At 42.0% G+C, this 137,991-nt stretch overlaps 9 protein-coding genes across 10 annotated transcripts; 3 read left to right on the top strand and 6 right to left on the bottom strand.

Annotated features, from left to right (window-relative positions):
• Positions 1-9,864: 9,864 nt before the first annotated feature.
• Positions 9,865-17,027, bottom strand: synpo2b (synaptopodin 2b; the record flags this gene model as incomplete). The annotated part of the gene is made up of 2 exons (XM_080859236.1): positions 9,865-14,012; positions 15,878-17,027. The coding sequence occupies 2 exons, from the start codon at positions 17,025-17,027 to the stop codon at positions 11,440-11,442; spliced, it is 3,723 nt and encodes a 1,240-aa protein (XP_080715362.1). The 3' UTR covers positions 9,865-11,439.
• Positions 17,028-25,258: 8,231 nt separating this feature from the next.
• Positions 25,259-34,691, bottom strand: kcnip4b (potassium voltage-gated channel interacting protein 4b; the record flags this gene model as incomplete). The annotated part of the gene is made up of 8 exons (XM_080859707.1): positions 25,259-25,383; positions 25,469-25,531; positions 25,756-25,860; positions 26,576-26,683; positions 27,028-27,098; positions 27,270-27,339; positions 27,492-27,616; positions 34,604-34,691. The coding sequence occupies 8 exons, from the start codon at positions 34,689-34,691 to the stop codon at positions 25,336-25,338; spliced, it is 678 nt and encodes a 225-aa protein (XP_080715833.1). The 3' UTR covers positions 25,259-25,335.
• A 1,799-nt stretch (positions 34,692-36,490) lies between these two features.
• abca1a (ATP-binding cassette, sub-family A (ABC1), member 1A) lies at positions 36,491-69,496 on the bottom strand. 2 transcript variants are annotated; one of them, XM_080859592.1, is made up of 48 exons: positions 69,371-69,496; positions 67,695-67,796; positions 67,042-67,135; positions 65,026-65,167; positions 64,776-64,894; positions 62,114-62,235; positions 60,088-60,279; positions 59,163-59,252; positions 55,805-56,048; positions 55,466-55,605; positions 55,165-55,281; positions 54,120-54,302; positions 53,628-53,833; positions 53,187-53,363; positions 52,292-52,514; positions 51,724-51,945; positions 51,189-51,393; positions 50,645-50,755; positions 50,303-50,477; positions 50,053-50,184; positions 49,719-49,858; positions 49,492-49,629; positions 49,128-49,348; positions 48,842-48,914; positions 48,423-48,625; positions 48,037-48,088; positions 47,838-47,951; positions 47,464-47,612; positions 47,061-47,185; positions 46,672-46,963; positions 46,441-46,568; positions 46,240-46,345; positions 46,016-46,090; positions 44,945-45,111; positions 44,398-44,575; positions 44,024-44,139; positions 43,641-43,785; positions 43,335-43,458; positions 42,622-42,751; positions 42,136-42,256; positions 41,839-41,901; positions 41,612-41,718; positions 41,326-41,467; positions 41,059-41,193; positions 39,801-39,904; positions 39,131-39,223; positions 38,682-38,925; positions 36,491-38,404 (listed from the first exon to the last, which is right to left on the bottom strand). In XM_080859592.1, exons 2-48 carry the CDS (start codon positions 67,758-67,760, stop codon positions 38,264-38,266), a joined length of 6,786 nt encoding a protein of 2,261 aa, XP_080715718.1. In that variant the 5' UTR covers positions 67,761-67,796; positions 69,371-69,496; the 3' UTR covers positions 36,491-38,263. The 2 variants fall into 2 exon arrangements, with proteins under 2 accessions (XP_080715718.1, XP_080715719.1); XM_080859593.1 differs by having other exon boundaries at positions 47,847-47,951.
• Positions 69,497-77,662: 8,166 nt separating this feature from the next.
• On the top strand, positions 77,663-86,047 carry slc44a1a (solute carrier family 44 member 1a). The gene is made up of 16 exons (XM_080859104.1): positions 77,663-78,015; positions 78,692-78,778; positions 78,976-79,118; positions 79,683-79,819; positions 79,952-80,045; positions 80,306-80,466; positions 80,672-80,761; positions 81,063-81,199; positions 81,958-82,144; positions 82,418-82,586; positions 82,976-83,132; positions 83,225-83,308; positions 83,539-83,676; positions 84,135-84,371; positions 84,490-84,558; positions 84,664-86,047. Exons 1-16 carry the CDS (start codon positions 77,992-77,994, stop codon positions 84,679-84,681), a joined length of 1,932 nt encoding a protein of 643 aa, XP_080715230.1. The 5' UTR covers positions 77,663-77,991; the 3' UTR covers positions 84,682-86,047.
• Positions 86,048-86,947: 900 nt separating this feature from the next.
• On the bottom strand, positions 86,948-90,363 carry aptx (aprataxin). Its single transcript, XM_080859714.1, has 8 exons — positions 89,725-90,363; positions 89,375-89,421; positions 89,215-89,268; positions 88,724-89,020; positions 88,548-88,607; positions 88,191-88,414; positions 87,453-87,556; positions 86,948-87,246 (listed from the first exon to the last, which is right to left on the bottom strand). The coding sequence occupies exons 1-8, from the start codon at positions 89,852-89,854 to the stop codon at positions 87,092-87,094; spliced, it is 1,071 nt and encodes a 356-aa protein (XP_080715840.1). The 5' UTR covers positions 89,855-90,363; the 3' UTR covers positions 86,948-87,091.
• A 74-nt stretch (positions 90,364-90,437) lies between these two features.
• dnaja1 (DnaJ heat shock protein family (Hsp40) member A1) lies at positions 90,438-97,294 on the top strand. Its single transcript, XM_080859713.1, has 9 exons — positions 90,438-90,525; positions 91,534-91,671; positions 92,785-92,974; positions 93,089-93,193; positions 93,451-93,678; positions 93,954-94,068; positions 94,951-95,066; positions 95,339-95,439; positions 95,786-97,294. The coding sequence occupies exons 2-9, from the start codon at positions 91,540-91,542 to the stop codon at positions 96,020-96,022; spliced, it is 1,224 nt and encodes a 407-aa protein (XP_080715839.1). The 5' UTR covers positions 90,438-90,525; positions 91,534-91,539; the 3' UTR covers positions 96,023-97,294.
• A 1,676-nt stretch (positions 97,295-98,970) lies between these two features.
• On the bottom strand, positions 98,971-106,901 carry LOC308381521 (WD40 repeat-containing protein SMU1-like; the record flags this gene model as incomplete). Its single annotated transcript, XM_080859113.1, has 12 exons — positions 106,866-106,901; positions 106,155-106,365; positions 105,851-106,003; positions 105,593-105,703; positions 104,918-105,046; positions 103,916-104,035; positions 103,067-103,183; positions 102,324-102,451; positions 100,529-100,655; positions 100,236-100,403; positions 99,504-99,656; positions 98,971-99,069 (listed from the first exon to the last, which is right to left on the bottom strand). Exons 1-12 carry the CDS (start codon positions 106,889-106,891, stop codon positions 98,971-98,973), a joined length of 1,542 nt encoding a protein of 513 aa, XP_080715239.1. The 5' UTR covers positions 106,892-106,901.
• Positions 106,902-107,710: 809 nt separating this feature from the next.
• Positions 107,711-110,874, bottom strand: LOC308381648 (uncharacterized protein; the record flags this gene model as incomplete). The annotated part of the gene is made up of 4 exons (XM_080859235.1): positions 107,711-108,750; positions 109,178-109,386; positions 109,928-110,119; positions 110,831-110,874. 4 exons carry the CDS (start codon positions 110,872-110,874, stop codon positions 107,711-107,713), a joined length of 1,485 nt encoding a protein of 494 aa, XP_080715361.1.
• Positions 110,875-113,987: 3,113 nt separating this feature from the next.
• On the top strand, positions 113,988-118,882 carry rps6 (ribosomal protein S6). Its single transcript, XM_080858883.1, has 6 exons — positions 113,988-114,052; positions 114,944-115,075; positions 115,510-115,720; positions 116,260-116,406; positions 117,935-118,092; positions 118,743-118,882. The coding sequence occupies exons 1-6, from the start codon at positions 114,047-114,049 to the stop codon at positions 118,836-118,838; spliced, it is 750 nt and encodes a 249-aa protein (XP_080715009.1). The 5' UTR covers positions 113,988-114,046; the 3' UTR covers positions 118,839-118,882.
• Positions 118,883-137,991: the final 19,109 nt, after the last annotated feature.

The following is a 137,991-nucleotide window of genomic DNA, read 5'->3' as shown; positions in this document are numbered from 1 at the left end:
CCAGACTAACTTCATCACATTGTAATTTCATTATTTTCTACTTTTCATAGAAAGAAAAAGCTTGTGAGATGCTGACACAGCTCTGCAAACTGTTAATTGTCTTGACCAAAAGACAAAAGGCTTTTCTTTTCAGCACAGACAGTCATCTGTTTTCATGTGTTAAAACTCACAAATCAACAGCTTAGTAGATTTCTATATGAGACTGACCTCCAAACCCCTTACCCCTGGAGAGCTTGTGGCATGCCTCAGTATTATGGGATGGATGTGGATAGTTAGGCAGTACGTCAGTCAGACACTGAGATATGCATGTGAAAGCTTTTGGAGCTGTATCTTGAGGTGCATCTGTTGGGGCCCCTGGTGTTTGTGTCCTAACCCATCGTGAGTATGGTGGGTCTGAGATGCCAGACACCACTGTAGAGCCTGCTGGAGGTGTGTGGACCTTATTCAAGTATTGTTCAATATCCGGCAGACGGTTGTAGTGCAGCCTGTTGTTATCCTCAACCAATGATACAAAGAATTGAACATATATGCCTGTGTATGATGTAAAATAAAGTGAGCTTATATAGTTATACTTTCAAAAATGTTTATAGAGCTTTGGCCTTCTCAATCGCACAGTCAGAATCAGAATCAGATTTTATTGGCCAAGTAAGTTTAAACAAACAAGGAATTTGACTTGGTAAACTGTCAATGTGCTTACACAAAATATACATTACAACACAATACAGTGAAATATGATCCACCCATATCCACTCCTTCATGAATAATATATTCATGCATCTACACAGAGTCCATTGGGCTGAATGAGTCACTTCATTAAGAGATCAAGGGAGAACTGTCAAAGCATCCCTGACAACCATGGCCTTTGACCCGCTGTAGGTGCTGAGAATGAGTAAAGCCTGCATTAGAGGTGAGAAGTGTGGGTGTGGATCCAGAGAGGAAACCCTGACAGGGGTGTGGGAAAGGTGGGCTGTGTGGCACGGCCAGTGTGGATGAATATTTGAGTTAATCTCGCCCGGGTTTATTATAGTCACAAGGTCACCTGCTGGCACTTCCATTCAAAGTGACAGCTCCTGTTATATAACGGGAATCACAACTGGATCCATCAGCCAATGTTCTTTTCTACACCGGAGGAGACATTGGAAGGGATATTCTTTCTGTTGGGATACAGTTGCATTAGAGGGCCATGGCAAAGCCCACACATGTTTGAATAAAACACGTCCTCTTCTCTCTCTCTCTCTCTCTCTCTCTCTCTCTCTCTCTCTCTCTCTCTCTCTCTCTCTTTGTTTATGTAAGATTTGAAGGCTTCCATGCATTGCATTACTCGGTTGTCTAAGTCATCATCTGTAATAGTGCATCTGTTAAGTCCTTGAGGACCATTTCATTTATTTTTCTTGTGTGTACAGAACAGGGACAACTGAACCCACTGCTGTGGCAACAGCACAAACAACTGCATGAGGCAAGTCTATTTATGGTGCTGAAGTGTCCGTATGTACAAAGGGTTACTTTGACATGCACCCTGCCGATAGCACGGTCCCACTTCTCACTGAGCCAGCTAGCATGTGCTAACACTAGCTTGTTGTACTGCTCAATTAAGAGCTTGTTTAAAGCTTTTTGTTCCTCACAAGTGTTACAAAACTGTGCTTTCAGCGGGTCAACACTGTTCACCACCAGCCTCCCCCTCAATGGCAACACCACCTCCCAGATTATGTAACTGTCTCTTTGGCAACTAGTCCCTGGATGTTCAACTGGTTATGCTTTGTGACAGAGAGGCACAGTGGCAGCGTTTAGACCAACCCTTTCTGACATGGAGGACTGTACACGCTGGGGGAGTTATATGAATAATTGTTATAGTGTTATAGTGTTATAGTGTTATAGTGTTACAGAGTTATATGTTGTTCTTTAAATTGTTGTATGTTAAGGTTATATGTTATATGTTATATGTTATATTTTATATGTTTTATTGTTATAGTGTTATAGAGTTATATGTTTACTTTTTGGTAAATGTTACTTGTTATCTGTATGACGTCTACTGCGTAGGTGATGATGCTGGCCAAGTCTTAAGAATTTTGACCTTACTGAAGCAATGTGGTGCATGCAACAATAAACACTTTGACTTTTGACTTTGACTTGATCATAGTGCACCAGAGGTCTGGAGTGGTTAGCTCATTCTGTGCTCCACTGTGTGCTCGCCATGTTTCATGTGTGGCTGTTTACAGCATCAAGCTGTGGGCAGAATGCAAGAGCGCCAATGGGACTGGAGGAGTAAAAGCAGTGGAGGAACCAATGCTCTGACTGTGATGTGCGTGCTGACAGGATTTGTAGTGTAATAAAACATTCATGAGCCCAGAGTCTCGAAGACCACTGAAGATATGATATAAATGTTGTAGCTACATCATTCATGATTTTTTGTTATTTTTCTCTGAGTCTAATTTGACACTGTTTTTAAAGATCTATTGCTTACATTTTCAATAGTTCAGCAGTTAACTTTAATAGTTAATTTAGCGATTTTAGGATTTTTGTGTAGATGATCATGGATAAAATATCCACAGTAGTCCAACTGCTCCAGTGTCAAGAAGGTGATGCCCAGACGATATTTGGAGTATACTCAGACTGCTGAGAAGAGATGTCAGTCAGCCTTGGCCCACATTCAGGGAAACTTGACCCTTCATACTGCTTAAGATAGCTCCAAACACAAGAGTTTCCTCACATCCATCAGTGTTCTACCTCCCACAGCTTGGTTAGACTAGTGAGGGAACCACTGAGTCATTAGCACATAGCCTCTGAGACAAACATGCCTGGGTTACTGCTGTTTGATTTTCAAACCTCTGGCATCAAGACAAGGCCACACATGATCATATGTATGGAAAGGTTTAATAGTGTTGATTATAACGAACAAATGTCATATTCACACATCCTTAAAATCACAGTCCTCAACTTCATTGTCAACTCTACATTGGTCTTCAGCACATCTCTAGTTCATGTTTATAACATATTTTTCTCTCTAGATTTAAGTTCAGGTTGTTGTTTTAAAGTTTATGTACAGTGCTAGAGGTGTCAAGTGTGTTAATGACAAACAATACATTACAAATAGCTTATGTCCACATGGGGTCCATATGTGATGTGTTGGTGTGCAAAAGATACCTATGCAATGTAGTACTAATCTAACTAACTTACAATGTGAGCCGCATCAGCAACTACAGTGCAATGTAAAACACATTCACAGATCAGCAAAGAGAAATATGTAATATCTGCTATGTAATCATTAATATAAAAGACCAAACCAACAGAGCGAAGATAAACAGAAATGTGACAAAGGTGATGACGAGTTAATATACACAATTCTAACTTGGAGGGTGACAGTTGATTTATGCAAAACACTGTCGTTCTTTTCTTTATCCTTCCTTTTTACTTAACCTGTCATACATCCTGACTCAAAAACAAAAGTTTGCATAAACAACAGATTTAGCAAAGAATTATCAACTTTCAATGAACTCGCAGGAATGTCCCTTTTATTTCTTCTTGCTGCACTGCTTGTCTCATACATTTCTATTTTCTTTGAATAACACAACAAAATGTGATATTTATTCCTTGAAGTTTGAAGTTTTATCATTTCAATTGTTTTCAGTTTCTACCTGTCTTCTGTATATTATTTGCTTACCTGAACTCTCAACATTCAACTTAACTGTTTGACTTTCATTCCTCGCTGCATTCCTGAAACAGTTGAATCTTGCTTATATCAGTGCTTAACACAAGGAATCATGCACAATTATAGCTCAACCAGTGTCATTTTACAAGTTATGCTTATTAACTTCATATTCAACATCTGTGTCTAATTTTAATTATGGCACCTCATTTTGACTCTAAGCCATTTTGTTCATAAAGCTGTTGACGTGTGAAGTGGTAGTGATGACAGCTCTGTCTCAGATTTCAGTTGGACCACTGCAAACCAGACAAATGCTTACTACATCATATCATCAATTACATCACCCTTCCTACTAGCAGAGGCGGCAGAGAATGCCTACTCTTCCGTTGTAGTGAACCAGTCCCTTGATACCTGGTGTTGGCGGTGAGAGGCTGAGCTGGCCTGAAGGGTGGCCCATAGAAAGTTGGCATCGATGGGGACAAAGGTGCTGCTCTGGAGGGGGGAGCCACAGGCTGGGGCTGGGGCTGGAATGACAGTGGGCTGTACCCCACTGGCTCGTATGAAACCCTCTGCTTCCACTCCAGCGGCGGCTCCGGAAGTGGCCTGCGGTGTGCTGCTAAATATGCTTCCGGAAGGCCTTGGAAAGCAAAGGCGTCGTCCACCAGTCCCAGGGGGTTCCTGGCAGCAGCCTCCCAAGGAGAGAGAGGCTTGGCGGGTCTCTCTACCCAAGAAGAATGCCTCTCTAGTGGGGTTCGCGTTGGACGCGGGTTGGTGTATGGGGAGACAGGGGACTGAGGAGACACTAATGACATGGATCTTCCAGGCAGACAGAGAGAGCGGCTTCTACCAAGTGCCTGAAATAAAATGAGAATTGAGATTAAAGGTATTTTCCCTGAAAAATCAAATAGGTACAAGGTCACAGGGGTATATACAGACAAAATGTGTGTAAATGTTTTGCTGGTCGGACATTCTCCCTTCTGGCAGTGAGACACCACAAACCACCACTGCTAACTGAGCAAGATCATGCTACTCTTAGAGCCTTAACCACTTAAGAGGTGAGCGAGGGCCCAGAACACCACTGAGACAATTTTTTTAACCATAGTTCAAATACTAGGATGTCGTTTTTTAACAATGTTTTTCAAAAATATTCGTTTGCACACAGCGATGTTTTGAGAGCTCACAGCATCCACACTAAAATGCATAACAAGTGAAAAGAAAAATTGCTCGCTAAGTAATTTTGAATTCAAGTTAGGCTATAACCTATGACTAAACAAGACTCAACATCAGCAAAACATGGTTTGGGCGAACATGATTCCCCCAGTGAAGTGAACTTACCCTGCTTAAGGTAGCTAGCAGCTAGTGTCACTTTACATCAAACAAACCCAGACAAGGCTTTGGCTATTGATGTTAATGATTAATTACGTCCTCCACGCAGAAATTGAACTAATTTGCCTACAACCATGATGCCTCTGACAATTAAAACAAGATGTTCGATTCATTACCACTGAAGATCTGGTGCAGGCTCTGGAGGGCGAAGCTCAGCCTGAAGCTTCTCAACAAACGAAAGGTAATTGGATAAAATTTGGGCCATGTCGTCATCATTTACAAAAAGCTCGGTTTTCCTCTGTCCACTAAAGCCTAATTTATTTGAGGTTGGGAAGTTCGGTCTGGCTCTGCTCCGTTGGGGAGAAATTATCAAAAGGCAGGATTCTGCCGGACCAATCAAATTGTCAGGGCGGGCTTTATACGATGATGGACAGATGATCAACCGTAATGTTATCAACTACGTCACCAACGCTTGGGTTGAGTTCGTATTCAACAAACATGGCTGCCGCTGGAGAGCTAAAATTTGGGGATTCAAGTCTGTTTTAGTGGACATTGACAGCGCATTCATTTTGAAAGAGGAACAGAGAAATGCTATCAAGGTATTTGTCGATCGAAAAGATGTTTTTGCCGTCCTTCCTACGGGATCCGGTAAAAGTTTAATATATAAGCTGGCCCGCCCCCGATGGTCATACTACGTTGCTCTGACTGGTTCTAGAGCGAAGAGGTATTTCGTTTAAAACACGCCCCATAATCACAGCCCAATGGAGCAGTATCAGACTCATACTCTGACTAGAATTATGAGTATGACATCGTCAGGCTATTTTTTCACATGAGGGTATAAGGAAATCGGTTCTCAGACAGTAAATTGTTTGTTTATATAATTGACATCACACCATAAATCGACTCCTTTCACCGCAGTTTCCATGTCTGGGCTGTGTGTCACAGACTGGACAGAAATATTAAATACTATATTTTTTAGCCATTTCAGCAATTGGAAGTTATGAGAGGGGAAAGTGAAGGCTACAAGGGTACTATATAGAAACCCAATGAAGGCCATAATTACATTATATCCATAAAAGTAAAATTACTGAAGGCAAGACACTTTTTGTTTATTTAGCTCTGAAATTTAATGGAATTGACACCAGCAGCCAAAAGCATAAAAAAAACTGAAGTAACGCTGCAGTTATTTAATATATGCAATCTGAGAAAAAAGTGATGTTTCTGCTTGTAGTAAGGTAGCTTGTCTGAACTGGCTTGCTAGCTAGGATAGCTGGTGTGTATTCTGAGCCAAATTAGGCTTGAATTTGGACGGGGTTATTCCTCTCTGGAAGTTTGTTGATTTTAATAATTGAAATTAAATGAATATGTATGTATTATATATGTATTAGAATGTGGGTTTATTTGATACTGAAAAGGTCACAAACAACCCTTGCTGAATACTGAACGAACTTATTTGTTAAATAACTGCAGCATTACTTCAGTTTTTTTAATGCTGTAATTGTTTTAATGCTGCAGCTTACTTGTGCAAGTTAGTAGTTGTTCTGTTGTCTGCTCTTTCACTCTCTCTCGCCCTCGCTCTGAACAAGGGCAATAAAAGTCAGGTGACAGATTTCTGGTTACATCTGGTCATCTTTCAAGTCTACACTTTTCAACGATGGATGATACCAAACTGATTTTGTATTGACGGCCATTATCAAAGGCAAACTCAATGTATAAAGATAGGGCTGGCAGTGGCAGCGCCGCAGCAGAAACGTCGGCGCTGTGAATAAACATCCCCAACAGAGACGCGGCAGCAGTATCGCAACGCAGCCGGCAGGCACACGCAACGCAATGTGGAACAGGCCCCGTTTTCAATGTCTCCATTCTGGAAACCGTTTTTTAAAAGTATGTCTTTTCATGCCCCCGAAAATGCCATTATGCCACACGCAGGGCCACACAACTCCAGAGCCCTCTAAATAAATTATGTAAGGGAATATTCCTCACAAAATTCCTCACAACATTTTGAATAGGGCCTATTTACATATCAAAATGGTTTGTGGTTCTTTGTCTAAATGTTAGGTGGGCTTAATGTCATTTTGAGATGCAACAAGCAACACTAATTATTTTTATTTATTTTTTTACATAGGAACAATTGGGGCATTGGCCAAGCTATACTATTTGGAATCTGCTGCCACCATGTGGTCTGTTTGAAACCAATGAGTTTAGAAGCTGATTTTGAGTATAGCTATGGTTGGGATGTGGGTTTCTACAGCAGTTTTGTAATTACTCATGTAACCATTACACTATAACTATTCTATGCTGTTCTTTCCATCTCTGTGACAAGTGTGCAGTCATTTTGAAACAACAGGCCCTCAAGGTAATTACAAGTCAATGATAGGAAATTAACTGTATTGTGTTTGTTATAAAGTGATTCATGATCTCCTATGCAGTACAGAGTTTATAATTCACCAAACTAACTCCTCGTGCAAAAATGTAATCTATCACAAATCCAAGAATACACAGAGCAGCACTTTGGTATGCATGATGCAGTCTCTGTCAACAAGGCCGAATAACTGTGCTCATACCCTAAACATAACCTGTAGGACTTGATGAGACTGAACATGGCCGAATAACTGTGCTCATACCCTGAACATAACTCGTAGAACTTGATGAGATTGAACATGGCCGAATAACTGTGCTCATACCCTGAACATAACTCGTAGGACTTGATGAGATTGAACATGGCCGAATAACTGTGCTCATACCCTGAACATAACTCGTAGAACTTGATGAGATTGAACATGGCCGAATAACTGTGCTCATACCCTGAACATAACTCGTAGAACTTGAGGAGATTGAACATGGCCGAATAACTGTGCTCATACCCTGAACATAACCTGTAGGACTTGATGAGACTGAACATGGCCGAATAACTGTGCTCATACCCTGAACATAACTCGTATAACTTGATGAGATTGAACATGGCCGAATAACTGTGCTCATACTCTGAACATAACTCGTAGAACTTGATGAGATTGAACATGGCCGAATAACTGTGCTCATACCCTGAACATAACTCGTAGAACTTGATGAGATTGAACATGGCCGAATAACTGTGCTCATACCCTGAACATAACTCGTAGAACTTGATGAGATTGAACATGGCCGAATAACTGTGCTCATACCCTGAACATAACTCGTAGAACTTGATGAGATTGAACATGGCCGAATAACTGTGCTCATACTCTGAACATAACTCGTAGGACTTGATGAGATTGCCACACAAGAAATAGCCCTGTGGTTGTTCGCTCACAGGGGGCCAGACGAAGAGGGCATCTCAGCACTTACCTCCATGTGATGGCACTCATGCCACATTCAAGCAGGGGTGGGACCTGGGGGGGCTGGGTTGCTAAGCAGAGGCAGCTTTTTAATAGGGACTGCATGTTTAAATCATGGAGGCTCGGAGTTATAATTAACATCTTGCGAGCCCTAGTGCAGAGTACAAATAGACTGCAGTAAACAAAGACTCTAAGACTATATCCTGCAATCGAGTAAGCCTGTAGATTAAAGGTGAAGTTTTGTGGTTACCGGTAATAACTCAATACTGGACCGATTTAATTGTTTTTGTTGGGCCCAAAATATGGGAGAATAGGGCAGGTTAAAAACATACTAGAGTGGTCCTTTAAGTTTATTTAATGTATTTGGCTACTGTTATGTGGCTGGTAGGCTACAGGCTGATGTTCTGATATTCTCTAATAATATTGTTAATATTAAAAACTGATCAACCTTAAGACCTTAAGTGGGAGCCAGAGGGAGCCGAGCTCCCATAGAGTGAGGACTAGCTCCCATGAAAGCAACAAAGTCAAAAATCTGAGGGGGTCTCTAGCCCTATTAGATAATAATAATAATAATAATAATAATAATTCCTTTTATTTTTAACGCACTTTTCATTCAAAGATAGTCAACCCAATAGTCGACCCAAGCTGGTGAAAGCTCCCATAATCAGCTGCTGGATATAAAAGTATAGGACATTAAGTTTAAAATAGCAAAAGAAATGGTTAAATCATCACAAGTTAATTATAGATGTCGTGGCTCTCTTTTATCATGCCGGTTCATTGATCCTGTGGGTATTCTACCCTACTCAGTAGCTCCGCCAGCTAAAACTAGCTAGTGAACTCTAGCCTGCAACGTTTACCTACTCACTTGAGCTGCAAATCCCTATCATGCTACAGTAAAATTAGCACCTATCTCGGCAGATATCCTTAATATGTTAATTTTGTGCCATATTTTAAATCTAAATTTGATCATTTCTCTTCCTAAAAGTCAATAGAGGACACTATTTTAAAAGGATATTTTCCGAATAAATCTTATGGGGGAGCGTGCCCCCAGACCCCCCTAGTTTTATTGGGTCACAGGAACATTATAGGTTTTTATCTAGGTGACTTAATTGAATAGCCTTGGTAGGATGAGATAAAGACCCCCTGAGAGAAAAAAAGATAATTCGAACCCTGCTTAAGACATTTTAGAACAGCAGTGAACTCACTAGCAACTTCTTTCAAATATATGTTTATATGTGAATGGTTAATTTATTTCAGAACGGTTAACTTTTTCTGTGAATATTCGGTGAAAGTCATCAGTCCTATTCTGGCACACTTTCTTTGACATAAACTGAAACCGATATAAAATAATCAGTTCTCAGGTGTGCCTGTGTTTCATGCTTCACTACTAATAGTATCTCAATAGCAGTGGATCTACAGACAGTCATGTCTAAATTGTAACTTATCACAACATAAAATATACAACATAAACAGACTGAACGTACAAAAAGTGCAGACAAGACATGTGTGCAGGTGATACAAGCAGGTGTGTGAAAGAGCTCGAATGAGGAGACAAGAATATGAGAGGAAAGACATGTAAACATTTCAAGGGGATGTTTAATAGCAGTAGAAGAATTCAGGAAGTGCAATATTTAAAAGAAGAACCAGAAAGACAGAAAAGATTTTTTTTCAAGTTTCATACAGACAGAAAAAACATAACAAATATCTGAGCAGCATAGTCAAGCACAGTACTTCCATTATGTAATGTGATGCATGGGATCTGGGTTATTCAGTTTCATATCATTCGATGTATTGTGGCAGGAAATGTTATTGTCTTGTACTGAACCACTCACATTGATTCATGCTAATATTTCACAGTAAGCTTCCAGTAACAGTACATAATGGAAGTTAAAAAGAGGTGCACAGGTGCGTCAACAAAAAAAATCTTCATTTACAGAGTGGTGGGCATTACACTGGGCCAGAGTCATTGCAGCATATGACTCCACCACAGAGTTTGGAATGAGACTAGCAAAGCGTGAGATTTTAGTTTCCAAATTATTAATTATTAGTCATACTTCTTTGAAATTAAAAAAATTAAGTCTGATTCTAATTCTGATGACTTATTAATGAGTCTCTCCAGGAGTATATTTGAAGAGTTTTGGTAGTGCCAGTAAATGTGATATAACAGCACTCTTTTCATTTCTCACTCACTTATATTTAATATAAATCAAAAAGTTAAAATGTTGGTAATGTTCAGCACACTTGTATCCTTGAAACCACCATCCAGTCTTGTTTTGAAACATTACGCCACCAGTCTATTTATAGCTTGTTCAAAACCGCTGACATGTTGATTTGTGTACTCTTCATTCCTTGGGCTCACTTAAGCACCCTACATGAAACACGTTCAGGGGACAAGAGGAACTCAACTCAAAGAGACAAAACTCCTGCATTACACCTCTGGACAGATTTGTTTTGTTTCTGTGTAGCATTCTGGCATTATGCTTGCTTGCTGACTTATTTATCTACCAATGCCATACAGATGCACACTCCGCACATTCACACTCATAAATATGGCACTTAAAGGACTATTAGTGAGATCCCATTACAAACATTTATTAAGGGGCATACACTTTGAATTACGTTTGCATTTCCTGAGAATTCTTTGCAATGCGTCTCTGATATTACAGATGTCAAAGCCATACATACTCTTTTGTGTATTCACTTTTGTGCACCTTCAGCAGTCAAAATGCTGGTCTATACAACCTCAGTATACTTCCACATGTCTGTACATCCTCGTGTACTTCTATCATGTCTGTACATCCTCTTGTACTTCTATCGTGTCTTTCACTCTCTGGGTTCACTTTCTTAAAACTCTCTTTTACAACAACAGATATGTTATACCTATGCAACAGGACCAGTGGTCTGTCATTTACCGTGCTGTTTCTGCAAAGCGCACTGCACTGGTGTAAACACTTTTATTTGCGTCCACATTAAGTGACGTTTAAAAGGTCTTAAATCAAAACATTGAAAATCAGGTTTATTATTATTATTAGTATTATTATTGATAATAATAACAATTGCCAATTCATGTGGGAGCTATTTTTTCTAATCAATCAGATCAACTATTTTGAGGTTTTTTTTGTCGATAGTACCTGACAGATTCTCTCACATCATCTAGTGTTGCATAACTACCGGTTTCCATTGTTTGGTTGTGACGGCTGGTTTTTTAGCAGAAAATTTAGGCCTTGGGGCCAGTGGTAGAGCACATCTTGAGATTAAATCAGAGGTGAAGGATGATGATGAAGAGTTAAGCGAATAGGAACTGCCAGCATGTTTGCGAGACAAAGGTGTGTAAGACAAAGCAAATAGTGGATAGGAGTTGGATTGGCCTTGGCTGCCAGGAGAATCATGCATGGCAGCAGGTGATGTGAGAAGCTTCTCGTCCAGTGCCTCAGCATCAGCTTGGCCAGGCTCCTGAGAGAAAGGGTAGGAGGGACTTACCGGCGGGTTGGCTTTAGTTGGAGAGGTATGGGTGGGAACCTGGGGAGACTCAGCAGGAGGGACAGGGGAGGATTTGGGACTAGGATCTTTTACCTCTGGGGTGGAGCTATACATGAAGAGGGAGGAGTCAAGCTGATACGGCTTGTGTTTCATAACATCTAGGGCATTGAGGTGTTTAGGGACCGGTTTGGGTTTCTGCTTCTTTGGTTTGTTTATTTTAGGGCTAGTTGAAGGGGGCTGCTTCACTGCTCCAGGGGGATAAGAGGGAGAGAGAATGGGATTGTAAGAGTTTGGGGGTGGAGCACGAACATTTGTTGAGTATCTCCAGGTGCTTGGCAGTGAAGGAGTTGGCGAAGGGGACTTGGCCTTGTTGGCTTGCACAGTTTCAGTATCCACCACAAACTTCTCCATCCGGGACTGCCTCCGAGCAAACAGTTCTGCACCTTTACCCTTCAAGTTTGGCCCATCAGATGGTGGGTGAGTGCTTGCTTCAGAGACATGTCCCTTGGAAGAAGCAGGTGGTGCCTTGGATGCGTGAAAGGTACCATGTTGGGCTGGGGGGCAAGATGCTACAGAATTAACATCAGGTTTGGGTTTTGTCCATGAGGCCTTTGACTGGTTTGTACCAGCCTGTGTTGAGCTAACAGATGGCATACTCACTGGGGCTTGCTGTGGTTGCTGAGGCATCCAGGCAGGCTGAGGTTGTGGACTTGCAGGTGCCCAGTGGTTTGCAGATGCCTGGGGATATGCTTGAGTTGGAGATGGAGACAGACCCCATGTGTTGGCTGCTGGTTGGAGCTCTTGCTTTGGAGCCCAGTTTTGCTGTGCTGGAGGGTAGATGTGACCGGGCATTATCGTTGGCATCCCAACAGGACCCGGGGAGGACGCAGGCCGGGGGCTGCGTGGGGCTTGGAGAGGCATATGTGTCGAAGTGCCGACAGACCAAGGTGGACAAGCTGGATTTATGGTAGGCTTAGGGGCTACAGGTGGGGGCGTCTTGTGCTTAACCCGTGGTGCTTGCATAAAGTTGCATGCCTCTGCCCCAAGGCTAAGGAAGTCTTCTTCAGGACCAGACTCGATGAAAGATCTCCGGTCGCCTTTCCTCTGAAGTTGAGGATTCGCACCATCTTTGAGGTCATTTGCATTTGAGCCACCTTTGTTTGCCCCTCTTCTTTTTGAATCTGGCAAGATCCCTGTTTTGAAGGCAGGAACAGCAATGCGTTCATCACGGGAAGCAATAATGTCTCCGGTTGGAGACCAGACCTGTGCGGTTGTATTGACAGGAACAGGAACCTTAAAAAAGTGCTCTGGTTTCTTTTGAGTGGGGCGTGAGGCTCCATGCATTGGTGAAAAGGTGGCCGGTGCTCTACGTTGACCACCCAAGAATGGTTTGGCGGTTCTGTTTGCCACAACAGCTTTAGGTCCAGATCCAAACTGGAGGGCATCCAGACCATTCATGCCATTGGGAGAGTAAGGAAAATCTGGCCCTTGGTATTGCTGCTGCTGCTGATACTGTTGTTGCTGTGGCTGGTATTGCTGCTGCTGATACTGTTGTTGCTGTGGCTGGTATTGCTGCTGCGGATACTGTTGTTGCTGTGGTTGGTATTGTTGCTGCTGCTGCAGCTGTTCTTGATGTTCTTGGTAGGTACCGGCATCCATGTAGGCATCCTGACTGGCATAGCATTCCTCAGGAGTAAAAGGATTGGTGGTTTCAGGTTCTGGGTTCCTGACACCTTCCACAGGAATGCCCCTGCGTCTCATCTCCTCATGCTCTGCAGCAACTTCATCCGTCCTCTGGCGACGCTGTGCAAACATTAACACTCCTTTTCCCTTCGTCTGTGGAAGCTGCTCCATTTTTTCCCAACCGAATTCTTCTGGTGTGTTGACTTGCCCGATGTCCCAGTTGTAGTTCAAATCAGCCTCTGATCTTTGTGCATTAAAGTAGTAGTCGTCCTCAAACTCAGGATCACTTGGCGTTGAGAGGGTGATCCTGATACGTTGTCCTTCTTTGTTGTAGTATCCGTAGTCTTCGTACTCACCACTGTCTCCCTCGTTCTCAAAGTCAGCCTGTCCTGTCCCGTAGCTCACAAGAGTAAACTTTTTAACCCTTTGGCGACGCTTCTTGAACATTAACACCCCCTTGTTCCTGGGGTTTGGTGCATTGGTGAAGAGCGAAGCAATACGTTTACATTTAGACTTGGCTTCCTTCTGCTGTTTCTCACATTGGCTCTGGCTCCGTCTCAGCCCTGTAAAGAGGGGGGTGGGGGTGTCAAGGAGAAATACAAGGTGGTCAGAGAGAGACTGATAGAGCAAAATAAAGATGACATCTGGTTGATTTCCTTTACCAATAAACCAGTGTGCTGTAATTATTAAGGTTGTATTCCTGGAAAAAGAACTTGCACACGTCAAAGTACTGCTTAGTCATTCATGTTGTGTTTTCAGATGCTCTCAATTAGGTAAAAAAATAGTATGGGGCACTTACACTTTCTCATCTCTCATTCTGATGTTAAATATGAACAAATATATGAATATTTCATCATAGGGTAGAAAAGTTGATTTCGCTCCTCCAACATACAATTTCCCAAAATATATGCTAGTAAAATATAAAAATGATAGCAGAATTTTACACATTTGATAGCTTTTCATTCTATTGCATTGCCTTTTAGCAGAGAAGGACACACTACCATTCGCAGATACACACCCTTTAAGCATAGAAGGACCCAAAACCATTCAGAGATACATACCCTTTAAGCATAAAAGGACCCACAACCATTCAGAGATACATACCCTTTAAGCAAAGAAGGACCCACTACCATTCACAGACACATACCCTTTTGCACACGTAGCGACACTCATGAGTCATGACACTAATATAACATAATTCCCATGACAGATAAAGCATCTGCGGTCACAGACACTGTGAATACCATTACCTAATAAACACAGCAGTTCATTTATCATCTATAATCATAGAATATTGTGGTTACCAGAACTCTGTCCTAGGAAGTTTGTTCTTATGTGGAATAGCTTTTATCAGTTAATTAAACGTAATGAAGCAGCATGGTAAGTTGGTAGTAGGTTTCATTTTGTTGCCTGGGAACCAAAAAAGGTCTACAGAACCTAATGAAGCAGTTCTAACAATACATCATCTGTATAACAACTGCATTGAGGATGCAATGCAAGCACCACAGATCAAAAATAGAACACAGGGTAGCACTACACAAAGCCATCATCATACAAACACTAACAGTGCTATCTGTAGCTGCAGTAGTATTTACCAAGTTTACTTCAGCTGAACTAGAAGTTTGAAGGATAAAGACCTCCACTTGCTGTGCCACTGAAAAGCACCTGCAGCTTCAGCCGTCTTATTTTAGTTACACAACACTACAAGCAACGAACATTAGAAATCTCCCCTGGAGAGGGGTCTCTCAACAAACCTGAGGATCTAATGCCGTCAGGCAGAGGGGAGACTGAGGTGCGGCTCACTTTTCCACTGAGCCTTTGCCCAGCAAGGGGATCGGGTGACTTGCCAGCGCTGACACATGTCCGTGTCCGTCAAGCCCCCTCGCTCAACAGGCCCTCTCTCATGATGACCTGCCACTGGCTTTGGTCAGCCTCCACTAACATGGGATTCGGTGCATGCATACAGTGTGTCTCTTTAGTGGAAGCCTTGCAGTTGACACATACCCACTCAAATGACAAGCCAGGCACGGTAATAACCAACCAAGCATTTCCTTGCAGCCTAGTATGTCCTTTTTTGTCCAGTGACCATATATTTAGGTTTTTATAGATTTTTCAACTGTGGATATGACACAGAACTGATGCTACACTGTTAATTAATACATACATTATAAATACATGTGAATTAAGAACATTACAGTTCCAGGTTACAATACCGACAACAAATCAACAAGTGTAACATTTACCTTTAAGTCCAAAGGGACTTTGAGGGGAAATCATAACATGTTTCTGAAGTATAAAAACATATACATGTATGCATAATGTCAGTCCTACACAGGCTAAACAGCAATGTTATATTAGTTGCGTGGCTATATATAGCTATGCTGAGCAGTGAGATGTGCAGTGCGCAGAGAGAGAGGAGGGGACTTACGTGCGTCTCTCGCCCCGTTCCTGCTGGCTCTGTGGAGATCTCTCTCTCCCTCCGAGCCCAATTCCTCTGCCGCCTCAGCACCGTGCACAGGAATGCCAAAGGAGACGCAAGCAGGAGGTGCCTGCGATCGCCCTCCTCCCTCCTCGCCTTCCTCCTCGTCCCCAGTGCTTCCTCTGCCTCCTGCTTCCTCTTCCTCAGGTGAGCTCGTGCCACCCCCCCTGTGGCTCAGGTCGGGCCGGGTCACCGCCTGACCAGATAAGGAAGAGTCAGAGTATGCGAGGTCGCCCTGAGAACGCCCCGGAGAATCACGGTCAGTAAAGGCCTCCTGAGCAGGAGAGGGGGTACGAGAACGCAGTTCAGCATCTGAGCCCTGGAAGAACACGGGAGAGGGGGTACGAGAGCGCGGTTCAGGGACTGAGCAGTGGGAGTAGACAGGAGAGGGGGTACGGGAACGTGGTTTAGCGTCTGAAGCATGGGAGTACGTAGGAGAGGGGGTACGAGAACGTGGCTCAGCGTCTGAAGCATGGAAGAACACGGGAGAGGGGGTACGAGAACGCGGTTCAGGGACTGAGCAGTGGGAGTAGACAGGAGAGGGGGTACGGGAACGAGGTTCAGCGTCTGAGCCCTGGAAGAACACAGGAGAGGGGGTACGAGAGCGCGGTTCAGGGACTGAGCAGTGGGAGTAGACAGGAGAGGGGGTACGAGAGCGCGGTTCAGCGTCTGAAGCGTGGGAGTACATGGGAGAGGGGGTACGAGAATGCGGCTCAGCGTCTGAAGCATGAGAGTACACAGGAGAGGGGGTTCGAGAACGCAGTTCAGCGTCTGAAGCGTGGGAGTACGTAGGAGAGTCGCAGCTCCTCTCTTGAGTATGGAGGTCTGATGGAGGGTCTGAGCACTGTATGGGCTCCTCCACACTGTAGTCAGAGAGGGATTCCTGGGGATGTGGAGAAGGGAGGTGGGACCCACTTGGGCCTTGGTCAAGGTCATTCTGCTGGTCCTGGGTTAGATCATTGAGCCCCTCAGGGTCCTCTTCACTCCCTGTCCCCTCATAAGAGTCTTCATCCAGGAAGTCATGGAGCTCTGCAGGGCTGTTAGAGCCTGACCAGGCATCAGAGAGAGGGCTGTCTCTGTCCTCAAGTACTGGTTCCATCTACTCAGAATGGGATGAACTGGTGCCTGAATACTGCCAATCCTAAACAGAGACAGATAATGTTTTTACAACAACAACAAAAAAAAAATCACAAAACAATTATAGCTGTGTATTATGAAGGTCTCTATTAAACATTATCAAAATTAATAATTTATCAATGAGCTTATTTTATTAGTTATTTATTTATTTACAGTTGGGCTTCACTCATCATGCACTTCATACTTCTTCACAAACCAGACCAAAGGCTTGCATGAGTAATGGGGATAGTTTAAATGGTAGCCCAAATTTAAAAAATGCTATATACAAAAAGCATCCATTTATCCATTGAAAATACTTTGTTTGTTGCCTTAATGCAATATCTGCATGTGCTTGGCCATATTCAGAATGTCAAAGAAACGTGCAGCTTGTTTGTGCAAGTCATTTTTAGAATTCAGAATTTTCCAGAAGAGCATCGCACCAGTTACTAGGAGACCAAAGCAAAGCCTGAGCAGATGCACCTCAACTCCATAACCTACAGAAGAGATTGCGCAGTGCAGCGACACTGGACCCGGGGACATGGAGCACACATTAGACAGCAACCTGATTAAATAAACAAACTCAAACGGTCTGTGACAGCCTTATATAGAAACCAGCGGGTCACTGAACAATCCTTTGCCCTCAGCACACTTCTCAGGAAGTCACAGGGAGAGTTTTCCAAATTACGTCAAGATGCTCAGGCAGATTTGGGTAATGAGACAATATTGTACTTCATGTTTTTATAGTGGTGCTATTTGCAGCTAGCTCAGGTTGAAGCATTGCTAGCCTGGAAGTAAAGATAAAGTACATCAACAAATCAATGCATCTCACCCCTTCCCCTCCCACCCCCCCCCCCCAACCCCCCCAACAGGGAATGGCAATCAGCCATTTGTCTGGGCCTATGCTCTCTCTATATGGAATGGTATTCACTGTTTGGTTCTGCCACTAAACAAGCACTGGTTTCCAACAGTCCTGATAAAACAATTAGGTAGATGTTTTCCATGGTTGGATTTCAGCATGCTGTGGTGGTTTCCCTCCCCTCTCCCCTGATGGAGCTGATCCATGTTTCTGAGGAGTCCTACTCAGAGCATTGACATTTCCATTTAAGTACTTCTTGCACGGATGTGCACTCCCTGCATGTGAAGAACAATGTAAGAAGAAGGAATGTGAGAATTTTAAATTGCGATAAAATCACCTCACCCTAGCTCTGTCAATAAGATAAGTGAGATAATTGTGTTTAAAGTTTTCATTCGTCATTTTCATTTTTTTTTTTCTCGAGTTTGGTCAGATCAGATCAGGAGGGTACTTGTTTTCACATTACAGTGGAACCCAGACTGTCACTTGTACCAATTTCTTCGAAGAGTTGGAGAGCCAAGCATCAGGAGTCCTTTGCAACCCACTCTTTCTCTCGTACTCACACACACACAGCATGTATACTACACACACACAAGCCCTACCCTCGTTTCTCTCGTACTCAAACACAAACACACAGTTTTCACCAAACATTGCACTGAAACATGTGTGGTGTCATTTGTCAGCCCTTAATTTCTTTTGTGTCAAAAAGGTGTTAATACAGAATGTGACACATTTCCCCCCAAAAAATACAACAGCCTGTTTTGTCCACGAGATGCTGAAGACAATAGGCAGGAGTGATACCAATGGGCTTTCAGTACATTCTTTCAGTAATCTAGCAAAACAATTAAATTAATAAAAAATACTATTTTAGAACTGAATAATCATAGCATGCTACAATTTTTTTTTGTGGACAAAATGCCTTCAAGTTTAGCTTGGGTTCATCATAATTTCCTTGTGACAATCATACTCCCTCTTCCTGTTGTGGTGGTGGTGGTGTGTGACAGAAAGGCAGGATCTGATTCTGTGTGACCTCTGACTTTTAGATGACAGCAGGGGCGCAGATAGCACTGCGGACGGGGGGGACATGTCCCCCCCAGATTCATAGTGACCCTGATCCGTCCCTACCAATCTCCCTACGTAAGGCGACAATCAACAGTTAATAACTCTGCACAGCTGATTAGGCGATGTTAGCGCCCCCCCCCCAGTTCAAGAATCCCATCTGCACCGCTGGATGACAGAGGTGCCAGCACGCTCACTAACATACAGTGATTCTGCATCACATGGGTACAGGTCTGATCTCCTTGCAGCAGATCAGACATGCCACTCTCATATAGAGCAGACATGCCACTCTCATAAAGATCAGACATGCCATTCTCATATAGATCAGACATGCCACTCTTATACAGACCAGACATGCCACTCCCATATAGACCAGACATGCCACTCTCATATAGATCAGACATGCCACTCTCATACAGATCAGACATGCCACTCTCATATACAGCAGATCAGACATGCCACTCTCATATAGATCAGACATGCCACTCTCATATAGAGCAGACATGCCATTCTCATATAGATCAGACATGCCACTCTCATATAGAGCAGACATGCCACTCTCATATAGATCAGACATGCCACTCTCATATAGAGCAGACATGCCACTCTCATATAGAGCAGACATGCCACTCCCATATAGATCATCAGACATGCCACTCTCATATAGATCAGACATGCCACTCTCATATAGATCAGACATGCCACTCTCATATAGATCAGACATGCCACTCTCATAAAGAGCAGACATGCCACTCTCATACAGATCAGACATGCCACTCTCATACAGATCAGACATGCCACTCTCATATAGATCAGACATGCCACTCTCATACAGATCAGACATGCCACTCTCATATACAGCAGACCAGACATGCCACTCTCATATAGATCAGACATGCCACTCTCATATAGATCAGACATGCCACTCTCATAAAGAGCAGACATGCCACTCTCATACAGATCAGACATGCCACTCTCATACAGATCAGACATGCCACTCTCATATAGATCAGACATGCCACTCTCATACAGATCAGACATGCCACTCTCATATACAGCAGACCAGACATGCCACTCTCATATAGATCAGACATGCCACTCTCATAAAGATCATCCCTCTTACGTCTGGTGACAGACTAGTTATGGGATCTTCAGAGACACAAGCCAGCTGTGGACCAGCAAATTCTTAGCATACTGTAATAGCCTGCATTTAATTGATAATGTAGAAGCTTGCATGCCAGTATTAATTGCATTCAAGATAAGGATATTGCAGATTTAAAAAAATAATTAAATCAGCAGAAGGATATTTTGCTGTTTCCTTACATTGTGATTTCTGACATACTCTTCTGCTTGATTAGATGGAATTCCAGTACATTTTCAAAAAAAGTGTTTCTTCTTCTTAATAGTAAAAATCTCCTTTGCACACCAAGGTACAAATGACATGGCCACATAGATACACATAGGTGGCCACATAGATACACACACACAGTACATGGCCACAGAGAAATGAACATCTGATTTTCTGCGCTACAGCCCCCTCTATTGGTTATGAAAACTGCAATGCAATGCTGAGATAAAATCTCTCTCTCTCTCTCTTTGAACATTGAGACAGATGTTTACAATTCGCCCTCTTGCCCCTTCCTTTCAGTAATAATAAAGCCTCGCTTGAACTTATATTAAGAATAGGGTTGTTATGACAAGCTGCAGTCTTTTCTTAAGATGTGTTTAATGTTCAGTGATCAGTAAAGAACACGTATACATAAATTATATGGCTTTTGCTTAAAGTTTTCCAGAACACTGCAATATTCCAGTTTTTCTGTGGCATTGGTGATGGCTTTCATCTCACTCCTTTTTACAGTATATGTTTCATGACAAAACCTGAACATTTTGAAAAGTAGATTTCAGTAGTTAAGAGATAACAGTACTCAAATGCCTTCTCAAAAATATGCTTTTAACTGTTTTATTGGCGTCCTGTAGTCCTCTGAATATACATTATGATATATTTATCTATCTACCTAACAGTCCAACAATGGAATTGAAATGGTTGTTTTTAAATCCTTCCCCCTTGCAATAAACCTCTTAGATTTCCCAGCGTGGGTGGTGGTTTTAGTTCTGTCTCCAAGTAAGGACATGTCCCTCAGTGGTACTTTTCTTCCTGAGTAGTCATTAGTATCCATGCTCTGCTGGACGACCCCTGAAGTCTGAGTTCAGGGATTAACATTTTCCATCTTCTCTAATTGCCCCATTATCTCAGTTCTTTATGTTGCCATGAAGGTACAGTGACATGTCTGCAGCTCTCAGAGCTCCAAGAGCCATCCCTTTTCATATTGTAGGTGCACGGCCTAAAACACCTGAAATAGTTCAAATCATAGAGGGGTCCTTGAAATAGTAGGCCGTTTTGATTTTCTAAATATCTATTCAGCAACCTTTTAGAATACTATACATTTTTGTAATTTGTTTAATTCTAACGGTTTATCTACAGACTAAGTTCAAGCTAATAAGGTGTGATAAGCACAGTCCTGTTGAGAAACAGATTCAGGGCATCATTTAATACGCCACATTGATGAGATACAACTTTGCTGTCGCCTCCTTGCAGTTATCTTGAAACTGGCCAGAGAATAAACTCAGCCAGTAATTCTTTTTAAAACGACACATGAGGTATCCTAAAAGGCTGAGGCTGGAGATTCCACATGTAAACAAAGTGGAAGTTCTTTTCCAGAAAAGTAAACATCAGGTCTGAGTGCAGAGGCAATGCTGTCCTGTCCCTGCCTCTGTGTTCAAAAGCCAAATTCAGTTGGACAGCATTGAAGTGCCATCTGCAGTGCTGGCTGCTTCCTGACAATTTTTGCACCAAACACCACACATATATTTATTAACAATAAAAAAAGACAATTTTGAGGAAAATAATTGTACATCATAGATTTCACATTGGTTAAATGTGACTGAAACTTTCTCACTCATCACATGCACGATTGTAATACACAAAGATAATTATTCAGAAGTGCTCAACATTAAGGCAACTCACAACCACTCATCAAGTTTTCATCGCTATACCTTGTATAACTAGAAGAAGTCTTTTGTTGGTGTTGCTGCAGGTATCCTTGTTGTATCTCCTCCACCTGGCCTATTGTGCAGGAGTCAGAGCTCTGGTCGCCATCAGACAGTAGAGAGTGGCCACATAGTCTCAGAGAGTAATCGGATGCTGTCATCTGCGGAGGGGTGCTTGCTGTAGATTAGATAGAGAGCGGACCTCCAGCCCCCTGTTACTGTCTAGTGCACACATGAGGGGGGGGAGGGAGTGGTTTAGGGTCTGAAGGACCAACGCAGAGACTTCTACTTTTTCTCAAACAGGGAAAGGATGTGTCCAGTTGTCAAAGACCTCCACAATGGAGGTGATGTAATACCATTAGCTCATGACCTGCTTGGTCATGTGTTTTCCACAAAAAAAATTGCCCTGATGCACTGAAGTTCGCTCTGATAATAGGACTTTTAACTGAAACATGTAACTTGGAATGAAATAAAACTTCATCCTGGTCAAAATTGTTTGTTGTCAAGCTAAATTGTAGCATAGTAACAAGATACATGATTTACATTTCTCAAACAGACATTTCGTTGTAATAGAAAAAATAAATGACATAACATGGACGGCCTTAATCCCATCATCAAGTTTGACCATGATTTAAGAAATACAATGACCTTCTCTACCTCCTCTTACAGCAGCTTTTTCTGAGCTCATATGTCTTCCTTGAGGTCAGACCACAACATTAAGGTTTAATCGTTATGCCCTTAAATGGAGCCAGTTCCCCTTCCCAAATGGGAACCTAAGAATCAAGACCAGCTTGATTTTACAGCAGTCATCCCTCCATGGAGAGATAGACATAGAAACTCTGACACTGCTGGACTATTTGAATCACTCGAAAACATATTCCCCTGAATCGACTGGAGAATGCAGCACTGTGGTTATAATGAGAGAAGAAATGCTTGCGCTATTGTGTGATAGAATTTACAATAATAATACCTAGGTTATTCAATGACTTATGACAATGACCCTGAATATATCACTTGTAAAGTTGGGACCTTAAAGCAGGAGACATACTGTACGTAGTTAAGTGTATTCCACTCCTGAAGCACCCTCTCTATGCCAGCATTACAAACTACACTGTATTTTGTATTGTCTGTTTTCTACTGTATTTCCTCCTGCAGACCTGTCTACTAAGTCTGTTCACATAATTTCAATTTCCTGAGCATTCATTTATTGGGAAGGCTCTTGTGGCTACTTCATATGATTGTATATTAAGAAAACAATAAGTTCTACATTACGATGTTACACGGTTACACCCCCTAGGCAGTTGGCCCATATTATCCAACAACAATGTCCTGATATTACTTGTGCATGCTCTTTCCATATCAGACCTTGCAATACTCAAACACAGTTGCTAAGACATTCAAACAGAAATAAGCTCATTAAAAGGTCATAACACAGTGCGCATTCACTTCAGAAGCGAAGGCTGGGGGCGCGGGTCTTGCCTTATGCAACTTGTTCAACTTTGTTTGTCCATTGAAAGGTATATATAAACCCCAGCTGCCAGCCCATCCTAAATAGGCATCAACACAGTTAATCTAGAAACAGATCATCACTACATGATGAGAATGCAGTATTTTTGGGAGACACTGAGTGATTGGGAAATTTCATCTGATAAGGGTCCTTAGAAGCAAGGACATCCAGCATTAAACCCTCAGCCTCTCTTAAGTCTGACGTTATCTTTGGAATATTAACTGATGCTTGAATGTGGATTGATTGATGTCCTCTTCTGAGGGCCTGTCTTTTTTATCCAGCATCAAACATAAACACTGCATCCTTTTTTCACGATTCTTGCCTTATTCCTAGATCCAGAATGACCCCGAGATGACCTCCACACACACACACACACACACACCAATATTCCAGGAATGACATATGAGCAAGACAAGAAGACACTTTTAGTTTGACATTCTTGTTGACATTACAATTTATTTGTATTTCATAATTATTGATACATACTATTGTTTATTCAATAAAATACACAAATACAATTGAAAACAGCAACTTCATGTAAGAATCAGGGGTTGCTGTCAGCATAAAGCATAATGTTGAGCCTGAATGGGTAAAGCATCATTTTAAGCCAATTTATGGATTTAATTAAATCAAGGTAGAGCCTGAGAGGTTTTGGTGTTTAAAATATTCCTGTTTGTTTTCAATGTCTTTGAAGGTAACATGTACCTTGACTCCTTTAAAGAGCAGTCAACAGCATATTCTGAGCTTTAATGTAGACGCTAATAAATCTATATAAAGGCCTTTAAATGGTGGAATGATGAAATGTCATACACTGGAGAAAGCTGCATTGCCAACTATAAGACTTGTATTGAATTGGCAACTGATTTTCTTTTCTTTTTTTATGATAAAACCTTTTTCTCCACCTCGAGAACATCTGCACATTTATATTGGAATGGAGTCTCACTCCAAACACATGCAAACAGGATCTTTGCACTTCACAAAGCATGGCCAAAATGGCCACTTCTCTGTCATTTCCAGAAGGACACAAAGCATACTACTTTATTTTTTCTAGAGCTTGGTTGCTGTATAGTCTTCATCACATGGACCCCAAACCTTCTCATGGCTTCTGTGATCTCATATAACATGTGTCAGTTCTCAATACTGCAATGCTGGATCCATTAAGTGACCAGCCCTGGCAAGCTCTTCAGGAAAAGAATTTACACATGAGACATATCTAGGTTGTGTTAAGGTTTTTGGTATTGAGAGCGGTCACAACCATCAGGTCGTGTCAAACAGGATGCAGAAATGTGAAATCTACCTTGAATTATGCTATGTGAAAAAAATACACTTCATATCAATTACAATTTGTCATTGTAAGTCAATTCCGGTTATCCATGACCAATGTTAAATAAACTAAAGGTTTACAGCTTTAAATCTTTTAAAAAGTTATCCCTGAAATCCAGTTAACACGTATTTACATTGCATCATAGTGTGACGTGTTTGTGTTGAAAATGATGCCTGCAGGTCATTTTGATCCCTGACCCTCATCCTTTACTAACTACACTAAGCAACAGACCAACTGGCAAATAATTCGTAAAAGCCATGAAAGCCATAACACAGACACATTCTAAACTCATGACACATGACACTGTCTCACTGACTACTACGTGACACTATCTTTAGAGCTGTCATTTCACAAGCACATACTTTGCTTAGATAATCCTTAATCCAAAATGATGGATGTGATCCACCGTCTTGGCTCCCCTGTAGTTGATAACGGTCTTATTTTCCCTTTTTTAGTGTCAAGGCACTGGTTGATCGTGTACGTTTGTCCATGAATTAGCCTCAGAGAGCATTTTCAAAGATGTCCATAGATTTCACTATGTTTTCTTCCTATGAGGTAGAGAGGGAATATTCAGAGGAGTCTGGTCTATGGTAAATCAATCAGAATGAAAATAAATCATGAATAAGGGTTTACCTTTTGGCAACTTTCAATAAATTCATCAATGGTGATCACACCATCCTGGTTTTTGTCCATGGTCTGGAAAGACAGCACAAAAAGTAAGAACACTGGCATATTTCACCATATTTCACCCACTTTTTATGAAATCTGACATTGATTTATATTAGCCATGACGTATGGTGGTTGATTAAGATGACATAAATGATTACTTTCTGATTAAAATCTATAAATAGGACCACACAATTACATAATATAAGGTCATAACTATCTGCCCACAACCTCATATTGCAAAATGACATTACTTGAAAGAAGATCTCTGTGTGCTGTCTCGGCCCGTCTTCTGAGAGTCTTGGGTGAACTGACTTCCCCATCATGTCATATATTGCTCTCATGATGTCCAGCATCTCCTGAATGTGCAGCACATTCATTTGAAATATACATTAGCACCATCAAATACTGGAAAATTATTTAAATACACATTAGAACCATCAAATACTGGGAAATGATTTAAATACACATTAGAACCATCAAATACTGGGAAATGATTTAAATATACCTTAGCATCATCAAATACTTGTTAATGATTTAAATATACATTAGCACCATCAAGTACTGGGAAGTTATTTAAATATACATTAGCGCCATCAAATACTGGGAAATGTGAAAATCATTTCAATGTAAAGTTGAAGTAAGTGACAACTCCAAAGAGGTTAATATCTACACTTGCATCCGATTCATTAAATACAATTTTACAATTTACATTAACAACTTTACAGAGTTGACAAGTAGCTGCAAGCTACAAAGAGTAACAAGCAGTGCTCTTGCTTCCTGTTTCATTCCACACATAGTTCACATTTGTTTTGTTCTCTCAGTGCACCTTGAGCCAGAGAATGATCTCCATAAGTGTCAGTTAGCTGATCATCATAAGTGTCATTTGGCTGGAATCCATAAGTATCAGTTAGCTGATCACCATAAGTGTCAGTTAGCTGATCACCATAAGTGTCAGTTAGCTGATCTCCATTAGTGTCAGTTAGCTGGTCACCATAAGTGTCAGTTAGCTGACCCACCTACTAAACTGAGTTAAGGGGCAGATAGAAAAGGAGCTGCTGCTCATCAAGATACCTCTTTTGTTATAAATCCATCTTTATTAACGTCATACAAGTTGAACACCCATGCCAGCTTTTCTTCCACAGGTCCCCGTAGCAGCACAGAAAGACCAACACTGAAGTCCTGTAGTCACACCACAGAGGAGTTATTCCGCCTACCAATGGACACACTGGTGCTGAAGACATGCCATTATTACAGCACACAAGAAACAGCATCAAGAACAGCATCAAGAACAGCATCAAGAACAGAACACAAGAACAGCATCAAGAACAGAATCAAGAACAGCATCAAGAACAGCATCAATAACAGCATTATATTACAAGTTGGAATGGAAAGCTACAGTATTTCAATATTCTGTGTGTCTCTTTTAGTCTATCTAAAAAAAAGCCAATCAAACTTTTAATTGTATTTTCAATATTTATCAATTTCAGGGAAGAGTTCCAATACTGTTCTCTGAATATTCTTACCTCAAACGTGACAGACCCAGTTTGGTTCCTGTCAAAAGCTCTGAAGAGAAAATATGCATAGTTCGATGAATCTGAAACAGTTGGTTAAGATTAGTCACCTTGGAGGCACGGAAACATGGTAAATCACACAAGGATGTTAATATAAAATGATATTATAGTAAATTGAAATGTTTACTTCTCCAAAGCAATTATGTTAATAAATTAACATTTAAAGCATAATAAATAAACCTAATCACACCAACCTCCTTGAGGGAAAAAGTGAGCATAGATGTTTTTAAAAGTCTCCTCATCAACAAGACCACTTGGACATTCCTATAAAATAAAAACAGGAAAAGTCACTGTACTCAATGTTAGCAAGCGTAAAACCATGGTATTGGTATACCGACATGAATATGTGACACAGGACACAAATAGACAGAACGAGACAGAGATGGAGGGGGGGGGGGGGGGGGTTGTTGGCATACATTTTTGAAGCCTCTGTAGAGAATCTGCAGTTCTTCCCTGGTGAAGTGGGTCAGGGCCTGCAGGTGATCTATGGTCTCAGGCCTGTATCTTAGAGCTGCCAGCTCCTGCTCCTCTTCAGGACTGTCTGCAACACACACACAAGCAGCTCAGATCAGCTCACACCAGGGCCTGCAGCTGATGCTCCCATGCCTGACCACTCACACTGGGTTCTTTCATTCACAAAAGCACTGCATTTGAAATTGACTACATTGTCCTCATGAAAATGTGATTTCCTTGCAATGATTGTAACTGTTGACCCAACCATTTATGATCGTTCCCTTGTACTCCTGGACTATTTTATATGCATTTTTATTTTATTTATGTATTATATTTCTTTCCCATGTATTAACTCCTATTGTACCCTCGGCACCATTAAAAATGAGGATATCTTGTCTTCCGAGGCCTAGATCAATCAATCAATCAATCAATCAATCGTTTGCAGGGACAACACTGTCAAGTTCCATTTCAGGAATACTGGCTCCTGAAGAGTTAAAAAAAAAAAAGTGTAATTAAAAATGGTGTCCAACAGAGGGAGCTGTTTAGATCCAAAAGACAAATGATGAGACATTCAGAGACATTGAGAACAGCTCATTACACCACCGGACAGGAAAGTAACACCAAGGCTATCCATCTGTATCACAGTGCCCTTGTCTAATGTAATGTCTATACGTGGGGTGCGTGTGTGTGTGTGTGTGTGTGATTGTGTGTGTGTGGTTCACAGCACATCACAGCTCACACAGTTCAAATATCCCCAAGTGCACAAACACACAGGTTTCTTCGATGATTAATAGAGTGAGAGACTTTTATCCCTTTAAGGAGTGAGTTTTTTTGCAATAAAGAATTTTATCATACAGATCTAGAATTGAAATGAACTGCCATTCAATATGGTCGCTTTAGTTCATTATTGCATCATTTAATGGAGCCTTCAGTTGGCAACATTCTAATATTTCTGATCGTACTCCTCAAAGCACTATGGATGCTCTTCTCAAAGAAAACCAACAAGGTTATTATTATCTGTCTTAAATTACATAGTGTCAAATGGATAAAGATTTCAATCACATCAGAAACCATAAATATAGCATCTTAACAACACAACAATATAGTGGAAGACAACCTTTCTCCTTCTGTAAATGATGATATGTAGATGTTAAAGATTTAAAGTTTATTTATACAGTACTTTTTTAACTGAATCAAGCAATAGACACACCTTGCTGTGCATTCTGATGATAATACCTCTCCCTCCCCTAGAGAGAATGAAGGCATATATGTTACGATATTACAGGATTACACCTCTGGTTTTGGGGTTGTCAGTATCTTAGAATAGAAAAACTTCCATATAAAGTGAAGGGAAGCTGGGATTTTATCTAGGACCCTTCAAGCATCACTCACCCAGTTTACCCATCGAACCCCACTATTAGAACTCCATATTCATACAGTAATCAAAGTTTGAAAGAAGCCGTCAAGACTTAATAGTGGTTATTTTCAACTATTAGAATGGTTCTAAATGTAACAAGGTCAATCAGGGCAATGCTGGGATCCTCATTATAATAATGAGCAAGGATAGATGTGAATGATATTCTTCAGAATTGATCAGTGTTGACCATGTGCTCTTCAGTTATTCAATGACATCAAGTGTACCAGGTAGGGTACATACAGATCTATTAGTAGGGGTAGACGCGCTCTACTTCAAAAAATATATATAAATGCGTTTTCGGGTGAGAGTAAAAGAATGTTAACTATGAGTAGAATAAAAACCGCACTCTCAAGCTTTTCTCAATAATATTAAGACCAATTTATTTTGCACAGCCGCGTTTCGGCCTTACGCCATCGTCAGTGTGTGACATACAGATCTAACCATGGCTTCCAAAATAACAAGGCAAACACAAAACAGGCATTGATTCACTTAATTATCCTCAAACCCCACATCCAAGTGTGAAGGAGTAGAGTCTGGTAAAGACTGGGTGATGGAGGAGGGGATGGGTGTTTTTCCAGGGTGACAGAGGTCTAACTTCAAGAGGCAAGGAGACCTTCTCTCTCGTCCATTTTAATGAGCTTAATTAAATATTCACCACCACACCTCTATTGCGCAGGTAACTGAATCAGTTTCACCCAAGTGCTTCAACTCATGTTAAACCAACGTCCCACTTTCCAGGACTCTGTGAAGACAACTGATCCCCATCCGGCGGAACTGTGTCCTGGGCCAAAGAATTCCACTCCATGAGGAGGGCGTGTTCAATATATTTGTCTTGGCTCAATTTGATGTTGTCAAATAAAAAAAGGCTCTGTTAGTTTGCAGTGCTTGCTGCTACTGCATTTAAGCAATATTTTGGTCATTAGATCGAAAAAAGGAAGATTCTCTCTATTATTTCAGTCTCACACACTCAAATCCTCCAGTAGGTGTATGGTGATCTACCAGTGAACTTTAAATGCCAGAATTCATACATATTAATGCAGCTTACTCAATTTCAGTGTTATGGGGACTCTGGTGACATTTCTAACTCATAGAATAAGTAGAGATATGCCTGGCGAGATAAGACTGATTTTATGAAGTCTTCAAATTGTTATTATCTGAATAATTCATGCAGGAAGCCCAGTGGGGTGATTTGGCTTAAGTTATTATTTAAATTGGCATCAACATATGAGGCAATAACAAAGACTGAAGATTTAATTAGCTGTTGAACGCCTCTTCATCATGTGATTAGTGTTTGTTTAGCTCTAAATTGAGTCTGTGTCTCATGTGATTTTCACAGCAGTAACCTGTGAAATTAATCATAACTGGATCTTTACAACTGCCTTTGAACTGACCAACTTTTAAATTCACCATCTACCACCATTCAGCCATCAGACTTCACAACCAACACAATCAAACATAGGTTTTATATAATATTTATATAATTTGTCTATAATTTGCTATTTTGTCTATTTATTTTATTTCTTATTCAAATTTGTATTAATTAATTTTTGATGATAATGTATACAGTACTGTGCAAAAGTTTTAGGCAGGTGTGGAAAAATGCTGTAAACTAAGAATGCTTTCAAAAATGGAAGTGTTAACAGTTTATTTTCATCAATTCTTCATAAATTAACAAAATGCAGTGAAGGAACAGAAGAAAATTCTAAATTAAATCAATATTTGGTGTGACCAACCCTTGCCTTCAAAATAGCATCAATTCTTCCAGATACACTTGCGCAGTTTTTGAAGGAACTCGGCTGGTAAATTGTTCCAAACATCTTGGAGAACTAACCACAGATCTTCTGTGGATGTAGGCTTCCTAAAATTCTTCTGTCTCTTCATGTAAACCCAGACAGACTCGATGATGTAGAGATCAGGGCTCTGTGGGGGTCATACCATCACTTGCAGGACTTTCTGTTCTTCTTTAAGCTGAAGATAGTTGTTAATGACATTGGCTGTATGTTTGGGGTTATGTTCCTGCTGCAGAATACATTTGGTGCCAATCATACGCCTCCCTGATGGTATTTCATGATGGATTAGTATCTGCCTGTATTTCTCAGCATTGAGGACACCATTCATCCTGACCAAATTTCCAACTCCACTTGCAGAAATGCAGCCCCAAACTGGAAAGGAACCTCCACCATGCTTCACTGTTGCCTGCAGACTCTCATTATTGTACCTCTCTCCAGCCCTTCGGCGAACAAACTGCCTTCTTCTACAGCCAAATATTTCTAATTTTGACTCATCAGTCCAGAGCACCTTCTGCCATGTTTCTGCACCCCAGTTTCCATGTTTTCGTGCTTAGTTCAGTCACTTGGCCTTGTTTCCTTGTCGGGGTAGAGCTTTTTGGCTGCAACTCTTCCATGAAGACCACTTCTGGCCAGACTTCCCTGGACAGTAAATGTCTGTACCTGGGTACCACTGGTTTCTGCCAGTTCTGAGCTGATGCCACTGCTTGAAATCTTCCGATTTCGAAGGTAAATAAGCTTGATGTGTTTTTCATCAGCTGCATCAAGTTTCCTTGGCTGACCACTGCGTCTACGATCCTCAACGTCTTCTTCAAAAGAGCTTGAACTGCACATTTTGAAACCCCTGTCTGCTTTGAAATCTTTGTCTGGTAGAGACCCTGCTGATGCAGTATAACTACGTTGTGTCTTGTTGCTGTGCTCAGTCTTACCATGTAAATGGATACAAAATAAACATTTATTGTTTACATTTTTCAAAGCATTCTTAGTTCATAGCATTTTTTCACACCTGCCTAAAACTTTTGCACAGTACTGTATATATACTTGATTCCTAATCCCACTAACCTGCTGCTTTGACAATTGAATTTCCCTCACTGGATTAATAAAAGTTTATCTATCTATCTACCAACCAACACCACCTAATCAGATGGTCAGGGCAGAGCAGACAGATTTTCTCTCTGCGATGCAGAGGACCAGCTGAGATACCCCAGGAGCTCCCAATCTCTGGTCACTCTATCCCACATCAGTAGCTGCCACCCTTTGTCCAGCACTGTTTCAGTTTTAAGACGGTCAGGCATCAGTTCCAAAGGCCACAGTCTGAGCGTTGTTAGGGTGTTACGAGCTCTGGTTACCTAACCGTAAGACGCACACTAGACTACTCCATTCCCCCGCCCCCATCCCCCACCCAAGAAATCTGCGACCTGATCACACAGCACCTAATGAGGGCACAGAATGTTGGCTTTGTTCAGTACATGGGAATAGTGTGGATCAAGATGAAGAGTTTGTCATCCATGACTGATTTAAAATGGACCAAAGCAGGGAAACGTTAGATTGAGTAATGCTGTGTGTTCCGTCAGTTGAATACCTCTCATCACCTGTGGTGCTGAGTGCAACTCTATAGCCTTGATGAAAACCGCTCTGTTGAAATCTGTTACATCAGTGAGTCCTGTGAAACCATTCAGCTGACATAGCCCATGTACATTATGATAGATCTTAAATAAAGTAGAGTCAAAGGGATGACTTCTAAGAACAGTTTGATAAATAGTCAGGAAGAACTGTATTACACAGACAGAACAAAAAGCAGAATTAGTAGAGGAATGTTCACCAAATATTGGGATAAATCATTCATAAAGACAAATATTTATAGAAGACGAATTGTTATTAAAGGAAATTCTTTCCAGCAAAATGCAGTAACATGCTATTGTGTATGTGCGTGTGTGTGTGTGTGTGTGTGTGTGAGATGCGTATGCATGTGCGTATGTGTATAATCAGCTGGCCTCAAAGTACAAGACCTTGCTTCCGCAGCGTAGCACAGATCCTCACTGAGAATGACAGAGACAGCGGCTGGTTCAGAACCATGTCTAGAGTAGATTGCTACCTGCCTCTTTTAGCCTAACGATGGTCTTATTGAAGACAGCCACACTCAATCACCAAAGGGCCAACTGTTTAAGCATAAACCTAAGGGACATAAGGGTCTACAACTAATTGCCATGATTCTTCCCCATAATATATTAGCATGTAGTTCAACTAAAATCGCTGAAGTTGTCCACTCAAACCTCATGGAAACAATGGGCAGGGCTGTGGAACTATTCATAGTGAATGTCTTTTCATTTGAGCAACAGACCTAGCAGCTGTTGAGTATATTGGGAAAGGGCAGAGCCATCGAGACAAATAAATCAGCGGAGCCAGACAGGGGATCCTTTCACGAGAGCGGGATGCATCATAACATTTACTTTATTTTGCCTTATGGCGTCAAATGAATATAACTTTCCATGCAACAAATACTGATTGCATGAAAACTGAGTACTGCACATCTTTATTGGAGGGGCCAAACATACTGCAGGATGTCCTAAAGAGTGTGAAATGTCGACATTCAGAATGAAGAACCCAGTTAAAAGTTGTGCTTTTTATTGTGAGTGATCAGATAGAGGTTGTGGGGGGAGGATGTGGTTTGATTAGTTATACATTTCTGAATATATAAGTAATTATTGCATTAAAGAACCAGGTCAGCATAAAACATAATTATGCAAACCATCCATGGTATGAGGAGAATGCATGTCATTAAATAATTAACATACATATGGCTTGATTTAATGAAAGTGTAACAAAATGCTCCTCTGATATTGCATTCTTAATGAGCAAAGAGGCATGTGCATAGCTGAGAGCAGTACATCTAAGGGCCGTCTACAACAGTTTGGGTCATTGTCACATTAAGTTATCATGGAGATTGTCAGTGTTTGTAGACTTTCTATTAAAAAACTTAAAGAATATTCTGTTTTTGATTTCACTAATAAGTAGAAGGCAAATGTGTGACATAAATGTGTATGCAGGAGGTTTAAGCAACAGAATGGTTACAGCTTTAGGGAGGAGGTAGATAGCAGTACCCAAGTTTTAACACTGAATTCACGTACGAGACACCCATCTCCACCCCCACCTCCACTCCCACCTCCACACCCATCTCCACCCCCACCTCTGGGGTCAACAGTGGCCCTGTTCCTCTGAAGCAAAGCTGCCCATGGCTGCGTCACCTGAGCTGCCCAGCCTCATTTGTATTTAATGTATGGCTACAGTATACAGCACGCCTAACTGCCATACCTTGGACGTCACCATGCAAGCAGGAAACAGTGGCAGAGAAGAATGGATGGGAAAGTGTGGCTTATTCTATAATTGGGTTTTCTAGATGGTTAAAGAGTTGGCATAGTTTAGTCTGACCGTCAGTAAGGCCTCGGTGACAACTGACAAGCACGGTTATGTTGGATCTGTAGGCTATATATAATACACATGCATACATTCAGACACGGAAAAATGCAATGAGAAACCAGTTATGCCTGAAGTTTCTGAAATGCTCCTACTAAGTTCAACCATACTGCAAAAATACAAACCTGCAATGAAACCGGTGTCAATAAGGAGGAACGACACTAGAACATATAGGAAGTAAAATACTACATTTAAAATACTATAGAAAGTAAAATACTACATTTAAAAAACATAACATGACGTGTATCATTCATGTAAACCGTCCAGACTTCGACCAACCGAAGGCTGACTGAAAACATTACAATCCTGACAATACAGCGATGTTACAGTGATGAAAGTATGACAGAGGATAGAAAAGCTAACCCATTTTTAGGTCAAAACTATTTGTTTAGCCTACCTGCAGCGAGTGTTCCGGTGATAAACCTAACGACGTTCTGACCGAATTTCAGGATCTGGCGCTTGCACTGCTTCCTCCGACTGCTCATCTTTACGGTTCAGTAGTCAAAGATTCATCCGTTGCCAAGAATTGAGATCAGGTTTTACTACGTGTCGTTGACCCGGTCTAAATTTGAGTTATCTCCTGTGTGCCCGTTCATGTGGGACTGACAGTTCTCAAACCAAAGCACGTGTAGCCTATTCTCTCTTTCCCTCCCCATCTCGAGTCCTGTGTAGTGCATCCCACCAATCTGCAAGGTGATAAATCAAACGGTAATATTAAAGAAATGCCGCAGTGCTGAAGTACTATGGCACAGAATCACACATTAGTGTCTAAGAATGGTCTAGGCTCTAACTAAATATCTTGGATGACAAAGTGACTCTCTGTACGCTAATAATGTTGATTTTACAACAACCACAGGAGTGTAACATTTAGATTATTCTAGCGCGCTTTCAGAAAACTACTTTAGAACTGTTCAAACCAGACCAGTATTGTGTAGCCGATATGTTGTCTGCAAGACCATTATACACTTTAAATGCGTATCTACCTCCCCAGTTTAGAAACCAGACTGGGCTAATCTGTCTAGGCTAGGATCAAGGCTGAAGGTGTGTGGTAGCTGGAGGGAGAAAAATAGTCACCTTGGAAAAAGTCCCTGTGAAAAACAACATAGTAGTGTATGGAGACAAACCAGGTCCAGCCATACATCAAGCAGTCAAGGGGTTTCAGCATTAACCTATTTCAATCACATGTCCATTATTGGGTTGCCCACAATCAATGCATAATGTTCATTTACAAAGTCTTCAAATATTATATGTATTGTGGCACAAGAAGCCATCCTTGAATGACCAGATATATCTTTTGAAGATGAGCCCATTCTGACACTACGAAGACGAAGCCGCTCATAAGGAGGACAATAGCAGAGTGCATACGGTTCCTGGACTGAACTAGGACACCAGCCTCTCTCTGCACCGACTTATGATCCTGTCAGCGATGAACATTTTGTAATAAATAAATAAGGCGCTCATTTCATGATTAAGGGTGATTCTTTTATTTAGGTAACATAATCGTCTGTCTCACTTTGCCCATGCCCATAGTCAGACAACACAACAAGTTATGAATGCAATGCATAAGTTGACCAAAACAATCCGTTTGGCTTTTTGGTTAGCAGGTACTGCAGGTAAGTCTAATTATTTACTTAGTGAATATGTATTACAATAACTAAGCTGTAACTGTCATTACATCTGTACAAATCTGAAGGTAGGCTATATTTTCCCCTGCCCATCGTATCCATGTAAACACAAATTAGTTACACAACAGAGCTCAGCAGACCCCTCTTGTGGACAGTTAATGCAACTGATTTTAGATTTCAGGAAGGTGTTTAAATCTTGAAGGTTTATAATTTAGCATCTCTGTACTGACACACGCTGTAGGCATCTATGTTATTGCCAGTCATGTCATGTTCATAATCAAGCTCCACAAAGCCTTCGTCATTTAATATTTACATTTAATCGTTGAGCAGAGGCTTTTATTCAACGCGACTTTCATTAGTATCCTGTGTGTGCTCCCTGCTCATCCCTGCTCATTAAACCCATGATCTTAGGATGGATAGCACCTTGTTCTTCCAGTTGCTCTACCACTCAAACCACTGGAACATATTAAAAGCTGACTACGGGAATGTCACTTGTTCGCAAAATGGAAAACATTTAAGCAATTACCATTTCTCCTGTAAAATAGCCCCCTCTTGTGGTGGTTTATTATAAATGAAAATACTATTACAGGCATTTCAGGCCATTAAACAGGTTTAATCTGAGTGCATAACCTAAGAGGAAAAACAATGCAAACAAGGAATGAAAATTCAACCTTTATTATTGTGTGAATACAGAAAAGACGAATGACATACATAAAATGTTTAATACTTAAAATGTAAACATATATTACACAAGAAATAATGACCAAAATGAGTCGATTGATTTTCATAGAAACGCTCGGGAAAAAAAAGAATCCTGTCTGTCATGAGATTGCAGAAAACGTAAGTCCTGAGCAAAACCATGGCAACAAAGACTGCATTAAAGTGCTTCAACATTGGACCAAATGACACTGACTCTTACTTTCTCTCTCAACTGATGAACTTCACAAAAAATAATGTTTTTCTTCTTTTTTTTTTCATTTATCTACTGTGGTGCATCAATCTTGACACATTTGAGTGGATCTTCAGAGGCTGGTGGCACTTTGCTTTGTTTTGGTCACTTTGGGGCACATTCACTGTTGTCTGTGTGGTGCCAGGAGGAAATCGGTAGGCTTTAACTCGTAACATGAAAAATCAGTCCCAGTAGCACGAGTGAAACTCACAACAACAAAGCCATTGTGGTACAGTACTGCACAATAGAAAAAGCACAATTTCACACCGATTACAATAGTATAGGAGATTGCACACCAATACCATGTTTGATCACCTTGAGAGGATTCCACCATAAATCTCCCTACTCACCACCTAGGTTTAATGATTTTGGCACTAAACTGTACTGTTAGATTTACAACACTGACGCAGCCTGAAAAATTCCTGTCTTTCTGTCTTCTATCAGTTTTTTTTATTTTTTATTTTATTCTACAAAAGATGAGAATCAAATCAAGAAATTCTGACAGAGTCTCCTCTAATGGTCAACAAGAGCAACAAAGGTTACAGGCATAACAGAAATTGCAGTCGCTATGACAACCTTCTCTCTCGTAACAACAGAACAGAGCACATGCTTTGTTGCACATATATAGGCTAATATGTGATCAACATAAAGCATGCAATATAATCCCAAAGAACTCCATCAAACCAGTGAAGCATCAACGGACCTATGTTCTAATGTATCTGTCACAACCGACAGAAACATCACTTAAAATGATTGTGGAAAACATGTGCTTTAAATAGCCTCTGTCTGAACGAGCTCCGTAGCTCACTCCTCACAGGGTGCTTTTCTTTTTTTGTTTCACCTTTCTGAAATCAGGTCTAAAGCTCGTCCAATGCCCTCTCATTGGAGTGTTATGATCCTCACCCTACTTCTTCCGGTACTGCACGTGACATCAACTGACAACAATATTGAAAGATGTCATGTTACATTACGTTTTACTTAACAAAAATATTTGAAAAGAAACAGGTCAACAGACGGCTGCTTGGATTGTAACTTTTTTTGAAAATCAGTAACTCTGTTACAAAGATGAGAACCTGACCCCTGAATTACATGTTGGTTGGTTGGCAGTGACTGTTTGACTGTAACACACACATGACCCAAACCACTGGTCACTGAGCCCAAGGCCTCATTCACTGATGAAGTGCTGGTCCAAGTGACTTCAAGTTCTGATGCTTGTTGTTCCACTCCAGTCCAGTGAGGGGCACCAGGCTCGCCCTCGCTCCACAACAACATAGCTAGTGGGTGTTCTCCTCATCATTCGCTTGCATTGCATTGATTTGCATTGAGTTGTGTTTCACCACTGTGCTTCAGTTCAGTATAGTGCGCACAAGTGACGTGAAAAAAATCAATAAAAAAAATACAAAAACTGAAAGCAAAAAAGGTAGAAATAGAATAAAATAACACTCTGAGTTCCTGTCAGAGGGGAGTATGTATGGCTGGTCCATCACACAAGGCTCTCCTTGGTTTTCTCGTCCTCCAGGAAGGCGCTGAGCTGGGAGAGGTCCACCACGGCGTCCTTCTTGCTGCTGGCAATGTCTTTTAAGTGGTCCTCGTCACTTTGGTCCTTGGCAAAGTTCACAAATACCTGAAGAGCAAACACATGGTTTGATGTCAGCGCAGGACACTAAGAAATGTCAACATCCATTTATCGCTGGATGCGGACCTTCACTGCAAAAGCAATATTTGCTCAGCTTAAATACTTGACATGCTCCGAACACAGAATGTTTTGAAAGGGGGTACAATTCAGAGAATTTCGAGAACTCTGTTTGAAAAACAGAAGTGCTCTGATGCAATGCTTGAAATGTTCCAAGATAAGGACGGATAAACAAGGCAAATGACTTCGCTTAGGCAGAGGCTCTTACTTGGTCTAGTGTTGTCTGTGAGACGGAGTAGTCCTCGATGCGCAGTAGACTCTTGTGGTTGGAGAGCAGGCTGAAGATGCGTGCGAGGGAGGTGCGAGAAGATGGCAGCTGGTACTGCAGCATGTTTCTGTGCCTCTCCTTAAGGGTGCTGCCCGGCAGCTCGTGCTCGATGAACTCCATCACGGGGCCAAGGTCGGGGTCAGGGCCCGCCACCCTCAGGATGATGGTGTACCCGTCTCCAAACCTACACCGCACACACAGAGCACAGCCGCAGAGAGATTCACATTATTGACCTGCTTTGAACCGGGTTGAACTAGTTTTCATCTCTGGCTGCATACATGGTGTGTTGCCCTTTTTAAATGGCACAGATGGTGGTCATGCGCAGCTATACATAGATATGTGTTCCCATTCTATTTTTTGCTCCTTTAATTCAAGGTCTGATCCATTACCTGTTCTTTAAGTGCTGCACACTTCCCAGACACCGGAATCTTCCATTGACCATTATGGCCATGCGTGTGCAAAGGGCCTCACACTCCTCCATACTGAAACAGACAAAAGAAAAGAGAGACATTTCAGAGACTTCATCCAGCCTGTATTCACAGGTCAGAACCACAGACATGATCTCTCCTCCCTCCTCACCTTTGATTCCAACTCAAGACATGATGGTCATGCAAGATATAACTAAGACTTAGTTTATAACTCAAGACATGATGGTCATGCATGATTTAACTAAGACTCTGATTATAACTCAAGACATGATGGTCATGCAAGTTATAACTAAGACTCTGATTATAACTCAAGACATGATGGTCATGCAAGATATAACTAAGACTCTGATTATAACTCAAGACATGATGGTCATGCAAGATATAACTAAGACTCTGATTATAACTCAAGACATGGAGGTCATGAATGATTTAACTAAGAAACTGCCGTGGCTGCTGGAGTAGTGGTCATCTATGCAACTACTGTTTTTCCTTCTCCATTTCTTTAACCAACAAGCATTTGTAAGCAGTTAGCAGTTTGTTCTTAAAGACCGTGATCAAACATACAAGCAGGTGTGGGTTGCAGTATCAAACATACAAGCAGGCTAATCTGAGCAGGTGTGGGTTGCAGTACCTGTGCGAGGTGAGCACCACGGAGCGGCCCTCTTTAATGATGCTGAGGATGCAGTTCCAGAGGGCCCGCCGGGCCTTGGGGTCCATACCAGTCGTGGGCTCGTCCTGTCACATAGAGCACAGCCAGGTTAAGCGTGGCCCACAGGTTGAGCAAGAAAAGCAGGCAGAACACAACGAATATAGGGAACAGAGCTGCTCCACCAAGAGCCATGGTTCACCATGCGACAGAGACAGCCACAAACACAGATCTCCAGCTCCTACCCTGCTGCACCCAGCTTTATGTGCTTTAGCATGACCTAGTTAGCCACCCCGCTAAAGCCCTCTCTGTGTTTTGGAGCAAAAGTGAGTGGAAGAAAAAGGCAGGTCCAAACAAAGAAGGAGCTTTATCCTAGCGTTTCCCACTTGGGAACGCTGTGATTTTGAGGCGATTAGTGGAGACGTGGTGGTTACACAACGTTCAGCCTCAAGGGTTTGCAGGTGTTTTGCAAGCTAGTAGCTGTGTCCCCCCCCCCCCCAGGCTTTTATCTGAGTCCCCCCCCCCCCCCCCCCATACCTCTTTGATAGATACTCTGACAGACACAGAGTCCTTGTTAGGAGTCATGGTTATAAATCAGTGGTGTGGTGGACATGAGGCAGGTTTGCGACAACAAGTGTAGGAGGCCCGTGTACAGAAGTGGCTGTCTTGAAAGGTCAAGCAGAAAGCCCTGTTCCCAGGGATGAGACTTGTTTTCGAGAAACAGGCCTACAGGTGCAGGCCCATGGAGACAGCTAAGCAGTCATAAGGGAGTCTTGAGATAAGAGATGCTGACAAGTCAAGGACAGGCAAGGCCTCCAAAAAGCTGTAAATAGGCTCTTTGCAACATTTGTAAGGACACCAAATATGTTCCCACGAGTCTCAATTGCCCTAAAATGTTTCTCCGCAACAGGTGGACAAGAATATTCTAGACTGGCTAAGCATGGATAAATATGCATAGATTTGAGAGAATATTCTGAATGGTTCAATTTAGATTCATTTTAGGCTTTTGATTGAAAAAGCATAGTGACGAATTATGTCTTTAAAAAGTGAGTGCACTGGGTTTTTGACAGAGCTGCTCCATGGACCACCACTCTCGATTTGAATGAAATGTCTGCAAGATTGAATAAAACTTCAGTTTATCGCACTCGGACTTCTGACTCTGATTGAATATTAACTCTAAGATTTGAAGAGGTTGTTCCTCTTCCATCCTGTTGTCTAATCGCTGCAGCATGAGAGAACTCACCAGGAACACCACGGGAGGACCTCCGATCAGAGCCATGGCGGTGGAGAGCTTCCGCATGTTCCCTCCACTGTAGCTCCCTGCTGCTTTGTCCATGTACTTCGCCAGGCCCAGCTTACGAATACCCCAATCTGCCACCTGAAAGCCGAAAGAGAGAGGCAGAAGGAGAGAGAGTTGGGGGTTAAAGAGGCATCATGCACCTACAATAAAAGATGTCTGAGATGGAGACATATCGAGCCTTTGAATGGCTGAAAGACTGAAAGAACTCACCTCACACACTTCCTTTTCAGGTACTCCTCTCAGAATGGCATAGAATTCCAAATGTTCTCTGCCAGTCAGCAGGTCATTGATGGCATCAAACTGCGGGCAGTAGCCCATTTTTTGATGCACTTCATGCATCTCTGTGAGCACACTGAAAATGAACACACACACAAACATGTGCTGTTAGCACCACATATTGGCCACATGCTACCAAGACTGCTAATGTATGTAACGTATGTAATTTGCACTGCATGTTAAAATAAAACATAATAGCAGGTTTCAATTATGTCCTCACCTTTTCCCAGCAAGATAGGCTTCGCCGCTGGTGACCACAGAGTCTCCTGTCAGCATCTTGAAGGTGCTTGTTTTCCCAGCGCCATTTACACCGAGCAGGCCAAAGCACTGGAGGAGTTGAAATAATGTACAAATGTCTTAATATGTACAGTTTACTATCTTCTAATACACCTTTCAGACACCTGCATAATTGCAATAAATCAAAATAGCTAAGTATGTATTGTTTACCTCTCCTGGAGGGATGCCCACACACAGACGGTCAACAGCTGGCTTCTGCTTCCTCTTGTAAACCTGTAGACACCCAATACACCTCATGTTAATTCAATATTATCCTATATTATATGGCAACGACAGTACAAGCATTCTGATTGGCTAATGGGTATTCATGCCTGCCGCATATTGACCGGTTTGCCGGTCAATAAGGGATTATTATTGCCTTCAGTGACGTCATCTTAAAAATTAGGCTGTCACTGCAGATTCCACACGTCTCTGAGAGTGGGGCTCCTCTGTGACCTCTCGCCTCACCTTGGTGAGCTGTTTGAGCTCCAGGATGTCAGACTGCCCTAACCCGGTCAGGATCCTCTGCCTCTCTCTGGCCACATCCTCGTCCTCTTCCCCAATAGGCGTCAGGAGGGTTTTGATGGGCCTTGAAGAGATGAAGCACATACAGCATTGTGAAGTGATGCTGACTGCTGAAGTCATGAGCGTGGACGTACCTGTCGTTATTTTCTACTGTGTGTGTTTGTGTGTTCCTACTGTGTGTTTGTGTGTTCTACTGTGTGTTTGTGTGTTCCTACTGTGTGTGTTTGTGTGTTCCTACTGTGTGTTTGTGTGTTCTACTGTGTGTTTGTGTGTTTAAACTGTGTGTGTGTATGTTTCTACTGTGTGTGTGTGTGTTTCTACTGTGTGTATTTGTGTGTTTCTACTGTGTGTGTTTGTGTGTGTGTGTGTGTGTCTCTGTGTGTGTGTGTGTGTTTGTGTGTGTGTGTGTTTGTGTGTGTGTTTATTCACCTGGCCTTAAGGCAGAAGCGGTACTGGATGAGCACCGTGATGGTGAAGAACACCACGCCCTCCACAGCCATGGCAAAGAGGTTCTTGCCCACCATGTCCCAGGCCAACGGGGAGCGGAACCGGTTCTCTCCTGCAGACGCAAACAACAGTGTCACCCCCATTGATAGATAGATAGATAGATAGATAGATAGATAGATAGATAGATAGATAGATAGATGGATACTTTATTGATCCCGAGGGAAATTAAGGTCATCCAGTAGCTTAGACACTTAACTCACAAACATACATACATGAATCACAATAAAAAACAATACGCATAGGGAGAACATGTACACAGGGAGTGGGGTGTTTACAGGTACAGGATAGATCTGGCCCTATATAACTGTGTGCATTAATTGTGACAGTGTTGAAAGTAGAGGAAGTAGTGTAAGGAGTGCAGAGAGTGTTCGTGTGCATTGCCATGTGATCTGTGCCACAGCTACCAGCCACAGCCGGCTATTTCACCACTTCCCATATGCCCTTTAATCCTTGGGGCATTTGCATGAGCTTAGCACAGAATCGCATGTGAAGAGAACAATAACAGGGCACTGTGCCATATTGGGTATTGGTCATGGCCAGGAACGTTTAGAAATAAAGGATTTAATGAGGAATTGTCAAGAGACTCGTTGTACCCTGAGCCCTCGCCCTACATGAGCAATGGGGTGTTTCCTCACCGAATCTTTCCAGGGCGTCTGACATGGCTTGGTTCTTCACCATGTCGATGAGGCCGCGACCGAGACAGAAGTGAGGGAAGATGAGGAACACGTTCTTCAGGATGTCATTGATGCCACCGACCTCCTGTGCAGGCACAGAAAATATACAAGGATTATAAAACCTATAACTTTGAGGTGCATTCTTTTTTGTCTCAGTTTAGAAAAGCTGAAATCCAATCACAAAATAAGCCAGGCCACAACTCATTCATATACTCTGGAGTGTAGTGTGTGTGTAGTTAGCTAGCTAGCTGACAACTCTTCACTTACATTACTGCCAAACAGCTCCAGCACAAAGGTTGAGACACTTCCATTGATCCCGATGAGGATGTTAACACTAGTGAGGACCACGTAGGCTGTGCTGGGGATCTTGAAGAAGAAGGAGGCTGGGTACATCAAGGGTGTGATGGACCACCTACACACCCACAAAACAAAATGCACAGAAATTAGTCCAAATGTTACCAAACAGGCAATATGGAGAATTGTATATATATTTAAGAGGAATTAGTATTAGTATTAATCTAAGGTTTGCGAAATATATGTTCCATCCAGCTGCCTGGTTGTTTATGTTTTAAGTAAAACCCTTTTAAGTAGATCCATGTGATTAATACTTGTGGGGATTGCACAGGCTGGCTCAGTGGCAGCAGGCTCACCCATAGAGAAGCAGCAGCAGGGCCAGGACAGGAAGGTTGGTGGAGGACACATACGCCTCTTGTTGGAAGCACACGAAGATGATGATGACAAGGGTTGCAGGGACAACGTAGTTGCACTAAAAAAAAGACAAATAAGGTCATCCAATTTGAACACTTCAGCTTCTCACAAATGACTGCACCATAAACAAGAGATTAATGGTATTGTTACACCAGGTTTTATTGCTCATAGCTTGACTGTTCTCTCCCTTGAATGTCGCTTTGGACAAAAGCGTCTGCTAAATGACTAAATGTAATGGATGTTTCATGGATTTCTGCTATGTTGTTTGAAGATACAGTCGTGTGAATGTGCAGGAAGGAGAGGCAGTGTAGCTTACCATATCCCAGACAAAGTTGGCCGCCCAGTAGAGCAATGGCTGCACACCACTGATAAACTGCATGTGTTTGGCCTTGTTGGTGCGCTCCTGAATGAGGAAGACCACAAAGCTGGCCGGGACGAAGGACATCGCGAAGATCACACAAATGGACACCAGCACATCCACGGAGGTGGTCATCCTGTGGGGGGGACAAATGGGCATGATTCGGGCTGGTGCTAAAACAAGAGGAATTAGGATTTCCATGCAGAGGCCTTAGGCTCTTCCCACACTTTATAGAGGCAGCATGTACAGTACCAGTCAAAAGTTTGGACACAACTTCTCATTTTTGAAAATGTCATTTTCTACATGGTAGATAACACTTTTTTTGTTCAGTACATCATTCCATATGAGTTCTTTCGTAGTTGAAATGTCTTAATCTACAATGTAGAAAATAATAAAAGTAAAGAAAAAACTTTCAAAACTCAAAAAAATGTAAGGTGTGTCCAAACTTTTGACTGGTACTGTATATACACTAGAAAGTCCCTGTGGTGTAGTAATGCACACTTACAGCGCCACCTGTGAGAGCTGCTCCTTGGTGAGGTTGAGAGGATGGTTGAAGGCATTGATGCCAAACTTGCCACGGTCATCTTTCTTCAGGTTGGAATGCAGGATGGCATTGTTCATCACATTCAAGAAGGACCCCATGCTGTGCCAGCCTTTGTTGTTGAACCAAATCTATAAAGGAATAGAATAACAAAGCCATTATGAAAGACAGATACTCAGCATGTACATCACGTGGATCATACATCCACAATTAGGATTAAATATGCCAGCATTTGTCACGAGCTGCATATAGTCTTAATATTTAGTTTAGTACGGTCCGATGTGCGTCTCTATGTCATCTGATCTTCAACGTATTGCGAGACGGGAGCTGACACTGCTATAATGAGCGTACGTAGATCACAGCACGACCACACAGACCACAGCAGGAAGGAGGCTGTGTTTGATCTGAGTCTCTGGGGTTTTCTCATGAGGGGAACTGAAACCATGGCGCAGGCTGGGCACAAGACTGTCTTTCCGCTCTGTGCAATAACAGGAAGCTAAAACTCGCCACTGTCAGGACAAAATGTTCCCCTGAAGTACAATTATGCTTTAATGCAGGATTTCAGCCAACACCCTTTATATGTGTACCATACCCAGCTAATCTGAGACACCATTAGCAAACCAGAGGTGTTCTCATTTGTATTGTCTTCTCAAGGACAAAGACTTTTAAATACAGCTGACAGGTGTTCATTCAAGAAAGGTTCTTTGATCTTATGCTCAGCCATTTTTGTTTAGGACGATGTTACTATTTCCCTTTACTTGTATAAGCTTATTTAGCGTTAGCTTGGCGTTATAGAAAGTGGACTTGGTTGAAGTTGGAATCATGCCTTCACACGGGGTCGATAACACCTCCTTACACAACTGAACACATAAGCACTTGACCCAGTATTATTACACCATCATATTAATTTAATGAGCACAGCATTGGACACACAGATATGTGTCCACTCCCTATTCAATAGAGCTCTTTGGCTCTAAGATATGTGTCCACACCTTATTTGATAGAGCTCTGGGGCTCTAGGCTATGTGTACATACCTTGACATTGTTCTTTGTGTCCAGGCCTTGGATGAAGTTGGAGAGGCTACCAAGGAAGCGGTCAGCTGCAGTTCCCTAAAGAGACAGAGGAGACATGGCAATCAATAAGGAGAACTTCAAATACAATGATAACTGTACATATAACTCCATACCCCCTAAACAAAGGCATTAGGCCAAGTAATATGGGGTTATCCAAGATATCTGTAGACAGCAGTGGGTCTCACCCTTTCTAAGCTGAAGCGTCTCTTGAGGTGAGAAATGGCATCATCGATCTCATCGGGAGGAGGCAGGAGCTGAGAACTCCTGGCACCCAGTGAGAATCCTCCATACCTGGAAGAGGAACACAGCCAGTTTTGATTAAGATTAAATATCAGAAATGAAGCAGCATTAGCTTCTGCGTAAAGATCAATGGTGAGTTGTTTTACCTGAATTCATTGACCCAGAGTTTATTGTTCAGGCTTTTTCCAATGATCTGAGCGTAGGTTTTCACAAGGTAGTCTGATATGTTTCTGCCTGACAGATTCTGCAGAGTGTCTTTTGCGCCGACTTTAATCTATAAACAGAGCAAAATTGAAAGAGAACCCCATGAGAATACAAACAAATACAGTATTTGCCCTCTTTATACTTTTGCCTCCCAGGAAGTAGCTTCTATCTACCTGTGGGGGTGGAAGACCTCCAGCTCCAGGTGGGCATTCCGGAAGCATCTTCTTTACTCCATCACAGCTGCACTCGCACCCGGGTGAGGGATTTTCCATCGTCCAGTTCCCGGTTAAGAAGATGTCACTCACACCGTCGGGAAGCTCAGGGACAGCCCAGTCCTCATCGACGATCCCATCACACAAAGCGTTCGGATCGGAATCTCTTTCAGTGCAACGAGGCCAAATTCCATGGCCATCAGTCAGGGCACCCAGGAGCATGTTTGTGTCAGTATCTTCAGGGGCGTCGTTGCTGTAAGGGGAGAAAAAGCGACCACATTTAGTAAAGTTAAATAAAGAAAACACTAAGGTTGGAAACATGAAGGGGAACACTGATTGTCCGTGTGTACCTGATGAAGGCGAACTGTTCGTCATACATGCTCGGCTCTAGCTGCAGGCTTGGGTACTTTCCAAATGGAGGGACGATAAGGCTGAAGACCAGGGCGATGCAGACAAACACAGCAGGCAACACAATCTAAAAAGGATGTGTGAAACACAACACAAAATGAGCACTAAATGGCAAGCAACTTTACTCATCATTACTTTTAGACTATGGTTAAAGACTAATTACTACAGAATGTAACTAACTAATCATTACTATAAGACTAAAATTAAACACTAATAACTACAGAATGTAACTTACTAATCATTACTATTAGACTATGATTAAAGACTAATTACTACAGAATATAACTAACTAATCATTACTATTAGACTATGATTAAAGACTGATAACTACAGAAAGGAACTAACCTGAGCAAAGAAGCCTTTTCTGGAGCGCCTTGCATACAGGAACCTCTTCCACAGCAAGGCCACAAACTGCTGCCTCCTCAGGCTCCAGCCCTTGACCTGGTATGAACCTTTGCCATCTGCACCACCCAGCCAGTCTGTCTCACGAGATTCTGAGGGAAACCAAACCATTGGGAATTAGAGCAAGACACTAAGGTGTGCACTACATTAGGCATAAATGAAGGGCTCATTAAATTGAGAATGAGGTGGTTTTATCAGCTAAATGAACACTACTGTAAAGCGTGAACGTTGACAGGAAGCTATAAGTCCGGTCACTGGAAGAAGGTGGTCCATTGATGATTGAGTGATAGTGTAATGAAATGAGAAAAAGAAACTACCTGGCGCACCTTCTGAGTCGTTGATGTCGAAGTCGTCCTCAGTGAAAGGCCTCAGGCAGCTCTGGTGGTCCCCAAAAGCGTGCCTACGGTTTCTGCGTGTTGGAATGGTGCCATCTGATGAAGGAAAAAAAAACTTAACAACAGAAATAAACATATCTGTTGTGTAGCGGCTCATTTGACTAAGGGAGATTCTGGTTACCTGAAACGTCAGCAACGTCAACTCCACTGTCCTCCGCCACTTTCAGGAAAATCTTGGAAATAAATGAACATCATATTAGAGTTCTACCAAGGTGTTCCTGTGGTTTCAACTTAAAAAGCAGCCTGCTAACAATTATAATAAGGTAGTTCTTTCAGTACCTAAGGAGCCCACAGACTGATAGAAATGTATATTTGTACAATTGTACCCTCAGTAAATTTAGATAAAAGCATTGAACCTGAATGACTAAAATGTAACTGAAATCTGTGATACAAGCATCCCTTTAAAGTGAAACAGGTGCACCCATAGACATATGTATAGATATGTCTATGGTTGCACCCATAAATGTTTCTAGGTGATTTGCCTCTGGCTCCCTTCTGCCATCTCACCTCCTCCAGCGTGGTGTCAGAGATGCCATAGCTAGAGATGCCCAAGTAAGTCAGGCGGTCGTCAATCTCGTGGAAGAGCTCGACGAACGCCCCAGCCTTGGCGGACTCGTACGGCAGGACGTATGTGAGCTCGTGACCTAGATCCTCCACCAGCCGAGCAGATGGGACATGCTTGAAGATCACGTTAGAGATCAGAGAGACATCTGGATGGTGAGGAGGGAGAATAAAGGTCAGGGATATTTACCGAGAAACATAGGACAGATATAAACAGATTAAAGGAATTTAGAATTTGTAGAAGGATTGAGGAATGTGGTATCAGGAATATGGAAGCAGAATGATGGTACTTCTAGAGAAAGAGGTTTGGAGGCATGGGTGTTTGGAGGCATCTGTGTTTGGAGGCATGGGTGTTTTCAGCTTACCGATAGTTGTGGTTTCGCTTTCATGGTCACTGCCTAAACCAGCATCAGAGCTGCTTTCTGAGACACTATCCTCCTATTAAGAACATAGATCAATCAAATATTATAACATAAACACAAACAAACAAATGACTCATTATAAGCCCCAGGCAATTCAATTCTGTGATTAAATATTGATTTAAGTGAAGGTCAAGCATAATGGCTGTAATTCCCTCAGTACATACTCTTTATACCTGAGTATAACCTGCTGGTAAGCAAGTAAACTACAGACAAAAAACGGATGTTGTACCTTCTTGATGTAGGAGACAGTGCTGCTGGAGTTCCTGCAGGAGCTGAGTGGTGGTTCAAAGTCCCTCTTGACCAGGGTCAGGTAGTAGCCGGTCCCCAGCTGGGTCTTGAGGAAGAGAGAGGAGCCCACACAGCACAGCTTGCCATGGGAGATAATGGCAATACGGTCACCCAAGATGTCTGCCTCGTCCATGTGATGGGTGGACAGGATGATGGTGCGACCTGAGGAAACCACAGAGATGAGATGACATTAACCAGTTCCTGTCAGAATGCATTTCACTGATTGCTATTCGTATCACTCAAAAATGTGTTATTAACCGGAGTTCCTTCACATTAGTAAAAAGATCTATGGTCAAGACGGTTACCTTGACGATACTTGAGCAGAAGGTCCCAGATGCCTCTGCGTGCATAAGGATCAACTCCAGCAGTGGGTTCATCCAAAATAACCACTCGAGATCCGCCTACAAAGGCCAGCGCTACAGAAAGTTTCCTCTGCATCCCTCCTGCCAGAGCAAATAAAGCCTGTGTCAGTGCTTGATCATACATTTCAGACCCGTCTCATAACTCGATTTCAGGAGTTGAGGGAACTCACCAGAGAGTTGGTTGGTGCGGGATTTGCGTTTGTTTGGCAGGCCAACATCCTTAATGATCTGCTCCATCTCTGACTTCACCTTCTCCTCAGAGAGGCCCTTCAGACGAGCATAGAACCAGATATGCTCCTCTACGGTCAGCCTGAGGAGGAACAAACAAAACAAAATCAGTGTTTCAGCTCTTGTCTCCAGTGACAGGTTTAGTTATGATAGATAGATAGATAGATAGATAGATGGATACTTTATTGATCCCGAGGGAAATTAAGGTAATTGGTGATTCATCATAACTCTGGTATAGATCCTAACTTCAGGTTAGCAGGGCAGTGGGGAGCTTACATGCTGAATAAGACGTTGTGCTGTGGACAGACACCGAGGTTCTGGCGGATGGTGCTGAGCTCAGTTTGAATGTCTTTGCCCAGAATGTAGGCTGTGCCCGAGGTTGGGGGGAACAAGCCTGTCAGGATCGACCTGGAGAAAAACATCACAAATAAATGAATGCACGCAGGCTATGTGACACTGCAAATAAAAAAAAATAAAGTTTCCTTCAACCTAAGGCCTGCTCATAATTACGTATTACTTCACTTACATGGTGGTGGTTTTCCCAGCTCCGTTGTGGCCCAAGAATGATGTTATCTGACCCTCATAGAATCCAAGACTTAGGCCGTCCACTGCCAGCTTTTTGCCATGGCTGTACACCTTTACCAGATTCTCAATGTAGACACCACGAGCAAGGTGTGCAGGCTCCTCTTCAATGCACACAGCTACACATGGGAACAAATATTAATTACCTAAGTTTAACCCATTCACTGTAACAGACTAACATAATTCATAATTATATTTTGATTATTGTTATATATATCTTAACACACATGTGTTCAGCTTTGCTGAAGTACACATTCTACATTACGAATCAAGACATGATGTCTACCTTCAGCATTACTCTTCTTGTCTGAATAGGGTGAAGTTCCCCCGCACTCCTCTCCACACCAGTAGGTCTTGGTGAATGGGAAGTACCACGGTCGGGGGATGCCATACTGACCTGTGGGGTGCACAAGGCAAACAATAAATACATCATTCCCCTATGAACTTCAACCATACAACACAATGACTGTCCAGAAATCAGTTTACTGGGAGTTTAGGGTGCAGTGAGACGTGTGGTTATATGGTTATATTGTGTTGTATGGTTGAAGTGTGGTCAACCATACAACACAATGACTGTCCAGAAATCAGTTTACTGGGAGTTGAGGGTGCAGTGAGACCTGTGGTTAGAGGCAGCGGTGCAGATGGGATTTTTAAATGGGGGGGGTGCTAACATCGCCTAATCAGCTGTGCAGAGTTATTAACTGATGATTGTCGCCTTACGTAGGGAGAGTGATGGGGGCGGATCTGGGTCACTATGAATCTGGGGGGACATGTCCCCCCCGTCCCCAGTGCTATCTGCGCCCCTGGTTAGAGGAAGCTACCAGACTCACCTGGGAAGACGGCTTCGATGTACCAGGTCATGAGGGCGTAGAGGAAGGCGTCGAACAGCATGAGGCAGATGGAAGTGGTGAGGCTGTAGTGGTCCTCCTCCATGGGGCTGGCCAGCAGGTTGCTCCACTGGATGCCCACGCCCTGCTCCTCAAACAGCGCAAAGTACTCACAGCCAAACCCGAAAGCCACAGGAGACAATAGACTCTAAAGGTGGGAGAGAAAGAAGGGAGAGAACAAGAAGATTAGCTACAGAATATGTAAACAATTTGTAATGACTTTCCTACAGTAGTGCAACAGTAGTGTACTTATTCACTTATATAGCATCAGTATGCAGGACAACTATGAGTGATGACCCACCACATTTGGTTATAGTTCTACACTGGTTTATTTCTTAATGCATACATCTAACATTAAACATAGCATAGCATCCCCTACTGGTGTGGTGTGTCAATGCCATTACCAATACAACACAAATAACGACTGCAGCAAAGTGGGAGTTTGTACTTAGGCATTTTAGTGATTGACGACTCTTACCGCGAACACCTTGGCTCCGAAGCCCACATAGTCCTGCCAGGCCACACACAGCACGTACGGGAGGTAGAGGGTGAAGTAGATGATGCCGCCGCAGGCAGCTGCCAGGTTGGCACGGGAGAAGAGGGTGCTGATGAGGAAGCACTGCATGATGGTTACCACAGCGAACGATCCCAGGAACAGGAAGACCACCCCCGGGTCACTGTACGGGAGGAGGTTCCCCATCTGTGTGGGGGACAGGGATAGAGAGAGTGAGGGAGTGGATGAGAGATTTAGATTTCGTCATTTAGCAGACGCTTTTATCCCAAGCGACTTACAAGGATATATATTCACATTTTACATTTTTACACTGATGGTACACTGCCAGGTGCAATTAGGGGTTCAGTGTCTTGCTCAAGGACGCTTCGACAGGAAATTGAACTAGCAACCTTCTGATTACCACTGTACAGAAGGGACTGGGTTCATTGAGACAGGGATAGAGAGTGAGTGAGTGAGTGAGTGAGTGAGTGAGAGAAGGGACTGGGTTAATGGAGACGGTCTCCATGTTGGTTCTGCTATCGCTGAGACGCACCTTGAGGAGGACCACCAGCAGGCCGGCGCTGATAAGCAGGGGGATGAGGCTGCTGATGAACCAGCTGAGCCACAGGGTGCCGTTGTTCAATCCCATGATCCTCATGGTCTCCTTAAGCCGCGCCTCCTTCTCATAGACCACGCCCTTTATGATGATGGCCACAGAGTACATCCAGGCCAGGGTCATGAACAGGGGCATGGAGCGACTCATCACACGCAGAAACCTACAGCAGAGACAAAGCACATAAAACACAGCTATTAACACACGACAGAAAAATTAGTGAGCCTTTGAGATTCTTTATCTGATTTCAGTTTCAGTTTGAGTTGGTTTATTTGATGAAGAGGGACAGTGTACATTAATAAATATTAAAATGTAAATGCTCCAAATTGTAGCCAAAAGGCTAGTTTCCATTGGCAGTCCCCCTGCCAGAGTGAAAATGGCTAAACAACTTAAAAAAGGCTAAACAACTTCAAATGTACTCATGTGTTGTTCCAATCAATCAGACTTGGTCCTTGTTTCCTCTATCCATGTCGTTAAATGACCATGTGTGGGATAGTAGCAGTCTGTGACCTACTGACCCAGGGGAGCTTTAGAACCACTGCCTCTATCACACAACTCTGTCCTAATTAGTAGTAGCCTGCCGCAATAAACCATGATTGTAGAGGTGATTTATGGACTCTCACACTGACAGTGTATATACGTTTACACAAGCAGCAAAGCCAAAGAGATATGATAGCACACACCTTATCTCATCTACAGTACAGTTGGTTTCTAATATGATATACTCAACCAGACCAGAGCAGAGACATGTTCCAGAATGGTGTTATTTGTGTGGGCCAGGTTTACAGGAGTCAACATTGTTAGTTATTTTCTGTGACAGAGTGCCCGCTCTTACATGTCATCCACATAGCAAGGGTAGGGCATCTGCTGGAAGTAGACGCCAGTTTTTTCCTTGCTGCCGGTGAGAGCTCGGATGATGCCGTTCTCAATGATGTCCTGCAGGTAGGAGAAGCCGCCCCAGACGTAGCGCATGTCCTCAAAAGGGTCCGCCCTGGGACCAGGATCCCAATACCTACGGGAGGAGAAGACACATCAAATGTAAAGGTTCTGTGTATGCAGGCCCAGAAAAAACAGCAAGGAGGGCTGTCAATTAATAAGACAGCGATTCAATCAATCAAACACATCAATTAACTAATTAATCAATTCATGCTACCGTCATTCCATAAATACATTTCTGGAGGGCAACAAACAGCATTTCAGAAAGACATGTGTTTTTTGCTGCTCCTCCCAGGGAAAATACAGATTAAACAGAGTGTCATTACATCTTGTGACATACCCGTCTTTAATCTTGTTGGTGCGCTCAACATTGTCGATGTCCATGCGGATCTTGTAGCTGACATTGGGCGGAAGGTCAGCGCTGTTGGCCTGCATGTCTGGGAACACGATTCCCGCCCAGAACTTCCGGTCGTCTAGGAGACGCATGGACTTGTTCACCAGACGCTCCTCAGTGGCAACAGGCTCCAGCTTGTCTAAGTTGACACACTTAAACAAAACAAACAAACAATTATCTCATGATTTAACTACGTCACTGTGCTCTCTTTCTACTCATGTTGAGTATAATTTATTCTGAGGAAAACTAAGAACATGATTTCAGTCTGGTTATGGTTTCAGCAACTCCCATGCTCAGTTCCCCATTACTCAATTGCATGTTCGTGAGACAGCTGACGTCATCCTTCCCCTTTCCCCTATATTTTGTGTCAAAGCTGCATGTCTGTGCTTGTGTGTGTGTGTGTGTGTGTGTGTGTGTGTGTTCATGCCTGTGACTAACCTCCATAAAGCGGGAAATGGTCTGTATTGCCTGGTCGGTCTCATTAAAGACTTCTCGCCACGTAAAGGCAGTCCCTGGGGGCCTCTCTTTGGACAGGAAGCTGGCAACGTCCTCCACCCGGTACTCCGTTCCACTCAGCTTAGCGTTGAAGAACCGGGCGCTAGCATTGTTCTGTAGTAGAGTCTGAGAGACAACATCCAGGAAACATATCACATTTCAATCCAGTCGCCTCTAATAGCAGTGTTTAAAAACATTGGCATGCAGAATGTGGTCTTTAAACACGATTAGGTGTCACAAATCACAGATAATTCCCTCATTTCCATAATTAAGGGCTGATGATGTAACAGCTTACATCTGACCTTAATCCTTCAGTCCTTATACAGTACCAGTCAAAAGTTTGGACACACCTTCTAATTTTTTGAGAAGTATTTTCTTTACTTTTATTATTTTAAGCATGGTAGATATCACTTTTTTTGTTTAGAACATCATTCCATATGTGTTCTTTTGTAGTTTAGATGTCTTCAGGATAAATCTACAAAGTAGAAAATAATAAAAGTAAAGAAAAGACTTTAAAATGAAAGGTGTGTCCAAACTTTTGACTGGTACTGTTTGTCAAGGTCACCTGTGAGATGACTCACAGGGAGCCATGTGTGTTTACTATGATATGGATGATTGACATGTGACAGCTGTTTGTCTACATGACGGTCTGTCATAAACATGTCTGGGATGGCTGTGGAACACTTTTTGTATACAGGACAGTTGGTCATAAACGCGTCTGGGATGACTGGGGAGCACTAATTTGCGGCGCAGCACAAAACTGAATCATGGATGGTGATGTATGACGGGGAGCACAATGAGAGACACGTGAATGCAGCTTTCTGGTAAATACCACATCTGTCCACCGTGGGACAGCATGGCGCAGCAGAGGCTAATGCAGACCAGACAGTGAATTATTCAGACTGTGTGTGTGTGCGTGTGTGTGTGTGTGTGTGTGTGTGTGTGTGTGTGTGTGTGTGTGCGTGTGTGTTTTTGTTTGCTCTCTTACCCGGACCAGGTCCATCTCCTCACTGTCTTCCATGAAGTTCCATAACTTCGGCCTGAACTCATCCCACATGCCCCCCAGGTCACGCAGCACTCCCAACTCCTGGAACGTCTTGTTGACCTGACAGACACACAAGATCAAAACTGAAAATGTGCTGCTAACCAAATCAAGAAGTGACTACTTTGTGACAGCAATGGTGTTCCATGTGACGTAAAAACAACTGGCAGCGTTCTCCTTTTTACACACGCGAGAATACAGGGCAGTTATTCCCACATTGTTAACGTGTTCTACGTTGGTCTGTTACCTCCTGAATAATCCTCTGTGTTGCAGGGGTATCCGGTGTGTAGAGGATCTTCCCCATCAAAAGCGGCTTCAAGGCCTTCCAGATCATACGAGAGATAGGACTGGACTCCAAATTCCTCATCATGTTATTACAGTAAGGAGCTGGGGCAAGAGAGTGATCGAATGTTAAAGAGGGATAATGTCAAACATAACATACAAAGGAGACGTATTGGAACTTTGATTACATTTACACACAAAAAGTAGATAGAATAAGAATGGATGGACCAATTCCATGCACAAGGACTAGAGGGAGAGATGAACAGGGGGATGGATGGGAGCTAGGTGAAAGAACTGAACTCACTGGAGGTGTTGTCATAGGCGGACACTGGTTCGTCCTCACTACTGTTGCCATAGTTTCCAAACAGGGCTTTGTAGTTGTTGTCTTCGTACCAGTTGAGGGACTTGATCTTGAGGCCACCCCCTTCAGGATGCCCACATACGATGCGGGACACGGCCTGGTACATGTGACTGGGAGAGCGTGTGGCGTTGGCAGTCAGGTATTGGATCTCCGCACGCATGTCTCGCCAGCTCTTCATGCTCGCCAGCTGTGACACAAGCAGGGAGAAGTGACTCAAGGTTAATGAAGAGTTAGTCATAATTACAGCAACTGCATGTTGAGTTTAGCAATAGTGTCCATGGAGCACAGAACATTCCAGACACTCTGCCTGGCAATCTCCATGTCTAACATTGAAACAAGAAATTGGTATCTGCCAATGATAAAATTGTGAAATTCTAAAGCAAATGTATTAAAAACACACTGACTACACATTCTAGGTCACCGCAGAAGCAGCCTCAAATATGTACACGAGTAAGCTGAAATGTGAAGCCACTTCATTCTGGTGAGCTCCAGACACCTGTGTCAGTTTCTGGAGATATCTGTCATGAGTGGTTCATGTTACTTTGTTTAAAAAAGCAAAAAAAGAGAGATTAGAAGCCAACAAACATTCCACTATCCACTCCAAAACCACAAGGAAAAAATGCCCTGCTTACACCTCCCCTTGTTTTAATGAGGGCTTATTTTGTGTAGGTACTGAGTATTCATCTTCAAAACCTCGCCTTGGGCACATTGTGTTGTTTGTTCCTGGTACATGCTGTCACAAGGTGTCATTAGTGTCAGCACTGTCTGGGTTTTCTCAGGCGCTGATAAACGAACCTGAAATAGCACGACATCTACCAACACTTCTACACTATCCGTCAGGCTTCCACAGAAGATATTAGTTCACCAATAACTCAAACTGCAAGAAGTGGGAATGACTGAGAGGGGGAAAAAATAGCCCACCAAAGAAAATCCAAAATAAATGTGTAAACATGTGCGAATGCTGAAGGGGGGAAAGTAGTGAGAAAAGGAGTTGGAAACAAAAGACTCATTGGGATTTCTAAGGCTAATCTTGCAGCTTACGGGCAACGGTTATGAAAACCAGCCACACTTGAACCTTTTGCCTAGCAACGAGCACGAGGTTGAGACGTGCCGGGGCACGAAGAGCGAACAGTGCTAAAGTTATTTTCGGTCCTTCAGCAAATCACAAACCAGCCTATTTATCCTGTGTGCACTTCACTCTAGCCACTTAACTGATACAACACAACATTTTTCAAATGTGTGACTTCATTACAAACCGAGTTCATTGACCTTTGTGGAAAGTGGTAAAATACTTCCAAGGGGGATATAAGGAGCTCTTTCTTTGCACTTTCTTTGCACACTCTCCTTGTACTTTCTCAAACTTGATCAACCCCTGTCTTTGCCACAATGTCTCAGTTTAAGAGCAATGTGTTACGAGTGACACACTTCTACGCCAAGAATAAGTATGGCAGCAGTGCCTGTAAAAGGGAGGAACAATGAAACAGCAGCTGCACAGTGTTGCCCGTGGGCAGGCGGTACATTTGTTTGGAGCCTCGTCAGCACATCACATGCTCCCAGAGAAAAATGAGAAACATCAACATCCTTAAACCGCACAGAGAACATTCCCTCCGAGGGGAGAGACAACGACGCCAGGGTCACTCCATGCCTCCCACTCTTTCTCTCTGGCAGCCACAGTTATCTGAAGGGAAGACTCCCTTTATTGTCTCGGCCTTTTTCTGCCTCTGTGGCATTGATGAACACGCGGCACTTGGTTATAAGGAGGTGTTGTGGCAGAGCGAGGGAGGGAGGGAAGACAGAAGAACGTGCAAACTAGCTGAGTAATGCAAGACGAGCGACCTGGAGTAACCTGGAGTCGCTTCTGGCTTAGTGCGGGGTTACTATAGTTCAGCAGTGCGGAAGCAGCCCCCCAAACCCACAGGGCCTCACAGCGCAACACAAAGAGAACACTTTAAAGTGTTGCTAGGAGGGCTGCTGGATCAACTGCATCTAAAGCAGCTAAATGGATCACAAGGTAAAGACGTTTGAGAGATTTAAATTAATCAAGAGAGTGAGCAAAGGTATATAGGGCAGGGGCGCAGACAGCACTGGGGAAGATTCATAGTGACCCTGATCCGTCCCCACCACTCTCCCTACGTAAGGTGACAATCATCTGTAAATAACGTTTAAAAAATGTTAGCGTCCCCCCCAGTTCAAAAATCCCATCTGCACCGCTGATATAGGGTGAAAATAAGGGTGAAGCCAGTAACAACAACAAGTATCACTGGTTTAACAAAGGATCGTACACTCTGGGATGATTGGCATGATCTTAATTAGAAATGCTGTTCATGGTGTGTTTGTTCATGAATGGTTTTACTTCACTGACGAAAGCATGAAAGCATGTGCTACAGTTCTCTGAGATAAATGTGACAACTGGCCGCTTCGAGTGTCTGCTTACTTTGTACATGATATGATTCTGAGACACACACTTTTCTTTGTTTGGCAGAGAGTACACACACGAAAAGCTCTCCCCGTTTGTAATCTGCTGTAGCTGAACGACCTAAGGCTAAGGGCTCCCAGAGCCAGGAGGAATGTATTGTGTTCTCTGGCAGCTGACCGCCTGTTAACTCACGTTTAGCCAACTCAGCTGTACCAACCAAACTAAATCCTGACTGGTGGTCTTGTGACAACCCAAGCTAGCTCTGCTAAGTGATTTACAGTGCAGAGCAAAGATTTAGTTTCTTGCGCTGCAACGTAATGCTTAGTGCTGTCTTGGTTTTTTTTTAGAGGCTTGCTGACTGGATCGAAGGCATCAGATCCCTTAGAGGGAATCAGGTTGCAAATCTGCATCACTTCTCTCAAATCCGGAAATGGCAGCTATGCTGACCAAAATAGGCATCTCCGGGCAGCAATCTCATTCATGATCTTCAGAGGAAAAAAGGAACAGAACCCTGGTTGTGTAACGTTTTAGGAACCATATTTAGAGACCAAATCAAGAAGACTCTTGCACGATAGGGGGATTAGTGACTGTCACTTTGATGTTCACTTCTCCATTTTCTAATCATTTCAATGACACATTCTGGCCAATCGAACATTACCAAACACAAGCAACGAAAGAATAACAACTGAGGGCCATGTTAACTGCTCCACTGACACATGTGTGCTGTGAGAGGGAACTGAAGGATCCAATGCATCTGTTATAATATGAAGACACTTGAGTACTAAATGGTGTCTGAAACCCTATCTCTCTGGGAAGCTTATCTGGCTGTTCCCTCTGGAATCTAGCTCTAACTGTAGCAGTGAGATGTTTTCAGGGACCACTTACCTCCACGGCTAAAGATCCCAGGCTCTCAAGTAGGTTGTCTGTGGCTGAGGACACATCTCGAACGACCTTGGGGTCAGACCTCACATCCTTCTGTTAAAAAACAATGGGTATAGCATTAGAACAACAACACGTTCTCTTGTGTCAACCAAGATATCAGAACAAATGCAGAACATATATACTTTACTATTACTTTATAGTGCTGTAGAGTAAATGCCACTAGACAGTGTACCACACACAATTATTTACCACCAGTTATTTCAGTGGCTCTTGAAATCTCCTGAGATAGATACATATGTGTGATACACTTTTTTTTCTGTAATGTATTTTGTATTTTGTCATCCATTAAAAATAATGAATATTCATCTTTTGGGAAACCTAATCACATACTGCTGTACGATGACCCAAGACAGGATTCTCCAAATCATAAAATGGACACATTTCCAGTAAGCAGCACTCAGTCTTCCAAGTTTACCTTACTGACCTCTCATTACTCAGACAACACAAAGGAAGGCATTCACTGCTAATGTGGTTGCAACTGAATGAGAAACAAAAGTACAAAGCTTGGCCAGTGTCCATCTATTTATTTTTGATATACAGAAATCTATTCATCTCCACTGCCTTAATTGTTCCTCTTGGCAGTTGGCACAGAGTTTGGCATGGTACTCCATGTGGACATTATGTTAAACTATTCATCGCTGTGCCACAAAATCATCTGACCAGATCAGACTGAAAAGAAATGTTTCACTTGACTGCCTCACAAAAATATTCCTAAACCGCCCCTCAGGAAAATAGGTCTTTGGTTAATTAGTTGTCAGCTGAATGGCTGTCTTCTTTGTTCTTTTCAGACCTGTCAAAATGCTAAAAATGTGTTCAGTGACAATGTCAGCCTGATGTTGCCGTTTCAGTATTTCTCGGTGAAGCTTACCCGTATAGGCTTAAGGAAGTCCAGGTTTGACAGAAAGTTTCTCTCTGCCTGATCGAGCCACTCGGCGGAAGACTGGCAAATCATGTGTTGGGTCAGTTGTGCTACATTCTTGTCTGCTATATCAACAAAGTCGTTCAGGGATGTGTTGTTGCACAGGTCCTTCAGGTGCACCCCAAAACCTTTGATGAGAACCTATTTAAATAAATAAAAATAGATTTAGGTTATATTTCACAAACACAAGATTTCACATTTCTAAAAAAAATTATGATAACTATTTAAGAATGAATGGCATTGAAAAATGACATTCAGCATACGATACACATACAATCTTTAATATTGTGACTGACTTAGGTACAAGAACTATCATCACAATTTTTTGATGTTCTGCTTATTTCCTAATAGGCAGGATCTGTGTGAGTGCTTCAGTGCTTAGCAGAGAAAGGGAACCTTTCTGCACATCCACAGATGACATGCTTTTAGTGAGTGAACCGGCCTGTGCTAAGAGATTCTTTAATGTTTCACTCTGCCCTACTCGCTCAATCACTCAATCACTGTCAACAACGTGAGAATAACTTTGATTTTGTGCTTTTCTAAGGCCTTTTCAATGATTGTGGGCTGTATTGTTCACATCAACTCAATCCCTGTCTTTTCCCAAACCTTAATATAAAAATTATCAAATGTTTTGATCATTTATAATAAAACCCGAAAGCAATGGGCCTTAAAGTACCTTTTAGGTACAGTCCTCCATTTTAAAACATAAATGTGACACAATATTGTGTTTCACCACACATGACCTTCAGCATGTATGTGTGTGTGTGTGTGTGGGAAGGGAAGGGAAGGGAAGGGAAGGGAAGGGAAGGGAAGGGAAGAGAGCTGAGTGGAGAACAGTCCTCTGAATATCCAATAAGCCACTGGGATGCAGGCGAGAGTATTGGGCACGTGAGCCCAAAGAAAAATAGGAGGGGGAGGGGGAGGGGGTTTGGGATGGTGGAGAGTCATGTGACAGCTGGCCTCAAAAACAGCAGCAAGCACAGATTCTGGCTGAGCAGATGAGAGTACTGTTTTCCCCACAGAACAGACGCTGCTTAGGCAAGACATTCTACCAGTCATCCCTACGCCCAGCTGTCCTTTGGGGGTCACAGGGATTCCCCTGACAGTTAAAACACTTGCATCATGATTATTACACCAGATAAGGACCTTCACAAGCGTCATTTGACAATTTAACCAGTTGGCATCAGTACAGGATTGTGAAATATGGCTATGTAAAAAAGGAAAGAAGCTTCACTGCTCATATTTATGTTTATGAACTTAGCTGTCTTTTTTATAAAACAAAGTGAGAATAGCACACAGACTTAATCATTATGCACCTCTTGGGAATCAAAACCACGATTTCAGTGCTGCTAACGCATTGCTTTATCGCCTACCTGTTTAGGTAGAGAATGACTTGCCAGTTGTTGTTCCAATATCTTCTCATGAATTTGAAATGTGATTTTCTGACAGTACTAAAAGTAGATTGTATGTCTTTACCCGTGCTCAGCTGGTGGAGCAGGGGGACAACCACCTCAAGACCATGGGTTTAATACCCAGGACGCTTACATGCCGATGAAGATGTATACTGTGCATCTGCTAGGGGTTATTGGTACTTTCATATGTTGAACAGTATATCACTATAAACAACATTACATAGTTTACTGGCCAATTGCTGCCAGTAGGATACTGCAGTGCTGTCTTATTCCTACTGTAGACTCAAAAACAGTGAAGTACTGAAAACAGTGACTCACTGTTGACCTTCCTCTGGAAATGTACTGGAGATAATGGAAAACTTGGCTTCTTGTTACTCTGAATACTACGCCAATAAAAAAGTGGAAAAGAACTACTCTATGTTAGTAGACAAAAGCTGCCAGTGACTGACTGCAGTTTTTACAGGAAATATTTAGCAGTGTGCAGCTCTTAAAAAGGCATCAGCTATCTGAAAAACAAATAGCTGGATCAGAGCTGGGTTTAGTGGACGGACTGAAAGCCATACCTTCTCCAGGTTAACGTCAGCCTCCACAATTTGATGGACGGCGTGCTTTGAAAGAGTCGCATTCCGCTCCAGGAACCCAGACAAGGTCTCATTATCACGGAGAAAGTCTTTCAGCTTGAAACCTGAGAAGAAGGAGAATAGTTATTAAACTACGACTTTGGGTATCTGAAGAAGCGCAATATAAAATAAAGATATTATTATTATTATTATTAAACACTAATTATGGATATCAGTGGAGTGTCATTCTGCTAAATATCTAAACAGAGATTATCACTGTTAATGTTAATAACAATTGCTGATAATAATTCCTTATGATCAGTTATCAATCAGTGAAAACGGCATTAGTCCCTGTCTGAACTTAAACATACAATAACATAACAATATAATTTACATTAATCAATGCTCATTGATTTCACGTAAATGTGTTTATCCCGTTTACAAATATAAAATGTGACATCAGAATTCAGCAGGACGAGGGCTAATGGCCAGTGTTATACTGATGACATTAAACGGGTGGCCCATCTGAATTAACATCTACTGAGCCAGATACAACAGACTCCCAGCTAAACAAATGGGTCATTCAGATAAGAGTGCGAGAGGCATATATTCGCAGTCTGGCTGCTTTGCGTGTGGCTGCATGAAGAGTAATCAGCTGGCAGTGTGGTCCGTGGTCAGAGAGCGACATTGTATTCAGTGTGTCAGGGGAACATTCCAGTAAAGTCATCACCACTGCAAACCGGTTTGAGTCAGCTGCTCCAGCTGAGGGGTTACTGTAGGTCATTCCCCTTTGTACAGCATTAAGTCTCAAGTTCACCATCGTAGACTTTCTAAGAGTTCTAAAACTGTTGTTTTTAAGGTTTTTTTTTAAAAGGTATGGCGTAATGTTTTTCATGAGACAGGACGTCCACACACTGTACCGTGTAGTCATCTTTCACATGTGCTGGCAGGAATCTTTAACAAATAGGGCCCCAAAACATGTTTATCATTCTCATAAACAGTTGTATTTGTATATTTTTTACCTTTCAATAGGATATGGTGTTGAGATCAATGCTAATACAATATTCTACAGGATATCCTGAGATACATTAGATAAAAATCCCACAAGGACCTTTAGTGGAAACAATTAACACACACCAGAGTGTTGAAACTCATGTGAGACACCCAGCGACACCTAGAGACCTTCTCCGGGGAGCGACGCTGAGGGAGCCATTATGAAACCATCACCAGATTGAAAATAGTACAAGTCTTACAGCAACATCATTTCAAAACTGTACTGTCAGGAACATACAATAGAAGAGGTAGAAAAACCCTTCAGCTCTCAGATGTTTTGCTGACATAATTTTGCCTTTTTAAGATTAGCTTTTCAAGCAACTGATCAACTGATGCAAGGTCATGTAAGGTATAGTGTGCTGAATTAATTGCCACATTTCCTGTCACAACTGCTCTGGGGCCAATATGGGGAAGTGAAACCTGCATTGGCTTCAGCTAAAATGGCGACTATACCAGAACGCTTCAGTTCAGCGTTTTTGGCTGCAGATTTTGGGAGAGGAGAGGTCAATGAGTTTTCTGTTCTGGACTCAGTTTGTCCTCAGATAAAGGTCTAAGTGGGGCGGCAGCCAGTGCTGAGACACAAAGAAAACAAAAGTGGGAAATGAGTCTGACCCATCTTTGGTTCCAGCCAACAGAGGGACAAAATGTACAGAAGGAAAGAGTAATCAAGGAGGAATGTGGAGGGGGGCGAAGGCGCACTGAGAACTCGTTTGAGAGTTCCCAAATCAATCTGGTGTAGGCTTTTCACTGTACACTGTAAAATCCCTTGACTTTAAAACTGTCTTTACAATTTCTGATTTGTCAAAAGTGAAAAACTACATTTTAAACCAATTTCTGACATACGGAACATTAAGCAAGATGTTACTTTGAATATCGACTTTTAAAAATAGCAGTCAGGATTTCAGAGTAAATAACAATCTGTTTGCATATCAATCATTTACAGAGAAGTAACAGTTTGCCCCTAACAGTTTAACTAGCCTACTTAAAAAGTTGCAGTATAACTTCAGTGTGTGCACAACCTGCTGTATTATTGTTGTGGTCAGTTTTTTAATGAATCATCTCTTGACTTACACGTAAAAAGGGGCATTTGGGCAATTTGTTTACAACTTGCAATTTAACCCATTTGATTTAGGGGCAGGATATGATGAAGTGTCGTGTCTCTGATTACAGACCTATGCATTTAGGTAAAGTATGCTTATAAATAGTTTGTGCCTTTTTCTTCACCTTAACACGGATTAAAGGCATTTGTTCTAACTTTCTAACAAATGTATTTGTTCCAACATTCCTTTGAAATGTCAAACCATTGAGAAATTAGCGATTTGTCCTAATAAGTTACACAATCCTGTCTCCCAACCATTCAACCATGGCATTCATACACGATGTCTGTATTATCTGTCCTGTTTTTACCACTAAAGGGATGAGTGCACAATCCATCAGTCGGCCTCACCAATTTGTCAGCCAGTTAACAGTGTCTTTCTATTGCCATGGCTTGAACTGATAAGCTGGCACTGACACAGTTTTTTCTAATTAGAGAATTAATTAGAATTAATTTTCTTTCTAAAGTCTGTCTGACTTTTGTGTGACAAAGTGCATTGTGTTGAACGTTTCTTACCAGCAGTGTTTCGTTGCAATTTTCTTAAAGCCCGAACGAGTCCCTTGAATCCTTCAAAGCTCTTATCATTCTGGCTGTACAGGAGGATCTTCTTGGCATCAATAAACAGTCGTGAGATGCTACAAAAAAAAAGTATAAGATCAAATTTGGATTCAGGCCCACATTAGACTATTGCAATATTAGGAGAGCTAAAAGACATTTAACACAACATTTCCCCTTATTCCCCCCTGTGTATGGCAACATGGCTTACATGGAGTCGTTGAAGTTTCCCACAACTCCAGGCTTCTCTCCTGGGGTGGGGTAACGGAAGCAGGGGTTGTTGGCGTTGCAGATAATGCCCTGAACCCAGGGCAGTGTGCCCGCTGATGGCATGGCCTTATTGGGAAAGTGGCCTAAAGAGAGGGAAGGTAAAGAGCATTTCACACACATTCATTAAAAGGTTTGGTTGATGGCAATAAAAACTACCACTACCAACTTCCAGCCAAATATTATCAGACTTTCACAAAGACATGATACAGCACAGGAGCCTATCAGCATTAGAATGACTCATTTCCAGATGTTATCAGCATAATTACAGTCTGAGCTTATCACAGGAAGATGAACTCTTCCCAACCCCCTAGTGAAAGGGCAACCTACAAAGTCAACCCTGGTTTATCAGTGTACAACCATCTGCAGTTGATTTGCAACAACTCAAAGGCAAACATAATGAGCCCACGCTAAATTGGGTAATAGGTGAAAGGGTAAAATGCTTGCGTGTGGCAGCTAAGGGCACTATACTAATCAATAGAAACAAACAGGCAGATAACGGTCATTGATCCCCCTGTTAGACGCACGTTCACAAAATGATGTTGTGTGCCAGTGACTCAATTTCAAAAAGCTGCATGGTTACTACAGCATAATGATGAATAAAATGTAAAAAGTCAGTAAACAGCAGGAAAAATGTATTTCTTTATGGTTATAATAAATGCAGTTGTGCGCAGACTACTGACTAAACCAACGAGAAATTGGTTGTTCGTTTTCAACCTCGCTTTTCTTTCATTACAATTTATCACAAATTTTACGCATAGTTTAAATCTTTTCAGATTGTAAACATTGATTTGCGGAAAAACAAATCTATAGTTCAGTGGGGCAATACAAGATTCTGCACAACTAAAAAGGGTTACTTAATAACATGTATTGTATTATTTCAGTCAAGTCATGTTGGTTTAAAGTGTTGCAACTGTCAAATTGGCCACCCCATTTACCATCTGACTACTGTATCTTGATGCACAAACCAGTATAACAGAACATCTTAAAGAACAAACCATCTCACAAATGAGTTATAGGCAGGAAATATAGCAGAATACAAATAAGTAGAAGCACACTTAAAGACAAAGGTCCCTACAAACATACCAGCAAATACTGTTTTTGAATCTTGAAAACATTTTTAAAATTTCACAAAAATAATAACACAGAGATGACTGCTAAAAGGCTGTATAGTTCCAACTTCCAACTGTATTTCTTGCATTTCTGTTTTTGGGTTATAGTCAATGTGTCCTTGGCTACTTCTCGTGACAACACACCCATATCGTACCACAGCAGGGCAAATATTGACCTTATGGGATAAGTCCTTTAGGTCTATAATACTATAGCCTTGAGCTGAATGATAAACTAAATGTTTACAAATTGCACAAATTATTCACAACAAATGGCTATTACAATGTATCTACATGCATTATATGTATGTAAAGCATTTAAATCCCATTTGTTTACTTCACATACTTTACATTCAATGTTAGTACCATATAATAGGAACTGGTCCCATTTAAATGATGGATTTAAGTATTAAAGGCTATCTGCCTGTCTTTTGCTCCCCAAACGGACACAAAGTAAATAAAAAGGTACTGGGTAGATTTACTGAAAAACCTCAATTGCTTTCCTTAGCACAGTTAATTTGGGATTCACTTCTATTTTACTTGTCATGTAAGGCCACCTTATTTCCAAGTAAACTCTATCGGAAAACATTTAGTCTCTTCTAAGTACTTTGCCTTCTGTTTATACTGATCTGGTGTTCAGTTTATCCATTTACTACAGTAACACAAAAAGACAAGAAATTATGTCAAAAGATGTCCTGTAATTCAGCAGTTTTGCGTACATCGTGTATAACTGTTTTGGTGTCGGTTTTGATATTTCTTGTGATGACAGTGGAGTAATAAAGCAGGGAAGATAAAACATGAAAAGAGGTGTCAGATAATATCCACAGAGGAAGAACACCGCTTTTACTCACATTCATGTTGCTCATAAGGAGGGTAGTACAGACGAACTGATATCAGGATGAAAAAGATGAACAGGGGCCATATGATCTCAATTATCAACTGGAGCTGAAAACAAAGGGACAGAAAAAAAAAATCAAACTTTGTCCTTCTCGTTTAGAAATGTATGAATTCTTTATCAGTTCACCGTACAAGTTTGTAATTTGACACCGTGTTTTATTTTCGGGCATTAAGTATGTAGCATGTCCTATGCTCTCATCAAGTCTAAAAGAGAAACTCTGGGTTCATGTGTGTGGCAGCCATTTTGTGGGGCATTCAGTGAGAGGCTTACAAGCTGTTAGCTTTAGTAATCTTGCTTCTTTCAGTTTGTGGAGATATGGACAGAACAACCCCCCTGACATCTGCCACATACCCCCACCCAAGCACATGCTGCCCTAACAACTCACAATGAGCCCAATGGCTTAAACGGTACAGCTGCTAATATCTCCATATCTTAAGTAGGCCTATTGGTTATATGTTTTAAATGTACATTCTGATATAGCTATTGTGAAATGTATGTTCAGGTATATCCTATGAGCTAAGTGTAGGGTGCCAAATATTTCTATATTTTATTAGTAAAAATGTCTCCACTGATCCAAATGTTACTCTCTACAGCATTAAGACTCACCGTTTGCCTCCGTCGATAAGTGAAATTCTTCCACAAAAGCAAGCCTAGCTGAGTAGATACAGCCATATTGCCTCTGGACCTCTCCACGGTACCACCTCACCACTGCAAAGACAAATTGAACAAGGAGAGATTTTACTTCTTGCCCGGTCAGAATCTAAAATGGCTCTTCTCATGTCAAGTGAACTTTATAAGTTGGGATAATACTGCACATCCAAAACATTGAGGACCTGGTGTTGCAAAAGTACATATAGACTTTGGTACCTTTAAAAAAAAAAAAAATCCAGGTACCACCCACCACCCACACATCTTGCTATGGGGTGACATTGTATATTTGATAGAAGTGAAATATTTATGCTTGCATTTACATTTTTTTAGCTTCATGCGATCTTGGCTATTTCCGTAATAAGTGATCCATAGAAAGGCAATCATGCGTAATATACAAAACTAAAATAATAAATTAAATTAGTCAGTAACCAAAATAACTTTATTTACACCTCATTGTCCTAAAGAAGCATCATCCACGTGGACGAGAATAGAACGAGGGGTACACTTATTTTTCATTGATGGCAGTGTGAAATAGACATTATGTCATCACTTAACGGAGGATGAAGACAATAGTCAACACGTTCATCCACAAGGCAAAACATCAAAAGGATGTTTTGCGCCTCTAGTGGAACGTAGGCTATATGCAATGTATTTTTGTTTACAATACTTTACCAACCCCCCCATCCTCTGATTCTCTCTCACATACACACTCTGACTCGCTAAGCAATCAGTAATACACCTTCACAATCGAGCACAATTACTCTTCCACTTTACTGTTTTGGATAGCATTCCTGCATGTTTATCCTGACCTCGACCGTTAAGGATGTTGTTATCCTCCGGTGTTCATGTAATATATATATTTTTAAAGTTGATTGCCTAGACCTATCAAACGACCAGTTGGATATTTCGCCAATGTTGACTCTAATGTCATTTGTCAATAATATGGTATTTATTGGTCATGTTATAGCTACAGCCTACTATCAGTGCTATCTGCTTTTATTTTAACGGACTTCATTGTTCTTGATCTGTTATACGATGTCCGCACACTGCCAGCAAATGTGTGCAGTAGGTTAACTGTTAATCCATCCATGATATCAACGTGAAAAAACGTTGACCATAGCTAAAGCATTCAATGCAAAACATTTTGAAAGGTGTCATGTAAAGGAACAAAGGCTACCTTTGGTAAAACACAGGAGCACCGTGGAGCTACATTGTTTTGGCGAGAGGTTACTCTCGGTCACTTAGCGCAGTCTCCCTCACTCGACAGTAGACAACAGATGCTCATATTCAGTAAATAAACAAACTGTACTCTAAACGTTTTGTAATGAAAGTAATGTGTCGGTAGGCATAGCTTTTTGCGTAAAATATCAAAATCGGCAAGTAAAAACGACAACAGGCGAACTGTTTATGAGCGACAAATATCACTGAAAATGGAAAGAAATAATAGATATGTACTGTCCTCAAGTCATCAAGTCAGTTCATCCTAAAAGAATAATTAACAACATCTAATGTCCTTCAATCTTATGCACCGTTTCAAACCAACTGTGATGATTTCTATCGCTTCAGAACTTATTCGAGACAAAGCATCCTGCGTAAAACAACAGTAAAACTCAAAACACAAAATTGCTTACCTTCGCTCTGCTCTCCCCAAATGCTTTACGTCTCGTCATAAAACTGTAATTCCGTTGAAGAAAAGAATGTAACCTTTTCCTCTTCACCTTTTTATTATGACGGTTGTCTTCTACACTGGACTTCGTTGGCTCTTACAGACGTGCTTTTTTCTCAGGCATCCTTTTATAGCGGAGGCGATGCTGCTGCTCTGAGAAAGAAGGTTACTCTCGGTCAGAAGCTTCGTGGCTGTTTGTAATGGTCGTTCCTTATAAGGGAAGCACGTGCAGACTCAAAACACCTCTTAAAGCGGCAACGGAGGGACCGCACGTTTTAACGGGGATAGAGAGCCCATAAAGACAGTTAGGGTATAAAAAGTTAAGAGAGACATTATAGGTAAACTATTCTTTACCATTAAAGACTGAATAGTGTAAAGTACATGTTATTATCTCACATTATTGAAGACATGCTCTATAAATACCAAAATAATGTACAACAATTAACAAAGTATTGTTCCATATATGTCAACTATTTTTCTCTCTAGCTGTTAAAATGATACTTTAAGGTCGGAGTGATCTAAGGCTAAGGCTAAATGTCAGTTAGGCTATGTAAGTATATAACATGTACTGACATGTACTGACTACTAAAGTATATGACATGTGCTGACTTCTACGCATATTACATGTGCTGACTACTAAAGTATATTACATGTTGCAAATCTTTCAGAATGACTGATTTTTATATCTCCAAGGGTGTCACCCTTCTCTATCTATTTTAGAAACAAAAGCCAGCCAGACATTCCTGCACAGTATTCACAGATCAGACCACAAATACAGGGTAGGTTTCTGCAATTAACTTCCAGATGTAATTGTTTGAATTTGAACTTCGAATTCACTACTGTAACAATACCAGGCTCACAGGTATTGAACATAAGGGGGAGGCCACGCAGAATTTATATAATAATAATAATAATTTATTAAAGGTAATAGTTATAAAGGTATCTACTAATTATAGTGCACGTGTGGTGAATGTCAGTGCTGTGAATAGAACCAAAAGATGTGGTGTAAGTCAGTTAACTGGTAGTATAAACAAACAGCGACGATAATCCAACTCCAACACCAAACGACAATTCCGATTCCAAACACGATTCCAAACACGATCCTAATCCACAGCTCAACGACCTATCCACAGCTCTCCCGAATGCAGTCTGGTCAGGGCTTTTGTAGCCCATCCATCCACTGCTACACCTGCCTCCAATCACCTGCTTCACCTGTTCCCAATCACCTGTTTAGAGAAGGAGACAGGACAGGCATGCACATAACATGGGGGCGGGGACTAGACCGCTAGATCTAGACTAGACCACTAGATCGTAACACTACACATAGGACAATAATCGACAAATGCAATTTGTATCCTCACAACTTTACAGACATTACTCTGCAGTTCAATAGATGTCTACTAGTGTAGCTTGTAATCAAGGTCAATGAATTAAGGCATCTTATAGGCTACACAAGAGAAAAAGTCCACACGCTGTCAAACAGAGTGCCTCAAAGCTAACTTGCCTCAAAGCTAACTTGGGACCACTGGTTTGGAGAAGGCCCACTCAGGGGGCGCAGATAGCACTGGGGACGGGGGGGACAAACCCCAGATTCATAGTGACCATGATCCGTCCCCACCACTCTCCCTACGTAAGGCGACAATCATCAGTAAATAACGTTTAAAAGATGTTAGCGTTCCTCCCTAGTTCAAAAATCCCATCTGCACCGCTGGGCCCACTAAAAACAAAGTGCGGGCAGTAGCCTATTTTTTTTCTTTGCATATTTACATTATAATTGGTAACTGTCCTTAATTGTTTTCGGATTCTTGTTTCCTCTCTTCTCATTCAAAGGCCTACGGACTGTAAATGGCCCAGACGTGTAGATTGCCAGGTCTTGACCTGATTTACTGAAGTTTCTTTTCACTGATTAATGTCCCCAGTGTCTTCCTTTCGCATTGTCAGTTGCCCTTTTAAGAGTCCACGACTTTTTTTCAGTTCTTTTTCTCAACTGCGAGAAAAATAATTTTTGGAAGGTTTATTTGAAGACAAGTCACATGGTTAATATTCATAGTCGATGTTACGATTTCGATCAGGATTTCTGTAATCATCCTGTAAACCTTCATGCTATTATGCTGGTTTGTCTATATTAAATGTTGGGATGCCCCCATTGTTATTGCTGTAGACAACCAATCAGAAAACTGAAATTGTTGCTGAGTAGAACATTTTAACCCCAGATGTTTTGGGCTAGGCCACTGATTATGTGGCTTATGCAGTTTACATTAAACATAACTTGCGTCCAAATGTCATTTTCTCTATTAAAAGCATGAATATGGCAAGTGGCTTACTGGCTAGTGATTATTATGAATAGACAGCAGCTATATCCTATCTGTTGGTTAGACTGCAAGTCTAACGGGGTTTTACTACAACTATATGAAGAACTCGTTATTATTGATCTGAGCCATTCACCATTTCAGGCTCAAGCGATACGAGATGGATTTTCCGGCCATATCCTGCTTGCTGACAGACATTAGCCTATGTTCCATGTGAAGGCTACTGTGAGACATTTTCTTTCAATACTCCGACCTGAAGATAACGTGGTGTGTGTGGTACATTCTGAGAATGAGTCGCATTTATTTGCACCGCTTCTAACAAAGGAGTTCGTGGTTTGTCCATGTGGGAGATATCAGAACTGGGCTACCGATGGTTGTCCGATAGTAACCCCGGTGCAGTGAGGGGGATGGGTAGATGTAACTAAATGGCTGGTGAATTTGACAGTCTCTAGAACATATGAAAGCATCGCACAATGGATTTATGTAGTACATTTAAGATGACTGCTTGAGTTCTGCTAGCTAGAGGGAAGATTATCAGAAGTGTTGGAAGCATACACTAACAGCACAAGGAAAACGGTAGGTCGGTACAATTCGCATCGCCTGAATGGCCGAGAGTAACCTCTTTAAGAGTCATAGGAACTAGGTGAAAGGGAACATGATGTCATTGCACTCGAGACTGTGTAGGCTGCATCCGTAGGCTCTGTGATGGACATAAACATTTGTCGGTTACAGAATGCCAAAAGACAATTGAGAAACAGTTATTCTGTTGGTATGGTCCAGTACAATAGCATTATAATACAGCATGTCAAGTTCTTCCAATATTGGCTACGCAGGCTACCTCAAATTAGGTATGGTTTAAAGCATACATTTGTTTACATCTGCTGGGGAGGGGGGTAATGTAAAAAAACAATGATGATCTGCACAAACACAAACGCTGTGGTCAACTTTGGTAATCTTTTTTTTTTTTTTTTACATCTACAACGAACATGCAATTGTCAAACACTGTGAAATGGAGGGTAGGCAATGACAGACTGGTGTTAAAAATTGTAGCATTTGAGTACTTTTAAGGAATTGCAGATTAAGAGATGCAAATATCGCCTAGAATCAAAAGAAAATAAGACGAATAGCAGGTTAAAGGGTGTTTAATGGTAAACACCTCTCAACGTATACCCCTAATAAGACTCTATCTAGCGTCACTGGGAACTGTGACTGTTTGAGTACTCATTGGAAGACAAGAACAGGGAGACAAGTGTGAATATATAGTTTATTTGCAGATCTTAAGGGATGGGAAATACAATCCTGCAGGTTGAATATACATCTCTAAAACTCTATTTGATGACAATCATAATTCATTCATCATTAATTCATAGATTCCTCAAGATATGTACCCCTGAACCATAAGCTTTGTAATGAATACAGATTGAGAAAACAAGTATGCCATCCTGCTGAAAACAGAAAGACTCAGATGGAGACCATTACATATTTACTGAATTAATTGAACCCATGATTTCAAATGCAATTCACTTTCACTGACATGTTCAGCAAGCAAGAGTAGGTAAACAGATACTTTGCTGCCGGCCATGCATGCTCTGAGGGTGAGTGGCGGTCGTGTGTGGCTGAAAGACCAACAGCTGACAGGTTACAGAGTCTACAAAAGACAACAACTGATGTTAAGAGAGCCTCAGTCTATATTCCATGGCTGTTGGGGGGGTTGGGGTCCTTCTCCAACCTCGTGGCTGCCACAGCACAAAGTCACAATGTTCAGTCTGTCAGGCAGGCATGGTTCTTTTTGTGGTCGTCTCCAAACAGGGGCCTCTCTCCTAACATGCTGACTCAGCACAGCGGATATCTCATGGTTTCCTTATTCCTGTGAAACATCAGTCATGTGAAGTGTCCAATTACACAACATGCATATTGAATGTGCTCACTACACGCAGATTTTTTTTGAGAAGTTACACAAATTATATTCTGTTTAATGATGTGGGTATCAAACAGAGATAGAGGCAGTAGCTCTTTCTGGTCTGGAAACATTCAATTGGGTTAGTGGCATTACTTTCGATCATTGAAGAAAAATTGTATTTCATCATTGGACCTGACAAATCTAGCTAAGGTGAATGATTAAAAATGGCCATGTAGAGATGTTTAGAAAATGTAACTTACCAATCCCAGAACAGAGCTGAACTATCGTTGACTCAGGACAGGCCTGTATGACACACAGACAGAGCATTCCGTTTTTGTTACTCTACATCCAACAGTCAACGGAAACTGTAGAAGGTGAAGGTGACATGCAGTTAATTATAGAAACAATGGAAGAACATATACCTCTGCTTCCTCAAAGTTGTCAGCTTACCGTGTTTTCATACTGATTGCATGGGATGAATTACTGTCTATAATCAAGCAGCTTGAAAGTGCACACAAAAGCATGACTGGCTGAGGTAGCTAGCTAACTTAATCACTGATTTTATCCCATCTAACTGGATTCATGGGAAATAACTCCATGAACAAACAAAACAAAATAATAATATAGAGGGAAATTAGTCAATGAGGGCATTTAAAGTGCTTTAACTCCCTGTAAGGTGCAATAGGTGCAAACATATATTCCAAGACATGCCTTCCAGTTTAAAACTATTGTCATCTTTAAGCTTCTGCTATGAGACGTCATCTAATGTGTCACGCATGTCTACATCCACATTTCTGTTGTTGATAAGTTGCATATAAATATTTATGTCTATTCTTAAATCATTTCTGCTTCATTGGGGGCGATACTGTGTGTGTACTTGATACATCTCTGGCATCACTGGTAGGTGTTGATATAGTCAAACACAAACAGACAGACACTCAAAGAAAAAACATATTCATTAGCTGCACCTGCATTGTCATAAATGCGCTATGCACATATGAAATAAAGGTCTATCTCTCTCTCTCTCTCTATGGATCCCTCTCTCTCTCTGTCTGTGTGTGTGCGTAGCAAATCCTTGGAGATGACAAAAAACTCCTCAGAAAAATAGAAGTGATAAAAGGGAGAAGGGACAGTAATGCGTAGTGGGGTCCATTTATGAGACATCTCTAGAAACAAATGTTTCTCTCCAGCAGCATGTGATGGGAGGAGTGAACTGATTTGCAGTTGTGCTCCCTGCACCCCACAACATGGTACGCCCCACTTACATTGCAATCCAGTCAATGTATGGCTCTCTAAAGGATTATATACCAAATGACATATACATCACATTGATACAATGTTGAAGCAAGTACAGGATCAGTTATGCATTTCATTAACAACAAAAAAGCTACACACTTACCTTGACTGACCTTTGTGTATACTTGTATATCAAATAACCTCTTATGATCACCTTCATTCAGATGGTTTAGTCACTGCCAAACAATGAGTCTGGTTGACAGTAAATGGTCTTCAACTGCTCATCTTTTCTGCCAACAAGAGGGCAACAGATAAACAACAAATCTCAACATATTCCTCAAAATGAGTATTTATCGCCACCTAGTGGTCTATTGTTGCTATGACGGACATTGGGTCTGCAGATTCACAAGGTTGAGCCTAAATACACTTGTATTGACAACTATGTGGAGGCTTAATTTGACAACCAAGGACTATCTTTTCAAAATGGGCCCTTGTGGTGATAAATTGTGTAATTTTGAAAGCAGAACTAAGAGACTGTACCCTAAATATTGGCATGACTGTAGTTCTTAAATAAGATTTTTTTTAAAAGATTTGGGTGGTAACAGCAGCAGAAAGACAGATCAGGAAAGTATAGATACAAATATGAATAAATAAAACATATACTGTACGTAATTAAGCCTCCAAATCATGTATGAAATTTAACTTATACAGTGCCCTGGTGAGGTGTAAAAAGTGTCTCATGTGCTGTTGTACAGCCTGAGGGTTGTCGGCACAAAAGAGCGCGTCTTGCATATTTGGAATAAAATATTGTGGCTAAAGGTACTCATCATAGAGGGGAAAAGAATTGGTTGCCCAGTATAGTCTAGTTTTATCACTCCTCCTCTCCACCACTACCTACAGACCATCCAGTCCAACAGAGCTGGTCATCCAAACTCGCTTGTTAAGACTGTCAGTCTTCCCAGCCCTGATGCCGTCTCACTAGCACACCACAGCAAGAATACTGTGCGGGCTACCACAGACTGGTAGAACATCAGCAGTAGTCTGCTACACATGTTGAAGGGCCTGGGCCTCCTAAGAAGGAACAGTCTGCTCTGTCCTTTCCTATAGAGGGCCTCTATGTTATCCAGTTCAGTTTAATGTTTATATGTACTCCCAGGAACCTGAAGGAATCCACCATCTCTATTTCCTCCCACTGGATGGTAATTGGGGCTAGGGGCTTACCGCTTTGTCGGAAGTCAATCTCCAGCTCCTTGGTCTTGGCTGACGTCATCTGGATTTCTGGAGGCAGCTCATCAGTGGTGTAGATAGTGAAAAGAAATGGTGAAAGTAGGGTTGTAGCGAAGGGAGAGCGTGGTCACCCCACCCGGACTCGAACCCGGGTCTACATGGTGCCAAACATGCGCTCTGACTGCCACACCAAAGAGCCCGGCTCAATGGCATGGCAGCCAGAGAGCATATTCACCTGTAGGGACGATCACATCGTCACAGTAGGGTTGGAGGGTTAGGGATGCCCATAACCACATCTTACATCTGAAAGGCTGCCCTTTAGCTGGACGACCTGCCAGTGAGGTAGTCTGTAATCCAGGCCAACATTGTGGTTGTCTACCTCCATGGCTGAGATATCCTCCACAAACAGGATGGTGTTGAACTCACTGGAGAAGGCAGGAGGGGCCGGATGGTGTTGAACAGTGGTGTAGTCCAGGGTACACGTAGGTATACGGAGTATACCCACTTCTCAAAACAGGGTGTTTATCCTGTGCTGTACGGGCTGCTTTAAAAAAAATAAGAGTATACCCACTTCTCCAGGGACCACTACACCACTGGTGTTAAATACACTGTAGAAGTCAGGAGGGGCCGGATGGTGTTGAACTCACTGGAGAAGGCAGGAGGGACAGGATGGTGTTGAACTCACTGGAGAAGGCAGGAGGGACCGGATGGTGTTGAATACACTGGAGAAGGCAGGAGGGGCCGGATGGTGTTGAACTCACTGGAGAAGTCAGGAGGGGCCGGATGGTGTTGAACTCACTGGAGAAGTCAAATAATGTGCTCCCACTGTAGCCTACTGTTGTAGATCAGACAAAAAAATCGTGAAGTAATCAAGCTATCTGACATCATATTATTACTCAAACTTCAAAATACAGTCAGAATTGACTCAGGGAAGCTGTAGGATCTGTTGGCAGAGAAGATTTGGCAAATATTTCATGGGCGCAACCCACATACTCAGCTCTGCTGCTCATCCCCCAAATGCATGTTCCCTACAAATGTGGCACCAATTAAAAGGGAAATAACAGGCTTTTCAACGGCATTTGATTTATTGCAAAGATGCATTGTTACAACAAATAAATATTCTACCAAACACACATGTCCTTCATTTGTGTGCTATGTTTATAAGCATACAATAGGCTTTAAACTCATTACCAAATAGGCTAGATTAAGGCTGCTATAGAGCAATAATCCAATTTGAACATGTAGTTGGTGGTTTAGGTTTGTCGTTCCGTTGTTTCACCCTTTCGTTGTTGAACTCTGACTGTCTAATGCACTGCAGGAGTGGTGGGGCAACAAACTGAGAAACTATTTTGCTTGTCTGGTAGTCTCAATGACGGTAAATCCAGCAAAGCAACTGATTTAATGGTTAACAAAATATGGAAATATGCTAGCATAAAATATAGTGACATGCTGATAGATTAATTAAATTCTGTCTTGAAAATAAAATAATTGTGTGCATATGGGAAGAAAACGACAAGACGGTCCGGTTCATTTCCCATACACCCCTGTAGTTTCGGTTTCTGTTTTGCCTGAGGGGTGGGCTAGGCAGCGGCACCGAAAACTGGATTTTGAAAAGAAAAATATAGATAAAAGAGAAGGAAGAAAATAGGCACGAAAGAGAAGGAAAATATAGACTGCCCAGTCGTTGTAGCAGCACCTCTAAATTCCTCCAAAAACTTCACCACTTGGGCTATCCATAAGTCAAGAGTAGACGGGAAATGCGGAAGTCGTCCATATGATTTGGATTTTGAGGTTTTGCAAGCAATGAGGTGTTGTGACAACAAAAACGTCACCATTTGGACTATCCATAAGTCAAGAGTAAACGGGAAAGGCGGAAGTCGTCCATAGCCTTTGTAATTTTAGGTTTTGCAAGCAATGGGGTGCTGTGGCAACAAAGAGGTAAGATATAATCTATCGACGTCGTTGCAGCTCTGGTGTGTTACCATATTGCACAGCCTGCAGACTTGAAAGCAAACTAGCTAACTTCTTGGAATTGTGGACACTAAAACATAGCTTACCACTAGAAAGTTGTGGTTTGCATTACTCGTAGTAGAGTGTAATTGTATTTGAATGGCAAACTGTAAGCGTAACCTGGAGTCGTTTTAGTTAGCCATTCATTCGGATGTTTTGTAGCCTATCTAGACTAGATAACGATTTTTTTGATGTGTCTGGTGGAGATTGACACGATCCAGGGCGGGGCTGGTGTTCTTTGTAACTTACGAGGCAGCCCCAAAACGCTTGTCATTTATGTTATGGTCGTTCTCGCTCATTTCATTAGCACATTTGAAGCTGATAGGTCTGCCTTAAAACCACAGAACGTAAGCCTACAACTTATTTTGACAGAGATGAAGTTGTTCTTTTCCCTTGTTATTTTAGTGTCACCAGAAGAAAATTACTGGACCTGGGTAGCCAATCCTCATAGTCGACAGTACCATAATTACCCCAAATATCCTTTACCCGATTCCTTAAGTAGCCACATATTTGTTGGGGGGCTGCAAGAGACACACTTTTAAAATATATAGACCTGCATGAAAAGGAATTACATCTTGGAAACGTGTTTTTATTATTTTGACAGAAAAGGACTGACTGGACTCCACTGGAGGAGAGAAGTGTTACAGATATACCATGGCTCATCCTTTTCATTCTCTTTTGTATTGGCATGGTGAGTGAATAGCCTTTCATGCTTTTGTAATGTGTGTTAGGTCAGGTTTTACATTATCAAATGCTATTCTCTGTATTTTGATACTGTATTGTAATGTAATGTAATGTATTGCAACATCACAACATACAATCGTTTGAACACCAAATGTATTATGATTGATTGCACATGCTGATTTGGATATTGTTTTTAATTTGTAGGCTATAATTACTGGGTTCTCAGTTGCCGAGGGTGGTACATCCAGACTCATAAACGGATATGACAGCTATGGGAACATCTGTGGGAAGAACAACAGCAAGATTATAGATCACCCTCTGAATGGCCAGAATTTCGCTAGCAGAAAGTAAATCAAGTGTCTATTCTCTGTTTTTTTGATATCGAAACCTTTTACGTTAATGGTTTCGCGTAGATTATAAATAACAATACCAAGACATGATGTGTTACAATCTAATATAAGCTTTGGGTTCAGCTATTTTGATGTTAGTTTTTCAAATTTAAACTAGATTTGCATTTCCTGAAAGGGATATCAGTGCTTGCGAAGAAGTAAAGAAAAAGATGGGGAAGTTGATAAAGATATTAAAAAGGACAGACAGATAGATAGATTGGTAGATAGAAAGATAGGGATAGTTTTGCTACAAGTACTTGACAATAATGGGGTGAATGAGATAATATAAATAAATGGTAGATTGTCTGATTGATAAAGACAAACACATGGCGAGAGAGAGAGATTAATAAAACAGTCAATCACTGCGCGCGCAAATGCACTACTAAAATTCACTCTAAGTACATGCTGTATAAAATTAAGTTTCAAGCTTTTGCTACTATGTTACTGAACTCAAATTGATTCAGTCTCAGACAAACAATCCCAGAGCCCTCATGAAGCCATAACCTTGTTTGAACTCTATAGGTATGTGTTCTTCCTGGACCCCTGCAACATCGACGTGGTTAAGAGGAAGATCAATTCAGTAGCTCTCTGTGTATCATCATGCCCAGATAAGGAACTCCGAAACCTCAGGGAAGTCCAGGAATTTGCACTTCTCAATGGTAAGGAAATGACAGCAAAATCTGCTGTGTCTTTTAAAGTCGTTTTTTCAGCTGTGACTTCAACATGGCAATGGGTCCATGCCTGCACAGTTTGGTCAGCAGCAGTATGTTGTAAGCATTTCTTTGTTCTAGGTTCTTCCCTATGTAGATATGACATAGAGCCCTCCTCTTACCCCAGCCATCCAGACAAGGCAACCAGCTGTCCAAAATTGCCCGTTAAGCCCAGGTATGGTACAGAAGATGTCATACATCTTGCATGGCATGTCTCTTTGAAATCAAATCAGATACAGTTGAACTTGTAGCACATCTCTTTATTAAACGTTTTGCCCTGTCTGACATGGCTAAGCTTAATGGCACATTAATGTTTTAACCAAGTGAACACTATTAACCAAGTTTTTCATGACACAGGCATGATTTAAAATGTGTGATAGTGACAAAGAACAAGCACCCTTTATTGAACAATTTATTTGATCTATCTATTTGCAGTAAAGTACGGTTTAACCGCTGTATTCCAGTTGATGTCACATGCTACGCCCAGTTTGCTCAGGCCATAGTCAACTCCATTAGTGAGAATGTGTTTGAGAAGGTTGTCATCGGAGTTCTGGCTTCAAAAGAGATCATCTTTGGACTCTGTGTGCTGTCAGTAGGTATGAGTTTGTGTCCGAAAGATAAAACACTGTGAACTTGTGTTTCATGCATCACATTGATTTCATATATGTATGTTTTTTGTATTTAATATATTTCTAAACCTTGGCACAGCACTTAATTTGTCATGTTTGAAAGACTTGAAGACTGTTAGTAATCAAAAAGGTGTGTGTTGTCTTTATGGGGCTTGTCTTTTGCTTTTCACAGTTCTCTCAGGAATTCTCATGGTGGTGATCAGATACATCTCTTTCGTACTGGTGGTGATTCTCACAGTCCTTGTGGTCTTGGGCTCTCTCGGTATGTTTGCCAAAAGTGTTTTTGCACACAGTAGAATTCATGTGTCTATTCATGCCATCGCTCCGTATTACTTCTTATCTTGGATAACAAAGGCAGATAAGGCCAATAATATCTAGGTTCATTTCTGTGTATGAGTGTGAAATTTTCTGGCTTCAAAGAAGGCAGAAATCAGTTGAGCGAGTACAAAACGGATGGCACCCAGGCTAGTGAAATGTAGCCATAGATGTTTAAATTGAGATTGTTCTACTGTATAAGGTTAATCTTGGTCAATTGTGAAGGAAATATGATCTTTTTGTTTTAGCTGGCACTGGTGTTTTATGGTGGTTGTATGCAGACCTCAAGAAGTCTCTTAATTCCACCGAGCCTGTTGAACAAGCAATGGCTCAAGACAACACCCAAGGTCTCCTTGCTTTTGCCATCACAGCCACAGTGTTCACGGTAAAACTTTCACTTATCTTTCCAATTCAGTTATGTAGTACTCACTTCATTTCTACGTAGAATAACCTGTAGAGTAACCTGCTTTTAGAGGTTAAAGGTACCTTTTGACTGGTAAATCTTAAATGTTAAAAAGTTAAAAAGTCAAGAAATCTTTGTTAGGTCAGTTTTGCTCACATCTGCCATTAATCATCATCAGCCAGTCAAACAGAATATGTTCACTTCGCCAACCTCATATAAACGTTTCCATTGTGACCAGTTCCACTTATACCACTTCCAGTTTTAGCCCCAGATTCTTATCAATCAAGGGTATACTGTAGCTCAAGGCATGGTTACCTATCCTGTGCATCAAATTTAAGCATGTTTAACAAAGAAGTTATTTTTTATATTTATACAGTAATGAAAAGTAAAGATACGATGGCATGTCCTTATAGACTGCTCCCATCCTATGTTATATTGATCTAAGGGCGTCCCTCTCTACCTTCAAGAAGCTCTTGAAGACCCAACTCTTCAGAGAGCACCTCCCTTCCTAACTGGCACCTTGGCTTAACTTGCACTTAAGCAGTGACAGTTCCGCACTTCTTTTTCTTTCTATGTCGTTTTCTATTTCTTGAAAAAAAAAAAAAAGCAGTATTTATTGTTACACCAGGTGTTACTGCTCTTAGCTTGACTGTTCTCTCCCCCTGTACGTCGCTTTGGACAAAGGCGTCTGCTAAATGACTAAATGGAAATGTCTAAGGCACATGATGGTCTCTCTTCAGGTGCTGCTCCTGCTGTTGATCATCTTCCTGAGGAAGAGGGTGGCTCTTACCATCGCACTGTTCCATGTGGCAGGGAATGTCTTCATCCATATACCTCTGATAGCTCTGCAGCCAGTGTGGACCTGTCTGTCCCTCCTTCTCTTTTGGGTCTGTTGGCTTGCAGTGCTCCTGTCTCTGGGAACTTCAGGTAAGACGCCACATTCACAAGAAGATCTCTATGCTAATATTCAAAGCTAACACCTTACAGCATGTCTTTTGTCAGTATGTATAATCCTTGGGGACATGTCATTAATCATGTTTGAGGGCTGAATCTGTCCAATTTAACTGCTTATTCCTAAGATGGTTTTGTTTTGTAAGTATTCTCCATATACTAAGGACACTGATGGTCACACCTGAGGTAAGTCACCCATGCCACTGTGTTATGGCACTGCCCCACTGGTTATAAGCCGTCTCTTTTCAGGAAGCCCCGTGAAGAATGTAAACACAGGTCTGGTGGAGTTCAAGCTAGATGAGCCGCTGCAGTACATGGTGTGGTACCACGCTGTGGGCCTCATCTGGATCAGCGAGTTCCTTCTGGCCTGCCAGCAGATGACTGTGGCTGGGGCCGTAGTCACCTACTACTTCACCAGGTAAGGGGTATGGCGGTTCAATCAGAATCAGAATCAGAAAGGTTTTTACTGCCAAATAGGTTTTTTTTTTACCTACCAGGATTTTTTTGTGGGACGTTGGTGCAAACAATAAACATACACAATAAACAATACACATATTAAGTTATTATACACATATTAAGTTATTAATCATAGGAAAAACTAAATATAAAATATATTTAAAAATGTACAGAATATGTTAAATGGAAAATGCAGGACTAGTGTGCAATTAAGAGTTCAGGATTAGAGCCAGATGGAGTGATGAGTTTTATATTCCTAAATGATGGGTCATTTTAAGAAGCTGTTTTTCTTGTACAATGAACACTCTGTATGTACTCAACACCCTCCCCCCCATGTCATCTTCTGTGCAGAGACAAGTCCCAGCTCCCTATGACGCCCATCCTCTCCTCAGTCCTACGGTTGGCACGCTACCACTTGGGCACTGTGGCCAAAGGGGCCTTCATCATCACCTTGGTGGAGATCCCCCGCCTCATCCTCACCTACATCCATAACCAGCTTAAAGGCAAAGTGAGTTAAAGAAAGAGGACAAGAGGGTCCAGTGGAAATGGCTCTGCAACAAAAAATGTTAACCATGCATTGTTAAAATGATGTGTTTTCAGGAAAATGCCTGTGCCCGCTGTATGGTCAAAGCTTGCATCTGCTGCCTGTGGTGCCTTCAGAAGTGCCTTCAGTACTTGAACCAAGTAAGTGGTTTTGGTTTACTCATGTTATCAGCAGGTCTGTTGTGGTCTTACTTGACATTTTACATTGAGTATTAATGACTTTGGGCGAAAGGCACAATCTTTCTAGATATGAGCCATGATAATTCCAAGTTTTGTAAATGTTATCTATTTATACGTGAATTTGAAGACTCATCATGATAATTAAAATTGATGACACATACGTACCAAATTATTTTTGATTCCACGTGTAGAACGCCTATACAGCCACTGCCATCAACAGTACAAGTTTCTGCACATCTGCCCGGGATGCATTAATTATCCTGGTGGAGAATGCTGTTCGTGTGGCTGCCATTAACACCGTGGGGGACTTCATTCTCTTCTTTGGAAAGGTATTGGAATGGGGGGAATTGTAAAATATGAACTTGAGTGTTGGAGCAAAATGTACCTGTATATAATCTAATACCTAGATGTAAGTGTGAATAGAGTATATATATATTATATAGATATGTATATAATCGAGGGGGGTTAGAATGCACCCTTGCGTGTCTGACATGGGTGTTGTCTGTTTCTAATGAAACATGAGTGATATCTTGCCCATGAACATGAATGCTATCCCGATTATTACAGTAATGAACTTGCTCTTTGGCAAAGCATTTGATTGTTTACTTATTTTAAGCACATTGTTGTCCAAATCTTCTGGATTGGCACATCCTCAAGGAAATTTACTTAAAAAAAAAGATTGGACAAGTTACAAACATATCTAAGCATATAACTGCACCTTGCTGAACATCTGCCGTACTTTTACAAGTTGTGTTATGATGTAACTTGGGTCCTTAAATTGTTGCAGGTGCTGGTTGTGTCGTGTACAGCATTTGTGGGTGTCCTTGCTCTGAGGTACCAGCAGGAATACACGGTATGGGTTGTGCCCGTGGTTATCGCCTGTCTATTTGCCTACTTGGTCGCCCACTGTTTCCTGTCGGTTTATGAGATGGTGGTGGATGCACTCTTCCTCTGCTTTGCCATCGACTCCAAGTACAATGATGGGAGTCCAGGGAAAGAGTACTACATGGACAAGTCTCTCATGGTGAGTAGGGGATGATAGGACATATGAAGATGCAGCTGTAATCAAGTGAAAACTTAACTAGATGTTTGTATGTTCTGTCTGAGTAACTGTGGGTACTCTTTACTCATGTCCTACATAGGAGTTTGTAGAGAACAGCCGTAAAGCAATGGAGCGGGACTCATCGGCTGGCAGTAAATTGATGCCAATAGTAAGTTAAGGTTTCCATGGTACATTTATCATGATAGAGACTTTTTTGTTGAGATGTGTTAAAAAACAATTTATAACCACAACTTTTTTCTGCTCTCAATTTTAGGCAGATAGAGGCACGTAGGCCTGGCTGGGCCGGATGACATGAAGGACACCTCAACCTCTGATCCTGTTTTATAATACAAATGCAGCTCATAGTGCTTCAGAACAGTCACAGTGAAGTACTGCGTTTTAATTTGCCAAATAGTTACACATTTATTACTTTTAAAAAATCTGTTGTTTATACTAAAACAGCTATGGCCATGTCTTTATTTGAACTGATATAGGTACAATTTCTTCAATTTACCACTAGAGGACACCGTAATCCTTTTTTGTCATATTGAGCACTGTGACACCTTTAAACTGGCCATGTAGAGATGTTTAGAAAATTGAACTTGAAAAAAAAAAGAGATGAACTATCTTTTACTCAGGACAGGCCTGTATGACACACATACAGAGCATTCTGTATTTGTTACTCTACATCCAACAGTCAACGGAAACTGTAAAAGTTCAATTCATACTGATTGCATGGTATGAACTACTGTCTATAATCATATTTTGACATTGTGAGGCAGCTTGAAAGTGCACACAAAAGCATGACTGGCTAAGGTAGCTAGCTAACTTAACCACTGAATTTATCCCATTTAACTGGCTTCATGGGACATAACTCAATGATTCACTATGTGGTTACTAATTGAGCAATGTGTCTGATTGCTTTTGAGAAAACAAACACATTTATAAAAAGGGAAATGAGTTTATGAGGGTATTTAACTAAAGTGCTTTAGCTCCCTCTATACCAGGCACACGCACAATTCCAAGACTTGCCTTCCAGTTTAAAACTATTGTCATCTTTAAGCTTATTCTATGAGACGTCATCTAATGGGTCACGCATGTCTACGTCCACATTTCAGTTGTTGAGAAGTTGCATATTAATATTTTTGCCTATTTCTGAATGATTACTGCCTCATTGGAGACATTACTGTGTGTGTACTTGATGGGTCTCTGGCATCCCTGAGTGTACTTTAGGTGTTGATAGTCAAACACAAACAAATGCAGCCTTTAATGGTGTGTAGTCTTTAGTGGCATCTATTTGTAGGAAATGGAATGTAGAATTGATAATTATGTTTTCTTTAGTGCATCATTTTCTGTAACTATGAATCTTTGTGTTTCCGTTAGCTTTGAATGAGCTCTTTGTATCTACATAGGGAGTGGGTCCTTTCCCCCCCACAGAGTCCGCCATGCTTCTACAGTAGCCAAGAACAGACAAACCAAAATGCTGGCTTGAGATAGGGCTTTTCTTGTTGTTATGCCATTTGACGGCCACTTGTTAAGGGAGGGGAATTCGGCTGGTTGCAATTCATCAACCTCACCACTAGATGCCACTAAACACAACAGTCACAGTGAAGTATTGTATTCAAGTTTAAAATTGTATTCCTTTTGTTATCTGTGTGTTTTACAGCGATACATTGTGTTACTTGAATTTTCATTTAACATCATTAAAAAAATCTGTTGTTTATAATCTAAAACTGCTATGGCCATTTCTTTATTTAAAAGGATAAAGGTACATTTAGGGTCTGTATACAGGTGATGCATCATTCTGTGACGACACAGTGAATAGAAGTGTCAAAGTACTGTGCAGTTACTTACCTTTCCCACATTTAGAATAATTTAAATCAATAAACCAAGGCAATTTACTGACACAGCACTAAATAGAAAAGATTCCTAGGTTTCTGAATACTCAAAGGGGTGTGAAGTGGTAACACTATGACCACCTGTGCGCACAGAGGACAGGTTATATATTATCATAAATAAAAAGTAGTGAAAGATTAAACGATTTCGTAATATTTCGTAAGGATTTAAAGTCAAAATTAATTTTGACGATAGACCAAACCATGTCAGGGGAAAAGAGGAAAACATTGTTGTAGCGACATCTTATGCTTTGTTTGAAATTGGCTAAAAATATTCTATACGCCATTATTAATGAGCCTACAAAATTCCATCCATAAGCCATAATAAGCTTATAATGCAGCCCAACCTATTCAATTGAACCATTTAATTTAAAAAACTGTTCTTTTAATCGCACACCAATATTGGCTGAACAGAAACCACTTGAAAAGCCTCCTGAAACATGGAAATGTTAAATAAATGATAGGATTGAAAATGTTGGAAAATGTAGGATGGAAATGTTAAACTCTGATGTGATCATTCACCATGTGTCCTGAACTCAAACAGAAAACTGTTATATTCACTAGAAGTCCTAGGAAACCAAAATTAATTTATTCATGTTTAGAACGTTTAGTAAAGGTCTTCACATAAGGAACAAGCAAAAATACTGCAACATTACTCTCAAATACAACCGTTTCAAATTTTTGGAAAACATAATTATAGTTATGTCTCAAGTATCATAGGACTACAGCAGTCCTGTGCAGAAAATACTGAATATTGTAACACAAATAATACGATAACAAAAAAAAGAAGTCTCCACCAAACGGAGATCAGACTGTGAGGTGGCCTTTCAGATGCTCCTTGAGTTTGGGTATTGTGGCTTGTTCCTTTTGGCACACATGGCACCGCAGAGGCAGCTTCAACAGCTCAGCCATGCCTTCTTTGACGGCCACTTTTCCATTGTTCTCCAGCATGGTAATTATTTCTGTTGAAGCAAACGGCTAACAGTCAAACTCTGAACTGTAAATTAAGCTGCATTAATTCAATTGACTATGGCAGGACATAACCAGGATTTGCAAGATTTTTTTTACAGCAATGTCTAAGATGTTACAATACCGACCACTGGAGAGATATGGCATCTTTGGGAACACAGTAAAGATTCACAGTAAAGAGTGTGTTCAACCATCTCACTTTGAGATTCAATGAAGTAATCTGTAGTGAATGAATTCCAGTGTTTTTTGTTTTTCAGGGACGGCGAGTCAAAGTCTTGGCTGATGACATGAAGGTGAACATGGCTGCAAAACAAGAATGGACTATATGAGTGAAGAAAGTGAGATCATAAATATCACCTCATTAATTAGGTAGTTAATCTCTGTTCTGTCTGCGATTAGGGCAAAATTTTGTCGATCTTGATCTCCACAGCCAATGAAATTATATTCCTTTTGCTGCGCCACTGAAACAGCTTGTTGGTTGGAATAGCCTATGGCTCGGTCTGACACTTTTTTCCCCCATTTACAGAGCCAAGAAGAACGGACAGCTAGTCGACCGTAAGGAGCAATTCACTGAATTTCACAAAAGGTGTGTTGGATTGGAAAAGCAGAACACACATTTAATGTCAAGTATACAGAAGTGGGGAGTCAGTGAGAATCTGGCTGTTGGGGCAAACCAATGCATTTGTTGCTTTTACAAGGAATTGGGATGTACTGCCTTATTGTACAAAAACATTTAAACGAACACTGACAAATAAATATAATACTGAGCGTACTTTTATTATAAGCACTGAATATGTGTTTTATTAGCACTGAATATGTGTGTTATTAGAACTGAATATGTTTTTATTAGCACTGAATATGTGTGTTATTAGCACTGAATATGTGTTTTATTAGCACTGAATATGTGTTTTACACCTGCCAGGCCTTAAGCTCTCACCTCATGCTGGGAATGGCATGGTAACCCAGGCGGAAGCGAAGGTGGTTGGCAGTGCACTTCCTGACCATCCTTTGGCCCACATCCTGCATGTGCATCAGTAAGTCCATGTGCTCTGGTCGGAGTGCCCTGAGGTTGGGGATGGCCTCCCATGGCAGCACTAGCCAGTGGTACCGTGCCTTTGGGTACTTGTCCTTGATGACGACCACTAGATCATCCTTGTATATCTAGATAGATAGATGGATACTTTATTATTGATCCCGAGGGAAATTAGGGCAATTATAAAGGCTGCTTCAAGCGACTTTGTTTGGTTAGACACTATGACAACGATAGGGATTCTCAAATTAACGAACATCATACCTGCATTTCTGGGTCCTGCATCGACACCTTTAAGCCCTGGTTCCAATGACCTCCACCTTCCTATTATGAACGGCCGTCATAAACTTTACAATGATAACAATACAAATGTCCTGTGACAATGTGATAAATATTATTTAGTGGCATAGATCTTACTTTTAAGCATACAAGCTTCTCACCACATTTACAGGCTTCTTCAGGGGAGGAGCAGCACTTGATCCTCCATACTGGCCTGGGCCTTTGTCTGTATGTCCATGCTGGGTAGTGTCCTGTACTGTGTGCCCAGGTGATGGTTGTTTATTCCTGTAGACCTCACCATGGGCAGCCTCTTCCACTGAGTCTTCTTGTTGATGGGGTCTCTTGGAGGCCTTACAACTGTCCTTGCTAAACTGGTTGGAAGTGTCCTCCTTGAAACGTACAATGTATGGATAAAGCTGGTTGACCATGCGAAGCCGCTGACCAGTCCTCATTTTCACCTGGCAGCAGAGGTAGGCGAAACGTTGGACATCAAGGAAACACACAAAACTGAATCCAAGTCCAAGCATTGCAATGTTTCAAAGTAATGCTCGTTATATCACCTGTCAAAGTCAGTACAATTGCATTAAGACATTTCTGTCTGACAGAGGCTTTACAGATTTTTATTTTTTTTAATTTTAATTTGCATTTCTACCTGGTTTCCTTTCCCGATGACAGCCATATCAACACAGCTGGGATTGACTCCCAACTATACAAAACCATTAAAAAAACAAGTTCAGTTTTAGTTATCCTGCATCAAACTGTTTGGTTGATCATTATTTAATAGGTTGGGTAGGCTTACTACCTGCACTGACCTGTTTTACCATGACGTTTCCCTTGTTGTGATCTGCCTTCAACTCAACTGTTTATGGGAAGCAGGAAATATCATTTTCATTTCAACTCCAGTCTGATCAATAATGTCAAGTGTTCAATACAACTGCATTGACCATGCACGCGCTTGTGCGTGCGTTCCACATTTAACTCCACATAATAAGGCCGTGGAGTGCATGACTTAAATATGTAAAAAAAAAAAAAAAAAAGGAATATTGAAGTATCTGCCCATACCTACACCTGGACATTAGAGCGTACCTTAACCATGTCTTAAACGTTTACCAGCCTAACTAATACCAAAACAAAACAACGTTTTGCCGTTAATGCCGCTTACCTTGTTCCCTAGAGCATTTCTTGTCCTTTATTTTGGTCTCCGGACCTCGACCCAACACCACTGCTTCTAGATGAGGTAACTGGATGGGTTTATGACTGCCATCCTCACTCACTAACCAGCAAGAGGGCATTCTTAAAGTATGTGAGTTACAATTGTTAGCTACAGAAAAGGGGATTGACGTTACTCAACTTGCTGTGAAAAGAAGCTACATTAGCTAACTGTAGACAGTTGCTGGAGCCAACTTCTGGTTCATGAGATAATTTGGGGGTTTCAATTTGAGCTTTTTGTTAAACGCGAACAGTCAAATAAGCGACTACTCTTTTGTGTGTCGATTATGTTATCTCTAACGTTTAATTTAAAATAGCTGCCCGTTATCACCAGTTAAGTTAACTGGTACACGTTAGGTTAGCTATCTTGCTAATTTGTTGACGTTAGCTATCTTGCTAACGTTAACTAGCAGGCAAACCCACACACTGCTGTCTACCTGAGTAAATGTTAATGTACTTGTTTTGCCGTTGCAGGAGTCAACTTGCAAGCCAATTACCAAAAGATACGTGATCTAAGTACCCCATGCAAAACTTTTACACCGGTTGCGCACGCACGCTAACTAGCTAGATGGCTTCCACATGAGACCTCTCATTCATAACAACTTTCTGCCATGTCTGTTTTTATACGTCATCATCAGAGGTCAGTCGCACACATAGGTCGCACTCGCAGGTGGGTCTGAAGAAGATTCTGGAAGTCTGTCGCCCTAGCAACTAGCTGTAGTGGTTTGTCTAAACTGCATAAACGAATATTTAGGTAGGAGTTATTTTATACTATTTGACCCTACTTTTGATATTTTTTAACATGTGGACGATTAAACGATTTGGTGGGCTCATGAACAGCTTTAACTCGTTGTTCAGGCAACCAAGCTAGCCATGGGGTTGCGGGTTAAGTCAATCAGTGCTGGCTAGCTAGCAAATTCGATAAGTTACTGTGCCCGGTATTATTTCACGTTAGCTAGATGAGCTTGCTCGCTTTTTCCCACATTAATGTTGGTGGATCTCCGGGAACGATTTGTTTCAACCATTGAACACCTTGAGTGTTACTTCGATAGATCAACCTTTAACCCGAACTACTTTATTTATCTGTGTCTCTATGCCAAATTTGTCAAACGCTTATGCTATCATAGCTATCCCAAGCTAACTTACCGGTGACCGTTACTACGGGAAATATTCGCTAGTTAACTTGGAGAGCTGCGCTGTCGGTGTGCTGTTATGCAGATTATTATTCCATTCATTTACTTTATTAGCTAACAGCGTTTTTGGGTAATGTCAGTGTCAATGACCGCTTCCGCTGTCAACTTGGGGTTGCGAGCTACGTTAGATTCCAGGTTGGCTAGCCAGCTAACGACGTCAATATGTGTTCTGTTTCAGTCTATAAACATACCCCGGGGATAAAGTTTTTACTGTTGGGTCAATTTTGTTTATGCATCGTGGCTTGTCAAAAGGCTGTGCTGTCAACAGTGGTACCGTACCATACTGCAAAGCAACACAGGGACAGCTTGCTTCGCAACGATATGTATACATCTGCCAGAAGATCTCAGTTTAACCAGTGCTTAAGGAATAATGTTAAAAGCACGCTTTAACTTCTTGGCGAGAGAGCTTAGCTAGTTTAGTAGTAACATATAATTCGTACTCACCATTGTGTACTTTCACATTCACAGGGTTTTGTGTAAGCGTTGAGCCCGCCTAATGCACCGGTGTTGTGTTGCATAACATGCAGTTTGCTTTTAAGATCTTACTCATAGTGCCAACTACCTTTTAGGCAAAGATGGTGAAGGAAACAGGTTTTTACGAGATGTTGGGTGTCAAGCCCAGTGCCACTCCAGAGGAGTTGAAGAAAGCCTATCGCAAGCTGGCCTTGAAATACCATCCAGACAAGAACCCAACAGAAGGAGATAAGGTAAAACATTCTAACGTAAATTTTTCTTTAATGTCTGCTTTACATTCTCTGCTGAATACCAGAACTGTGAGTGCTGAGTTGGGCTGATTTCAGTTCGGAAAAAGGTTTTGACTAAGTGCATAAACTAACAGCCGTATTCTCCATGGTATTCGAGCGTGACTTCCTGGTTTCAAAGAAAAAAATCCCTATGGAAAATTATGAATGGGCGAACCAAATCTCCGGGGAAAAAAGATGTGAGCGAAACAACGCCAGTAGAAAACCTAGACAACCCGTTGGCGATTTGAAATGCAGTTATCAGTATGTCTTTTGTAAATAACTGTTATCTCGTTTAATACAAATGTTAAAAATATATGCAGAAATGCGGTTGTTGTGATCCCAGCAGCTATCGTTTTTGACTTTCCCAAGATCCCATTAAATGTCCTTCGGATTGTTTTTGTTTAAAACCGGGACTTGCAAAAATGCTGATTTGCCAAATACAAAACGATGACGGCCACGTGCACAAACAGTTCTCTTTTCGCTGTAGCATTTGTTTAGAAATGAAGTTCAATGGCAGCAATGGTATAGCTAGATGAATCTATAGTAGCAAACATCAAAGTAATGAAGCCGGAGCTAAAAGGATGTGTAAATGGATTTATCATGGGCAAAGACAGTTTATTTACTTCCAAGTTTGGGAAAAGGCTTATATATATCAGTCCACACCGTGGGAAGGATTGCAACTCCACAGTGGTCAATGCTGTTTACTTAAAGGCTGGTCCAATGATTTCAAAATCAACCCGAACGATATTAAATGCCTGGAAACAATTCCCTATGGAACTTGGCCAGAGGCCAGCATATCACAGAGTTGCTTTACACTTTTTGTCAAATTCAGCAAGTTGCTCCTTGCAGTCCTCTAGCTCAACATGCAGTGTTTGCGCAAAAAAAGCAGGTGTTCGTTCACAGTCCTAGCTCTGTGGGAAACAGACATGTGGACCGAGCCATAAACCACAGGAAGGGAGGGGTGTAATTGTTGGCTGTTGAGCTCAAATGTTAACCTTTTGCGTAACTAAATTGTGGACTTTGAAGCGAAAGATGGACGAAAGAAACAAACAACAAATGTCCCTACTTTTCTTCTAGTTCAAGCAAATCTCCCAGGCATATGAAGTGCTGTCTGACCCCCAGAAGAGGGAGGTGTATGACCGTGGTGGTGAACAGGCAATCAAAGAGGGAGGTAATGGTGGCGGCGGTGGAGGTGGCTTCAGGTCTCCCATGGACATCTTTGATATGTTCTTTGGTGGAGGAGGGCGAATGCACAGAGAAAAAAAAGGTTAGATATTTTTACAGCTAAAAGTAAAGAATAATTCAGTGTTTAAGTAATACAATTAATATGTTTGTTCTTTTTCACATAAACATGTACAGTATTTTGTCTGTTTCTCTTAAGGGAAAAACATTGTCCATCAGCTAACTGTGTCTTTGGAGGAATTGTATAATGGAAGCACAAGGAAACTAGCTGTCCAGAAGAACGTTATCTGTGAAAGATGTGAAGGTATTGAACAACACTGTCAGGAAACACATCCCATGATGTAATATCCACACTTTTAGTATCCACATGTAGACCTTTAATACACACTTGGAAGTTGTAATATCATCTCACTTAATTTATTCAGTTGCCTTGTCCTTCCCATGATCATTATCATACCGCTTTTAGGCTCTGCACCCATTTCCCCTCATTAAGGGCATTTTTTCATTGGAAGTTACCAAAGGCCTCTTTAAAACATGCTCCTGTGGTTGTGTCTTTGCCAGGCCGTGGGGGTAGAAAAGGAGCACTGGAGGTGTGCCCGTCGTGCCGGGGCTCAGGGGTGCAGATGCGACTCCACCAGCTGGGGTTCGGCATGGTGCAGCAGGTGTCTACTATGTGTGGCTCATGTCAGGGCCAGGGTCAGCGCATGAGTCACAGAGACCGCTGTAAAACCTGCGTTGGGCGCAAGATAAACCGCCAGAAGAAGATCTTGGAAGTGCACATTGATAAAGGTTGGAGAGGTTTTTTTTTCTTTCTGTGAGGCCTATGTGTTTGGTGTGAGGGGTATTTTAAGTGTGCATATTCATAGAATCTTGATTAGGCTGATAGACATGCTTTGGCGTTTTCAGTAGCCAATTATTTATACATTCTTCTTAAAAATATGGTAGTTTCATTCAGCTTGTGTCATGTACTACATGCAGCATGTGTTTGAGGACTCTGAAACGCATGTTTAGACGGACTTGAAAGACCTGCCTGTGCTACATCGTGCTTGTCATCTTGTGTGCAGGAATGAAAGATGGACAGAAGATTGTCTTTAATGGAGAAGGGGACCAGGAGCCAGGCTTGGAGCCTGGTGACATCATCATGGTGTTGGATCAGAGGGAACACGCCGTGTTTACCAGGTGAAGAATATAAATGTGACATGTTTATTCCTGCTGCACAGAAACATCTGTGTTAGTCTGAGATAAACACAAGCAGTCATGTGTTTCCTATCCCACCCTCCTCCTCTCACATCATCTTAAAGGGAAACTTTTGGATTTTTTTTAACTTGGGCCCAATTTTCCCATCTTTTTATTTCCGAATGTAAACTAGGGACACAATCAAAATCGGTCCAGTATTAATTTAGAACACTGTAACCATCAACCGTTAAAAAACCTATACAGTGTTATCCCTTAAGAGCATGCATCCGCATCAAAGTATAACTTTTTCCTCACGATGGGCTCATAATGTAATTATAAGTGTCTGACGACATGGAAAAGATCACCAGATATACACATGTATTATTTTTTTTTACCTCATTAACTGTAAAGAAACAGTCATTTTCTACAGTTTCTTTCCAGGTATTGAGGTAAACAGACACAAATCACCACGACATGTGGGTACATTTCTAGGGAGGTGCACATCAGGCCCTAGTGTTGGGTACAGGGCTATGCTGTTCCTGCAGCGTAGATTCTACGCAGAAGCATAACTGGGCCTTTAATGGGGTGATCACATTATTGGGGGCCAAGCCTTAAAGCTTTGTTGGCACCCATTGTGTTTAATATTCATCTTTCTCCTTCTGCCACAGGAAGTGCACTCATATCTCAGCCAATCTTTGATCAATTGACATGAAACTTGCTGTGAGTGCTTACAGCCGTGCTTTTGACATAATGACTTCACGCAACTCAAGCCTGATAGCCATGGCAACTCTAGCCTGATAGCCATGGCAACGCTAGCCTGCTGGTCTGCTTGGCTTTCTCATCGCTGTTTGCAGCTATATTTGACGTCTGTGATTTTTCTCCTAGGCAAGGAGAGAACCTGACCATGACCATGGAGTTGCAGCTTGTGGAGGCTCTTTGTGGCTTCCAAAAACCTGTTCAGACATTGGACAACAGGACCCTAATGGTCACCTCCCATCCAGGTACTACACAGTACATACTGTACCTGTCTTTACAGTTGTGTAAGATTGTGGGCCTTTGGTATTAGGGTGGTAGGCTGATATTTCAGGTTTTCTCAAATGAATACCCGGTTCTGTAGCAAGTGAACCATCTAGGGACTCGTATCAAAAACAGTTTGTTTGTATTCTCCTGAAATTCAGAAATCACCGTAAAAAGTAAACATCTGACTTATAGTTTCTGTTCAATATATGCTGAAATTAAAGATGAGACACTCTGTTTTTGTATTTTCTTTCAGGAGAATTGATCAAGCCAGGTGACACGAAGTGTGTCATGAACGAGGGAATGCCTTTGCCACGCCGGCCTTTTGAGAAGGGGCGTCTCGTTATCAACTTCACGGTGTGTGTTCTCAAACTCCCCTTCCCTCCCCGTCAGTCTGAAGTCATAATGGAACCACTCAGCTACCTGTTTCAAGCCACTGATTTTTCTTTCTTATAGAGGCTTGTGTCAGGTCACTGGCCTTGACTTCTGTCATATTGCCATTTCTCATCCAGTTGCTCTGCCAGTGATGCGTTTCTCGCAAACATTCTTTCACGCCATCCCAATTTTGGATTGTATATTTTCTTGTTCTATGCATTTCGGTTCCAACATCTGAAAGGAAAATGCAGAAATTTGAGTATTTATGATTATTTGAAATGGTCTGTTATGACCAAAAAGAGAATAACTCTTCCTCTTTCACTTCCAGGTGGTCTTTCCAGAAGAGAACTTCCTCCCCCCGAACAAGCTGAAGGAGCTCGAGCACTACCTGCCTGGGAAAGACAAACCAGACGAGCCTGACGCCATGGACGACGACCTGTACATCTACGCCGACCTGGAGGACTGCGACCCGACCCGGGAGCGCCAGAACCCGAGGCACATCTACTATGTGGAGGAGGATGACGATGTCTACCAAGGTGGAGGGGTGCAGTGCCAGACCTCTTAAGTCACCTGCGCCTTCCCAGCTTTTACACCCTCTCGGCACATCTCTGTGAAGTCGCTAACGCCCGCCCCCTCCATGGGTATCATGAGTGGTACGAGCTGGAAGGTGTGCCAACTCGACCCCCACCACCACATTTTTAACCCTAACATGCCAATGCCCTTTGATGCAGATGGCTCACTGCAGCCTGCCAAATCAAGTCAGATGTTTTTTTTTTGTGCGAGGGACTGAACTGATGGACAATACTGATTTCATGACACTGGACTGGCAAAGGCCTTCTTAGAAAGTGAGAATGAGTTGTGAACAGATCCACATGTGGTCACTGTGATTTGCCCATAACGCAGCTTAAATATGCTTTTATGCTTTGTTGTTGTACCAGTGACACAACAATGAAGAGTTAAAAAAATTATAATTATCCAGTTGTGTTCCATTTTGAGAATGGCATCCTCTCTTCTTTCATGTCATAGCAATGAGATTAGTATTTACCTAAATCAACAGACTGAATGTCGCTTGTATGAAATGGTTGTGCTTGAACAACTATCAGTATAACTGATGTCAGAAGCAAACGAATCATTCCGACCTCTCCACTCAGCTCCCAGAAAAGATATTGTTGTGCAAAGGCGAAGTTGAAGACAGAGCAGCGGTCATAAGGCTGCTGATGTTTTTAATAGTCATAAACCATCTGCTTTTGGAAGACAAATACCTTCATGACAGTGCTCCACTCGCAATTGTCTTTCAGACAATGACTTGGTGCCTATATGTGTTTGTTAAATGTCAGTGAAGTTCAAATCACAGAAGAGTTCTTCAGTCTGACAGTGAGGGTTTTTGCAGGCTTCAAAATGTTGCATGTGTTTGCACATGGTTTAACATTTCAAATGTGAATTAATTGATTTTCACAAATAATGCACAACATGGTCTGTTGCCAACAATAGTTTCCACAATAGATGCAAACACACTTCTAATTTCCAAATTCCATGACATGGGCAGGCCTTGTGGCCTGCTCCTTTGTATTAATTGTCAGGTATAAAAACTCTGATATTTATAGGAACTGACATAATTTGGATGATGACCTCAATTAATTCGGTGTGCCTGCACTGAAGCCTTACTGCTTGTGGTCACAATTTTAGGATGCTCATTGCACCAATGTCTTTCAAATCAACAGAATGAGGGGACACTGTAAAGCGGCTTCTTGCTAAACATACTGACACTTTAAATGTAGGGCTGACTCGATCTTTGTTTTTTTTTAATTCTAAAAAAAAGTGTCTGTCATGTCTATGGTATGTGTACATGTTAGTCAGTTTATAAGGACCAATAAGTTATGCATTTATATGTTTTTAATTTATAATTAAATCAACCTCTGTTCATATTTGAATATGGTAATTCCTACCTTCCATTTGAGGCTGTGTACTAGCAAACAGTTCCACTGCATATGCTTATGAGGAAACAAAGGGAAACGTGCCAAATAGTAACTCGGCTTCAAGCCTTTATTGAACCGTGGACTTTTTACAGTAGGGTAAACCTGAGACCTTGGAATGTCCTTATCATTTCCACTCAGCGATTCAGAGATTCAAACATAAAATCTAAAGTGCGATGCCAACTTCTCCCCATGGTGGTCTTACAACAGACACAATGCTTCACATGGTGCCTTTTTAAAGGGAGTACACCACTGAAACCATACCCAAATGTATTGGCAAAGTTATCTGTTAAAATGATGTACATGCCAACTAGTGTATACTCTCAGAGCATGTGAATTAACTTAGCATATTCAGTCATATTTGGCAGGACAATGACATTTGCAAATCCATGGAAATGCCCTTAAAGACCCCATGGAATCACCGTCAGCCATAGCCATACTGCCTGTCTGGTTGTAAAACACAGAACTGGCCAAACATAGAACACCTAGCAGTTGAAATATTCATTTGAAACGTACTCTCACTGAAACCTGTCAGCAAAAGGCAACAAAATTAAAATTTTAAATATAATTTTAAATATATTTTTAAGACACTGAAGTGATACACTTTAACATCAACTGGCTAAAACTATTCAGCACACACAAAAACACAGGCAACATCACCTTAAATATACTACAGAACTACTAAAGAGTTATATGGCACGTATACAGTTGGTGCTACCCATGCAGTACAGATGTGGCATGCTAACTAACTTCATGAGGTCAAGTGTTAAAACACACAGGCCCTTCGGAGCTTTCCTCTACCTCCCAGGTGTCATGCAAGACCTCCGAAAGCATAATCGCAGAGAACATCATCTACTAGTGAGCACTGTCAGACATCGTGAAGCCCTTAACTGAAATTCCGTGTCCATTTACAGGTCTTCTTATGCAGGCCACATCAACATGGCCATTTCTACTGTCGACAAGCTATCCACTTGAATCCTACGGTCTTAGTAAAGGGTAGACTCATCACAGTAGAAGTCAGCATGCATAGTGTGGTTAAAGACAGTATTTTGGAAACCCTTTCACGAGTCAATTGTGTTTCTTACATTACAATTCAGAGATTCGATGTATGACATTATATAGTAACATGAAAGAAAACCAGTACAGAATGGGTCTGTAAAAATAGCAACAGAAAGCGTCGGGATGAAGATTTCTGGAGTGAAAGAAGTCCCAAGCTATGAGCTTTTACCCAGTCATGTTAGTGATCCAAGTGAAAACATGTCCACACATTTGGCCATCACTCCATCAAGACAGCCCAGCCCAGTTCTACATCGTCTTGGTGCTCAGACCTGGACCACAAAGGTCCCTACAAGAGCTAGGTCTTTTGGGGAGAAAATCTTTCTCTAGCTTTGAGTGATGCTTTGACCTCTAAGAAACCCATTTGCCGAAATATGGCAGGAATATCGGCATGAATAGACAGTGGTCCTCAAGGCCCAGAACTGAGGACACTACCCAAAATGTATGAACTGGGTTCACTCTCCAAATAGCTGTAAACAGCAGTTTAAGGCTTCCAGAGTTTCAGTAAGCCATCCTCACTGTAGGTAGCAATTATGTTCTTCTGAGGGTGATGCGTTATTCCGATCACATCTTTGTCATGAACCTGTGGAGACACACAAACACACACACACAATCACACACACACACACACACACACACACACACAAAGATAAGACCCATTATAAAAGCTGCTCCCCAAGTAACACAGGACCACTGTGACTGGCAAGACCCTGCTTCGCCACACACACACACACACACACACACACACACAAACACAAACACACACAAAATTAAATGAAAGCTACAAGCACATTTTTTTAATGCTCTGTAATTTTCATCTCAGAGAAGCAGCCTTGTGTGAATGCTCACGATTCCGAACTAATTTAAATGAACGAACACAATTTATTCTAATTTATTCAAATCACATTCCTATGCATCTGAGAGCAAAGTGATCCAGGAGGTGAGCGGTGGAGTGCCAGTGTGTGTGTGTGTGCAGGGGCTTCAGTGTGGGGTCCACGTGCAGCAAGGCCAGCGTACCGTAAGACTCTTCTCCAGCCTGCCGGTAAGCGTGCTGAAGCAGTACAGCACCAGGTCCTCACCCACACAGTAGATCCACTCGCCTTGCGGAGACAACGTGCAGCACACAAAGTCCCCGCCTTCTGTCTTCCCCGAGCTAAAACTCCTCACAATCTGGAGGAAGAGATGGAACACACACAGACACACAGACACACACACACACACACACACAGACACACACACACACACACACACACACACACACACACACACAAGTGAGAGAGATGGGAGGGAGAAGCAGAGGAATGTGAGCGGTGGTATTGACGTGGGAGGTCTGTCAGGGGACTCTGAACAACCACACTACTCTGTGCAACAGAAGCACATAGTCTTTCAACTGATTCAAGTTTTTATTCCACTAAATTCAATTTCACTGCATTAAATGTGAGGAAAGCAAGAACCTAGCACAAATATGATATCATTAATAATTTTTTTACAACCGACATGATAGAGTAGATCTTTATCCTGGAAATGGTACGGCTATGTTAAATCAGAAATAAAAGTATAAAAAAAACTACTAGCAGCACTGCTGCCTGCTAAATATTTAATCTTCTGATTCTCCCAAGGGTGCTGACAGTCACCGTGAGAGCATTAAATAGAACCACATCTGACACCTCTATAAAACATTCATTTGATTTAAATTATTTTAATCCTGGTGTCAGACCTTTAACTCTACAGGGTCCCTGTGGCTCTCACCTGTCCATTCATGTTCATGATCACCACGGTGCTCAAGCGGTTGCACACCACAAACTGCTCCGGGTTACTGGGCAGCAGGTACATGTTGTTGACCATGACATCGACTCCTGCTGACGAGCCGGGCGATTTGAATGTACTGGTGCATTCGCAAGTCTTCACATTCCAGATCTGAGGAGAGGAAGTATTACTGACTTGAACTCATGGTCATGAATTGTCCATTTCACTCCAAAGAGCTAACTTCAAGTGAAACAGAGCACAGAGTGTGCAGAGCCTAAAGTGGTCAGACTCTGTACCTTGATGATGCCGTCTGAGGATGCACTGATGATGTGATGGCCATCTTTTGTGTATGTTGCTTCACTGACAAAGGATGTGTGGCCCCTGAACTCCTTCAGTGTCTTGCCCGATTTCATCAAATGAATCCTTTATGAAGAATACACAGTGCCATACATCAGAGGGTCTCATGTAAATGTTGACAGTATCACAAAATATCTTGTATTGATAGCATGCAGTCAAAGATAACATATGCACATATAAAGCAAAATAATAAGTGAGTTGGATGGTTGCTATAGCGACATGCTCTATCTATTATCCACCCACTTAGTTTAGTCATCCCAAAATAAACTGCTGAAACAGAACAACTGCGACCAAATATACTGTATAATTAATCCCAGCAAATTGCATTGGCAGATTAATAACACTGTTCCTATCTTGACGCTTGATTGACCACTGCTTTGGAGCTACGCCCACTTAACCAATCAAAATGTACCACGACAATCTCCATAGTCTCACATGAGATCATGAACATGAAAGGAATTCCTGTTTAGGGTAATTGTCGTGAAAAAACAACAACAAGCTTACTGAGAAAGCAAACGTCTCTAAACACAGAGCTGTGTGCATCAGCAAATATAACCTGCAGTGCCAGAATGAAATTCAAAAGCAACTGACAGCACATGAAGCCAGCAGCAGCAGCAAAAGCGTCACGTGTCCTACCACGCTCTGGGTGGTTTTGATTGAGTGTGGAGGTGTTCCTATTTGTCAATAATAAACCCAGTGCTGCCTCTTTTGTGAGCTGCCTGGCATGGTGCAAACAGCTGGCACTGTGCTGGCAGCGCAGATAGGAAGACCGGAGTCATTACCCACTAGTGGTGCACATGCCTCAGCAGCATGCTTCCTCCCACACACAGTGCATGCCTCGCAGAAACACTCCTGAGAGGAGAGGGGGGGGGGAAGTGAAGGGGGAATGATGAGCCTGCAGTCTTCTGTCTAGTGTGGGACCAATTTCAATTTCAAATGAGTTCTCTCTCATAATGGAAGTCGAATGACCTCGAGTGCTAATCCTGAACTTGTTGATTTTATTTGTCTTTCTACATAGTCTGGTAATGGTTTGTGTACATTAGGCATTTCTATAGTATTTAGAATAACCTTTTGATGCGTGACATTCCCAAAATCTTCAGCAGCGAGCAACAGTCTGCCTGTGCTGGTTAGGTCATTAGCTAAGGGTAATTCAACTTTCAATAGATTATTTATATTTGTTACCAAGTTGCTTGCACTACCCCTAGAGAACTCTTTTCTCCAGCAACCATGACATCCTTTTGGTTCAAATCAATATCCATTCCATGTCACACCTCTGCACTGTAGAGTTCGCTGTGCGATGGAACATTAGTTACGCCACACAAGACCTGGACTTCACTAAGTGCTCACACACCACCAGTAATAACAGTGCAGCTGCAGTGTGTTAGAAAAGAAATGTGCAGTACATGGATATGCAGGTGAAACAGACGGTGACACATTTCCGATGTAATCCGATCACTTATCTGGGGGTGTAAATCTGATTTCAGTCGGACACAGGAAATCTAGATTTGGGGAGTTACATGAATTGGATCTTCGATTGAAACCCGACTACGCTTGAAAACTGGACACATGTAACCGCACTGAGTGATAGATTGAGAGCTATAGAACAATGACTGAGGGAGTTTATGTTGATGTTTGTCCCTTACCGTTTGCTCATTTCAGTGTGGGTTCTTAAGATTAATTGGCAAAATTGACAGAATACAGAAAGAGAGAGAGAGACAACAGTCTGTCTTTTACCTGATGGTCTGGTCAAAGGAAGCACTCAGTAGTTGATTGCTGTCCTTGCAGAAGTTGAGACAAGTAACTCCTTTGCTGTGAGCATGCTCAAACCTCTGCAGACACTGGCCACTCTGAATTCTCCACACCTGCAGTCACATATCACACCCAAATAAATCAGAGCCAGTTGAAATAAGTGAAAGGCTATACTCTGTTAAGCAACAGTACATATGGATGCAGTATTCAATCGGTAATCAAGCATTTTGCACCTTTTGGAATGTACATAACAGAGTTTATTAAACTTGAGAAGACTGAGCACACTACAATGAGCCACATCATTGATCTCAGGTGAACGTTGTGTGTTTACAGCCTTATTAAAAAGTGCTAACACCACAAATACTGTAATCATTGTGTGTTCAGAGCCTTATTAAAAAGTGCTAACACCACAAATACTGTAATCATTGTGTGTTCAGAGCCTTATTAAAAAGTGCTAACACCACAAATACTGTAATCATTGTGTGTTCAGAGCCTTATTAAAAAGTGCTAACACCACAAATACTATAATTATTGTGTGTTCAGAGCCTTATTAAAAAGTGCTAACACCACAAATACTGTAATCATTGTGTGTTCATAGCACACACTAGGGACACAATGAGGAGTGTCAATACATCATAATGTATTTTTACACATTATGTTTGACAACTCACACATTTCAAAAGTAATACAAAATATAATTTGACACATAGATAAGAGTATAGTTCGACCTTGATCTTGCCATCTTGTGACCCTGACGCTAACATCTCAGAATCTTGACTGAAGGCCAAACACAAAACTGCATCCTCCATCTTCATGAAGTTCTCCTGGGCCTGATACTTAAGATCCTGAGGAGCACATGCACATTGACAATATACTAGTACACTAGTACTGGGCACACACTCATATATCACCACTATACTAGTACTGGGCACACACTCATATATCACCACTATACTAGTACTGGGTACACACGCATATATCACTACTATACGAATGCACTAGTACTGGGCACACACTCATATATCACCACTATACTATTATACTAGTACTGGGTACACACGCATATATCACTACTATACTAATGCACTAGTACTGGGCACACACGCATATATCACTACTATACTATTATACTAGTACGGGGGGTCTGAAAAAGTCTGTGCTTACATTTACTGAAGTGCACACAGGTTTGTAAAGCTGTTTCATGTCAGATTTAGAACTGTATGTTGTGTATCAGGCTCAACAGCCTCCTTTTGGCTACTGTAAAAGGGAGACACATGAAGTGCTTGAGGTCACTGTGGTGGCCTGACCCATATATGATACCTCAGACATGCAATAGTAACTACATACTACAAAGAAAATTAACACACACCAAATAAGTAGATTTTCTCAGCAATTTCTAACAACACTGCCTGTGAAGATTTATATGTTGGGGTTATCAGAATGTCATGTCAGAGTACCCAAATGTGTTTCTATATACTCACCCCTACACTATAAAAGTGTCCTCTACAACAGCTACTACTATCTACCTCTGAAAAACAGCTAAAATAGGTATGAGTGAGTCTTCAGATCCACCATACCTTCCGGATCTTTCCAGTTGTGTAGTTCCACACCTCAATGAAGCCATCAGCGGACCCAGTGATGAGATACTGACCATCAGGAGAGAACCGTGCACTCTCCACATGGGACTTTTGTCCAAACTACAACACACACACACACACACACACACACACACACACACATACACACACACACACACACACACACACACACACACAAACACACACACAAACACACACACACACACACACACACACACACACACAAACACAAACACACACAGTCAAAACATAAACCGTCAACAGGCAAAGTTCGGAAACTTTCACTTTGTGACCCGCCAGACACTGCAGAATAAAGACACAGCACAGATGCACTGTGAGCTGTGTCCTGAGGTGATCATGCATAGCAAAGGTGATAAGATTTGAGGAACAGATGGGCTGGCTCTCTGGCTCTCTGGCACTCCCTTAGCTCTGAGCTCTGAGCTCTGCGTGAAGGGCAAGCAGGGAAATCCATCAGGAAAAGCCATTACTGGGGGTGGCAGCCAGAGAGGCGGTAAAGCAATTATGTTTCTGTGTATGTGTGGTGTGCGTGTGTGTTTGTGTGTGTGTATGTGAGAGAGAGAAAGAGAGAGAGAGAGAGAGAGAGAGTGTGTGTGTGTGTGTGTGTATGGGAGAGCATTTATATACATGCATGAATTGTGTAGATAGCTGCGTCTGCCTATGTGCACGAGTTTGCACTTGTAATCATGTCTCTGAAACCTAGAAGTAGTATGGTGAAATAAAAGAACTTGGCACATAGGGGCCGCTGCCACAAAGATGATGTATTAAACTGAAAAACATTTGCATAGTCTTAAACTCTTTGCTTATAATCTCTGACAGTAATACCTACAGTATGAAGCACTTCCTGGTTAAGATATTACAGCTCACCCTGCAGACTGCAGAAGCTATCTATACTCTTGGCGTTTGAAGCAGACATCCAGCCTGAGAATGACTCAGCGGGCTGTCTGGCGTTGGGAGGGTTACCTGAATGTGGCAGATGAGCTGCGTGGGGAAGCGCTCCTCCTCCGTGTCCTTCATGGTTGCAGCGCTCTGTGTCACGTCAATAGTCATCCCCGGATGCAGCACGTTCTGATTCTGCTGCCATTTCACAGACTGGAAGAGAATGGAGCACAGAAGAGACGAGAAATCACGAAAGGGGAGGAAAGGGAAGAGATAAACAACTGACTCAGTTCATCTAAAATCAACTCCCAGGGGTGCCTTTTAGTTACGTTAAAAAGGTCAGGACGACTGTGGGTTAACCAGACAGGAGAGAGGAAGGGTTAGTTAGACAGTGAGGGATGACAGAAAAGAGGAGTGAGTTGGATCAGTACTTAATCAGGGGTATTAGAAATGGTATACTAATGTACAGTGGGCCATCCGTTCCATGTTGTTTATGGTCAAAGTTATTGTCCAAAATAAATAACAAGTATTTAGCATACTGTTTCACTTATAAAAATTATATTTGAAAACACTACCTTATCCGGTGGCTTTGGAACTATTTATTTATCTCTGATTTATCAATTGATTTACTGTCTGACAAATACTTTGACAATCATCATGATGGAGCTGACTTAAGGTTTGAATGTCTAGTAATATTCTCCCTATTTTACTACTGACTTTCACACTGTGAAACTTGTGAAGGTGAAGACATTCTCACACCTGTGCAAGAAGTCCCAAGAGACGCGAGGGAGGCACCACGCTGACCTCAGCTGCCAAAGCCTGGGCAACTGCCATCCTCCTCTTCTCCTTGTTACTGCCATCTGGGTAGGCCTAAAGGGACAAAGAGGGCACTCATCTCAACAGGCCGCTGTTTCCCAATGCAGCACCAACTCACGCAAATAAACTTGATTTCTCCCATTAGTGAAGCTGTATTTTAAAAAACTGACTGCAAGATAAATTATGTTTCCCCACTCTCACCTCCCGGGGGTCAAAGAAGGGACGTGTTAAAAGGTTCTCCAGGTTGATATACCGCTCTGGCTCTGTCTGTTTCAGGTAAATCATGGGATCAGTTTGCAGCAGCAACGACCGGACTGCTCCAAACTCTCTCAGCTCAATGAGTTCCAAAACCACCTGTTGAAGTATTCACAAAAGCTGGTTCTTATAGGTGGAATACAGACTCAACATTACTGTCCATCAATACATCACATCAACCACAACATTATTATAATTATATTTCTAAATACTCAAAGCAATCATTTTGCATTATGTGGTGACCTTTTACCTGCTCATACAAGTCAATGAGAATTTTGCAGGGTATCTTGAGATCCTGGATAGCCAGTAATACGGCGTCCCAGTGGCCGTTGTTTATGTCTGAGGTGAAGCTATCAAGGCTCTCCACTGTGTGGAGATACACGGTACTCTCCTCCTGCAGTGTAGCCAGCGTGCGGTGCAAGTTGTTCTCTTTCAGGTATTGCATGATCAGACGGACGACGCTGATGAATGCCAACAAGTTAAACCGACCCACGATGCTGAGTTTTATCATCAAAAATGTTCATGATTATCATAAGATAGCCTACTTGTCATGACAAAGAAAGACCAAATCCAAAATGTGTCTTTCCGTTTAGAGAGGAAACCAACAACAAGAATAAGAATCGTGAAGGCTATTATTATTTGAATAATACCACCTGAACTGCTCTCAAATAACACAATAACGGAGAAAGTTTAGTTTTCTTTCAGTGAAGACTGCATTAATAAATCAATCGAAGTCACCAGCTATGAGTCAGAAATTGCATAGCTCGGGGTTTCCACTAAAAAGCATTACTCTCCGCCTAGGGAAAGGCTGTTGATTCAGTAGAGCAGAACTCTGTGAAACACTGCAACTCTGAGCATGCATAGCCTACTATTTAAAGTAAGTGGAAATTCGTGAAAATTACATGTATGTTGTCAGCCTTTCAACATCGACAAACACAGTTAATATTTAAGATAAACTTACTCAATCGTTTCAAAATCAAGGGACATCGTAACGAGTCGTCGCAGTTTCGGAAGACTGAAGCCGACTGATGCGCAAGACAGCGGTCCTGCCTTCTGTTGATACCCAGACACGTGAACGCTGTATGGCTGTGACCGCCCAATACACGTGTTCTAGTGTTTAGCGTTTTGCGTAGACCCCTAAAATCAGCCTCCTTCAGTGCGGAATGGTCTTCTTCATTTGTTCAAAGGACTGTTAACTTGCCAGACGCGTACACCAGCGACATATTGGGGCAATGTTGCATTGTGTTGATTGAGTCGCATCAGTGCAGCCTCTTGCACGCCAAAATCATTTTAAACCTGAAGACGACATTTTCTTTCCAAGTGTTATGGTTATAACGTTTGGCATTGCATACTCAGTGGTCTGGGGTCATTCCTGAAGGTCGGTGTAGGTTTAGACTTATGCTTATCGATTCAGGGTGCATTTCTCAATCACTGCTACTTCAGTGGAGAGACATAAGCATCATTTAAACGTTTATATTGAACAGATCGCCACTGATAAGATGTATTACATGTTTGTGTATTATGCGTGCCTTCACTGTGATGCTTGACAGAAGAAGGGGAACCTGTATAGGTTCATGGCTCCCAAATTCAAGGCATGCTTCTTTTGACACATCATCAGCATTGTATTAATAAACAAGCAGTGAATTGGAATTGTAAGCACAGCAACCTCTTTTTGGATCCTATTAAATACAGCTCAGAATCAAAGCCTGCATTTTATATAGATTTATTTTCAGTGTAGGAAACATAGTCCCAAAGCCACACAAACGCAAATAGGCATTAAAACAGAATTTTCTCATATTGCATCTATTAATCATTTTGCCTGTACAGACCAGCAGATCGGACTGGCCTTGTTTTGGTGGGGTGGCAAGATTTAGCAACCCTGGCAGCTGATGGATGAGAGATGACCTTGGATTCTTCTGGTGACACATTTTGGCACCGGATGTACCCATTCTTACCCAAAGACAAAACTTCGCCCCCTGACCCGCGGCTCAAACATGCAGGGCAAGGGTCGACCTCATACTTCTTAAAGGTGCTGCGATAGACTGTCTCAGACTCCATAGCACTCGGGCTGAGGACCCTCTGGACTGGCTTAAAACTAGTGATGTTCTCGGCTTTCTTTGGTGTGAATTCTGCACGGAAGGTGGTGGTGCCCTCAAAGGAAGGCAAAGGTAGACGTGTGGGTGTAGACTTCAGGGACTTGCTTCTCTTTGCTCCCTCCCAGGCCCTGTAATGCTCGTGTGTTGTGGAGCGAGCCTCAAAGGGCCTCCCCTTGCTCCAGGCTTTAAGACTTGGTCGTGCTGATATCGCTGGACAGCCTGGAGCTCCCCTGAAGTCTGTGTGAGCCATGGATGTGAGCTCTGCGTCGCCCTCTGGTGGAGAGTACTGTGCTGCTTTGCGAGCGCTGGTGGCAGGTCTGACCGGCCACGCCTGGAATTTATCCTGACACTCACTTTCCCCTTCAAAAGGCGTTGACCTGGGCTCCCAACTGGCCTTGACTTTGCAGGACTGAACTGCAGAGGATCTGTCACCCTTGTAGTCTTGTTGATGGGTAGACATGGCTTGGAACGGGGCACTGCTGGGTCTGTAGGGGATCTTTGGCTTTCGGGACGCCCTTTGAACCGGGTGTGGGATGTACATCTGGCGATAGACACTTTTGCCCTCAAATGGAAGGGTAGACTCCTTCAGCTTCTGTTCAGGTTTGAAGCTCTTACGTGTGCTAGGCTCAGTCTTCAAGCAGTAGGCAACTTGGGAAGTTGTGGTCATGTCAAGTAGGCCCTCATTCACTTTAAGGTTGTCTATAGTCTTGTAGGACGTCTGTGGCTGTGGTTCCATGGCACGATATACATCTTCAGGAAGAGAGCAAATAGACATTTAATTGCATGGTAGGGATTGCAAGGTCAGATATCAGCTCCTGCATCACATGACAGCATCCAATATTTCCCTTGATTTCTTTAACTGTGATAGTAGCAGTGTGGCCCCAATAAATGCACTGAATAGAAATTCCTTTGGTTTTGCTGTTGGCATGTTAAATGTTTTTGCTTTTGCATTTGCTGTTGAAATGTCAAATGTTTTTGCTTTTGCTGTTGAAATGTCAAATGTTTTTGCTTTGGAAATCTCCAAACATCTCAGATTTTAAATAAAAACACAAATGAACTTGAGTCATTATACATTTTGACATTTAAAGTGATTGTATTCAGTGATTGTCTTGTTCAGAACAAAAACATTTGTTTACAGTTGATTACACTTTTTTGTTTGTTTTGCAGTGATACTCACCATTATATACAGACAGGGTATCCATCTTTCTAGTGGGTGCCTTGTATTCCTTAACCTGTGTGTTCTTTACGACCGAGTTCTTGTGGACAGGGTACATTCTGAAGTCATTCATGTATGTGGATTTCAGAAGCATGGGTCCTATTGGTGCCGCATATGCTTTGATGGGTTTGGGTGATCTCTGTCGTACTGGATGAGCAACATAGTCTGACCTGGAACACAGCATATAGGCTATATGCTATCAATGTACTCAAGAAGAAAACTGCACTGAAAGCTCTGTAATGTAATTACTTTAGGACGAATGATTGATGTTATGTAATTACTTCAGGACGAATGATTGATGGCACTGCGGTACATGACATTGCCTATACATTGAAAAGATCCTTTGGCCAGGAAAGCTATCTACAAAAAATCATTCATCCCCATAGCTATACACACACAGAACACTCATTCCTCAAAGAACTCACACAAATAACACACACACACACACACACACACACACACACACCTCCAAGCCTTCAGTCAAAAGACAATTTTCTAGTATGGCAACATACTAGACAATAAAGCTTTTTGAATCTTGAATCTTGAGAAGTGCTTCTCACATGTTAAATAAATAGGAGTGGCAAGCAAACTCAGTTCATTCCAGCATGTAGATCCTACCACAATAACACACTCCAATTGCAAAAACAAAATATATTTTAAAAGGTTTAAATTCACTGTGAAAGCATGAATAGTGTAGGGCCATGAACTCACTGGAAGGTGCTGTTTGCTGTTATTTCCCCCTCCAAAGGTTCATACTCAGGACAGATCTTTTTGGAGTTTCGTTTGGCAGTGTTGCCATGGGGGTGGAACCTGTCCCTGTACTCAGTGAGGTTGCACACTGCATCTGCGGAGCAGGATCCAGGGAAAACTCTAGGCAGCGTGGGAGTACGGCAATGTGGTTCACTACGGGAAGAAAGTTGTTAGAATGACTCTTTACTTGTTTGTTGATACATAAAACAGATGCAGCTTGTACTTCAGTAAACTGGATGTTCAGACTCTGGGCCCTCAGGAGGATAAAGGGGAAATTAAACACAGACATACATACACAGGTATAATCAAATACAATTCAATCTGAATGATCAATGACAAATAGAAAATAGAATTAACACAATAATAAAAGTATGAATAAAGTAAGAATTACCTAAACAAATACCTTGTACCTTGTATACTGGACAAAGGCAAAACCAAGGAACCAATCAAATATGCTATCAGGCATCTGGAAAGGCCAGTGTTTTCAAAAACTACATTCTAAAGGACCCAGAGAAAAAGCACCTCTAACACTATGGGAAAGGATGCTCTACAATTTTTAGCATGTCTTTATCTAGTATTAAACTGAGATGTTTTTATTGCATCACTAATAAGGAACATGAATAAGAGCACTTAACACTTAATTAAGATCCACTTAATGCCATGAAAGCTACAGTATATATAGGCTACTTCTTAATTAATCATATATTCTAACACCGCCATGAATCGTTGAGTTGAGCTCCTATGTGGATCTACTGTGTCAGAGGATTTCATGATGTGCTTCATGTGATGAGCTAAAGTTAGGCCTAATAATAAGCCTTCTTCAATATCAGGATAGAAACCAGTGTTGGGGAAGCTAGATCTTACCCGCTAGTAACGTTACAGATCTGGCATGAGCAGTGGGTCTTCATTGGACTTTCCTTTTTCCAACTCCAGTGTACACAAAAGATGAAAAGTCATTACATTTTAACAGCTGACAATCTAATTTACAAAACGAAAATGTGAAGGACCTCTCAATAATGAGACTATCAGATTCAGCGCAATACTATGACTATCCGTTCAGACGTCATTGATTTAAGAATTCCTATTATGACATCTTAAATTATGAAATCATGACTTCGTTTCCAACACCACACATTAAGTTCCACCCACACCGGAGGGAAAACATTTAAAAGCCTAAAAAAAAAAACACTTTAAAACAACAGCAGACAAAGTGGATTAAGGCAATTAAGACGCTCGGCAACAGCAGTAAGAATGTGGGAATTGTGACACTCCGTTTGCCCAGCAAACATTTTTGTCACGCCAAATATCCAAACGTCTATAAAACATTTTGTGGAACACTGTGGAACCTCTGTTATAGTGGAATGTGGATAAATCACTAGGCTGTGCAGCATATGCCAACATTTGAGTAGCAAAATCCGGAAGATTTCGGCGGGGCCGGGGGGCAAATGTTGGTTTTAACTGGGATGTTGTGCATATAGTCAACTTATTTGTTCTCATATTTTATTTTATTGTGATTAAATTAAACTGCACTTTGATCAGCGTTAGCTGTTTTTGAATGTGCTATATGAATAATTTAATACAATATCTGGGATGCCAACTCTCACGCTTTTGTCGTGAAACGCTTTTATGTCCTGTCTCACGCTAGCATGTCATACAAATCCATTGACTTCAATGCATCTCACGGCAAAAAAATACACCTGTTTTGGTCAATCTTACCGATTCTCATGCCAGGTCCGTCTTGAAAGTTGGCAACTCTATATTAAATATGTAGGCTATAATATAATATGTGCGTTGGAATGCGTTGATCCGTCAAGGTTGACAGATCCCCATTCAAAGTGAATGATAGCAACCTCAGACACCTCGCAAATCCTCTCAGACGTATTTTTCAGTTACAATAATGTTTTTTTTTTTTTTTACATTGTTCTGTGTCTATTTCTCGGTAACTTTATAAAAATATAAGTAAAACAAACAACTTTTACGTACAAATTCGACCATCTACGGAGTTTGGTAAGCCAGCTTTTTTTTAGCTTCGGTCTCTTGAGACGTGACCATAAACTTGATCTGATTGGCTAGAGCCTGTGTTGTCTTTGCATTAAAAGCAATTTGATTGGCTGACGCTTGCCTTGCCTCTCATGCTTGCGTTTCATACATGATATGGCAACTTTAGAACATTGACATTTTGATTTGATTATTAATAAAATACATTTGTAACTCGTGAAATTCGTTATACTTGTCCATTCATCCTTTTAATTATCACCTTTTAATTAGCACCTCAACTTCCCTCTATATCTGGCTATAGCTATGTATCCGCCGGTGTTGTACCTGAACGCGTTCATTGAACGGAAGTTCATGAACTCGTTCATAATTTTGGCGAACGTGAACTGAACGTACTGTATCATGCCTGATGAACGATACTATGAACGCTTTCATTCTGGTGTCTGTGAACGGCACGTTCACTCTTTTTAATTTCGTTCAATAAGGTGCCAGATATGAGATTTCTAGAGACTTCCAGGCGAAAAATACACCATTAACAGTCCTGGGCAAAGCTGAAAATTGGACTCATCAGAGGAGACGAACTAGGAGACCCTCCAGTCCTCTTTGGTTCAATCCTTATGGTCTTTTACAAACCTCAGCCAGGCAAAGTACAACGTTGTCCCGGAAGAAAAACTTGCTTCCTTTTGCTCTGACAATGTTCCCCAACTCTGAGAAGTGTTTTTTCCAGCAGGGCAATGCTCCATGCCACACAGCCAGGCCAGTTAAGGTGTGGATGGAGTATCACCAGATCAGGACCCTGTCATGGCCAGCCCAATTTCGAGACCTGAATCCCATAAAAAAAACTCTGAAATGTGATCAAGAGGAAGATGGATGGTCACAAGCCATGAAAAGAAGCCGAGCTGCTTGAATTCTTGCGCCAGGAGTAGCATAAAGTCACCCAACGGCAATGTGAAAGACTGGTGGAGAGCATGCCAAGACACATGAAAGTTGTGATTTTAAATCAAGGTTATTCCACCAAATATTGATTTCTGAACTCTTCCTAAGTTAAAGCATTAGTATTGTGTAGTTTAAAAATGAATATGAGCTTGTTTTCTTTGCATTATTCGAGATCTGAAGACACTGCATCTTTTTTGCTATTTTGACCAATTGTCATTTTTCTGCAAATAAATGATCTAAATGACAATATTTTTATTTGAAATTTGGTAGGAATGTTGCCAGTAGGTTATAGAATAAAACTAAAATGTACATTTTACTTTAACACATACCAATAAATAGTAAAACCAGAGAAACTGATAATTTTGAAGTGGTCTCTTAATTTTTTCCGCGGCTGTATAAATACAAAAAAATGGTACCAAAACCGTCCCTGTGACACTGTATTTACAGAACAAATTTAAGACATAGTTTACAGAGAAACAGAACCACGTTGTAATCAGGGACACAACCTCTTGACGAGGTACTGTTAAAAACAGAAAGCAATAAGGGCCCGTCAGATTCCATTACTTTTATACAAACTTTTCTGGTATTACATCAAAAAGGGAAGGAAGTAATATATGTCTAATCTAATCTAATGTTAGCCTTCTGCAGGTCACATTTTACAGCCACTGGTGTGATTTTATAATCTCATTACCTTGTGTTACTCATCTCTTGACAGCTAGTATGAGTGCTCTTACTTTTGCCTTACTTACCCTATATGTTTCCCTAAAACTCCGAATTGTCAGTTTGTGCTTTTTAAAAAGTACTCATTTTAAGTTGACCTTATAGTTGGGAACATTTCTCAACAACTTTGAACATGTATTCACAACTTGGTTAGGCACTACTTCTACTTTACAATGAGACAGAAAGTGGCTAAGAAGACTTCTTCTTCTACTTCTTCTTTTTTGATTTTTATGGCGGTTGGCATGCAATTTATGGTGTGCATTACCGCCACCTTCTGACGGCTAAGCAGACATGTTGGTAATCACTGGCATATGATCACTGGTACACCGGAGCACTCGTCTCGCGAGAGTTTGTGATGTCTATGTGAGACTACGAGCAGGATATCCGGTCTCTTTTCCGTGGCGGACCTCAGCCTATTCAGTCCCCAAAATGAAGGTAAGGACATTGAAGATGTGAACTTACAGGCTTATTGCATTTTTATTTCACAAAATACCTTCGTGTACCTTTACAATGGACATTGATCGTTTTGATTTAAGTGAATTTTGTGCGGTTCACATTTGAAATCGTTCCGATGAGCCTAGATTGTGTTGTGAACTTTTCGCTATAGTGGCTACGCTAGAAACATGGCCGCCTACTGGAATGGAAATGTGCAGCTCAGGCTAGTGAGCCTGACTGGTGAAAAGGGCTGTATACGAATGTGTTCGTTCGGAAAAACGATTCGGTAGTGTTTTCTTGTCAGGTTGAACTGCTGGTTCGAAAGTGTAGACACTGCCGTGCTAACAGGTCAAAAGTTTGTTTGCTAAATTGTCGGCATACAAGTAGCGTCAGGAAGTTGTCTAGCTAGCTAACTAGGCGTTCAGTTAGCCTTCCAGCTAATCAACATTGTCGTTCGTGACATACTTGGTAGTAAACGAAGCACTGCGTCTAAAGCCAAGGTTTTGGATATCGTTTGCCGAGTCCATGCCAGTTATGTATCTCGTTGGCTATGAGGGAGGTAGTGCGCTGTAGACCAGCAGTAGTGTTTGCCACGTTAGGTTGACTGCAGCTAACGTGGCATCACACATCGCCCTTTACGAGCACTTGTGTTGAAATTAAAATAATTACCTGAGCTTCCATAATAGATGTAAGGGCTCCTTTGTCATGTTTCGCAACGGCCGTTTGACTAGAACACTCATCACTCCACGCTTACTGTTAGGTAAACTCATCAGATTTTGGCAGCAGTATTGGAGTCGGCGTATCTTGCAATAAATTAGAACTTTATTGATAATAACATGTCTTTAATGCTAGCTGTTTTTAACATGTCCGTCCCTCCCTCCTCTCCTTTAGCTGAATATTTCATTCCCGGCCACGGGCTGCCAGAAGCTTATCGAAGTTGACGATGAGCGCAAGCTGCGTACCTTCTATGAGAAGCGTATGGCTACGGAGGTACCTGCCGACCCCTTGGGAGATGAGTGGAAGGTAAGATGACTGACTGCTGTGACTCCCAGAAACTCTGTTGCCGACTGCTCTGTGACTCCTGCACGCATTTTGTTTGATTCCTTTATATGTACCAATTAATTTTAGTATGCAGCTTAAAATTCAAATGAGTGGTAATATTGCCTTCAAGGTTGCCAAACTAAAGAAGTGAAATTGGAAGGCTAATGATTTATGCATCATTTGGGGTTCATCCATGTCCTTCACCTCATGTCTGTCTGCTTTCCTTTTGATGTTCATTTTGCTCTTATTTATGTCAAGCACACTAAATTGCATCTGTATGAGCTGTGCTGTATATGTAAACTTGCTGTCTACCACAATTGTTCATTTTCTACCATATCCAAGCATTTGGGGCTTTCAGGACCCCGTCCACATGATTATATTTTAAAGCTTCATCTGTACTTTCCCCCATTCTGCAGGGCTATGTTGTCCGCATCAGCGGTGGCAACGACAAGCAGGGATTTCCCATGAAGCAGGGTGTGCTGACCACTGGCCGTGTGCGTCTCCTCCTCAGCAAGGGACACTCCTGCTACCGCCCTCGTCGTACTGGCGAGCGCAAACGCAAGTCTGTCCGCGGATGCATTGTGGACGCCAACCTCAGTGTGCTCAATCTGGTCATCGTCAGGAAAGGTATGACAGTGGCAGTCCTTGCTTTGTCCTGTTATTGTTGCCGAACAATGGGTGCCTGCGTGAGTGACCGCTTATCTTTTTGTAATTTTGTGGCCATGAACAGAGCTGGTATTTGAATGATCAGTCTTCATGCAGTGAAAGAGAATGTACCTTATGGTTGCAGTTAGCTTGAATTGGGAGAATGTGGTGGATGAATCTGAAATTGTAACCTGTAGAAAAGCAACTCTGCACCGCCAGTAGACCCTTTCTGACTGTTCTGTAGTCTATTAAGGGGGGACGTGTGGTGCCATATAAACTGTGGAGCTGCATGGATAACGACCTGAGCCTGTCTCTGGCACTGGTTGTACTGAATTGCTCTCTCATTCCTATTCGCTTGTATACTCTTTTAATATGTGATGTCTGAATCCCTCTGGAGTTAACAACAGGCATTTTTGTTATCCTTTACTTATATCCACACTTAAGATCACATCAACAGTATTGGTTAAATATTTCTAGTAGATTCCTGGAAACTGCTTAGTTGACCCTACTCTCTTCCACAGGTGAGAGCGAGATCCCCGGCCTGACCGACAGCACCGTGCCCCGCCGTCTTGGACCCAAAAGGGCCAGCAAGATCCGCAAGCTCTTCAACCTGTCCAAGGAGGATGATGTCAGACAGTATGTGGTCAGAAGGCCCCTGACTAAGGAGGGTAAGGCTTGCATGCTTCACTTCCAGCATTATCTCCACGTACATGTCCTCTTCGCACCTAATGCCATCATTACATTCAATGGATTTTAATATACTTTCCTGCTGCGTAGGGACAGGTATGGTGGCCCTGTGACTACGGCACTTAAACTTAGAGTTTTAGGTGAATTGACTTATCTTTCTGAACATTACATTTTAGGCTGACTGAAATTACTTTCCCTAAGACCTATTGTACCATGTGAAGGTTCCATGGTAAATCACGCATAACACATAATTCTAAAGTGCTACCTGAAGCCATGGGCCTGATGCTACACACCTGATGCTACACTCCTGATGCTACACTCCTGATGCTACACACCTGCAGCTACACACCTGCAGCTACACACCTGCAAAGACCCCAGTTAACACTGACATGCCATGAGCTTATCATTTTACACTATTTGAAATGTAGAGTGTTTTAATTCATTAGTAGGCATCACTGGTCTACACTTGTGAGTAAAGTTGGGCTGAGTTTTTAGTTCAACTCTCTTCAATCATAATTCGGGTGTCCGTCATTAATAACGGGGAAGAACAGAGAGGGAGGGAGAAGTGATGAGCCCCTTTCCAAATTCCGATACTGTATCAGATACAAACTCCAGACTAAAATATGCGAGGACTCCTACAAGTTTGCCTATCCTTGCTAGTACCTATCTTTAGCTTTATCCTAGCTCTACTTTCACAGTTGGTAGGTATGTTAATATGAGCTAATTAGCACAGTTGGCAGATGCTAGGGTAATATGAACTAATTAGCTGAAGAGTTAACTTTGCACCAAGCAGTGGAGCTGTACAGGCACCCTGAGGGATTTTTACACTTCCATGTTTGATCAAAATTGAGTTAACCGTTTTCTTTTTCTGTTAAAATGCAGTCCACTCCTGTCTGGTCTTTGATTGTTTTTCATTTCTTGTAAACCTCACAGATAAGAAACTGGCATTGGTTAGTTCAGCACCCCAGTAGACCCTTTCTGGCTCTCCCGTAGCCTCAAAGGGGGGACAGTGTGGTGCCATAGAAACTGGAGTTGCTAACCGGATATAACCTGACTCTTCAAACAGTCAGGTTGTAACTTGTTTCGCGCTCCCACACCTCTTGTAATCTGAATATAAGTCTGTTGGAGGTAGTCCTGGAAATACCAGGGGTAATTTTGCCATTAACTAACAACTTAATTTAGTGTAAGTTATTCTGAACAAGTTCAATTTACCAACTAATGAATTGCTGGACAACACAATGTTTACTTCTGTGAACATTGTTTCTGCCCCTCACCTGGGCTTCAGGATGGCAGATCTCAATGTTGTAGATGTCAAGCCACTTCGATCCCAACCATGGTGGTTTCAAAGCATTTGTCTATCTAACAAAGCAGTGTGTGTGTGTGTGTAACTGCAGTTTGGCTCGTGAGCCTTAGCTGTTGGTGTCTGAAAGTACAGTGGCTTCATGCGCATATGCATGAACTCCTTTTTGCGTTCATGTCTGGTCCCTAAATCTTACTTGGTCTACTTAGGTAAGAAGCCCAGGACCAAGGCCCCCAAGATCCAGCGCCTGGTGACCCCCCGCGTGCTGCAGCACAAGCGCCGCCGCATCGCACTCAAGAGACAGCGCACCCTGAAGAACAAGGAAGAGGCTGCAGACTATGCCAAGCTGCTGGCCAAGAGGATGAAGGTATGGTTGTTTGGATTTAAAGAACCATAGGGCTAACCAATTATCAAACTTAGTCTAGTACTGCTGTGCGGTCCACTCTTGCTTAGGGTTGTCTTTGATATTGCATTGAATTTCTTGTAAACCTCACAGGTAAGAAACTGGCATTGGTTAGTTCAGCACCCCAGTAGACCTTTTCTGGCTCTCCCGTAGCCTCAAAGGGGGGACAGTGTGGTGCCATAGAAACTGGAGTTGCTAACCGGATACAACCTGACTCTTAAAACAGTCTGGTTGTAACTTGTTTCGCGCTCCAACACCCCTTGTAATCTGAATATAAGTCTGTTGGAGGTAGTCTTGGAAATACCAGGGGCAATTTTGGCATTTACAAACAACTTAGTCTTCATTTAATGTAAATGTTATCTTGAACAAGTTCAATTTAAATTCTGTTAACATAGTTTCTGTTCTCACAAGAGTTTCCATGTGGTTGCATGCTCTGATTTTAGAACCTTTGGTGGTGGTTATGCTATGTAAACAAAATTAGGATGTTTAGCATAGACCCGGTTTTAAGCATATACTAAAGTAAACCAGATGGGGGCGTTTAGACAGTGTTTTTCAGTCAGTGTGGACGAAGGGGAAATTGACCATACTGATTTTTTTTGTGTGTGTGTCTGCAGGAGGCCAAAGAGAAGCGTCAGGAGCAGATCAAGAAGAGACGCCGCCTCTCTTCCCTGCGTCAATCCACATCCAAGTCCGAGTCCAGCCAGAAGTGAAGCATCCACATGTAAATCAAAAAATAAAGTTTTGGTGAAATCAATGTTTGGGTTCATTTTTTGATTTCGCACTTTCAAGCGTGACATTTGCACGCATCCCCAGGTCAAAACGGTTATTGTAGATCACTTGGACTGGTGTGCACATGCTTGAAATTGATTATTCAATGTGCCTCTATGTGAGAATTGGCATCACTTAGCTGGTCAGTCAGGGTTTATTTTGGTACTTAATAGGCTAACCATTAAACAGGTTAAATGCAGAAGCACATTTCACACAGGACTAACACTTGTGGAACATGACTAGGTACTTCAGGCTTCAATAGGTGGCGCTGTAGTTGTACAAACTGGTCAGATAGGCTGTGAAAGCAACACCATGTAACATGCAATAATGCCACATTTTGAGGTATGATTTTAGGAGACTAGTTTAGGTGTCTTAAGATTTATTTAGATGGTTATTTGGTCACGTTAAGGACAGATGTACAAACATGTATATCGTTTCCACCAGCCATCCAGGATCATACACTATAGTTATGTGTTCTGGGCCAAAAAACATGAACACTTAAGTTTCCTAATATAACTAGTGGAAGGTCAGTGGTTGCCTACATCATTTTTATTTTTTTTCAGTTTTTTACTTACACCTACTTTTAGTTGGCATCTTAAAATGATTTTTGGTACTGTAGGTTCATGTGAAGGAAAGCTACACACATGTTCCCTCCCTAACCATTCAGACTGCATTATTAAGTGATGTCTGGACAAAACTCCCCATCCAGAGGCAAGAAAAGCCTTCATGGCGCAATGTCAGAAGACGCCCGTCCTCCAAGCAGGCCGTTGCTGATGAGCTTGCAGGGACCACTGGGCTGTTGGTGGTGTCTGGAAGGACTGTGAACGCTGTAGTTAGCTTGCTTGCTAGTTTTTGACAAAAGCTCCATAATGCTGCGTGAAGAGATGGACGCAGTTCGTTTCACTGATCTAGTTTATGTTTGCTCCATACAAGGCTATTTAAACATTTTTCTAAATTGTACCCAGGAAATTTGTTAAATTCCTTGTGCTATAGTTTTGGCTACTGTGGGAATATCACCAACCAGTCACATGCAAGCATAACAATTTCATTTTACAGGCAAGGTCTTACCAATAGCATGGTACCTAAATGTAATTTTCACTATAAGGGCCATAAAAAAATGCATGAAGGTGTAAATCATGGTAGCATGAATTCTAAATTTCCAACTTTCAAATGCAGCTCTGGCTTTTTCTGCCTTTTGCATCTGAGGAGCCTTCTTAGCGTAGTCAGTCTACTCCTCACCTCTGCCTGCAGTACACTTAAACCTTCTCTCTCTTCATCCTCTACTCCTGTGCCTGCAGTACACTAATACCTTCTCTCTCTTCATCCTCTACTCCTGTGCCTGCAGTACACTAATACCTTCTCTCTGTTCATCATCTGCTCGTGTCCATTGCTTCTTCAGCTGCCTCCTCTCTCAAATGAGTGTCCATTTCAACCTGTCATCTTGGCTTGGCTTGACTTTGCTTTTCCTTCCTAGCATTCTGACAAACTGCATATCTCCCCATGCCGTATTTATAGATGGCCTCACCGGTGTGGTTCCAATTACTCTCCGCCTTTTCCCTTTCAGGCCTTCAAAATTCCTTTTAAATCATTATTGATGTAACCCCATTCCTTGTCTTCAGAGGACTCTTGCCATCTAACCTTTGGTTTCTGCACATCACATATTTCCTTCTTAGTCTGCTTGATTTATCCCTGCTATTCTCCGGCTGCCTGATGTCAACTATTCTGTGCAAGTATGCCAGGTCCTCCTTCACCTGTAGCAGGAGTACTGATATCCTGTGGTCTTTGGAGATCAACCTGCCGCTGGACTAAACTGGACTCGACTAAAATGTGACTTTTTTTTTGTTCTATGGTCCTTTGAATCTGTTTGTTTTGAGCAGCTATGGTTTAATAACTGGCTATGCTAATTCACATCTCTCCTGTTATATTGTATTTTGATAGGTCAAGTAGAGGGCAGACATTTCCAGTAGTCCACAGGCTAAACTGGCAATTCTACTTCAACCTCTTAGAAAATCTGACATTTGCACACATCCTCCAGTACAGATTGGTATACTTGTAGGTAACGTGGTTTGGTTCCTCAAGCCATGGCATGCAAGTAGCGTTTAATGTGCCTCAAGATATTGTGTTCTGTCCTGATGATTGACATCCCCAAGCTTGAAAAATCTGTTTATTTTCATTGCACAGTGTCCAATGGGCTTGCCATGGAACAGGTTAAAACAAGAGGCATATTTTACAGTATTGAGTGACACTTGCTTAACATGGGTGTGGGTACCTAAAGCTCCAATAGGTGTCTCTCTAGTGCAACAGTTTAATCAGATTGTTGGTATACTTACAGTAATCAGTCAAGGAAAGGTCAGCTGTTTAAGATGACGAGTTGTTCCCAAAACAAATTTGAAAATAGATTATGTAACTTGGGTATGTCTGAAGGTAGGGTAAGGGGACCTGGGTGATTCAGGCAGGGTTATAGCAGGGGGCAGATTTGAGTTGTAATGGGGTTACCCCTGAGCACAGACATCGGTTCAAGAATTGACAGAAAGATTGGCATCAGAGCAGGGTAAGGTTACTATAGTTTATGACAGAATGATTGACAATGAAATACATTTCAATTGCTGTCATGCATTTTTTCATCGTATCCTTTTCAGCAAAAATCAAGGCTTTCCTCATAATACCTAAAACATGAACACTAAAACTAGTCAATCATCAAAATAATGCCTTCATAAAACAAAGTACAACTAAATTTCCTTTGTTATATTGAAGCATGACTTTGGAAACATGACATAATAATCTTTTTCAGGCTCTTATCCCTATGAACAACACTACACACAATATTGCCACAATCATAATTCAAACTCGTAATCACCTGAGACTGTTCATTTAGCTAATTTACCCATTGGCCATTTGCAACATATTTTCTATGAAACACATACGGTCTCCAGGTGACCCCGGTCATTCAAAGCCATGAAACGAAACCCAGTGTTGCTCCAGCAAGGCATGCATCTATTAGACATGTTAATGTTTTTAAACTGAATGTGCTTCCAAGTAGTATTCATAAATCCTTGTTGCTTAGGAGCATGCTTGTCTGCACGTGAGCACACAGACACTAACTAGTACAAAATTCACAGCCATTCCAAAATAAGCTATATTAAGTTTCTGTCTGAGAGTTGATATGTATGTGCAAGGATTTTGCTAACACAGTTAAGTGCCTTTGACTCCCATCCCCCACCGGTAACACCAGCGGTCCAGATTCCTCCGTCACAGAATATTCATTGGATTTCCATATGGCACTCTGTGGCTCCAGCATTCAGGCCCACTACTGCTCTGTGCAAAGATGCTGTTGCTTCTGATAGACTATGAAGATTCTTTGGGAAGTCATTTAAAAAAAATAGAAAGAAATAACTAAATTCAGTGGTTAGGAATCCCATTGAGCCGGTACCATTTGCCAGGTTGCCGTTTTTGTTGGAGTTGAGGTTTCGCATACTAGACTATGTTAAGTTAATTTCATGTTTTAATTGATAGGATTTATTTCCCTTGATGCTGTAATTTATGTCTAAATCTAAATAATCAAATCTAGTTACCCTACCTGTAGCTATGCTTTAATTGTCACATACTGAAACCTACATTATAGATTTGGACATTGTAAATTAGTTTGGGAAATGTCCCTGTGCACTCCTCTGTACAGCTGGTCCAGTTACAGTATCGACTGATGGTGTTTACAGCCTAGCAACAACTTTTCTCCGTATTATGCCTCCGATCTTTTGAAACATATTCCAGGTAGCTGAACGTGTCCACTGCCAGGGTGCTCTAGGAACAGGAAATTGGGAGGTGGACCTAAGGGAATCAAGCCTGCTTGCCAGCTACCTGCTCTGACCCATCATGGCGGCAGGTGTCAGACCTTGGCCCGACTTCAGTTACAATTTGTTTGTTGTTCTTTGAACTACAACCAAAGTCGATAGAAAAGGTTGTCAGTATGTTTCCCATATTTCCTTGTTGAGCGGCATCTCAGCAATATCTATATATAACTCTATCTAGTATCTTTATTTATTTGATACTCCATCTAAGGTTGTCTGAGAGGAAACTGTTCTGTCTGGATGTGGCTGTGGGGACCATGTGTTGTGTGCATTAGCATGTAGCTTAAACATCACTGATAAACACAGCCAGGTTTTTTTTAATGCAGATGAGGGAAGTAGGTCATGGTTGACCGAGCCCAACAGCAGATGCCATAAATCGTAGAGGCACCCGCCCCGACCCCTGCCCGCTATTTTCTAATGACAACTGTCATACAAGCCCACCACCTTGTCTGGCTAGCCACTGGAACTTCATATGGCTATTTCTGAATTCTCCTGCTAATATGTTCACTACGTTTTGTGCAGTTTCCTTTGATGAAACACTTAAGGATCATCAGTACAAACCACTGGCTGTCTGGCTAAGGTCTAAGGGCTGCCTCTTATTCACTTGGAACCATTATCATCTAGAAGCGCAGTCTTTGTTTTATTTTAGCTTGACGATAAACATTTCACATTTTGGAATATTTATAGCCTAGTCTTATTTATAGCATGAAGGGGCCAATATTACTAACACAATAATAATAATAATTCATATTTCTATAGCGCTTTTCTAGTACCCAAAGACGCTTTACAGAAGGCAAGCAAACAAGACAACAGAAAAACAAGAAAGACAACAGATCAAACAAAAAACAAACAGAAAGAGACAAGTTAGAAAAAAGAAAAACTGACCATAAGAGTCTTAAAGTGGAGAGTTGTTAAAGCAACTTTATGTCCTGAAAATAATGTATCAGTGTTTGTGATTGCTTTCATTAATATTGTAGCCTGCAAGGTGTCAGCGCTTCTCTGTGTGTAATACCTTGCTCCCATAAAGCTATGTGTGTGTGTTTATTAGAATGGTCTGTTTGACTTGTGTTTAATGTTGGATTTTAGAATGTATTTGTGTTTCCCTGCTTGTGTTAATGTCAGCATGAATAATCATTTAAAGTAAGTGTGCTATGTGTTATTCTTTGTGTGTAGTTCCCTGTGTATCATCCACAAATATATCTATCCACACATTCACACTTTGTTGTGCCAAGATTAGATCTCCGTCCTGTCTTGCCCCATTCTGTGAGTTTACCCAAGTCTGTAATTAAGTGGCACTTCCAGGGTTGTCCAGTGTATGGGGCATGGGAGCTCTCTGTCTCGCTGCGGATGGCTAGCTTGTTTCGATATAATCATAGAGGTACTAGATGGTGTACTCTGGTGTGGTCAGAGAAACTATGTGTCAGAGAAATGTGTCATTTGCCCTACAATACAGTCCCGCTCAGCAGTATTGGCACCCCTAGTGAATATGAGCAAACAGGCTATGAAAAAATATGTCTTTGCTGTTTATCCTCTTGGTCTTCCACTCAAAATATTCATAAAAATCTTACCTTTTCATTGAGGTAAAATAATTGAGAGAAAAAGTTTTTTTTTACATTAAATAAATATTATTCTTCAAAACATGTGTGCACAGGTATTGGCACCCCTTAATTAAATGTTTTGTGCAGACTCCCTTTGCCAAGATAACAGCTCTGAGTCTTCTCCTATAATGCCTGATAAGGTTGGTGAACACATGGCACGGGATCTGACACCATTCTTACATACAGTATCTCTCCAGATCCTTCAGATTCTGAGGTCAACGCTTGTAGACTCGGCTTCAGCTCATCCCACAGATTTTCTTTGGGGTTTAGGTCGGGGGACTGTGATGGCCATGGCAAAACCTTTATTCTGCGGCCGGTGAACCATTTTTGTGTTGATTTTGAGGTATGCTTCGGATCAACATCAAAGATCGGCCACCATACTTCACAGTAGGTATGGGGTGCTTTTCTGTATGGCTATCTTTCTGTCTACGCCAAACCCACCTTTGTTGTTTTTGCCAAAGAGCTTTATTTTGGTCTCATCTGACCATTTAACTCAGTCCCATTGAAAGTCTGACTTCCATTTGGCAAACTGTAGGTACTCTAGTTTGTTGTTGATTGACAGCAGAGGCTTTTTTCTGGCAACCCTTCAAAACAACCTGTGGTGATGTAGGTGGCGTCTGATGGTAGTTTAGGAGACTTTCTAACTCCAAGACTCAACTAATGTCTGCAATTCTCCAGCTGTGATCCTTGGAGATTATTTTGCCAGTTGGCCCATCCTCCTCACGGTGCGTGGGGTCAATTTCAGGCTGATTCTTAACATCACCTGACGCTTTAAACTTCTTTATTATTTCCATGATAGTGGAAATGGGTATTTTCAACTGGTACGAGATTTTCTTGTGTCCATTTCTTGATTTGTGCAGCTCAACAACTTTTTATTGCACATTGTCACTGTGTTCTTGGGTCTTTCCCATTGTGATGAATGACTAATGGAATTTGGCCTGTGTCATCTCATATTTGTACATCAGTGGAACAGGAAGTCATGGTTAACCTCTTAAGAGTTCATAATTAAACAGGTGAACTTAAAAATGTAAAACATGACTGTAAATATACTTCAGTTAGATTTCAATTATAAGATTTTTCTAGGGGTGCCAATAATAGTGGTACACATGTTTAATTAGATTTATTTTATCTCAACCGTTGTTTTCTCTTACAATAATTTAACTTCAATGTAAAGGTAAGATTTTTGTGAATATTTTGAGTGAAACACCAAGAGGATAAACAGCACAGACATATTTTTTCATACCCTGTTTGCTCATATTCACTAGGGGTGCCAATACCGCTGAGCGGGACTGTATATTTATGGTTTGTCTACAATTCTTATTTACAGAGTTTCCACCTGATTATTGCAATTGTACTAATAGCTGCTGTTGAGTAGGCTAGTTGCGCTGCATTCTTCATATTACTTTCATTTGTAAAATTATTTTCAAATGGAAAATGTGGCTAAAATTGATAAGCGTAGCCTTAGTAACTTAATTGCATTAACATTAGTTTCTTTAGGCTAATGTTAGTTGTGATGAAGAGAACAATACATTATCTTTTTATTTGCGTTGCTAAACACACAATGGATTAATTAAATGTTTAATTCGAGAAGAACGTTTTTAAACCTTTTGTGCTCTGCACGAAAAAGTATACTGTAGTGTCCAATTATTTCGAACACTCTTGTGTACTCCTACCCTGATACTTATACTTTTATTTAAGTGGCATTATGTAAACATTAAGATCAGATAAATTGAACTTAGCTATAATATGCTTTTTAAAATCATAAGACATCAGTCTTACATAAGTCACAGAATGAAAAGGCGGACTGAAATTATGGTTACATTTCTCGTGATAGAAAGGGTTTGCTAGCTCATGTTAATTATGGTATGTTTGGGGCCGAAGGCTGTGACAATGTTGTTGTTTTTTTTCAATTTGGTTTGTTTGCTTCAAGAAACCAGAGTATGTCCATATTGAAACAGCTGCACAGAACCTGCTCTCCCATTGACAAGGACAGTTAGTCAAGGTGCCGGCTAAGGTTGTGACTCAGAGTCAGTCTGTCAGCCAAGGACCAGGTCAGAAGTTGAGACAAATCTGCAACAGGAAAAGGCAAGGTCACAGAAGACTGTAACTGTAATTCATTTTTTACATAGGGCCAATGTATCATGTGTATTTTGCATTTCATGTTTCTGATGTCATTTTCAGGACCTTTTCTGGAACAAGTGGTAAACAACATAGATAACCTGCACCACTGTACTGTTCTATCTATGCGTTATGCTCCCTAAGCGCTAGCATAGAACTAACAGTAAGCCAAACTCCTTTTTTAAGAGCCAGGAAGATGAGCCTTCTTGCTCCTTTATTGACATATCAGTCAAGCTGACAACTTTAAAAGGAGTGAAACTATGAATGCAAACAGAAAGAAGAAAAAGTGCTTAATTATAAAAATACATAAACAGAACTGACAATAATTAGCTAACATGCTAACGTAAGCAAGCGACAGTTATCGTGCAGTTGCAGCGATCATCTAAAACACATCATCAAAGATATAACAACTTAGCCTGTATGCCAGATTGAATTTAGCCCCGCCCATAACATTTGAGGTCTGGAAGTTTGGTCTGGCATCGCTTCGTTGGAGAGAAATTATGCCCGACCAAAAACTAGACAGCCAATCAAATTGTCAGGGCGGGTTTTATACGATGATGGACAGATGATCAAAACGTAACGTAATCAACCACGTCACCAAAGAGCCCTTGGTTTGAAGCCAGCTGCCGCTGGAGAGCTGAAATGTGGAGATTGGAGTCTGTTTTAGAAGACATTGACAGCGCATTCATTTTGAAAGATGAACAGAGAAACGCGATTAAGGCATTTGTCGATCAAAAAGACGTTTTCACCGTCCTTCGTACAGGATCCAGTAGAAGTTTAATGTATCAGCTGGCCCCGATGGTCTACGTTTGAAACACGCCCCATAATCACAGCCCAATGGAACAGTATCAGATTCATATTCTGTCTAGAATTATGAGTTTGACATCGTCAGGCTTATAACAACTCCTTGTAATTAAGAAAAATAAACATATTATGAATGTGTAAAACTTACAGTCATTGCCCTCTAAAAGATTCACATAACAGATTGAAGATACGTTAAACTTGTAAATTTGACAGTTGCAGCTGATAGTTGCCATGTGAACGATGTTTTGTGTACATTCCAGGCTTCCCGATCTCAGTGGGCGTCAAAATAAAAGTCCTATTAAGTTACCCAAAACAAATAAAACATATCATGGGCAGAACACTCCCCGTCTGGCATTTAATGCCACTAAAGATTCAACAGTCTTCGCTTGACCTTTGACCTTCCTTAGGCCGAAGCAGGGCGACCTCAGTAATGGGCCTAAAGAATGTCTTTACTTTGTCTTGTGATGTAGTCTTTATTTCAACCTTTCTGACTAGGGATGCACCGATACCGACACTTCGTTAAAATACTCATACTCGTTTTTGAATTGCCGATACCAAGCACCTATACCCAGTGTTGCGCCTGAATTAGGGATGCACCAATCCGATATTTGTATCGGTATCGGTACCGATATTGAAGACATTTGTAGATCGGGTATCGGTGACAATTAAAAAAATATATATACAGTACTGTGCAAAAGTTTTAGGCAGGTGTGAAAAAATGCTGTAAACTAAGAATGCTTTCAAAAATGGAAGTGTTAACAGTTTATTTTCATCAATTCTTCATAAATTAACAAAATGCAGTGAAGGAACAGAAGAAAATTCTAAATTAAATCAAAATTTGGTGTGACCACCCTTTGCCTTCAAAATAGCATCAATTTTCCAGATACACTTGTCACAGTTTTTGAAGGAACTCGGCTGGTAAATTGTTCCAAACATCTTGGAGAACTAACCACAGATCTTCTGTGGATTTAGGCTTCCTAAAATTCTTCTGTCTCTTCATGTAAACCCAGACAGACTCGATGATGTAGAGATCAGGGCTCTGTGGGGGTCATACCATCACTTGCAGGACTTTCTGTTCTTCTTTAAGCTGAAGATAGTTGTTAATGACATTGGCTGTATGTTTGGGGTTATGTTCCTGCTGCAGAATACATTTGGTGCCAATCATACGCCTCCCTGATGGTATTGCATGATGGATTAGTATCTGCCTGTATTTCTCAGCATTGAAGACTCCATTCATCCTGACCAAATTTCCAACTCCACTTGCAGAAATGCAGCCCCAAACTGGAAAGGAACCTCTACCATGCTTCACTGTTGCCTGCAGACTCTCATTATTGTACCTCTCTCCAGCCCTTCAGCGAACGAACTGTCTTCTTCTACAGCCAAATATTTCAAATTTTGACTCATCAGTCCAGAGCACCTTCTGCCATGTTTCTGCACTCCAGTTTCTATGTTTTCGTGCTTAGTTCAGTCACTTGGCCTTGTTTCCTTGTCGGGGTAGAGCTTTTTGGCTGCAACTCTTCCATGAAGACCACTTCTGGCCAGACTTCCCCGGACAGTAAATGTCTGTACCTGGGTACCATTGGTTTCTGCCAGTTTTGAGCTGATGCCACTGCTTGAAATCTTCCGATTTCGAAGGTAAATAAGCTTGATGGGTTTTTCATCAGCTGCATTAAGTTTCCTTGGCTGACCACTGCGTCTACGATCCTCAACGTCTTCTTCAAAAGAGCTTGAACTGCACATTTTGAAACCCCTGTCTGCTTTGAAATCTTTGTCTGGGAGAGACCCTGCTGATGCAGTATAACTACGTTGTGTCTTGTTGCTGTGCTCAGTCTTACCATGTAAATGAATAAAAAAATAAACATTTATTGTTTACATTTTTCAAAGCATTCTTAGTTCATAGCATTTTTTCACACCTGCCTAAAACTTTTGCACAGTACTGTATATATTTTTTTTTTATGTTTATGTATATAGGTAGTGTATTATGAGTGCACGTTGCTATTAGTAGCGATTAGCATGCTAAGCGGAGATTTAGTTATGTCCTGATTCGCTCTAATAAAGATGGGTTCATCCTGTTAAGATTTTGACTGGATGAGCTATGAATGAGATTCATGTTGCCTTGTGTAATGTCCACAATTATGTGTATCGAGTAATATTAGTTGTGTAATTGTTATCGTGTAGCAATAACTCAGGTTAAAGTAATTCAGTGCAGTGCTAATTAGTCCCCATTCTCATTGCAGACACTCACATATGTAGGACCACATGCATCGTCATGTAATGGAAATCGATGAATGCACATTAAAGGGAGATAAAGAATACTGCTTTGGTAATTGTGGGTCTTTTAACAGACTAGAACCAGCAAATACATTAACAGGTCTCCATGCTGAGCCTCTACAATGTAACGTAAAAGTTGGCACTAGCGGATATATGATTGCTAACTAATATTACATATTATATACATTATTTGTGATTATTTTTAGCCTATGTTATGAATTGATAGTGATGACTAGACATGATGTCAAGTAGCAAATGAGCAAAAAATGCAACAAGATCTCATGTCATGCACTCCTCATTTCTCCCTCTCGCACGTGTGGTCACACACATACACACAGTAACCAGTTTCGCGCTGTTTTTTTATATCTGTATCGGTATCGGTCAATACTAAACCTCAGATATCGGTATCGGTATCGGAGGTGAAAAAAGTGGATCGGTGCATCCCTAGCCTGAACGTGTTAATTGAACATAGCAGTCCTGTATCCAGCGTGAACAGGGTGTGTGAGAGCGCTGAAGTTGCTTAGAGGCTGAGAGCGGTATTGCAGACAGATAGAGATTTTAGAAACAATATAGCTCGCAACATATTAAAATGATTGGAGCTGTGAAATTAGTTAAAACATTTGAATTATGAATTATAACCTGAACTTGTTCATGTAGAAATTGAACTTCCCCAACACTGCCGATAGATAGACTACCACTAAACAGTATATCACTACATCAAACTGGTTGCGTTACGCGGACACAAAATGTGATTTCTTGTCCTACCAGTCTCTGCCCTATTAGTAAGTCCCTTATTTGCCGTCTTGTTTTGTCTTGTATTGCACTTGCTTGCAGTTTGACTGTGTTAAGAAAGTTTGTCATAGTGTCAAAGTAGGTGAATGTCAACAGGTTTCACTAAATTTAGCCGCTAGCATCTTGTTAGCGACAAGCAATTCCGTTGTGCTGCCTTAACGGCGATTTGGGCTCAGTTTATGATAAATTACGACAACAGGAGGCACAGTGTTAGATCTGCACTGCTACGGTGTTGAGGGGTGGAAAGGAAAGTAGTTTGTTTAACACAAGCAATTTTATTAAACATCTGAAGAGGCACCATAGTGCTAAGTACACAAAGTTCACTAATGCTAGTGGCGCAAGACCAAAGCAAACAATCTTTACCGACGTCTTGCAAAAGAAAAAAATGTGCACGCAGAGAGAGAGAGGTAGAGAGACTTAAAGTGCCACATAGGTTAGGTGATTGTTTGTGTACTTGAGCAGGAGACTATTTTAATCCTTTTGTAACTGAAATGTGTTCATGTGCTAATCCAGTCATAGTTCTGTTCACTTTTTGTTAAGCAGACTGTGTTGTTAACAAGGCAGCAAATTGAATTGCCTTTATCTGGTTACATTTGCATTTTGTCTAATGTGATGATACGGACTCTTTGAAGGCTTTTTTTTTGTTAAAACCAGAAAGCTCTGTTTATTTTTGGCTTGGGATAGCCTTCTGTTAATTTGTACTATAAATTTGACATAATCTGCAGAGGATAAAATAAAATCTGCCTCCAAATGAATTGCACTTTCATGGAGACCAAATCTAAGAAGTATCAGTATCGGTACTCGGTATCGGCAAGTACACAAATAAAAATACTCGTAATCGTATCGGTTTGTAAAAAAAAAGGTATCGGTGCATCCCTATTTCTGACCTTTCCGTCACTGCTTGGAAAGGCGGCAGTGACCAGACCCATAGGCCACTCATTGCGAGGGGACTGCCTCTCTTTCAGCAAAACAACGTCCCCGGGCTGCAGATCTCGTGTTGCGTTGCGCCATTTGGGCATTGGCTGAGGAGTGTGAAAGTATTCATTTCTCCATCCCGTCCAGAACTCATTTGCACCTGTCTCAACTGGCACTTGAACAAGTCCGTTTATGTGGAAGTGCCGGCTGGAGCAGACACCCCTTGCTTTTGAGTCAACAGCATAGCAGGAGTCAGCAGCACTGGTGACGAGGGGTCAGAGGAGACTGGAACTAATGGCCTTGCGTTCATTATGGCACACACCTCTGTCATCAAGGTGCACAGCACTTCGTGAGTCAGGTAATTTTGCTTTCTTTGGAGGAGCATGGAGTCGAGTATCCTGCGGGCAACGCCGATCATGCGCTCCCACACGCCCCCCATGTCAGAACAACCTGGAGCTAAATGCTCTATAATCAGTGGAGATGGTTGTAAAATTTAGAAGGAACGCAGCCCACCCACCCCAAAAGACTCCCCAGTCCACACTGCAGAGTCCTTCCGCTTCCTGGGCTCCTGGACTCCATCAGCTCCATGAACATCAGCTCCCTCACCAAAAAAGCACAACAGAGGATGTACTTCCTGCTTAGGAAGTTCAACCTGCCAAAGACATTGATGGTGCACTTCTACACCTGCATCATCGGGTCCATCCTCTCCTCCTCCATCACCACCTGGTACACTGCTGCCACTGCCAACGACAAGGGCAGACTGCAGCGTATCATCCGCACTGCTGAGAAGGTGACTGGCTGCAATCTGCCATCTCTACAGGACCTGTTTGCCTCTAGGACCCTGAGGCGGGCAGGTAAGATTACGGCCGATCCCTCCCACCCGGGTCATAAACTCTTCAAGGTCCTCCCCTCCGGCAGGAGGCTGCGGTCCATCAGGACCAAAACCTCACGTCACAAAAACAGCTTTTTCCCAACTGCAGCTGGCCTCATCAACAAGGCCCGGGTTATGTGTAGTACTTAGTGTGTTTCTATGTTTTTATGTTATGTGTAGTACTTACTTATTGTGTGTGTATGTTTGTGTTTTTATGTTTACTGTATGCACCTATGCACCAGACCAAATTTCAGGTAGGCGCATACCTACTTGACAATAAATCTGTTTCTGTTTCTGATTCTGATTCTGATGTGAGATGCATGTGGCGGGTTAAACTCCCACACACAGCTGTTCTCGTGAAGGTGTTTCAGAGCGCTGACCTGGTTTGTGTCGTCCGGTCTCATGCCCAGTTCAGCACTGGCCCCGATGAAGTTTGTAACTCGATCTGATCTCAGCTGCTTTGCTGGCCCTCTCAGGGCAAAAAACCTTCTCAAGGCATTGATGCAGCTGGGTGAGTCCATGCTTTCAATGAGCTCTATATGCACAGCCCTGGTGCACATGCATGTGAAGAGTATAGCCCGCCGCTTACTATTAGGGATACACCGATCCGCTTTTTTCACCTCCGATACCGATATCTGAGGTTTAGTATCGGCCGACGATGAAATTGAGAAAACAATAGCTTCACTAGCTTGGTTGGTAGACTTTCAAAATAAATAGTATTAGAGGTAGTCCCAACTTGTAATTAAGCAATAAGGTACGAAAGGCAGTAAGCCTACTGTATAGTCAATAATGTACTGTAGTAGGAATAGGATTCAAATATATACATAAACATAAAAAAAAATAAAAATATGGATCGGCCCATTGTCACCAATACCCGATCTAGAAATTTCTTCAATATCGGTACCGATACTGATACAAATATCGGATCGGTGCATCCCTACTTACTATGAGCTGCACCACCTCTGTATGTGAATGGCGGAGATGAGCTCAGACGTTCCGGGGGGAGGTCAGCCATCTTCTGGACCTCGAGCTTCCCTTTTAACTTGCGGCAGGTGACGCAGTGGTGGATGACTGAGCCTATCAGTCTCTTGCCTGCAACGACCCACAGGCCGGCAGCCCTCACAGCACCCTCTGTGAAGTGTCTCCCTTGGTGCTGCACTTTTGTGTGGTGGTGGCTCACCATTAACTTTGTCATATGACATTTTGGGAGACTGATGGGGTTTCTCACCTCAGGCTCAACAGATGCATGTTTCAGACGGCCGCTAATTCTCAACAGGCCATCGCACACGACAGGATCAAGGTTCAGGATTGTGCTTGACTTGGAAATTGTTCTTTTTTCTTGTAGTGCTGCATACTCTTCTGGATAAGCATCCCTCTGGACAGACATGAGTACGACTTGTTTTGCCGCATCTAGCTCCTCTGGAGTACGTGTTTTTTTTGCACAGGTGCCATCTTTTACAAACATTTGGACAGTGTGACCTGAATGATGTGGCTTGGTGGATCAATAAAGAGACAGCTCTCAGCAAAGACTCCCAAGTGGAGAAGCGCTGGAACTGCTCTGAGGTGAGTTTACCTTCACTTAGGTGAGGAGCGAGCGCTGTCAGCTGAGGCCTGAAGTCTGTGTCTGTTTCAGAATCTACTAACTGAAAGAGGCCATGAGTTTCAGGCTGGTGTGGCTTGTATAGGAACTCTGGCCCTGTAAACCATGTGGTGTTGGTGAGTTGTGACGCAGGCACTGACCTAGTGGCCAGATCAGCTGGATTTTAATCCGTAGGTACATAGTGCCACTGCTGAGGGGATGTGGTTTGTTGGATGCGGTGAGCACGGTTGTGCACATAAACAAAGAACCGCTTAGACTCGTTGTGTATATATCCCAAAACCACCTTGCTGTCACAGAAAAACTTCACTGCATCCGGCTTGTGGTCGAGCTCCTCCAGGATCAGTTCAGCCATTTCTACTGCCAGCACAGCACCACACAGCTCAAGGCGAGGGATGGTTGGTTCGGGTTGAGGAGCCAGCTTTGCTTTTCCAAGCACGAAGCCAACTCTACACTGCCCATCTGTTGTGATGACTCTCAGGTAAGCCACCCCGCCGAAGGCCCAGCAAGAAGCATCTGAAAAAAAGACACAGTTCAGTGTGTATGGTGTTAGAGAAGGATTTGCTGTGTGTATGAACGAGGGATATGCAGTGATTTTCTCCATGTTTCCCACTTGTTCAGCTTGTCTGCAGGAAGTTTAGCATCCCAGTCGTAGACCTCTGTGGAGAGTTCTCGCAGCAGTGCACGTCCCTTGATGGTCACAGGTGCGGCGAAACCCAGCGGGTACAAAAAAGACTGTTGACTGTGGATATGACTCCACGACGGGTAAATGGTTTGCTGCTGACTGCGACCTTGAATGTAAAGGTTTCAGAGTCAATGTCCCAGCACAACCCCAGGCTTCTTTGCATTGGCAAAGCTCCGTCGTCCAGGCCCAAGTCTTTCAGGCCTGCAGCCCGGTCTTCAGGTGGGAAGGCTTGCATTACTGTGACACTGTTGGAGGCTTATGCAGCTTATGCAGTTTGGGGTTTGACTCTGCCACAGATGTTTGAGTGCGTCTGAGTAGGTTGATGGCCTCAGACTCAGATGGCAGTGAGACGAGCCCGTCATCCACATAAAAGTGTCCCTCCACGAAGTGGCGTGAGTCAGATCCATACCTCTGTTCGCCCTCCTGGGCCACTCTCCGTAGCCCATATATAGTCACCGCGGGCGACGGGCTATTGCCAAATACATGAACTTGCATGCGGTACTCCACCACCGCCTTCGTCAGGTTGTTATCCTTGTGCCAGAGAAATCGGAAGTAGTCTCTGTGATCTTCTCTCACAAAGAAGCCATAGAACATTTGTTGGATGTCAGCTGTCAGTGCAATGAGTTCTTTTCTGAATCTGAGCAGTACTCCGAGGAGGGAGTTGTTTAAATCAGGGCCAGAGAGTAGCACACTATTGAGAGAGAGGCCGTCTTCTTGTGCACTCGAGTCAAAAACAACTCTAATTTGACCTGGCTTTTGGGGGTGGTACACCCCCAAAATGGGTAAGTACCAACACTCTGCATTCTCATGGAGGGGGGCTGCTTGTTCTGCGTGTTTGTTTGCAAAAAGTTTTTCCATAAAACTAACAAACTGTTCTTTCATTTCAGGTTTTTTGTTCAGTGTGCGCCGCAAGGAGTGGAGACGAGAGAGGGCCAGAGCACGGTTGTTTGGGAGGCGTGGCCTGGGTGACCTTAATGGCAGGGGAGCAATCCAGCTGTTTTGTTCATCTCTTTTGAATTCCTTTTGCATGGCATTCAAGAATGTCTCATCTTCAAAAGACAGAGCGTGTTTGTTGTCATTTGATGTTCTCATGAACACGTCAAGTCCAAGCTTGTCCTCAGGGCGCACGTTGACGAGAGAGTGGCTGGAGAGGTCATGTCTTTGCTCCCCGCCGTAGCTTGCCTTGTCTTTGACGTGTATGTGATTTTGACATACTTTTTTGGGTCAAGCTCTGGGATATGAGGAGCCACAGGCCTCAGGTGAGTGTGGGAAAGAGCAACCTCTGCTGTGGGGATTTCTGACCTGTTGCTCATGATTTCATTGCACTCAATGAGTGGGGGCAAATCCAGACACACTGGGCCGTCGACTGCTTTCCTCCCAGCCATTTCAGTGGTGCCAGCGCAGGTAAGGTGCAGGGTTACCGTGGATGCTGAAGAGCTGGAAAAACTCAGACCTGGCCAGCGAGCAGTTGCTCTGGTCATCAATGATGGCGTTCTCTGTCGCCTCGCGGGAAGACCTGCACTAGCCATATCTTTGCACAGGATCGAGCCGGGAGACCATCTCCGCAGACCTCTGTACACCTGGAAGTCACCTCTGAAGGAAAGCTGTGTTGCTGTTCTGTGTGAGGCTCTGCCACAGGATACGCCGCTGGTAACAGGGTGGTGTCTGGATATATGGTTGTGCAGTGTTCCTCACTTTCACACTAATTGCATTTCAGCTTCACTGGACATTCCTTGGCCATGTGAACAGCAGAGCAGCACCTAAAACATCTTCTATATTCTTTAAATAACCTTTTGCGTTCTGTGAGCGGCTTCATTCTAAAACCTCTGCATCTTTCCAGAGGATGCGGCTTGTCATGAAGTGGACAGTTCTTAGTTGGGTCCCTTACTTCTCTCTCTGCTCTGCAAGTCAGGTGTGCATTGGCTGTGGCTGCCACATCGGTTTTGTGGACAGATATGGCGGTCCTCACACTCTCCTGTCTCCCTGCAGCCCTTTCTTTGCGCTGATGACTGTAGCTGTTGTGGGTCAGGATAAAGCTGGGGCCATTCCTGGCCTTTGCCTCGCAGCGGACGAAGTCAACGGAGAAGGAGAATGGGGCGTAGCAGACTCTGTGATGTTCTTTATATCTTGAGCCAGTAGACAGCCATTTATCTTGTAGGTTCTTGTAGGTTCTGTGGCATTTATCTCGTAGGTTCTGTGATGGGGTTTATTCCCCCGTGTTGTGTCGAGGTAACTGAGGCCAGGTAAGTACCAGTTTGGGCTGAGAGCAGCTCCAGGAGCAGGTTACTAAGCTCTCTCAGCTTGGAGTTTTCTCTTGAACTGAGGCGAGGGAAACAGTCCAGCTGCATGAATAGTGCACTCTCTATCACTTCTGGGGTGGCATAGCACTCTTGATAGCACTCTTAAAGACAACTGCAGTGCAGCTTGGGGATTAGAGACATACACTGCTCGGATTCTTTTAACATGGTCTGAGGACTCCTTTCCTAGCCATTTAATGAGCAGGTCTAGCTCTTCACTAGCTACTAACTCTAGGCCCTGAGTAGCATTAAAAAAGGAGGACTGCCATGCTCTAAAACTTTCAGGCTGACCATCAAATGTATTTAGCCCTGTAGTAACTAACTCCCTTTGGGCCAGATACTTAGCAAAGTCCATAATGTCAGGGGCCCGATTTACAGGAGGGCTCTGTGTGTCATTCCTAGGTGAATGGTTTTGGAAGACTACATGCTTGCCTAGGGAGCAGCCTTGCTGCTGACAGACTCTGGATGGAGAGTGGGAGTTTGAGGTGGGGCATCTTGGTAAATGGGGCTGGTGCTCTGACTCAGGTAAGTACTCACTGTGCTGTGTGGCTGAATGAACAGATCGGGCATCGTGGGCAGATGTGGCGCTTAACACAGGGGTGTGCCTCGATGGTGGTGACTCTTTGAGAGTGAGAGAAGGAGATCTGTCTGGAGGGGGAGCATTGGGTATGAGGCTGGCCTGTGTATGCTGTGCCACGTACGCCTCCGTCCGCTGCTGTACCTCCAGTGGTGTGATGGCACTCTTGGGAATGAGCATGTCATCATACTCCATTTCAGCTGCTGCCTCTAACACTTCAGCCTCTGCATTGGCAGCAGGCGCTGCCTTTTGAAGTTCAAGGGCTTGCAGGTCCGCTTCCAGTGTAGCCTTTTCCAAGTCCAGTCTAGCCTATGCTTCTTCAGTTTCAGCTCCTGATGTGAGAATGCAGCTCTGGCGCGCGCGGCTTCAGCTATGCCTCTGGCTCTAGCTGCTGCTCCGGCTACTGAGCACTTGGAGGCAGACGAGTGCCTGGATCCGGACACTGATAGTGCATTTTCTGCTGCTTGAGTCTCCATAACTCTAGCGTAAATCTTCTTGATTGTATGACTTTTCACTGTACTGTTCTATCTATGCGTTATGCTCCCTTAGCGCTAACATAGAAGTAACAGTAAGCCAAACTCCTTTTTTAAAAGCCAGTAAGATGAGCCTTCTTGCTCCTTTATTGACATATCAGTCAAGCTGACAACTTTAAATGGAGTGAAACTATCATAGCATTTCACTTTCTGTGCGTTGGGATCCTGATCATCCTGTCATGATTTACATTT

Source organism: Sprattus sprattus (genome assembly GCF_963457725.1).
Source record: "Sprattus sprattus genome assembly, chromosome: 20".
Lineage (NCBI taxonomy): Eukaryota > Metazoa > Chordata > Actinopteri > Clupeiformes > Clupeidae > Sprattus > Sprattus sprattus.
This window is presented reverse-complemented; position numbering and strand designations above follow the sequence as displayed.

What these genes read in the sequence shown, in the direction of transcription:
- abca1a (XM_080859592.1), bottom strand. Translation starts at nt 67,760, where the DNA reads ATGGCTGTATCTACTCAGCTAGGCTTGCTTTTGTGGAAGAATTTCACT. An exon ending in TGCTGGTGGTCCTCCTCAAG is followed by an intron (nt 51,946 to 52,291) that starts GTGCGTCTCAGC and finishes TCCCCCACACAG; the next exon opens with ATGGGGAACCTCCTCCCGTA. An exon ending in TCGGAGCCAAGGTGTTCGCG is followed by an intron (nt 51,394 to 51,723) that starts GTAAGAGTCGTC and finishes TCCCACCTTTAG; the next exon opens with AGTCTATTGTCTCCTGTGGC.
- rps6 (XM_080858883.1), top strand. An exon ending in CCTTGGGAGATGAGTGGAAG is followed by an intron (nt 115,076 to 115,509) that starts GTAAGATGACTG and finishes CCCATTCTGCAG; the next exon opens with GGCTATGTTGTCCGCATCAG. An exon ending in AAGGCCCCTGACTAAGGAGG is followed by an intron (nt 116,407 to 117,934) that starts GTAAGGCTTGCA and finishes TGGTCTACTTAG; the next exon opens with GTAAGAAGCCCAGGACCAAG.
- aptx (XM_080859714.1), bottom strand. Translation starts at nt 89,854, where the DNA reads ATGCCCTCTTGCTGGTTAGTGAGTGAGGATGGCAGTCATAAACCCATC. An exon ending in GAAATGCTCTAGGGAACAAG is followed by an intron (nt 89,422 to 89,724) that starts GTAAGCGGCATT and finishes TCCCATAAACAG; the next exon opens with TTGAGTTGAAGGCAGATCAC. An exon ending in TGAAGAAGCCTGTAAATGTG is followed by an intron (nt 88,608 to 88,723) that starts GTGAGAAGCTTG and finishes CGTTCATAATAG; the next exon opens with GAAGGTGGAGGTCATTGGAA.
- slc44a1a (XM_080859104.1), top strand. Translation starts at nt 77,992, where the DNA reads ATGGGGTGCTGTGGCAACAAAGAG. An exon ending in GGTGCTGTGGCAACAAAGAG is followed by an intron (nt 78,016 to 78,691) that starts GTAAGATATAAT and finishes TTATTTTGACAG; the next exon opens with AAAAGGACTGACTGGACTCC. An exon ending in CAGAATTTCGCTAGCAGAAA is followed by an intron (nt 79,119 to 79,682) that starts GTAAATCAAGTG and finishes TGAACTCTATAG; the next exon opens with GTATGTGTTCTTCCTGGACC.
- dnaja1 (XM_080859713.1), top strand. Translation starts at nt 91,540, where the DNA reads ATGGTGAAGGAAACAGGTTTTTACGAGATGTTGGGTGTCAAGCCCAGT. An exon ending in TATCTGTGAAAGATGTGAAG is followed by an intron (nt 93,194 to 93,450) that starts GTATTGAACAAC and finishes TGTCTTTGCCAG; the next exon opens with GCCGTGGGGGTAGAAAAGGA. An exon ending in GAACACGCCGTGTTTACCAG is followed by an intron (nt 94,069 to 94,950) that starts GTGAAGAATATA and finishes TTTTTCTCCTAG; the next exon opens with GCAAGGAGAGAACCTGACCA.